Source organism: Carcharodon carcharias, chromosome 10 (genome assembly GCF_017639515.1).
Source record: "Carcharodon carcharias isolate sCarCar2 chromosome 10, sCarCar2.pri, whole genome shotgun sequence".
Lineage (NCBI taxonomy): Eukaryota > Metazoa > Chordata > Chondrichthyes > Lamniformes > Lamnidae > Carcharodon > Carcharodon carcharias.
In genome coordinates, this window is record NC_054476.1 from 60,801,476 (window position 1) to 60,907,914 (window position 106,439).

General features: G+C 44.1%; 1 protein-coding gene across 1 annotated transcript; it reads right to left on the reverse strand.

The window, feature by feature from the left end:
- Positions 1-641: 641 nt before the first annotated feature.
- fads2 (fatty acid desaturase 2) lies at positions 642-72,451 on the reverse strand. The gene is made up of 12 exons (XM_041197789.1): positions 72,142-72,451; positions 50,123-50,233; positions 34,331-34,528; positions 28,468-28,569; positions 26,112-26,237; positions 24,762-24,822; positions 24,595-24,671; positions 23,741-23,838; positions 20,435-20,531; positions 10,501-10,580; positions 7,681-7,806; positions 642-923 (listed from the first exon to the last, which is right to left on the reverse strand). Exons 1-12 carry the CDS (start codon positions 72,346-72,348, stop codon positions 872-874), a joined length of 1,335 nt encoding a protein of 444 aa, XP_041053723.1. The 5' UTR covers positions 72,349-72,451; the 3' UTR covers positions 642-871.
- Between the last annotated feature and the right edge of the window lie 33,988 nt (positions 72,452-106,439).

A 106,439-nucleotide genomic window follows, 5' to 3' on the forward strand; every position in this document is an offset into this window, starting at 1 on the left:
AGAATGGGCATATGAACCTAGGATCTGCCTCGTCTGTAAGGCTCTGCATCACACTCGGTGGTGCTATCAGGGTAGCTTGACGTTGGGAGTGGCCGTGTCCTATCTGCCCAACCCCATCCATAGGGCCATTTTTTAAATGGTACCGCCGCTGCTACCTGCTGCCATTTGGAATGTTTAAGAAAGCGAAGGAATGTAGGTTCCAGACTCGCCTGTGACCAGGGTGTCCGCATTATTTCAACAGCATCTTAAAAAGATGAATTTAAGTAAATTATCCCTGCCAGGGTTAGAAGGTGGTGAGCTGGTTGCTTTAAAAACTGGCATTGTCCATTGCACGTTCACCTTGGCACCTCCCCTACTAAATGGTAGTGGCTACAGTGAAGCAGGTCATATGTGTATTTAACTGAAGGTTAAATATTCACAAACCTGGTGCAGTAATTCCCTCTTGCACTACTCTACAAAATTCACTATACGTGTCACAGCACAAAGGACTTGCTGTTTAGTGTCAGCAAACACACTAAATTAAAATAAAATCAAGCCCATTGTCCTACATTTGTCTCATCTAATTAAAATTAAGTCTGCTCCATTGGCAGTGGATCCTTGCCAAGGCTTGAATGGGGTTGGGGGGGTGGGGGGGGGTGGGGCGGGGGGGGAGCTAAGTCAGAGAACAATTCAATTCAAGGTGTTCTTCACCAGCCATCAGCTGAGGATCAGATCATTCGTCAGGTCATGCGGAAAGCCAGCGGCAGCTTCCTGTTAATACTGTGGAAATCACTTGAGATGCACACAGACTCCGAGAGAAACAGGAACTCCAATGCAGTACTGGAATTCAGACAGGGACAGGAAGAAAGAAGTGAGGATTGACGGAGTAGCCTCATTTGTGGAGGTACGCATCTAACCACAGATCACCAGACTTCTTCAAGGACCTAGGAGAAGAAAAGTATTACATCAGACAAATCAGTGGCAGGTTTAAATAGGCTCAAATTACAAAATATTAGCATATTAGAGAAATGAAAAGGGATAATGAGAAAAGACTGGCAGCCAACATAAAGGGGAATTCCAAAGTCTTCTATGAACGTATAAATAGTAATACGGTGGTAAAAGGAGGAGTAGGACTGATTAGGGACCTAAAAGGGAATTTACACACGGACAAAAGGGCCATGGCTGAGGTATTAAATGAATACTTTGCATCTGTCTTTAGCAATGAGGTACTTGTTACCCAGGTCATGGTGACAGACGAGGAAACTCTGTCACTAGAAAGGTTCAAAATTGATAAGGAGGAATTGATGAATAGACTCTCAGGGCTTAAAGTTGACAAGGGACTGGAACCAGATGAGATCCATCCAGGGATATTGAAGGAAGTGAGAGTAGAAATTGCAGGAGCACTGGCCATAACCTTTCAGTCTTCCCTACACTCAGGGGAGGTGGCGGAGGACTGGAGAATTGCAAACATTGCGCCATTGTTCAAAAAATGTTGTAAGGATAAGCCTAGCAATTACAGACCAATCAATTTAACTTCAGTGGTGGGCAAGATTCTACAAACAATTATTTGAGATAGAATTAGCAGTCACATGGGAAAATATGGGTTGATAAGGAAGAGCCAGCATGGATTTCTAAAGGGGAAATCATGTTTAACTAACTTGCTGGGGTTTTTTGAAGTGGTAACAGAGAAGGTTGATGCGGGTAATGCTGTTGATGTGGTGTACATGGGCTTTCAAAAGGCATTTGATACACTGTCACACAAAAATCTTGTGAGAAAAGTTATAGCTCATGGAATAAAAGGGACAGTAGCAATGTGGATACAAAACTGGAAGCAGAGGGTAATGGTTAATGGATATTTTTTGGGCTAGAGGAAGGTTTGTAGTGGAGCTCCCAGGGGTTGGTTCCTTTTCCTGATATATATTAATGATCTAGATCATGGTGTGCAGGGAAAAGTTTCAAAATTTGTGGATGATACGAAGCTTGGGAGTGTTGTGAACTGTGAGGAGGACAGTGTGGAACTTCAAGAGGACACAGACAAGTTGGTGGAGTGGGCAGATAGGTGGCAGATGAAGTTCAATGTGGAGAGGTGTGAAGTGATACATTTTGGTAGGAAGAACATAATAAGGGGTGAAATTTTGAAGTGGGTGCAGGAGCAGAAAGACTTGGGTGTGTATGTGTATAGATCATTAAAGATGACAAGACAGGTGGAGGGAGCAGTTAATAAAGCATTTGGTATCCTGGGCTTTATTCATAGGGGCATAGTGTACAACAGTAGGGAGGTTAGCTGAATTTATATAAGACACTCGTTAGACTTTAGCTGGGGTATTGTGTACATTTCTGGGCGCCACATTACAGGAAGGATGTGAACAGATTGGAGAGAGAGTGCAGAAGAGGTTTACAAGAATGGTTCCAGGGATGAGAAACTTCAGCTATGAGGATAGATTGGAAAGGTTGTGACTGTTCTCCTTGGAGAGAAGAAGGCTAAGAGGAGATTTGATAGAGATGTTAAAAATCATGGGAAGGCTGGACAGAGTACATAGGGAGAAGCTCATAAAAGGATCAAGAGCCAGAGGGCACAGATTTGAAGTGATTTGCAAAAAAAAAAACGTGACGTGAGAAAAAACTTTTTCACACAATGAGTGGCTCGGGTCTGGAATGCACTGTCTGGAAGTGTGGTTGAGGCAGGTTCAATTGAGGCATTCAAGAGGGCATTGGAAGATTATTTGAATAGAAACAATGTGCAAGGGTAGAGGGAAAAGGCAAGGCAATGGCACTAGGTCATAACGCTCATTTGGAGAGCCGGGGTGCAGAAACGATGGGCTGAATGGCTTCCTTCTATGCCATTAAAATTCTGTGATTCTGATTCTGTGACGTAAATGTGACCATTTACGTTTGACTGTCTTATGAATGGTTAGCCTCTATGAATCAATGTCCAATTTATTTTGACTTGTTTCCCTCATTTAACATTAAATGCACAATAGAAGTCATATAAATTGGATACGTGCTTGCTGAAAATATTAGTTATAAAGTTGACTAGATTTAGGGATAGTATCAAGAGGATTGTGCAACATTTGAAACATTGCAAAAGTTAAAGAAACCAGGTAACTAATGATCAGTAGTCACTAGTGGAAAAATTAAGAATACATCATCTGGAACAGAATAAAGGGCCATTTAGAAAAATATACAAGTTAATTAGAGGGACTCAGAATATTTTTATTAAAAAAAGAGTAGGCCATATAAAACATGGATTTTCAGAAGGTTCCACACAAGAGATTGCTAGATAAAATTGAGATTTGTGGAGTTGGAAATAGCCTTATATCATGGATATAAAGCAGGCAGGGAGACAAGAGGCAGAGAGTTGGGATAAAAAGCATTCCTGGATTGATTGTAGTGATAAACGGTAGCTTTTTACTGTATTGCGTATGCATAATGTAGGGATCTTAGACAAGGTGGCATAATCTTTAGTCTAGATTTTAACTGGGAGCGGAATCAGACGGGCGGGAGCAAAGTGAGTTACAAACACTGATGCTAGGAACTGTGCATAAAAAGCACAGTTGGCATATGTGTATGACTCCTTCCAGTCAGCACTTTCTGTTATCAACAACACCTCATTATAATCATCTAGTTTCATGGTTAATATTGGTATTTTGGATATAACTTTTAGGTTGCAGACTAAATGTAAGATAGATTGAAAAGCCTGGTTAAAAAAAACTGTTTAAAAAAACCCTTAAAGTAAAGACAAATCAAACAAGCCTGGTTAAAAGGTAACCTATGTTTATCTTACAAGATCAGAGGTGGAGGTGTGAAAGCAATAAACAATAGGGGGTCTCCTCTTAGCTTAATAAAGCCAGGAGGTCTACCCTTACTTCAATATAAAAAAGTAAGTTAAAAGCAAAAAACTGCGGATGCTGGAAATCCAAAACAAAAATAAAAATACCCGGAAAAACTCAGCAGGTCTGGCAGCATCTGTGGAGAGAAACAGTTAACTTTTCGAGTCCGTATGCTCTTCAACAGAACTAAGTAAAAATAGAAAAGAGGTGAAATATAAGCTGGTTTAAGGGGGGGGGGGGGGCAGTGGGACAGGTAGAGCTGGATAGAGGGCCAGTGATAGGTGGAGATAGCCAAAAGATGTCACAGACAAAAGGACAAAGAGATGTTGAAGGTGGTGATATTATCTAAGGAATGTGCTAATTAAGGGTAGAAAGCAGGCCAAGCAAGGTACAGATAGCCCTAGTGGGGGTGGGCTGAAGGGAAGGGATCGAAATAGGCTAAAAGATAGAGATAAAACAATGGATGGAAATATATTTAAAAATAATGGAAATAGATGGGGAAAAAAAACCTCTTCTATTTTTACTCAGTTCTGTTGAAGAGTCATATGGACTCAAAATGTTAACTGTGTTCCTCTCCGCAGATGCTGCCAGACCTGCTGAGTTTTTCCAGGTATTTTTATTTTTGTTTTAAAAAAGTAAGTTGTTTATGTAGTTCCCAGATGAAAAGAAGTTGAAAGCTGGTGTAACAGGAGAGTGCCTTAGCAGGACTAGCAAGGAGCAGTAAAACTCCATTAGAGATAAATTATTCATATGGGCTACAGAATCAAAGAGTTGTGTTGACAGTAAAAATAATTACTTTGCATTTCTGTTTGAATCATCCCAAAGTTTACCACATTGTCATGAAATCGGGCTATGTGAGGTACAAGGTTCTTTTGTTTAGTTTATCTGGGTTTTTCCTCACAGAAAGCAGTCGTAGTTTTGATTTGGTGTAGTTTGCAGCTCATTGAGTTGGGAGAACCAAAGATGATGAATGTTAGTCAGGTCTGCACTTAAAAGAGAAAATACTAACTTTATTGTTCACCTCACAGAATGATGATGAGGGCTTGAGCTCAGTTTGAAAGGGGTGAAAGAAGCTGGAAGATTTGCCTAGTTTGAAGCTAGAGTAAGAAACATACAGCTGTCCTCACAGAGCCTGTGGCAGAAAGCAGTCATCAAAGTTAGTTTGGAAGGCTGGGAGAAGGCAGTTGGCTATCTGCTGGCAGCCAGAACAAGGAGCTGAGGAGTCCACAGTTGTGAGTCTTTAGGGAAGCATTGAAGATCTGCTTAGCCAAAAGGATCCCCAAGAATCTTGTACCTTGGAGAAAGCTGGAATACTGAGGAGAATCAAAGTAAATTGCAGAGAGCAGTGGCATACCTTTTGGGTTGGTCCCTAAAGAAGTGAATGAAATTTCAAGATTTCATAAAATAAGGGAACACATGGGGGAAATAACAAGGAGATTCGCATAAGTCTTTATAAACTATAATGTTAAGTCAATATTGTTTACTTTTTTAAAATTCTTGTTATACAATAAAGTTTGCTTTGTTTAAAAACGAGAATCCCAGTATCTTTTACAGTGCAGAAGGAGGCCATTCAGCCCATTGAGTCTGCACTGGCTCTCTGAAAGTGCATTCCACCTAGTCCCATTCCCCTGCCTTATCCCCATAACCTTGCACATTATCTCTTTTCAGGTAGCAATCCAATTCCCTTTTGAATACCTCGATCAAACCTGCCTCCACCACCCTTTCAGAAAGTTTGTTCCAGACTCCAACCACCCTCTGGATGTAAAAATCTTTCCTCACATCACATTTACTGCTTTTGCCAATTATGTTGAATCTTGCCCTTTAGTTCTTGATGTTCTTTTGAGTGGGAACAGTTTCTCACTATTTACCCTGTCCATACCCCTTAGGATCTTGAATACCTCTATCAATACCTCTCAGCCTTCTTTTCTCCAAGGAAAACAGTCCCAACCTATCCTCATAGCTACAGTTCTTTATCCCTGGAATCATTTTTGTGAATCCTCTGTGTACTCTCTCCAATGCCTTCTCATCTTTCCTCAAGTATGGCGCCCAGAACTGGACTCAGTGCTCCAGATGAGGCCTAACTAGTGTCTTATATAAATTCAACATGATCTCCCTACTCTTGTACTCAATGCCCCTATTAACAAAGCCTAAGATACTATATGCTTTATTAACTACTCTCTCAACATGCTCTGCCATCTTCAATGACTTATGTACGTATACACAGAGGTCCCTCTGTTCCTTCACCTCCCTTTGGAGGCTCTCCCTTTATTTTATACTGTCTCACCATATCTTTCCTGCCAAAACAAATCACCTCACACTTCTCTGCACTCTGCCACTTGGCTATCGAATCCACCAACATGTCGATGTCTTTTTGAAGTTCAAGACTATCCCCACCACAGCTTTCAACATTTCCAATCTTTATATCATCTGCAAATTTTGAAATCATGCCCTGCACACCACTGTCTAAGTCATTAATATATATTAGGAAGAGCAGGGGTCCCAACACTGAATAACAACCATTTATCACTATTCTTTGTTTCCTGTCACTCAGCCAATTTCTTATCCAAATGCCTACTTTCCCTTTTATTCCATAGGCTAGAATTTTGCTCACAAGTCTGTTGTGTGGCAATGTGTCAAATGCCTTTTGAAAATCCATATACACCACATCCACAGCATTTATCAACCTTCTCTGTTACCTCCTCAAAAAAACTCCAGCAAGTTCGTTAAACATAAGTTTCCCTTGATGAATCCATGCTGGCTTTCCTTAATTATTCTGCACTTGTCTAAGTGATTATTGAAGTTATCTTATACTATAGTTTCCAGAAGTTTCTCTACCACTGAGATCAAACTGACTGGCCTGTAGTTGCCAGCTTTATCCTTGAACATCTTTTTGAACAAGGCTGTAATATTCGCAGTTCTCCAGTCCTCTAGCACCTCCACTGTGTCTAAGGAAGACTGGAAGATTATCACTAGTGCCTCTGCAATTTCCACTCACACTTCTCTCAGTACCTTTGGATTCATCTCATCTGGTCCTAGTACCTTATTTATTTTAAGTAAAGATAACCTTTCCAACACCTCCTTCCTCTCGATTGTAAGTTCTTCCAGTGTACCAGTTACCTCCTCACTCACCTCGGCCTGGGTAGCAAGTTCTTCTTTTGTAAAGACAGATGCAAAGTACTCATTCAACACCTCCCTTATGTCTCTAGCCTCCACATGCAAGTCCCCTTTTTTGTCCCTAATCAGCCCTACTCTTTTTTTTAAACTACGCTTTTATTATTTACATGCATAAAGATGGCCTTGGGATTCCCTTTTATGCTCACTGCCAGCCTCTTTTCATGCTTTCTCCTTGCTTTTCTTATTAGTTTCTTCACTTCCCCTCTGATCCTTCTATATTCAGCCTGATTCTCCATTGTATTTTCTACTTGACATCTGTCATACGTGAACTTCTTCCTTTTCATCTTTAACTCTATCTCTTTTGTCATCTGTAGTTCTGTCAGTTAATTACTGGATGCTCAGTAATTAAGTGTTAACAGTTAACAGGATCATAACAATCTGCATGAATGTCTAATCAACTCTCTTACATTGCGTCTGGCTTCAACAAATTCTCCAGATAGGTCATTAACATGAACTATTTTGATACAGTTTTTTTTAACCCTATAATACATCCAGAAAATAAAGGCCAAGCATACAGTTAAAAATTTTTCCTCATAAAAACTTTGAGGTTGTGTGTGTGTATTAAAACCACTTTAAGGAGGTTGGGCTCCATTATAAATCTCTCAAATAATTGAGGGTTAAAACAACAACCTGTGTGCACAGAATCCGGATACTTCACACCAAGCAGCAGGTGATAATAGGAACGTATATTACTCACCCTATAATATCCTTGAAGGCCTGCAACAAAGGCTTCACCTGGTAGTTCAAACCATGCTTGTCACACAGTGATTTCACTAAAGGCGCAATCTTGTAGTAATTGTGACGGGGCATTGTCGGGAAAAGACTGCAAAAACATGGGTTAGAGAAAGGAAGTTAAATGCTGTCATTTGTAAAGGAGGCTAGTGTTTGAATAATATTCCAACTGGAGCCAGTAACCTGGAACTGACCCCAGCTTTTCCTTTAACCCCACTCCTGCAGCACCAGATTGTTCCTTCCTTTGATTCTATTCAAGACTCAGCCCATCTGGCAGAATTAAAATCAACTTGATGAGCTCACTGCACTGTTTCTGTTCAGCTGCCAGATGGCCATTCAGCCCATCGAGCCTGCAATGGCTCTCTGAAAGAGCATTCTACATAGTCCCACTCCCCTGCCTTATCCCCATAACCTTGCATATTCTTTCTTTTCAGATAGCAATCCAATTCCCTTTTGAATACCTCAATCAAACCTGCCTCCATTACCCTCTAAGGAAGTTCATTCCAGACTCCACCCTCTGGATGAAAATTTTTTTCCTCATATCATTATTACTTCTTTTCCACTTATTTTGAATCTGTGCCCTTCATGCTCTGAGTTGAAACAGTTTCTCACTATTTACCCTGTTCATACCCCTCAGGATCTTGAATACGTCTATCCAGTCTCCTCTCAGGCGCCTTTTCTCCAAGGAAAACAATCCCAACCTCTCCAATCAATCTTCATAGCTATGGTTCTTTAGCCCTGGAATCATTCTTGTGAATCTTCTCTATACACTCTCCAATGCCTTCTCATCCTTCCTCAAGTATGGTGCCCAGAACTGGACTCAGTGCTCCAGATGAGGCCAAACAAGGGTCTTATACAAATTCAACATGACCTCCCTATTCTTGTACTCAATGTCCCTATTTAATAAAGCCTAAGATACTATACGCTTTATTAACTACCCTTTCAGCATGCCCTGCCATCTTCAATGACTTATGTACATATACATCGAGGTCCCTTTTTTCCTGCACCTCCTTTAGAGTCTCTCCCTTTATTTTATGCTGTCTCTCCATATTCTTCCTGCCAGAATGAATCACCTCACAACTCTTTGCATTGAACTTTATCTGCTACTTGTCTGCCCAATCCACCAACATGTCTATATCCTTCTGAAGTTCAAGACTATCCTCATCCAGGAAATATATGAAATACCTAGGAAAATCTGAGCACAGCCTTGCTGTGCACACTCCATCCAGTTATACCAAGAAATCTAAAACATCAAGTGAAAAATTACTTATGTAGATCCAGGAGGTGCAGGAGCGCTTGTTCCGGGTCCCACAGAATATGTTGGGCCTTTGCCACCCTGGACTCTACTCCCCTACCCTCCATTTCTGTTGGCCCTGAGCCAGGGAGCTGCAGCAGGATGCCTGTGTTTGGCATGCAGCTCACCAACTGCATGATAATGAAGCCTGGCCTTCGGAATGGGTCAGACCTCCCACTGGCACTGGCCAGCCGCCCGAGCGATTAAAAAAAAAATCAGCAAAGGTCTTTTCCATCCTCCAGCCAGAAGTACTAAACAGTTATCTTCAAGGTTCAGGTCTCAGAACATCCAAATCAGTCACAGTTGAAGAATTAAATACTCATATTTTAATCACAAGAAAAATATCATTACTTTGTTACAAAGAAAACAAGTAAACTAGCAAAATTGTTAAATGGATAAATCCAAAACTCTGGAAATCCAAACCAGCCTCCAACTCAAGTTTACTGCATCTCACACCATCAGTGATTAGACCCTTCCTGTCATAAAATGTTCCTCAGGCAAGAACATTGGAGCTCTGAACAACAAAGGATGTTCTTTTTTCATTCACAGAGGTGGGTGTTGCTGGCAAGACCAGCAAATGGCCATCCCTAGTTGCTTTTCAGAAGGTGGTGGTGAGTTGCCGCCTTGTTGAATTACTGTGATCCGTGTGGTAATATGGACTGTTACAAACATTGCTGTTACAAATTGAGACGCATGTTCCCTGAGATCGGGTGTACCCTTTTAACTGTCAGGTGAGCATGCAGGCACAAGAGCATAGATCCACTGCATAGATCCACATCATCAGTACTGGAAATGATGTCTGTTTATATGGCTGTTGTGCCCCTCCAACTTGAATAAACATCAGTTCCTCCATCAGCTGCACCACTTGGCACTGGCTCTATTCTTCTGGCATCCACACAGTGCATCTACACACCAGGGCCACACAATGGGGACATGACCAGGTGAAAGCAGACAGTCAGCTTTTACTCATGTGCAAGATAGTTTACATATCATTACCAGTATCAGATTAAATTCATGAATTATGGCATGTATGACTTAACAACACTGTTCAGGTGATGCTGTATTAATGGAGAATAAATGCAGTCAGTGGAATAGATAATTAAAATCAGAATTACCAATGAAATGGGAAGAGTCAGAGATCAAGCAATCTTGTCAACTTAAAATACAGCAGCAAAGCAGGTGTTAATCATCATATATTTATAAGTACCTGTATTATTTAGGTAAGTGTTTTGCCTATTAAGGTAAAGCATTTATGTCAATAGAACACTTTTGTCAATGTCACAACAAGCATACTCTGCTCAGGAGCCCATGAGAAAGCCCACTAAACCAAGTCTGGCTTCTAATCTTGGTCTCCAATAGGTGAAAGGCCAGTATCTTAATGATGTGTGTCAGCCCCACACCACCACCACCACCCCCCCCCCCCCCCCCCCCCACCCTCCCACTTCCAAAACACATGTTCCCTGTCTTACCAACTGTTTCCTGTTTACTTACTGGTGCTCGATCTGGAAGTTGAGATGGCCACTGAACCAGTCATTAAAGGAAGATTGTTCAACATTACATGTGGAGTCCAACTGGAGAATCAAAAACAGAACTATATGTCATTAGCCATCCTGAAAGACAATGATCTGAAAGCACCTGGCAATCAGGTTAACATTCAGACTTTAAACTGCTGAAGATGGCCTGTGGCTTCAACACTCCAACACTGTTGACCTCACACATCAGTTATTTTGTTGGTTCAATATCAGGCAATGGAGCTGGCTGTCAAGTTTATTATAAAGTTACAATCCCTCACAATATTTATTTTGTTGACAAGAGTTAGGCAAAACACATAACATAGGTTTGCTGAGCTGAGCTGAATCTGGTTGTGTGACTTCTCAGTGTTGCTCTGTCCAAATAGACAGGGGGACGGGGGGAGGTGATGGGGGAGTACTGTCGCTGGACTAGTAATCCAGAGGCCCAGGGTAATGCTCTGGGGACCGGGGTTCGAATCCCCCCACAGCAGTTGGTGGAATTTGAATTCAATAAAAATCTGGAATTAAAAGTCTAATGATGACAATGAAACCAATGTCCATTGTTATAAAAAAACCTCTCTGGTTCACTAATGTCCATTAGGGAAGGAAATCTGCTGCCCTTACCTGGTCTGGCCTATACGTGTCTCCACACCCACAGCAATGCGGTTGACTCTTATATGTCCTCTGAAATGGCCTAGCAAGCCACTCAGTTGTATCAAAAAAGAAATGAAACCGGTGGAAAGACCACCCGTTATCGACCTAGGCACCGGAAACGACAATGGCAATCGCAGCCCTGTCAACTCTGCAAAGTCCTTCTTACTAACACCTGGGGGCTAGTGCCAAAATTGGGAGAGCTGTCTCATAGACTAGTCTAGCAACAGCCTGACACAGTCATACTCACGGAATCATATCTTACAGATAATCTCCCAGACGCCACCTGTCCCACTATCCTGCCTCAATGGCAGGACAGACCCAGCAGAGGGGGTGGCACAGTGGTATACAGTCGGGAGGGAGTTGCCCTGGGAGTCCTCAACATCAACTCTGGCCTCACAAAGTCTCATGGCACCAGGTCAAAAATGGACAAGGAAACCTCCTGCTGATTTCCACATACTGCCCTCCCTCAGCTGATGAATTAGTGCTCCTCCATGTTGAACACCACTTGGAGGAAGCGCAGAGTGGTAAGGGCGGAGAATATACTCGGGTTGGGGGACTTCAATGTCCATTACCAAAACTGGTTCAGTAGCACCACAAGCTGACAGAATCCTAAAGGACAATAGCTGCTAGACTGGGTCTGTGGTAGATGGTGAGGGAACCAACAAGAGAGAAAAACATACTCATCCTCACCAACCTGCCTGCCACAGATACATCTGTCCATGACAGTATCAATAGGAGTGACCACCATTGTGGAGACGAAGTCCCACCTTCACACTGAGGATCCCCTCCATCGTGTTGTGTGGCACTATCGCCATGCTAAATGGGATAGATTTTGAACAGATCTAGCAACCCAAGACGGGGCAGCCATGTGCTGTGGGCCATCAGTAACGCCAGAATTGTGCTCAAACAAAATCTATAACCTCATGGCCCAGCATAGCCCCCACTCTACCATTACCATCAAGCCTGGATCAACCCTGGTTCAATGATGAGTGCAGGAGGGTATGCAAGGTGCACTCTCCGCTGGTTGGAGTCATATCTAGCACAAAGGAAGATGGTTGTGGCTGCGGAAGGTCAGTTATCTCAGCTCCAGGAAATAACCGCAAGAGTCCTTGGTCTAACCATCTTCAGCTGCTTCACAATGAACTTCCTTCCATCATAAGGTCAAAAGTGGGGATGTTCGCTGATGATTGCACAATGTTCAGCACCATTTGCGACTCCTCAGATACTGAAGCAGTCCATGTCCAAATACAGCAAGACCTGGACAATATCCATGCTTGGGCTGACAAGTGGCAAGTAACATTCGTGCCACACACATGTCAGGCAATGACCATCTGCAACAAGAGAATCCAACCATCACTCCTTGATGTTCAATGACATGACCATCACTGAATCCCCCACTATCAACATCCTGAGGGTTACCTCTGACCAGAATCTGAACTGGGCTAGCCATATAAACATTGTGGCTACAACAGCAGGTCAGAGGCTAGGAATCGTGCGACAAGTAACTCACCTCCTGACTCCCCAAAGCCTGTCCACCAACTACAAAGCACAAGTCAGGAATGTGACGGAATACTCCCCACTTGCCTGGATGAGTGCACCTCCCACTACACTCAAAAAGCTTGACACCGTCCAGGACAAAGCCGCCCATTTGATTGGCACCACATCCACAAACATTCACCCCTTCCACCACCAATGCACCGTAGCAGCAGTGTCTACCATCTACAAGATGCCCTGCAGGAATTCACCAAGGCTTCTTCAACAGCACCTTCCAAACCCACGACCACTACCACCTAGAAGGATAAGGGCAGCAGATAGATGGGAACACCACCACCTGGAAGTTCCCCTCCAAGTCACTCACCATCTTGACTTGGAAATATATCGCCGGTCCTTCACTGTCACTGGGTCAAATTCCTGGAACACCCTTTCTAACAGCACTGTGGGTGTATCTACACCACATAGACTGCAGTGGCTCAAGAAGACAGCTCATCACCACCTTCTCAAGGGCAACTAGGGATGGGCAATAAATGCTAGCCCAGCCAGCAAAGCCCACATCCCGTGAATGAATAAAAAAAGAAAGCAGCATCATGCATACCGAAAAAGGTGTCAACCTGGTGAAGCTATAACACAGGACTACTTGTGTGCCAAACAGCATTAACAGCAAATTATAGAGAGCTAAGCGATCCCACAACAAATGGATCAGATCTAAGTTCTGCAGTCCAGCCACATCCAATCGAGAATGGTGGTGGACAATTAAACAAATCACTGGAGGAGGAGGCTCTACAAATATCCCCATCCTCAATGATGGGGGAGCCCAGTACATCAGTGCAAAAGATAAGGCAGAAGCATATGCAAGAATCTTCAGCCAGAAGTGCCGAGTGGATGATCCATCTCAGCCTCCTCCGGAGGCCCCCAGCATCACAGAGGTCAATTTTCAGCCAATTTGATTCAATCCACGTGATATCAAGAAATAGCTGAAGGCACTGGATAACACAAAGGCTATGGGTCCTGACAATGTTCCAGCAACAGTACTGAAGACTTGTGCTCCAGAACTTGCCATGCCCCTAGCGAAGCTGTTCCAGTACTGCTACAACACTAGCATCTACCCGACTATGTGGAAAATTGCCCAGGTATGTCCTGTACACAAAAAGCAGGACAAATCCAACCCAGTCAATTACCACCCCATCAGTCTGCTCTCGATCATCAGTAAAGTAATGAAAGGAGTCATCAACAGTGCTATCAAGTGGCACTGGCTTAGCAATAACCTGCTCACTGATGCCCAGTTTGGGTTCCGCCAGGGCCACTCAGCTCCTGACCTCATTACAGCCTTGGTTCAAACATGGAGAAAAGAGCTGAACTCCTGAGGTGAGGTGAGAATGACTGCCTTTGACATCAGGGTGGCATTTGATCAAGTGTGGCATCAAAGGGTCCAAACAAAATAGGAGTCAATGGGAATCAGGTGGAAAACTCTCCATTGGTTGGAGTCACACCTAGCACAAAGGAAGATGGCTGTGGTTGTTGGAGATCAATCATCTCAGCTCCAAGACATCACTGAAGGAGTTCCTCAGGATAGTGTCCTCAGCCCAACCACCTTCAGCTGCTTCATCAATGACCTTCCTTCTGTCATAAGGTCAGAAGTGGGGATGTTCGCTGATGACTTGGGGATGTTCGCTGATGATTGCACAACGTTCAGCACCATTTGTGACTCCTCAGATACTGAAGCAGTCCATGTCCAAATGCAGCAAGACCTGGCCAATATCCATGCTTGGGTTGACAAGTGGCAAGTAACATTCACGCCACATTAGTGCCAGGCAATGATCATCTCCAACAAGAGAGAATCTAACCATCCCCCGTGATGTTCAATGGCATTACCATCACGGGATCCCCCACTATCAACATCCTGGGGGGGGTTACCATTGACCAGAAATTGAACTGGACTAGCCACATAAATACTGTGGCTACAACAGCAGGTCAGAGGCTGGGATTCATGTGACGAGTAACTCACCTCCTGACTCCCCAAAGCCTGTCCACCATCTACAGAGCACAAGTCAGGAGTGTGATGGAATACTCCCCACTTGCCTGGATGAGTGCAGCTCCAACGACACTCAAGAAGCTTGATACCATCCAGGACACAACAGCCCGCTTGATTGGCACCACATCCACAAACATTCACTCCTTCCACCACCGACGCACAGTAGCAGCAGTGTGTACCATCTACAAGATGCACTGCAGGAATTCATCAAGGCTCTTTAGACAGCACCTTCCAAACACATGACCACTACCATCCAGAAGGACAAGGGCAGCAGATAGATGGGAACACCATCACCTGGAAGATCCCCTCCAAGTCACTCACCATCCTGACTTCGAAATATATCGCTGTTCCTTCACTGCCGCTGGGTCCCTGGAACTCCCTCCCTAACAGCACTGTGGGAGCACCTTCACCACATGGACTGCAGCGGTTTAGGACGACAGCTCACCACCACCTTCTCAAGGGCAATTAGGGATGGGCAATAAATGCTGGCCCAGCCAGCGATGCCCACATCCTGTGAATGAACTTTAAAAAAGACCAACTTGTGTTTCAGGAGACGTTGACAATCAAACCATCAATTGTGTTTGTTTTGGAAATATATCCTACGTCATTACTGACTTCTTATACAGGTTGTTTTCTTCCAGGTGCTGACCTTGTACTTATACGGAGAGACATGCTGGTAATGCACCATTATTGTACCACCAGTTTCTAAGCCACTCTCAGCCTAAGGACAACAGCCATGCAGAACTCTCATTAGACGCCATCTGGAGTATTGCATCTACTTAAGTGTTGCACCTCAAGAAGTATATACTGGCCCAGCAGACAGTGCAACTCAGATTCACAAGAATGATACTGGGGCTAAAAGGGTAAAATTATCAGAACAGGTTGCATAAACTAAACTTATATTATCTTAAATATAGACAATAAGGTAGTGATCTAACTGAAATGTTTAAGATGATTAAAGGATTTAATAGGCTGGAGATGATGAAATTAATTCCATTGTTGGGAGAGTTCAGAACAAGGACCTTAAAATTAGAGTTAAGTTGTTCAAGAATGATGTCAGAAATACTTCACACAAAGGGTAGTGGAAATCTGGAATTCTCTCCCCTGAAAACCTGCTGAGGCTAGGCCAATCAAAAATTTCAAGATGGAGATTGATAGATTTTTGTTGGGTGAGGATATTAAGGGTTACTGAACCAAGGAGGGAGGATGGAGTCCAGTTACAACATAATCTAATTGTGTCTGTTGTGTCTAATAGTGGACCTGGTTCAAGGAACTGAATGGCCTGATCTTGTTCCTGTTACATTATTTCTTTTAAAAAAAACTTGGTTTTGTATCAGCCTGAAGTTATACCACAGAGAATGTGAAGTGGAGAGAGTGCTAAACCATCTTCCGAATCTAGTCTGACATCTATAGCCTAATCTCGGTTTGAAAAAAGAGGAATAAAGCATATGGGAAAGAAAGGATGAGGGGAGCAAAGGAGGAGAGTACTTACAATCATCCCAAAAAGGACAGGAAAAGAATATCTGGTCCAGCAAGTCTGGCCCACCCTGACCTGGTATAACCCATACGCACCATCAACTCACTCTCCCTGTCAGGCAATTTCCTGGAAGAGGCAAAAAAAGTGAAAAAAACTCTAGGCCAATTTCAGAGAGTAAACTATGGGAAATCCTCTCCAAAGACAATCAAACAAGATCCAGGAGGTCATAGTCATCACTATTGTTAGTCTCACTTAATCCATGCATGCTCTACTGTTTATGAAAGATGTCTACATTCCTATTTCTGTAGCCCCTGCTCCTGCCCTATAATCCTCTGAGATCTCTGCACTCCTCTTCTGGCCTTGTGTATATCTCTGATTTCCTTCACTACACCATTGGTGGTTTTGCTTTCAGCTGCCTGGGCTCTGAAATTCTCTCCCTAAAGCTTTCTACCTCTTTCTCCTTCTTCAAGTGGCTCCTTAGAACCTACTTCTTTGATCAAACGTTTGCTCACCTGTCCTAATAACTCTTTATGTGGCTGAGTGTCATATAAATGCAAGTTGTTCTCTTCCACTCAAAGGAACTTGCCTAGCTTCCGTCTGAAAAGTAGGGTCAGGCAAAGTGGAAAGAAAACACTAAGGCAATGGGTCAAATAACATGATTCATTGGTTCTAAGTGACTTCCCAGTCACTTCAGACATTAATTACAGAGCAGAGCCCAAACCACTTCACATCAGTACAAATTATATAGTGCAGCCAGTCTGTAAGTTGGTTATGAAAAGTCTCTTTTGGAAAGAAATAAAGGGCAACTGTAAACATGTGGTCAAGATGTTTTGTAGTGACCCAATGATTCTAGTTGCAGAATACTTCAGCTGTACTCTCAAAACGAACTGAATTAAATTCTGGCCTCAAAGTGTTTTTGTTCCCCTTCCCTCATATAATTGGCAGGTGATGCCCAAAACATCCACTTATCTTCCTTTCTGGGTGACCCCGAGAAGTGGCCAAAGGTGACAAATCATCAAGCACTGTTGGAACAATGATTGGCTTCTGTTTTGAAACCCTGAACTTTTACTGAACATAGCGAAACACTACCCAGGGAATTATAACCACAAACTCCTACCCAGCAGTTTATAGCATCATACAACTGGGACACCAGTCAACCACACCACCATGGTGGTCCCAGAACCACAGGTCTGACCAATACTGACCAGAATGGTGTACTCTTATTCCTATCTTTTTCCAGTTTTGATGAAAGGTCACAGAGCTCACAACATTAACTCTATTTCTCTCTCCAAATGCTGCCAGACCTGCTGAGTGTTTCAGGTATTTTCTGTTTTGATTTCAGATTTTCAGCATCTGTATTTGTGTTATTCCTAACGGTGACTGAGTTGAAACATTACCTTCCACCACATGACCCCTTCGTGATTGATGACGAATAGCTTGTAAGCAATATTAGTCCAGTCATAACCAAAATTGGCTAAAATAATTGCTCCAAACACTAGACCAATCAAGAATGTAAACAGCTTAGCTTGATCTGGTGGAATCTTTGGAACAACCATGTCAAATCATCATATTAAAATTGGGCCAATATCTGTAAGCTCTAATGGTCCTAAGCATTCCACTGAGATAACTAATGCTGAAATTGGTTATCTTCAGCACTGCATGGTATAAGAATCTGTTACAGATTAGCAGCAAGCGTGATCCATGATAATTTGAAATCTTTCTATCGTCAGTTACGTAATGAATCGTTCGGTTTATTTATATATCAAAGTTTCTTGTAGCTTGGCATATGACAGTATCCCTTAAATTCACTGCCCTTTAACTCTATGCCAGGGGATACCAAACTTTGGGTTGCAATTCCCAATGGGGTCACAGAGCTCACATTTGGGGTCACATGCTCGCCTTCCTCTGAGACAGCAATGATGACTGTGGAGAAGAGGCTCTGGCAGGACAACTCTAGACTCACTGAGTCTCTGCTGCCCAACAGCAAGGGGCAGAGGGTGAGCCAAATCACCCTTTAGCTGAAGGAGTGAATGCCAAGTGGGCCCCGAGTCACTTATGCGTTGACTTGGCACAGGCAGAGGCCAGCAAGATAGTCTCAGTCACCACCGGAGTGCGGGAAAAACTGGGAGGGCATGTGGCTGAGCCAGGAAGGTGAATGGTAGCTTCAAACCTGTCTGCCTGTTGTAGACGGTCCTTATCCCAGGATAGTGCATCTGTTTCACAGGCACTGGCGACTAGAGCAAAATGTGGAGGGAGTGGGGGGGGGGTGGATGGGAGCGGATAAGGAAGGGTAGAGGGGCTGCTGATTGAGAATGAGTAGGGGGATGGAGGTTGGGAAGAGTAGCTGCTGAGTGAGGGGGGCGGGGCGTGGTGGACAGGGGCTTCACTGAGTCTTCTGTCACCAAGGAATATGGAATACTTGGCTGAAACCTACATGAGTACATAAAACAATAACACTTTTACAAAGTATTTTAAAAACACAGATTTTCATATATATATGATGTATTATATTGTTTGTTGATCTATAATACACAAACTTTAATAATTATATATTGAATGTTACTGTGTTGCTTTATTGCTGATTTGTTTTTGCTGTTATCTGGGGTCACATTAGTTTTCAAGCGTTAAAATGGAGTCACATTGCAAAATAGTTTGGGAAGCACTGCTCTCTGCAACTGTTTATTTATGTGTAGTCTGCCTTCTCTTTTCTGTATCACCATGAAACTATACTATAATCATTCTAATTGGGTTACATTAGTGTTTTAATGAGCTGTCTTCTGTATTCTTAATATACTGAAGAACAAAGTCATTGAAATTTGAGGCTGAAATCGATAAGAGGAATAGGCATATATTTCAATCTGTTCCTCAGGACAAAGACTAGCTTCCATTAATAATTGAAGATCCATCTCCACAAATTAATGAGGGATCCAATACACAACATCTCAATGTGACAATGCAGCCATAGAAATGAAGCACCCTATGGAAGAGTCTTGCTGATTAATGCTCCTGATTTTCATCTCTTTTTGTTTCTTCACCTCTCCACTGAAAACGCGAACTCCTGCTGGTGTTCTCTAAGCAACTGACCATTTTTCAGGACCTCCTCAATTAGTCATTCTCCATTTGAGACTAGACAATGACTTGTGACCAGAGAAGCATCATAGCTAAGTTTGATCCCGTCCTGAACTCCTCACACCCACAGTCTCCCATATCACATACTTTAGATAACAGACAGAAGGAACAAACAATGTAAACACAGACCTTCTCATTGAATCTTCACTGATGCAGCAAGCCAGGCTTCATGAGGGCAATCAATCACGATTATAGTGTATAAAGTGGGTGGCCATTTTAATGGTGGCAGCAATTTTGGACATTTGGAGCAGCTGAGATGCAATTATCATTTTTGAAGTTACCTCATTATATGTCTTGCTACAACTTAATGGGCAGCCATTTTGATAAGAGCACAAGAGTTTCATGTGCCCGTGTCCAAAAAATTTAGGGCAGAATTTTCAGTCACCAGAGGAGATGAAACTGAAGGTGAATGGACCCGTAATTCTCCTGCCATTATCCTACCTGCGGGTAATGTTTGCTCACAGAAGGTTATGGAGGTAATGGCTACATGCCCACATATGGTGGATAGCCCATTAGGCCAATTAAAAGGGCCTTTTAAGACCAGTCTGCAGATGCTGACTGGAATTTTCCCGTTGGCATGTGGGGCTCTTTTTGAGCCTAAAACATGGCCAAGAGATGGAGCTAGTCCCCCAATTATGACCAGGGCGGGGAGCAGTCTCCATCTGGCCAGGAGATGTCCTCTGCCCCCCTGCCATAGCCACAGCTGCAGCTGCTGACCATCCAGTGGAAGGAGTTGCCCCTTCACAATGATAGCCTGGCAGTAGTGGCTTTTTTGAATTAAAAATTTTATAAATGCTCTTCATTGGGCATCTCCATCTTGAGGTGTTCTCTCCCTCTCCCATCTACATCAGGAGCACCCACCTCTGATGTTGGGGCTGCCAATCTTTTAATGCTGAAGGGCCTCCTATTGGCCCTCCAGCCTTAAGAGCCCACCTGCTATCCTTGATTGGGCAGCAAGTGCACAGCCTCACTACCAATTTGCCTACTTGCTAAAAATCATGTTGGGCATTAGGCACCGACATGACATCAGGGTCCCAAACCCAGGACAAAAATTCAGCCCTTAGTTTTTAAAATGGAAATGCCACAAAGAGCTAAAATAAACTTGCAAAGCTAACTGAAGGTTACCTGCATAGTGAGCCAGTCCTTGTGCTTTTCATCATCAATGTTCATTGGAATATGGTTCATCTGGGTCACCCATACAAACCAGTGGCTCTCTATGAATCTGCAGAGAGAACCAGGCAGTGGTCAGTTATCACCTACTATCTAAATTCTTCAAGTGCTGATTCTTCTATATTCTGTCCTGAACAGTCTGGACTGGTTAAACAGTTTCTTGGAAACCTCTTTTGGGTGCTCTTTTTCCATTAAACAATATAAATTGGCACCTGAGAACATTCTCCCTCCAATTCCTTGCCTTTCCAATTTTTTTCTCCCTCTCCTGAAAGCACCAACCCACACTCGGGTTCCACAGGGACTGACAGACTCCCAAATGGCCACCCTTCCCATGTGAACTTAGACACTACAAGTTGATAAGCTTCAAAAGGCATTGCTGCTAAGCATGAACCTGTCCTCACCCAATGTCCACGTACAAATATTTTCTAGAAGGCTTAGCAGATAGCCACCATAAGGAAGAAACCTCATTGTTTTTTATTCCTCTTCTAGTTCAAAGAAACGAAGACCAATTGTGAAGGCTCTCCTGCCATCAGTGCCAAAGGTTGTGGGTTCCAGTCCCCCTCCAGAGACTTGAGCATAAAATTTAGATTGACATTCAGTGGAGTACCGAGGGAGGGCTGCACTGTCGGAGATGTTAAATCAAGGCTTGGTGAATGTAAAAGATTACATGGCACTAGTTCAAAGAGCAGGGGTATGTTCCCAGTATCCTGGCCAATATTTATTCCTCAGCTAACATCTAAAAATCGGGATGTTATCACATTACATTTCATGAGACCTTCCTGTGCACAAAGTGGCTGCTTCATTCCAGCATTGCAACATTGACTACACTTTAAAAAATTATTTATTGACTGTCAAGTGTTTTGGGATGACCTGAAGTTATAAATACAAGTCTTTTTTTACAGCTGATATCAACTAACTCAGCAAAGAACAGGGATTAAACCTGGGGCAATATTGTTCTGAATGGCACTGTAATATATGGTTTTTACAACCTGACATCTGGAAAACTGGAAATTTCTTAATGAACTTGTTAATTGTGAACCAGGTGACAGTGGTTAATTGGTAAACTGCTAACAGCACCTCATCTTCCGACTAGGCACGCTACAGCCTTCCGGACTTAATACTGAGTTCAACAATTTCAGATCATGAACTCTCTCCTCCATCCCCACCCCCTTTCTGATCCCCTTTTTTCCAATAATTTATAATTTTTTTTTTACTTCTATATTTTTCTCTTCCCTCCTATTTTTAAATTTATTTCGATCTATTGTTTCATCTCCACCTTTTAGCCCATTTTGATCCCTTCCCCCACCCCACCCATACTAGAGCCATCTGCCACTAGCTTGCTTCCCTTAATGTCCCCATTAGCACATCCTTTAGATAATATCCGTCAACACCCCTTTATCCTTTTGTCTATGACATTTTTGGCAGTCTCTTCTTGGCCTCCACCTATCACTGGCCCCCTATTGAGCTCTCCTGTCCCACCTCCTTCTACCAGCTTATATTTCATCTCATTTCTATATGTCTTAGTTCTGATGGTCATATGGACTTGAAACGTCAACTGTATCCCTCTCCGCAGATGCTGTCAGACCTGCTGAGTTTTTCCAGGTATTTTTGTTTTATCCTTTCCACTATGTTTGCTGTAACAACTTATCCCAGCAGCAAAGGAAAAGTAAAAACCTGGAATTCAAATAGAAACTAATATACGGATACACAGATCATGAACAGGTACAGAAAATGATTAAAAAGATTAATAGAATGCTAGACTTTATATAGAGAGGGCTAAAGTACAAGAGGGTAGAAGTCAAGCTTCAGCTACACAGAGTCCTGGTTTGACCACACCATGAGTACTATGAACAGTTCTGGGCACCACATCCAAGGAAGGATCTATTGGTGTCGGAGGGAGTGCAGCACAGGGTTGCCAGGATGGTTTCCAGACTGCAAGGGTTAAATCATGAGCGAATACACAAACTAGGGTTGTATCCCCTGGCATTTAGAAGGCTAAGGGGTGACTTGATCAAAGTTTGCAAGGTATTAAGGGGAGTAGATAGGTAGATAGAGAAAATCTACTCCCTCTAGTTGAGGAGGCCACGTCCAGAGTCAAAAATTGGAGCCAGGTCTTTCAGGACTGAAATTAGGAAACAATTCTTCGTGAAAAAGGCAGATGAAGTTTAGAACACCCTTCCACAAACAGCAACTAATGTTAGATCAATTGTTAATTTAAAACTGGGATAGATTTTCATTAACAAAAAGTATTAAGGAATTTGGGGCAAAAGTGGATATATGGGGTTGAATTTTATGCCCCCCCCCCCCCCCCCCCCCCCCCCCACAGGCATATTTGAAGGTGGGAGGGGCATGTAAAATAAACCAGGTGGCCAGTCCATCCACCTTCCAGCCCATCCTGGACTTGTCCCCCATATTATGGGGTGGCATGTGGGTGGTGGTGGTGGGGGGGGGTGGTAAGGTGTCAGGCAGACAGCCTGCCCTTTGGCCTACTGAGGCCCTTAAGCGGTCAATTATTGGCCACTTAAGGACCTTATTCCACCTCTGCCTCTCTAATACATGCAGCAGGGGAAGGCAGCCAATCTGACAGATTTCACTGCAAAGGAAGAGGGGTACCTTCTTTGGGGGGGTCCCCTGTTCCCCAAGATGGTACCCTCTGTGCCTCCGCACCAGCCTCCCAGCAGTGGCCACTACTGTGCTCTGGCGCTGCTGGGACTACAGCACTGCTGGCTAATCAGACTGGCCAGCAGCTCTCGAGGGCAGGACTTCCTGTTTCAAGTCATTAAAGGGGAGATGTGTTAGGAAAGGAATACTTCTTCCCCCAGTAAAACTCACCCGTTGGAGTTAAGTAGCAGATCAATTGTGATTGCACTGAATGACAGAACAGGTTGGAGGGGTTAAATAACCTACTCCCATGTACATGATCCTGCACAGAACCACTCCAAATTGATATCAGTATGAAAGAGCCCATTTGAACCAATTACAGAACGAAGTTGGGCTAGATGGGGCAGTTAAATACGCAATTGGATTACCAAATAATTCATCACTTAAATCATGGGTACTGGCTATAGAGAAAAGGAGGGGAAACGTCTCCCTAGCGTATTTTTAGCATGAGTTACATCTCTTCCACCCTGCTCCAAAATTAGCCCTAAAGTCCTCTCCAACTATTTAAACATGGTAGCACCTTGGGTTATAATCCTAATATATTATAAGTTAGTGACTGTGACTGAAACAACAGGTGAAAGTCTCTCCAACTGTACATACCTGACAAACATGACAAAGAGTATAGAACCAAAAAATCCATAAAAAGGGATGTAGGTGTTGAAGTAGCGGATGTAGTATGTTGCTGCCCAGGCAAGATCCTGAAAAGTGAAGAAGTGGTAGACGGAACTGTGTGAAAGACGTTGAGATATTATTACTGTTTTACAATAAATGTAAAAGCTATGATACTGATCCACTGTCTGCACAACACAACAATTCTAGATAGTGCCATACTGAGGTCCTACCTTATGCTATCACTTCCATTCAAATTGTACAATTTGAAGCATTTTTGGGAGGGTGAACTTTGTGATCATTGAAGTGTGGGCTGTTACTTCTGAGGATCGGAATTGTTGGAGTCAACTGCCAATGTAACCACGTTCCACCCCAAATATCCGGCCCTCCTACTGGGCAGAAATCAAACTTTCTTTCCTCCCAGGCCTCAATGTGTCAATCTACAGTAGCTCTCCATTACATATTGCACAACACCTCTTTATCAAAAAGAAAAAGCTGACACAATCCTGATGTGCTACACTACAGTGTTTGTACATCTGTTCTGGTGCCCAAAATTTCCTGCATAACTAGGTCCTCAACTCAAGAAGTGTGAGTGCCAAGCAAGAGCTGGTGTGCCCTTTCAGGGAGGCAGGGAAGACTCACAGGTCCAGAGATCTTTGGTATTCCTCACCTGATACCTGCTGGCTCATTTGAAGAACATGGGTCACCAGTCTGCCCTTTCCATCAGGAAAGAGTAGAATGAGGTGCAGGGAAAGCACAGATGGAACATAAAATTCAAAGTGGGAGGTGGTGGGAAATGGGAGAGGAAAAACAAAACTTTGCGTTAAACCTTCTGATGTACTTACCACCCAATCTCGACGGGTAATCATGGTCATCATTATCTGAATGTAGAAATACACCGGGATTAGCAGAGGTGGACCAACTGAAAGAGAGAGCAGTAAGTGATACCACACCAGGAAACAACAGTCACAACTGACAGCATCACACTGACTGATCATGCAGCCATACTTACTGAGGAAAAAGTACTCGTGTTGATAGTTGTAAGGCAAATGCTTGATCTTCTGTTTTCCAAACTACAGTAACAAAAGAGAAATTAGGTGGAATCAGGTTAGCATCTGCACAATGCCTTCAGTGCACAGTGCTGTAAATCCTTCACAGGAACCGAGGATGTATTATTCTGTATAAAACTATCTAAGCATCTCAATTAGACTCTGGCCCGCAACACCTGCTCATGTCTTTGTTGCTCAATGGAAGTAATTTTGCAGTCCCACAGTCCCAGGAGGGAGCACAACAGAGATAGAGGCAGAAGATTTATCCCCTATTCTTCACCCCATGCTGCCTTAAGCACAACTAACTGTCAGAAGCATAAACTCACAGAATACCAAATATATATTATATACAAACACACCATCCACACCTGATTGGATTCAGCCTGTAAACTCACTCCCAGGCATCCACTATTCTACATATGATCATTCAAATCCTTTGATCAGTTCATGGGTAGTTGAAAGTAGTGGGAATGAGGAAAGTGTCCCAATATCTACTGTAGTTCCATAAGTCTGTTATACCTGCCTTCTGCTGTCACAGTAACCCCAGTGCTTTTCCTTTCATGATGGCCATTCAATTGAAGAATCAGAGGGACATTCACTGCCTACTTCCTATCATTTCCATGTGACAGGATGGACAATGAGCAGGTGATTACTGTCATCATCAAATGAAGTGGAGGCTGTCATTTGTCCAAGTAACAGTTTGGCAGAAGGCCTCCCGTTCCAGTTTCTTTCACTTTCCAATTGTTGATCACCTGGGAATTGGTGGTTTTACCAAAAACATCCAGGCAGCAAGCAGGTGGAATTCCCGGTGGAAAATGTGAATGGGAGGAAAATCCACATCTACAACTCACTTGCGGTTGTTATTCCACATATAAAGTATCTGAACCCCTTGGTTGGATTTCAAGCTGTTACTCGCTCCTGCATATTTGCTATTATTTTACAGAGGTATTTTTCTCCAATTGCTTATGTTAGTGAGAAGGTTGGTGTGACAATAAAATGTGTTTCCTGTTATATATTAATGGTGAGTTAGTCTTTGGCATTGAGGGAAAGATCCCAGCCCAAACGATTTTGCTCCTCTTCCCTGAATCCTTACTTTATTGTTCCTAATCTAACTCACTTCTTTCCCAGCATCCTAAAACTCTTTGCCTTCTCCGGGCTTCCTTCCCCATTTCAATCCATAGTCTAGCAACACAAGCTTGGAATCATGTAGTCAGTGTTCCCTGAACTTCCTCATTTTCTCTTTCTGACCTTACTCTTGCCCTGCAGCATGGGCCATGGCCATTCACATAAGTTTCTCAATAAAAAGAAATTACCTCCACGGGTTGGATATCTCCCAATACAAACACTTTCAGCATGTTCACATCAGGGTCTTTATTAAAGATGTTGGGCTTTGCATGGTGCTGGAAGTGTCGATGATTCCACCAGTTTCCAGAAGCCCCCTTTATAAGAGAGATATAGTATCAGACAATGTACTAAAAGCACGGCAATCCCTACTCACACTGCCTTTAATATTGTCATAAAACTGCTTCAAATTAAATCCAATTCCTGTATATGAATTTCAAATTCACCCTCAGTCACCCACACAAGTTTCAGAATCTCACTCAATTCTCACAAGGTTGAGTGTTTCACACTAGTTGGCAACTGCTGTCAGCATTTGATCTCTGTCAGGACCATCTCTAAACAGCTGGCAAAATTGCAGCTCATTCCTTCTCACTTTTACTACTGCTGTGCCACAAATATAAGACTGTCATGACTGCAAACAGTCTAGGCTTGGCAGACACAATTTGCCAGCTCTCAAGGCATTGTCAAGTCCAGGGGAAAAATAAAGTTCTGTGCATACTTGTTCATAAAGCTGTGCAAATCTTATCCTCAATGTTAATGTTACTGAACTGTCCTTTTGGCTTTCCTTTAACATCAGAGTCAAACCACAGTTACGAGGTTTCCAGGCAATCCAGTTATACTTTTTAACAATGGCTTTGCATATGGCCTCAGATATACTGCACTGGATGTGAAGAAGAAATGTTGAGAGCAACAAGGAAACAGTCTCGCAAGATACACAGCAGTTTACTGAAGTATGAAATCAAAACTATTTCACAATAACGTTATGAAGGAAAGAAAAACACCACAAATGCTGGAAATCTTAAAGGAAAACAGAAAACGTTGAAAACATTCACCAGGTTGGTCAGCAACTGAGGAGAGAAAGGATAAGTCAATATCAATGAACTGAATTTAAAAATAAACTGAATATGGGAAAGGGAGCAGAAAACATATACACCAACACAGGAAAAAAAAGACATCTAAATTGCTTAAATGGAGAAAAGGAAATGGTTAAATGGCAGAGCAATATTAGGAAGTGAAAATAGGCATTATGAAAGAAAACAAAGAAACAGAAGACACAGAAAGTGTGTGAATACCTTAAAGAGATGATGGACAGGCAGTTGGAAATGGAAGTATGGCCAGACGAAGTGGAACATGATCCAATGGCCCAGGAGCACGGAAGAAGTGAAAAGCAAATAAGCTTCAAATGGTGTGCAGCAGAAATATTGCAAGACTATATCCTGGAGGTTATTTTATTGCATTGTAAGCTGACAAACGATTCCCACCCTAAACACCAACCCGCTCCTTCCTGGGGCTTGACATTGGAAAACCATGGCCTGGATTTTCCACTCTCACCCGCTGCAGGTGTCATAGCTGGCAGGAGCGGAAAATATCATGAGAACAAAAAAAATCTGTTTTACGTAGGCAGGGAAACTGGTTCCTATCGTCCGCTTTGAAATTCAAAAGGCGGAGCACGTTTCCTGATGTGCAATGTCGGGAAGGCCATTTGAATACATTTAACATGATGAATCCTCGTTATAAAGCCTGCTTGCAGGTATCATCCCCCCACACTGGATCAAGATGTAACAGCGTGTTTCACAACGGAATATAAGCAACGTACACAGCACTTCACCCCTAACTTCAAGGTTTATTCATCTACCTTTCATCGCATAGCACTCGCGGCGCCTCAATTCAGCGCCAAGTTTTACAGGCAGCACCACTTAGCTCTCAGGGGGGTATCACAGGCAAGGCTCTAACTACCAGACCAGCGGTAAGGTGGGGGTGCTGTGCAGGCTTGGGGGGGGGGGGGGGGGGGGGGGGGGGGGGGGTGGGGGGGTGGTGCAAGCCTCCATGAGGGGAAGGGCGAAAGTGGACAGAGACCTCCACTGGAAGGGGGCAATAGTGGTCAGAGATTCGACTCAAAAACACAACATGGGGGGGCTGCCAATTTTCATGCTTGCCACCACACTTAGAACACGGATGGTAAAATCTCACCCCATGTCTTGACAAAGGGTTTGCACACCAAAAATGTTAAATTGTTTATTGTCTCCACCAATACCATCCCACCTGTTAAGTGTTTCCAAAGGTTGCTGGCATTATTTCACATTACCGCAAATTGGGGAACCGATCTGGCCTTATATCTGGGATCAGTAAAGCTGAAATTTCTCTAGTTAGCTTCAGAATCAGCAAGAAAGGTAACTTTAGTTCCACTATAATCATAGACCATACCAATTTGTTGTAAGGTCTGTTAGAAAAGACCAGAGCAAACCCTGCAGTTATTCCCATGTTTTTTTTAAATTAACTGCTTTGTCTTAAGAACACTGCCTCCATCAGCTCCAGCTTAATGTTTACCTTCATGTGACCTATCAGGAACTTGTGTAACAGGTGGTTCCATTTTGAACTCCGAAAGACAGACAAATGTCCAAAATCATGTTGAAGCCAGCCTGACTGAGCCTGCAATTTAAAAGAAAGAAAAAATAAGCATAGGAAAATAGATTTCATTCTCTTTACTAGTTTACAAAAATACAAACAATGGTCCTACTCAGCTACAGGTCAGTGGCTCTTGCCAGCCTCCTACCCCCACAGCTACTGATCAGTTCCTCCAACAAGAAAACAGCATTATTTCATGGAAGTCATTTTTCCAGCCCTCTGTAGAGGCACCATTTTCAACCAAGGCTTGCAATACCTGCGAACATACTGAAGATGGCCTGGGTTCAAATCTCACCACAGCAGATGGTGAAATTTGAATTCAGTAAAAATCTGGAATTAAAAATCTGATGATGACCATAAAACCACTGCTGATTGTCATAAAAACCCACCTGGTTCACTAGTGTCCTTTAGGGAAGGATATCTGCTGCCCTTACCTGGTCTGGCCTCCATGTGACTCCAGACCCACAGCAATGTGGTTGACTCTTAAATGCCCCCTGAACATGGGCAATTATGGATGGGCAATAAATGCTGGCCTAGCTAGCGATGCCCACACATCATGAACAGATTTAAAAAAGAGCCTTTTCATTTGATGTAGGATTGGTGCATTATTTTCAAAAGGCAAATTCCTTAATATTTTTAATCAGTAGATACTCAAGAGTCATAAAAGGCTCCCCTCGCTCAAAAGGTGGAAGATTATAAATCCCTGCAGCTACACAGCATCAAGAACTCCCATAATAAATTGTTCAGGGGATGTCTGAGATTTGTCAGAGTTTCATTGAGTTATTTATAGAATATTACAGCACAGAAGGCAACATGTCAACACACTGCACAAAAAGAGCCATCCACTTACTTCCATTCCCTTGCCATTTGTACAGTCTGATTTTTCTTTCTTGTATTTATCCAGTCCTTTTTCAAAAGCCATTATTGACTTTGCTTCCACCTCAGTTCGTGATACGCCATTCCATTAACAGCCTTCTGCAAAATATTTTTCTCAAAATTCCCCTAGCCTCCCTCTTTATTTTGCCAATGTCTTAAGTCTTCTAGTTACTGACTCAGTGACCAGTAGAAATAGTTATTCTCTTTGCTTTAGCAGAATCCTTCATAATTTTGAATACTTCCACTGACTTAATGGGACCCTGATTTGCTCATATTTAGAAGTGCCAATGGTTGCTTTAGGAGGTGCCTCATCCACTTGCCAAATCCTGCAGTTTTACATCAGAATATGCGTGGGAAAGTAACCAGCTCAATTTTAACTGTCCAGCTGATGAAAACAGGCCAGGTAAAAATCAGTTCCTATGTTTCCTTCATTAATACACTCCATGGGCAGATTTTTCATCTAGGTACAGAGGTGCATTTTGATATGCAAGTGGCCACACTTCGGGCTGAATCTTACGTTCCCAAATTGGGCCTGCTGTCCCTCCCGCCGCACGCACTGATGAAAAATTCAGCCTGATGAGTCGTCGTGCCAGTCTCCAATAATACGGAAGGCGCACAGGCACCAAAATCTCAGCCTGCCTACCATTTTAACATCGTTAATTAACAAGCTATTAAACGTGTTAACAACCCAATTGTCCAAATTTTTTCATTGCCTGTTACATTTTCCGTGCATCAGACATTTAAAAAAGTTTCAGAATCTTATATGTCAGCTTATGAGACAGCACAAGGCCGGTAGAAAAGGCCTGCCACTGGGACGGTGATTGAATGTACCAACAGATTCTGCTGGGGAAGGTGGCAGTGTCTGTATGATTTTTAATGACATTTTAAAACTAATGAAGACTACTCTGAGACCAGGGGCTCTTTACAATTCTAGCCGTGACTGTGGCATTGCCCCTCTGCCACATGACGTTCCTGCCTGCAGCACCGATTGGGCTCGGAGCCCCTCTTTGTACCTCAAGTTTCTCAGAACCCAGGACTTATGTATCCACACCAAGGGGTGATTTATATTCCCCTGTGAATGTAGCTGCAACCAAAATTCAACACTACATTATTTTTTATAGTAACTCAAAAGTCACAAGAGCTGACTATATTGTGGAATCTAAAACCAGGCATGAGAAAAACTGGCCCTGATAATAACCGTAAGCTTGGGAGGGAGCAAGGGGAAGGGTTTGTGGCCCTGAAGCAAGCTTCCTATGCACTCATAATTGACCTCAATCCAATCCGACAGCCACTAACTGGCTATCTAATGCTTGACTGAAGCGCAGAGATGGTGGGGAAGGGAGCGAGCAGACCCCTCAGTTTCCATTCCATCTCTCTCAACCCAAGAAACATAAATCCAGATATTAGTGTTTTTTTGGAGGAAATCCAATTTCTTCCCGCATTCCTGACCCCGCTCTATTTTCCTCTGGCCTTTCTGGGGGTTGGAAATGCCCAATGTACAAAGCACAGACCCCCACCATTTTAAATGGGGGATGAAAATTGGATTTCCTCCCACACACCACTTTGGAAGGCCATTAAAAACATGCTCGATTTGAGAGCTCGTGGAAAAATGGAAGACCTGCTGAGTAGATGTGGTGTACTTAGGAGCAGAATATTAAGCTCGGCGGGCAGGTACCCGTCCGACCCGGTGAGCATAAAATGACGTGTGATGATGTCGGGTGAGTGTCCCAACATCATTGTGCAGTCCCGTGATGTTTCATTCGGTGGGCACACGCCGGAGTCAGCAGTGCGCCTGCCAACAATTAAAAGGCCTATTAAGGCCATTAAGAAGGTAATTAAATTCAGATTTACGCTGCTCGTCCAACCTTACGGTTGGCGGGTAGGCATAAAATGTCAAGCGGCCTTTGCACTTTTTAGGAAACCTCATCCACAGGCAGGATGGTGTTTCTTAAAGCAAATAAAAATCAAATAAAAATGTTACATTTGAATTAAAAACATGTCCTGCTCATGTAACAGAGTTACATGAGAGGACATGTTTTATTACATTTTTATTTTATTTTCCTTTTTTAACAAAGCTTCATCTCCCTGAGGCAGTTCTGCACCTCAGGAAGGTTATGAAGTGCTCACTCGCGCACATGCACAAAGTTTGTGCTTGGCCGCACGCCCTCCTCTCCCTGCCCGCACAGTGCTGAGCGCTGCCGCTCGCGTGGCATGCTGGGATGGCCTTAATTGGCCCACCAGCGTGAAATCGTGGTGCAGTTCCAGTCGTGGGTGGCGGCCGGCTTCCCGACCACCCCAGCCAAGCCCACACACCAAGGGCAAAATTCTGCCCTAGATTTCCAAAGACATTTGATAAGGTGCCACATCGAAGGTTACTACACAAGATGGTTTCGGGGGTAACATATTAACATGGATAAAGGATTGGTTAGCTAACAGGAAGCAGAGAGTAGGGAAAAATGGGTCTTTTTCAAACTGGCAAGTTGTAACTAGTGGATTGCCACAAGAACCATTGCTGGGTCCTCAACTATTTACAATCAATAACAATGAAGAGACCAAATGTATGGTAGCTAAATTTGCTGATGACACCAAGATAGGTAGGAAAGTAAGTTGTCACGAGGAGGTAGAGAGTCTGCAAAGGAGTTTTAACACGTTAAATTTGGCAGTTGGAGTATAACATGGATAAATGTGAACTTGTCCACTTTGGCAAGGAGAATAGAAAAGCAGTATACTATTCAAATGGAGAGAGATTGCAGAACTCAGTGGTAGAGAAGTATCTGGGTGTCTCAGTACATGAATCAGATAAAATTAGTATGCAGGTACAGCAAGTGATTTGGAAGGCAAAATGGAATGTTGGCATTTAATGCAAGAAGAATGGAATATAAACGTTGCGAAAGGATACTGTAGCTGTACAGGGCCTTAGTGAAATCACAGTGGCGTAATGTGTCCAGTTTTTGTCTCTTTATTTGAAAAAAATATAATTGCATTAGAAGCAGTTTAGGGAAGGTTCACTGGACTCATTCCTGAAGGGCTTATCTTATGAAGAAATGTTGAAGCGCTTGGGCCTATACCCTTTGGAGTTTAGAAGAATGAGCGGTGATCTTACTGAAACATAAAAGATCTTGAGGGGACTTAATAGGGTGGATACCAGGAGGATGTTTCCTCTTGTGGGGGTACCTGGGTACATAGTTTAAGAATAAGAGGGCTCTCTTTTAAGATAGAGATTAGGAGAATTTTTTTCTCTCAGAGGATCATTAGAGTGTGGAATTCTCTTCCCCAGAAAGTAGTAGAGGCTGGGTATTTAAATTTATTCCAGGCCAAGTTAGATAGATTTTTGATAGATGAGGGCGTCAAGGGTTCTGGGGGGCAGACAGATAAGTGGAGCTGAGACCACAATCAGATCAGCCATGATATTATTGAATGGTGCAGCAGTCTCGAGGGGTTGAATAGCCTAAGTACTATGTTCCTATGAGTTGGGAACATTCAGGTAGGTAAGCGTAAAATACTTTCACACCTTCTAATGTCACTATTTGGTACTGTATTGTAGTATAGATGTGTTTTTAATGCAGTGATTCATCATTTGTCCTTTAAAGGTAAGCTGACCCTTACATTGACCAGCATTGTGTAATTGTTCACATGCACCATAATGCAGTGAAAAATATATAAATATATCCTCTGCTGTCAGGTTATTTGTGCTCTGATTTAATTGGGCTGCCAGAACAAGCTGTTCTATAAAAAAAACTGCTTCTAAAGGTTGATACAGCACTATGCACTTGCTCTCCTTCATTGATTGACAGGCTCTCTGCTTTGTAATGGAACTAGTATCTGTTCTCCCAATGGAGCTGGAAGCTTTTATTATGACAGCTGTTCCATTATAAATACTTGGCTGAGTTTCAAAAGCTTCAGCTCTGCAGATGGTCTTAGAACTACTGACACTTTTATGAGCCCAGGTGTGTCTCAATATGGATTCTTGCTTGTTTACAAACCTAATAGGCACTTAAAGAATTTCAAGTTATTTTCCCTTGCCTTTTTTTGTCCATGATGGTTTGAGGTTTAATTTTTTTTTCAATGATTTTAAAATAATTCCCATTGCTATTGCATTATCCCTGAGGAATGTACACATTACATACTGTATGAGTGGCAATGGTGTATACATGGGGCCATAGAGGGGGCATGAGTGATCTGAGATGGCATGTGGTGGCACGAGGGTGGCTGAATGAGTGCGAGGAAGATTAGGGGTGAGGTTTAGGGGGCCTTTAAACAATGCTGGGACCTTGACTGTTGTGTTAGAGAGCTGAGGCGGGCCTTCTAACCAGTCCACCTCCACATCCACACTCCAATGCAGCTTGCAAAATGCACTGCAAACTTGTCCCCTAGTGAAGAGACAAAAATGGCATGTGAAGTCACACATGGATCATGCAAATGCAGTTTGTGAGCTGCAAAAGTGTGCAGGTTGGGTTTCCTCAGTCTCAGACGAAGATTAGTTCTCCATATTACCTCAAAAACTATATCAACTTTGTTAGATACAACTTCCTTTTGGAATTCTGAACTGGCTATCCTTTAATCCATAGCTTCCTTAGACAGCATGTGTTTGATCTCGTATCACGACCACTTAGCCACTGTACATCAAGCGTAGGGTTAGGAAAGAGAGAATATGTTGGTGACTGAATGAAGCTGAACCCTTTAAGATCTTAGGATAGGATTAGTGAAACTCTGTGTCCACACTGGGATTAGCCAAACTCCTTTGCTTCAGGATTGTTAACTAAAATCTAACTGAAGAGGTCATCCTTAAATTGCACATTGGAGAAGACCACCTAACACAGTTCATCACCCTGCCCCACTTAGGTATTTCACATGTCACCTCGATTCATGTCCTTCATTGATTTATTATGTGGTCATGATTGGTTCTTACCTGTGAGGTTGCCAGGATTAAGGCAGTAAGGAGAGTTGGAATCCAACCAGTCCCAAAATATGACAGTGTCAACCAGGCCAGGAACTCTAAGACAAAGAGGTGGCCAAGGTAGAGGGAGAAAAACACCATGTCCGTTTTAAATAGTTTCATGTCCTCTGCTGTCTTCCGCAAGGCCCGAAAATCTTCAACCAACTCAGTCTGAAACCAAATGAATGAGAGTTCACTGAATCTTTAATGATCGTTCTGCAATCGCTCTTTTTTTCATAAATGAATTCTATGCTCAAGTGTTAGATGTCAATACTGGAATGAATCCCTTACTTACTCCCTATATACAGGGTAACATCCCAATTATATTAACGGTGTTCCTTAGCCCAACTTCAGAAAATTTCCTTCACCATGATCACTATAATGGCAGCTTTCCAGAGTAGAGAAGTTTGTTCCAAACTAGAGATAGTTTTGTACTATTAACCTTCAGTATATCCAGCCATTAACTTGTGACAAACCACCCACGTGGCTAGTTTTCAGCCAGGTTTTCTTAAAATGGATCAAAATGAGCTGTGGCACCCAGGAGACACTGGATAAAATGTAAAATTCAAACTCATATCATTTCAATGGTTAAAACTAGTTGACCTTTAGTGTCATTGCACAAGGGGAGTCAAAACCAAGTGCATTCCCAAATGCAGAGAGTTAGAGGGCTGAGATAATTGGACCAGTGTTTGCAGATCTAATTCAGTCCCCAATTAAAACCCACAGGCAGGATTTCCCACTCGCCGATAGGAAAATCTGTAAAATGACGCAGGATGACTTCGGGCGGAACTCCCAACGTCACCCCCCGTCATTTCAATTTTCAGGTTGGCGGGGTCTCAGCCAAATTAGCTGTGTGCCTGCCGACCTGTCAATAGCCTAGAGGCCATTGACAAACTCATTATCATTAACGGACCTGCCCGTCCAACCTTAAAGGTTGACGGGCAGGCCGGGAGCCCTGGCGGACTTCAGAGACAGCATAAAACCTTATCCACGGGCAAGATGAGGTTTCGTGTAAATTTTTAAGAATTTAATAAAAGTTTAACTAGAAGTGATGGACATGCCCCAGCTCATGTAACAGTGTCACATGAGGGGACATGTCAGGGAAATTTTATTTTTCTATTTTTAGCATTTATACATTTGGAGCATCTCCCTGAGGTAGCACTTAGCCTCAGGGAGATGAGTGCGCTCTTTCATGCACATGCGCGAAAGAGCGCATTCCCGGCTTAAGGAATCCCACCCCCTCGCCTGCACAGGGAGTACATAGCGCTTCCTTGCGGATGTCACGCTGGGTGGGCCTTAATTTGCCCGCCCACGTAAAATGGCGGTGTGCCCCCGATTGGAGGTGTGCCCGCTCCTGAACTTCCCCCCTAAGGGGGGAAAATTCTGCCCATGCATTCTGTCCTTACTTTTCTATTTCTGTTATATATTCCTGTGTTCACATTAATAATGGAAACTACTTAAGTAAGTTGGTAACTTTCCTGTCAGTAGCGGTGCCTCTTTTGGGTAGGGAAAGTTATTAATGTGACAAGTTTACATAACCAGTTCCCATTATAAATGTAGACACAGGAATTTATAATGGGAAAACGTGGCAGAAGTTACATGCTAACATAATTTTTTAAAAAACCTATTGGTAGCCTATGGTATTGCCCACAGAGAATCAATATCAAAGTGCGGTTTTTATATCAAGCCCTTGGAGGGGAGTTGTCTTCTCAGCTAACGTACTAATTTGTTGATCAAAGTCAGAGTTCAGCAATGCTTTACTAGGGTTGCCTTTGATTCAAACTATTTTGTTTCGGTTAAAATCAAATGTAGATAGGTTACTGGTATGATGCATTGGCACTCCACAGCTCAGTATCATGGAATATCAGTCACTGGTCTGTTCCTTCAATTCTATATGAAGGCTTGTGATCTTGGTCATTGTCTCAGCTGTTTCTCCCACAGGGAGGCAGAAATCAGAGCAGGATCAATATGGGCACTTTCACATCAACTGCAAAGATGGCACTGATTTAGGTTTTGGCTGCTTGCTCACAAAGATAATAGTCTGTGTAATGTGGAGGGGGTGAAAGAAAGTCAAGACATAATTGAGATAGATATAAGCAAGCATTTTTATTTAGTAGTAGGAAAAAGACATAGGGCTGAATTAGCTTGTATCTTTTGTCATTGAGTCACTCTTCCTTCTCAACATACTTAACTCTCTCTCTAGAAACACAACTCCCTTGAATTTATTAATATAGTCCACCTCAATCTCCCTCTCTTCAATGATCTTATAACCCTGAACTACACGTGGAACCTCAATGTTAGTTACAATAGTGACAAGCGGTTTGAGAACTCATGGCACCATGACATTGGTTGGAAGATCATAGGTCAAATTCCGAAGGCCACTTGTAATCAAGACTTATTCCACCCATGAATTAATCATTTCAGATCTGGGCACAAACATTTCCTTTCAGGGTTTTCCCAATTGCTGCAGGTAATTGCTTGGTGTGGAACTGACCCATACACACCAAGCAGGGTCCCAGGTTTGATCTCTGATCGGTGTTGAGTTAGCTGATTTCTGATGGTGAGGTGGTAGTAGTTCTACATTTGTCTTCAGTACTTTCCTGTTGGGAAAAAGGGTTAGAAAAGAAGGGGAAAAAAACAACTTTGAGTTCCAAGTGCTTGTCACAATCCAATGATACCTGCTGGAAAGTGCATTGGTGTGGAGGTCAGGTGAGGACATGAATGGTCATTGATAACATCATGGTTCTAGTAAATACATGATGGTACAGAGAGCTGTGAGCTCACACACGAAGAATGATGTTTTAGGTGAGATGTTAAACAGCAGGGGAACCATGCATCCTTACTATGATTGGGGGGAGTGGCAAAAAAAAAACTATTTTTAAAAACACATTTCCTTCAGTAAATTTATGTTCTGTGTTACTCAACCAAGGTTTGGATTATCCAAAGTAACAAGTCGTCACAAATATTCCTGGCTCACATACAATCATCAGCAAAGCAGAGCTTTATCCCAACATGTAAGCAGGGGTTTGGATTACAGAGACCATATGTATTGTTGAAACTGTTTGGTAACCTGTTTTCAATTATGTCAGCTGAACCTTGTAATAAATTATTTACTGATGATTTCATCCTTCTTCCTTATGTTGTGTGTTCTTTATCACTGCCACCTGCCCCGTAACTCGTGTCTTTCAGGTAGATATTCCCAAAAGTCTTCGAAGGAAGAGTTTTGTATTTTGTACTCATTAAGGTGAGGCATGTTAGTGTCAGGTAATGGGACCTTTTCTATTACAGTCACTCCTGGAGCCAGGACAGTGGAGGATCTATGCAGAATCATTAGTCTACTCCTCTTAATAATAATTCAAAGTTGTTCAAGTTGAATTATCTACTAGTCCAAATTAAAAATAAGTAATAAAAAGGCTCGTGCTTTTTTTATTAAAATTACTCAATATATGTTACTTGATCATTTTTAAAGGAAACATCTTTAAATTATTAGTAGACTGTATAAGCTTCCTGTACTCCAACCCAAAATGTTCCTCAGCCCCAACTTCAAAGCACCCCCTATCACAGTACTAATATTCTCATCCTGCAGTTTCCATAAGGGAGATGACCAATTTAGTTTTACTTGCTGCCACATTACTACTGTTGACCCAAATCCAGCTCACAGCGGGCCTTTTAGAGCGAGATAACAAAAGAACCCAGATTCTAGGCAAGTGTCTAACTCTATCCCCTAAACAAAACAACACAATTCACTGTAAAGAACTGTTACATCATAGTACACCTGTCCCTTTGTTAAACAGCAGCAAGAGAATCCAGGAATGACTTATTTATCAAGGTACTCATATTGGTTTTAATGGAAGTGTCAACACATGATGCCTGGTAAGATTGAATTTAATGATCAGAAACAGTTTAGATAGTGTACTGAGGTCTCCTTACTGGGAGATTATTTTTTTGCTTCAGTGTATCTTGGTCAGTTAGTTGCAGAATTAAATCACTCTAACCTATCGCAGTAATATGTCTCAGTCCCAATCTCAGAACAGCACCCACTACTGCACCAGGCTGGCATTTCTATTTTCTACAACAACTACCCTTAGGCCTATGCATGCTGTTTTTGTAGGCCTGTGCCCATTAGCAATTGGATTAAGACTGGCTAAACACATTTCACACAGGACCCTTACATTCACCAGGGAAGAACTTTGCCTCATCATTCTAGGTCCCAGAATTGGAAGATGAGTGTCTAACCCATCCCGCTATGCACGTCTCCCCCATACTTGCTTCCGCTAATTTTAGCATATTCTGGGGTCTGTTTAGGTAATTCTCTCTGTGCCACTTTCATTTCTGTTATACCTCAGGAAGCACATAACTCTATCACTCTCTTGATTAAGGCATGAGACTGACATTGTTGGCTCTCCTCAGATATCAACTTTGACCCATAACTAAACATATCACAGCAGCAAGATCACACTGATCAGATTCAGGATACCAGCAAGTTGGGGCCAGGGTGGGGGTAGAGAGGAAGTATAATAGAAATGGCAGCTTAACTTAAGATGGGTAATTAGTTGAAAAAAAGCTTGGATTTTAAAATCCAATACATTGAAGGATAATGGAAAGAAATTCCAGAGTTATGAGCTCCAGAAACCAAGGAATTAGTTACAGAATAATGCACTTAAAATTGAATGACTGATTTTTCTCATCCTATCGCACTCAATCTGAGTGAATCTGCATGGAATAGATTAAGAATCTCATCCTAGCTTTCAAGTTCCTCCCTGGTCTTGTTTGAGAATTCTTCAATTATTTTCTCTAACCTGCTGCCTGCGTAAACTCCCCTCTTCCTCATCAATTTAGTCTTACTCACCGAAATTCCCTCTCCAAACCCTCCCACCTCTTTCTTGACTTTTAAAACCCTTCTGTTTTACTCGAATTTGTTTTGTTTCTTCTTGCTCAATCATTACTCATTTCTTTTCATCCAGCAAAGTGCTCCAAGACCTCACTACACACAAGAAGCATTATAAATTGTTTGTTAAAGCACTTCAAATCACATACATTACAATAACTGCCTGGGCAAGTGTTGCTTTTGTTTTTTTAAAGTGAAAGAAACTGGATTAAAACTATTCATCAGGAATGGATAGCAGATCCACTTAATCAACCTGTAAATGAGTAATTTAACACAGTGTAGAGCAGTATGGAGTGAATGAGTGGATTGGCTCTGGAGGTAAAAGGGACAGAGTTCAAAACCAGGAAAAGGAACGTCTCCTCTCCGTGCTGTCTCTAAGGATCCTGTTTGAGATACAGTTGTTTGTTAAGGCATGTCTTTGGAACAATAAGAGATCTTTGCTCTCCAATGTGTACTATACTTGGCGGGAAACTATCAAGAGAATTCAATTCTGCATCTGACCAAAATAACTGATCTGGGATGAAAGGCTATAGAGGAACTTTACTTTGAATCTAATTCATATGCATGTGGTCTTCATATGCTTGGAGCCAAAAGTGGAAATATCTTCAAATTCTAGCCCTGACATTCTTGACTTCAATGTGCAGAAAACAAAACCATGTTCTGAAAATTAGTAGGACTACAATGATTGAGGTGTTGGCTCCAATCCACACAAGTACAGACTGTACACGACAGCATAAAAGGAAGATTGAATTCCTTTTAGGTCTAGTATTATACAAAACCCTTTCCAGGTGAAGTAGCAACTAGAGTGCAGAGTTACCAATATCATTCATTCAGCATTGATAAAGAGATACCAGCCCTGTACCGTGCAGTAGTGGAACCTTTAGATCACAGGTAACTGGAGACTCAATTCATGCTTGCTCCTTATTTATATTTATATGCTTTTCTATGCTACTGAGCCTCTTATGTGGTATCACTGTTCCACTTTGAACAGAGAAGAAGTAAACTTACTGCCCTCATTCCCAGAACCTAAAAGCAACTCATTATAGTGTACCAGGATTCTACAAAAAAAGTGTGGGTGTTACGAAAGTATAATAATTCTCATAATATTGCGATTTATTGTGAAAGAAGGTTAACAGTGAGGTTTGGATAGCTTGTGTGTGTGTGTGTGTGTGTGTGTGTGTGGGGTGGTGGGGGGGAGGGGGAGTTAATTGAATTGGAGACAGCTGGTCTGGAGGCTTTGACTCATCAAAAGAAGCTAGGTTTGAAATGCTAACTACCTAAACATGGCTGAAGTCTTAGAATGTAAGGTGAGGAGAATTTGCATTTTTAGATAAATCAGGGCAGTGTGAATTTCAAAGAGATGGTAGGATGTTTACACCTAGCCAGATAAGCTAGGCCAAGCAGTGTGTTTATTTTTCCCCAAAGGTTACTGACAATATTAGCACCATGAAAAGATCTATATTATGAGAAAGGTAAAATCGCAAAGACATATGGGAACAATGGAATTTACATTAAAAGGGAGAAACATGTATAAAAGGAGAATGAGGGTGTATCAGGGAAGGCATTGCAAGATCTAACAGAAGTGTGAGAAGCTTCCAGTATTTGTGCCTTAAGCCTGCTGTCTACAGAAACCAAAGCTGGGAAAAGCTACTTTAAATTCTACTGTCCAGGATATTGTGTTGACTTGCCTGGATCAGTTTAAAAGTTTTTTTTTTAAAATTGTTGCCTTAACTGGAAGCCAGATTAATCAGGGGTTTTAGGACTTGTTATAGTAGAAATTTGTAGACCTATGTATGTGCTTGAAATTGTTTCTTTTGTTAATAAACATTTAAATTTAGTTTTCTAAAAATCTCAAGCCTTGGTGGACTTATTGCTTCTGGATTCAGGGCATGCATCTCAAAATAAATACAAATTGCAAAACCATCATGATCGCATGATCAAGTTTCCCTCGTGGATTTGATCTGCCTGGCACACATCATCTGCCACATCATAACAGTCGGTGCAAAAAGCTGCATTACCAAACATTGCTCATTCAAATATAACATTTAAATATGGCTTTGTGCTCAGCATTTTCTGAGCATGTTGTCTAAAGCGGGCTGGAAAAATAGGCTAAGGGGAAGGTCAGTGGATGCGCAGTGGCAAACATTTAAGCAGATATTTTATAATGCTCAGCAAAAATTTATCCCAGTCAAAAAGGAGGAGGATTCAATGAGAAGGATAACACACCTATGGTTAACAAAGGCAATCAAGGAGAGTATCAAAAACTAAGGCATACAAAACAGCGAAAACTAGTGGTAGGCCAAAGGATTGGGATTTTTTTTTTTTTAGGAACCAGCAGCGGATGACTAAAAAGCTAATCAAGGGGGAGAAAATTGATTATGAAAGTAAATTGGCAAGAAATATAAAAACAAACAGCAAGTCCTTTTATAGGCATATAAAAAAAAAGAGTAGCTAAAGTAAGCGTGGGACCCTTGGAAGATGCGACTTGTGAATTGATAACGGGGAACTGGCAGGTAATTTAAACCAATATTTTGCATCGGTCTTCATGGTAGAGGGCGCTGTAAACATTCCAAAGGAGCTAATGGGAGGGAAGATCTTGTAACAGTCTCTATCATGAGGGACAAAGTATTTGACAAACTAATGGGACTAAAGGCAGACAAGTTGCCAGGACCTGATGGCCTGCATCCAAGGTTTTAAAGGAAGTGGCTGCAGATGTAGGTCGAAATATTCCAGAATTCACTGGATTCCGGGAGGGTTCCAGTGGATTGGAAAACCGCTAATGTGACGTCCCTGTTCAAGGAGGGAGACAAAAAGCAGGAAACTGTAGGCCAGTCAGCCTAACATCTGTTGTAGAGTCCATTTTTAAGGAAGAAATAGCAGGACATTTAGAAAAGCTTAACACAATCCAACAGAGTCAACATGGTTTTGTGAAAGGGGAATCATGTTTGACAAATTTGCTAGAGTTCTTTGAGGATACAACAAGCAGAGTTGATAAAGGGGAATTGGTAGGCGTAGTGTATTTGGATTTCCAGAAGTCATTCGATAAGGTGCCACGTAAAAAGTAATTGCACAAGATCGGAACTCATGATATTGGGGGTAATGTATTAGCATGGATTGAGGATTGGTTAACACACAGAAGACAGAGTTGGGATTAATGGGTCTTTTTCAGGTTGGAAAGACGTGACTAGTGGAGTGCCACAAGGCTCAGTCCTAGGGCTTCAATTAGTTACTATCTATATTAATGACTTGGGAGGAGGGGGCAGAGTGTAATGTATCCAAATTTGCTGATGATACAAAAATGGGTGGGGGGATCTGGGTGTTCTTGCGCATGAAACAAAAAATTAGCAGGTAGGTACAGCAAGTAATTAAGAAGGCAAATGGAATTTTGGTCTGTATTGCCAGGGGTTTGGAGTTTAAAAATAGGAATTTCTTGTTACAACTGTACAGGGTATTGGCGAGACCGCACCTGAATTTCCGTGTACAGTTTTGGTCCCCGTATTTAAAAAAGGATATAGTGGCATTGGAGGCAGTTCAAAAGAGATTCACTAGGCTGATTCCTGGGATGAAGGGGTTGACTTATCAAGAACTGTTAAACAAGTTAGGCCTTTTTTATTAGAGTTTAGGCAAATGAGGGCTGATCTTATTGAAACGTACAAGATTCTGAGGGAGCTTGACAGGGTAGGTGTTGGGATGATGTTTCCACTAGTGGGGGAATCTCAAACGAGGGGACAGAGTTATAGAATAAGGGGACACTTATTTAAAACTGAGATGTAAAGGAATTTCTTCTCTGAGGGTAGTGAATGTCTGGAATTCTCTACCCCAGGGACTTGTGGAGGTTAGATCACTGAAAGTATTTAAAGAGGAGGAAGGTAGATATTTGAAATAATCGGGGAGTTGAGGGCTATGAGGAACTAGCACGAAAGAGGGGCTGAGGCCTGGGGCAGATCAGCCATGATCTTATTGAATGGCAGGGTAGGCTTGAGGGGCCGAATGGCCTACTCCTGTTCCTATTTCTTATGTTCTTAAGTAATTTGTTTTATTTTAATGGTATTGCCGTGGTAACATGGCCTTATTGTCTGTGCTTACATGGTTTTACTTCGAGGAATTGGCAAGATTCATGGAATTCTCTATCGTGGTTCTTGGAGCTCAGTGAGAAATCTGGCAATAGGTAGGAAGAAGCAGGCTTGTTTTCTCCATGCTTTATTAAAAGTGGACCACAGGAGCTAGAAATTCAACTGTCCTGTTTTTTAGACATGGGGCTGTGACTCATGACTTGCCCCAACCAGTTCTGAATAAAGTGGGCAGCATACAAACTTGGTGCGCTGACCGCATTATCAGGATTGTAGTGTAGGGCCAAGTGGGATCCTCACTGCTGGATTCCTCTGCACTGCCTCTGTGGTCAGCAGGAGGATGAACAGCATTGTGCTGAGAGCACACAATGCAGCCAGTGCTCTATTCTTAGAGAGAATATACACTGAATAATGGTGCTGGCGTTTAACAGATGGAAAATGGGACATCCAGGTTGAGTGATGGATGTGGCACTGGAGGCCTTAGTGATGCAAGTGGGCAGGAGGAGAGATGTCAGGATCCTGCAGGGGCCAGAAAACCCTCAAAAGACCACTCTCAGACAAGATTGGGAGCAGGTGGCCATGGTCAATTCCCAAGTCTGGACCCAAGAACCTGACAGGAAATGCTATAAGGATTCATGTGGGTGGTCAAGATCAGTAACTGTGTCTTCACATGACATCGCCTATCCACTACACCACCAACCTCTCATGCTGGCTCAATGCACCACCCATCACTCACCCAGCAGCACTCCCTGATACTCAGGACTCACGCCTAATATTCAGATACTACACCTCATCTTCGCACACTTACCAATGTTATCAATCTCACACCCACCTCTTCCTGCCTCCACATAGCTCCAACTATTCAGATCTGGCAGGCACATCACCCAAACACCAACATTCTTCACTTTCTCCTTAGCTTAAGATGGCATACAATAGAAGGGAGTAGAGGAGAACCAGCAAGTGTCAAGGACCTGGAATTCCAAGCCCTCTGGGGGAAATGGCACTCAGCATCATGGGGCCCGCTGCGATAGAGCCTGTGAAATCGGCCATCGCTGAGAACATTGATGAGGGTGGCATGTTCTTACCCCTTCTCAACTCCCATTTCACCCTCAATCTGCTATGTGGGATGATATGAACATGGACCTCTTGCTTCCCACTACATCCCCCTTCCGAGTTCCTGCTTTCAGACACTCAGAACCTTCCAGCCACAGAAACTATAGGAGGAGAGAGAACGCCACATCACTGATGAAGAGACCCCTCCACCTGACCTGACACTTGTAGTCACCAGCTCAGATACTGGCACTGTACATACCTTGGAGGCTAGTATAAAGTTGGGATCAGCACATGGTGAGTCATCCAGGCACGAGTTGGCTGCCGCAAGACCAGGGCAAAAGGATGGTTTGGTTGCCAGCCCACCAAAGGACAAAGTCGAACATGAATTCTTCTGCGAGGACTCAGATGAGGACTGCATTGGGGTAACATACAGCAGAGGACTAGTGGGTATTGCAGAGATGGTGGGTGCACTGACTGGCATGCTAGATAGCCTACTATCACTGTAAAGGAGCACAGAATTTTAACGGCCCACCAATTGCACTTGTTGTTTGAAGAGTGATGTGCAGATTTATTGCCTGGACTTGCGTGGTTGGGGTGTTATCAGGATAGCGCTCCTTCAACGCCTTCCAGCACAGGGTATCCTTCTCAGGAAACACCCCAGCAAAATGGCTCTAGGCAGCTGCAGCGTTGCTGGAGTCGCTGCTACGGATATGAAGTTCTTGTCCCAAATTTCTAAAAGGTCAGTAAAATTCTGTGTAAAAATGATACAAACTGGGTGATATTTTTGGCTGTAGGGAGTGAGGGCAATGACTTCCATCAACCTCTCACTGGGCAGCTTGGATAGGGAATTCAACCTCATGTCACAATATTTCTTTGCTCAACTCCCTCATACGAGGATTAAGCAGTTAATGACAATTAAGTCCACATCACAAATTAAACTTTGCATTTGAAATCTAGGCACTGTTTATTTTTAAGCGGTTGAGCAAGTTCAACCTCTTGTTCTTTTTAGGCAAGTGTAAGTAAAAAAAATATTGGAGGTAAAAAATTTCAGCAACAGCTGTTTGGTTACCTCTCTGCAATTCAAGTACACTAAGCACCTAGATAAATGAGCACATGTTTTCGTCTCTGGTCTCAAGGTCATTTGAAGTCTCAGAGTTTCCTCATCAGTTATAGGTCAGTGTAGTACAAGAACCTGCATACAGAGGAGCTCGGGACATGTACTTCACCTCCAAATGCCCCGGTGTATTGCTGTGCACCACATTTATTCATTAACAATGTGTCATGTTAATGGCTTTGCCATAAAGGCTGCTGTGCCCATTGCAAAACTGGCTTCCCCTCCTGGTCATTCTGGTGATAGGCTGGAGTGCTCCTTCCCTAGCTGCAGTCTCTTCTTGCTGCAAATCCATCTCATACCTTGGTTCAGGACCTTGCACTAGCACAAGGACAAAGTAGATCCCTCCTTTGTGCATTTAGGAGTTCTTAGCCTTGAATAAAGCTGTTTGAACACATATTATACACAAGAAACTTAACCCATATTGATGCTTCACTGCTATTAAAAGAAAGAGCTAAATGTCTTTCTCTCCTCCTGTATCAAGGCTCACCAGAATCTTTAGGTACTGACAGATATGAAAAATTGGGAGAGATGTTCCTTGTAGTTTACAATCAGTACAGTTAAGATCCCCTCTTCGACATGCAAGGTTATAATTTCACACCTAGGAACATCACCATCGTTATCTCACTGGTCAGTTGACGATGATAAGTACAGTGACTTAGATCCATGTAACATGGTGTCATTTTACGATGCAGCTAGGAGCATGGTGCCACTGCAATCACACATTTTATGATTAATTGTACTGTTCACCTGTGCTGCTTAGGAGTTGTTTCTACTTTTTTTTAAAGACTCTAGGATGCAGGCATCAGGTTCAGAGGGGACTTGTCAGCCTTTAGGTCCATTAGTTTTCCCAGGACTTTTTCTCTATTGATAGTGATTTATACTCCTCCCTCCCTTTTGCCCCGGTGATTTCTATTATTAGGATGCCTCCCTAGAGGATCTTTCACTACGAAATTAATTAATCGTGTCTCATTACACATTACCAGCTCTCAAACAGGCTGTTCCCCAATTGGTTCCATAACATATTGTTCTAAGAAACAGCCCCGAATAAACTCTGAAATCATCCTCAAGGTTATCTTTGGCAATTTGATTTGTCCAATCTATAAGATTAAAATCACGCACAATTATAGCAGTACCTTTCTTACAAGCCCACATTATTTCTTGATTTACACTCTGTCCAACAGTGTAGCAACCTCAGCAGCAGAAGTGTGCTATGGACACTGTGGCGAAATAGATTCATTCATCAGGGCAGGAAAGGGGGTGACTGGCATCCCAGGTTCAAGTACCACACCTCATAACTTTGTAATTGCCTAAGTTTAAGACACTAGTTTGAAACCCAAGTTTTCCACCTTCATCTCACTGCCATCTCATATCCATTCTGCTCTCATCCTCCACAAATGCTGTTTCCCCCATCCCTCATACTCACAACTCTCTGCTTTCTCTCCTTGCAGAATAAAGCGTAGAACTCCAGGAAGAGGGAGAACACTTAGGCTGGCCCTCCAGTAAGAGTCATCCTGACCACTGTGGAGAAGGTGATGGAGGTCAGCAAAGTGGTGGAGTACATGGCAATGGGGATGGAGAAATGAGGTTCTCCCAGGTACTTGGAGATATAATCAGATATCATGTTGTCACACAGCATACAACACTCACTCATGTTGAACTGATGTCAGTGACTGAAATATGATCACCTGCTCAATGATAACTTTGAACCCTTTCCCCTTGTCCGTTCTAATTCATGAATTCCAACGCCCATGGTTCCTTCAAGAGTTATACAGGAGATAGTGCGAGAGAAGGCGGAGGGGTTCTCAAAGTATCTTGCAGACTGAGGAAGCATTTTAACATGACTCATGCGCACCCTCTACTAACTCAGATAAATACACCTTGCTGAAGTCTTCAAGGTATGTTGTCACTCAGTTAACAACACATCACAGATGTAGTAGAAAGGTTTGGCACATACAGGGTTCATTCAGAGTACAACACCGCCCACACAATGATGTAAGAAGACACATGACCGAGACCCAGGGGTCAGTGAGGTGTTGAGCAGAGATGGGTTAAGACCTAAGCATGGAGATAGCTCCTATTCTCTACTCTTTACTGTATATGTGAAAATAGTTCCACTTATTAATAAAGACTTACAGTTAACCTGAAGACTACAAAGACTTCTTTAAGAGAAATCGTTCTGTAACCAACATCCTCCTAACAAGTGAGCAGCAGCATGCGTTAGAGACAGGGACAGTAGTGGAGAGTCCATGGAGGGAACAAGACATTCCAAGCTGGGTGCAGATGCTAAGCCTTGGAGATCATCGATAAAGGCGAGTATTCTGGGAGCAGCAGCAGAAAATGTGTGAAGCCCTGTCAGCAGAGGCACTGTGATGACTGGAGGAGCCCACCTTTATCAGAAATATCATGTTTCGCTCATTTGTGCTGATGTCCACCTCCAGGGAAAGAGTGGCCACCTGCATGGAGAATCAGATGAGTAAGGCAACTGAGTGGATGTCAGCCCTTTAACTCAGTTTACCAGTTTAAACAGGAAGGAGGAAACTTCACTGTGGCCGTTTCAGTGCTTCAAGAAGTGCAGCAAAATGCCCTCCAGCTCTTGGTTGCCAGGGAAGTGTGGATGGACGACGAGAGAGGGAATATGGGAGGAAGGGCACATGGAAGTGAGGACTCTGCTCAAAGCACTCTCACTCCAATTGCCTCTGCCCCTCGTTCAGAGCCCCTCATGCTGACTCCTGTTCAGATGGTCAAGTCAGCCCTTGGATTAGGTGCAGGTGGGAGAGTTTTTGACCAGGTCCTCATGGGCTCCAAAATCCAGAAGACGCTGACCACAAATAACTTAGCTGACAGAACAGGGAAACGAACAGCCTGACTCAAACTCGCCTGAAGACATAGGGGTAGCACGAAGAGAAAGTAATAGGAACAGTAGAGAAATATTTTGTAGTTTAACAAGGGAAATCACTTGAGTGTTTAAAAATCCATCACGGTATCAATATTAATAAACCTTAAACTTTCACGTCTCCATTGTTCATTCATTCACAATATTACCTCACACGTGCTGAGTGACTGTGTTCTGACCAGAGTAGAAATGAGGAATTAGTATCAATGAAATGGAAGGAATATTGACAGTGAGAATGCTTTATGGGTGGAAGGGTGAGAGGTCCCAGTGGGTTGACCATTTTTGTGCCATATGGTTTCACAGATTCAGGTTACCCAAATTGTGCCTGTATGAATTTCTCACAGGGGCCCTGGCCACATCAGCCTGCTTCTCCTCCTCCTCGTCCAAAGATGCAGAATGATCAACACTTTGTTCCTCCTGCAGCACTATGTCATGCAAGGTATATCAGACCACCATCATTCCAGACACCTTTGCTGGTACATACTGAAGGCAATTGAATCATATCTTCACAATCCAATGGCTTGCTCAATAACCACTCTTGTGCTCATGTGGCTCCAGTTATATCTTTCCTGTCCAACAGTTGTAAGGCTCCTCACAGATGTCATCAGCCATACGATTGTGAAATCCTGCAGATGTCACCATCAGATCCCTGGAAGGAACCAGAGGTAAAGAAATTTGAGGCAAACTCACTCAAGACTGTGGTGACCTTATTGGCCACTGGCAATGAATGCCTACCTGGGCCACTTGGAATGAGGTCTTGTTCCTGGATACTGTAGATATCAGCAACCACCTGCTGAGAAGCTTTGAGCCGGCTGAGGCACTGTTACTCAGTCTTGTCCAGAAAGCCAATCCTCTACCTGTGTTCCAGGCACTCACCATCTTAGAGTTGGGAGTTGTTTTCATCTCCTCTGTTCCATGGAGCAGCAATTTGCTGAGACAGCTGCTGTCATTGCTGGTGTTGTTCCTGCTGCTGTTGGTGCTCTCTTCCTCATCAGAGGCTCAAGAAAGAGATACATAAGCTGCTCCGATACAGGTGAGAAGGCTGGTAGCAGGGAAGTGCAGTTAAGTGTCAAAAAAAAGCTCAAGGTGGCAGAAATTACCTGAGTGTTGGAAATCACCTCCAAAGCAATGGAAGCACACTCTCAGAATGAGTCCTGTGAGAAAAAAAGTGTTTCACTTAAACAAGAAGACAGCTGTCCTGGTTCAGTATTTAAAGGGAATCCAGCCCATCAATTTCAGAATGCAGGGTTATATCCTCACAGTCAATGGCCACTTTCCATTTGATAATCCCTAACCTGCTGTTCCCAGGCCTGGGGAGGTGGGATGGGGGTGGTTCTCATGCACCTCAAACTGCCCTAGTTAAATCTGTAAGTCCATGGGGTTGTGTTGAGTTTCCTGAAAAGCTGCTACTTTTTTTGCATCCTTAAGTCCAGCCCCCTTCATGCATTGACATCCACTCACCCTACGCCCCAGTACTGGTTAAAACTCCCCCCTCAGTGTACTAAAAATTGCAAGCAGGGGAAGTGAAACTCTTTCACGTTCATGTTTTTCTGAGTTTGCTCATGCTCTAATGTATGGAGAAAGGAGGTACAGGAAACACATTAAAAAGGGTCATTGCAAAAATGAAAGAATATCCAGGAAAGCACTACTAGTACACATAGTTAAAAATTGCTGCTACAGAGTCACAGGAAAATTGTGACAACTTTGTTCAAACTGACCAATGTCATAAAATAAAACAACATCTCACCTTTTTCTGTCGGTCTTGGCTGGGCTCCCCTGGAGCTAACTCGCCAATCAGAAGAGGCTTCAAAAATTTACGGACAAAGATAAGGTCTGGGTGGAAAGCCTGGAATGCATCCTGAAAGCAAATATATATGAGAGTTTTCAGTGCAAGGGTGGAAATCATTCAACACTGGTAACTCGTGTGCATCAAGCCAAGGCATGTTAGTGCTGAGAAATGGAACAATGTGTCAGGTTTTGCCCAGCATCAGCACCCAGGCTAAGTGCGATATAAAATTCTCTCTGCCCTGCTTCAACAACATTCATCAGCTAAACACTGCAGAGGGCCTGCCACTGTAACAAGCCTCTATGATTATCCTCTGAAAATGCCAAATCTCCATCAGCTAGTGGCAAAACAAAGGGTAGTTTTGAGCTCCGCAAACTGTAGAAAAACTGTCCACTCATTTCACACATAATCCTTATACAAATACAAAGCTATAGTCACCCAAACTGCTGCTCATTAAATTAATTTTTGACTGCCCTAGGGCAAAAAAAGGCACTCTTTCCAGAAAAACAAGATTCCATTTATAGATATTCCCAGTAGTATTTTTATTGCTTTAATGAGCTTTCAGTTATCATGTGCTTGCCTGCACTGTGGAAGTCTTTCTGTCTCACCTCCTTTCTCCCCACATTTGAAAGCCTCCTCTTTGGCTATGCCTTTGGTCATTTCCCCTTACTCTGTGGCTGACTGCTGTTCAGCACCTGTTTTTCCCCAGGCTTGACTGCAGGGAGCACCTGAGATGTTTAAGAGATTTTATATAGAAGTGCAAGTTGTTGCAATGTACATGGTCAGTCCTCAGTCTGTCATCTCATCCTTACCTGTACACTTCAAATTCTTTACCAGCCTTTTTTTTTGTAGCGATACTGTGGCTGTTGTACATGGGCAAGCAAAGTGGCCGCTACAGGTATATCTAAATCTAAGAACTGTTCTAAGTGGGTCACCAGCATTACTGGTTGACATAATCTAGCAATGGCTCGTTTTAAAGGACCTACAGCAGAGCAGTAGTTAATAGAAAGCGGCTGCATCCAGCAGTTACAGCCCCAGGAATCCTGAGGTAATGTAAAATTAAGAACCGCGCATTACTATAAAATAAATATAACCTGGTGCAGTGACTTTGCATGGCTCAGAAAAAGAGGGTGGAATTTTATGGCCCCTTTTAATGGCGGGATTTTCCAGTCCTGCCAAAATCAATGGGCATTTTGCGGCCCCACCCCTACCATGCCAGGGCGATAGAATTCCACCCGGAGAGTCAGTGTGCTGCCACAATCTTTACATATGGATAAGCAATATGTAAATGGAAAATGATTCCTGGTGGTTGCGTTGGGACTTTTAAAAAAAAAAGCCACTTAGTAGCTTGGTCAACTAACAGGTTCTATTGCGTTTTAGCTCAGCAATTACCATTGAAAGGGAAATTGATTGGTCTATTTCTGTGCTGTGAAGTTCTGCGTATATCCATTTAATAGCCTGAATTTAGTGTTGCCTGGCGAGTGCAATCGGTGGGACCAGAAGCGGATGTGAAATCTGCTCCCGCCCTTGATCAGCTCCAGACAGCACTGACTGGCCAGTTAAATGCTGGCCAGCGTGAAACGCATGCTGAGAGAGGCTCAGCACTACCAAGGGTGGCGGGGTGCGGAACGGTGGGAAGAGGGCAGGTGCTGGAATGAATGGAGCTGTGGACAGGGGGTTTAAAAGCAGCTCCCTGAGGGATGATATGTATCAAGGATCTGCTTCAGGGAGGTGCTGCAATTTTTAAAGGAGCAGCCAACTGTATTGATAAACTATGTAGGAATGTGAGGCTAAAACACTAGCAATGCCTTCTAGACCTGGAATCCATGGCAGGTGGCTGGAGCCAATCAGACTCCTGCTTTTTGGATGAGTGCCTGTGAGTGCCCGTTGGGAGATATTGCTGCCATGTGGTGGAAAGAGGAGGGCTCCACACCTAACTAAGAAGGCATGGCTGGAGGTGGCAACTCTGGTCAGTGGCCATGATGTAGTCAGAGGAACCTAGATGCAGAGCAGGAAGAGGTTCAATGACCTTCTGCGCTCTGCCAGGGTGAATATCGAGTCCCCGTGTAACCATGTGGAGATGTGTTTGTGTGTGAGACAGCATTTGTTGGGGCTCTTGGTGTGAAGCCCCGAGCTTAATTTAGCACATCTTCCTGTGCCCTTAAAGACAGCATGTGAGTAGACAAGATGGCTGGCATGTATGCAAGAGTGAAGTGCTGCAATGTGATGGGCACCTAAAGTTGCAACTATGGCCTGGGGGGCGGGGGGGGAAGGGGTGAGGAGAGAAGCAGGCGGAGGATGCAATATTCTGGCACTTGGACAGAGGGATCTAATTAAAGCACTATTGTTCTTACAGGAGAAAAAGGAATCACAATGTAGAGGAATGAGGATAGACAAGTGATGGTGTCTCAAATCTGTTGTTGCTAAGTCAGGTGGAGGAGCAGATCCTGGAGCTGGCTTGTGAACGTGGAGTCAGGTCCACTAGTTGCAGAGAGGCAGGGATGTTGGAGGAGGGCAAGAGTCCAGTGGACAAGGGAGTGATTGGGTGAGGGTATGAGAGATGTAGGACAGCGGTTGCAAGCCTGACAGGTGAAATCTACCAATCCCTGTTGCTTGTCCATTCAAAAGTCTTTGGTCAACCAGATGTGCATTCTGAGAAGCAACCAGAATGCATGCTGCTCAAGATTTCTGTATGTCCCCCCTCCCTCAGAATGATCCAGAGGACCTCCCCTTGACAGAGGATGATCTGCAGCCATATGCACCTGCATCACATCCTCCCTCTGCACCGTGCACCAGCACAAATCCAGGCATATTGGTGGGCATGAGCACTCCGGATTAGATGGTAGACCACACTGGGGAAGGCATGTCACAGTTTTTTTGAGGAACTGGCAGAGGTAGAGAGTTCCCAGGGCACCGACAGTCGAAGGATTGCTGGAGACCGGGGCAATGCCAAGCCCGAGGCAGATGAAGAGCCTCTGGAGTTGTCTATTAAATGGCAAATGTTGGATGTCCAGTGGGATGCATGTGAAGACCTGGCAAGGATCCCTGAGGGTCTGTATGCCATGCTCTCTGTATTGGAGGAGCCCATGGAGAACATGAGCACTGCGCTGAGTCAGAGCTCTGAATGCACAGCATCCTCCATAGAGAGAGAGTGGTGACTCTCGTGGAGAGGCAGCTCCAGGAACTCAATCAATTCTGGGTTGCGTTCAGCTCTGCGAGCCCACACACTGGCAGTGACATCAGCAGGTCAGAGGTAGATGAGGCATCTGGTGACTCTGCTGGCAGCCCGCCCTCACCCCCATCTCTGGTGAGCAGGGAGGTTGTCTGATGACCTGTAGCTCCATGGACCTGAGGGCTCCTCTCAGGGTGCTCTTGATGATGGCAGCAGCTCCTGCAGCCTTCTGCCAGTGACCACTGCATCTGAAGAGTCTGCGATGACTGAGGAATGCCCAGCCTTGGCACTGGACTCTCTTGCCCAGTCGGGGCCCATGCAGGCCCCAGCAACCAGAGGACGGTGGTCAAGGTCATCAAGGCCACAGGGGCAACAGAGTCAGCATCCTGACTCCAATGCAGCTGCCAGCGATGGGGAAGCACCTAAATGTAACACTCTTAAACGGAAATTTAAGTCACTATGATCACAGAAGAGGATTCAAGGGAAATTCATTTCTCATTGACACTTGTGTAATGATTAATGTATGTATATGTCACAATTCACTATTAAAATGTGAGATCAGTCAAAAGGCCATATTGTGCTTATGTAATAGTTATGGAGGAGGCCTGGAACTCTAACATATCATCTGGGTTGCAACGTGTATTTCAGAGGGAGGGACAGGAGAGGATGGTGCCAAGAGGGCCTCATCAGCACAGAGCAGTAAGGTGGTGGTAAGGTCTGTCAGTGATCATTTTGGCTCCTGGCTTTGGACCCCTAATGGAAAGTCCTCTGAATCAGAGCCTCCCTGGCTCCTATAAGCTCATCATTGCTGGATGTTGCTTATCACCCTGGAGCTGATCAGGCTCCTCCTCAGGTTCAGCGCTGGGCACATTGGGCGGAATCGTCCCAGGTTTGCACTAAGTGCAGTAGCGGGTGAGTAAAACGGCTGGCCGCAATGGCGGGTTTTCACACCGTATCTTCCCAAACCTGCCATATTACTTATGCATTCCCAGGAAAATGCTATTTCCATGGTGGGTGGACGAAGAGAGCCGCTTCATCACATTGAAGTCCAGCCGCATGCATACATCTCAGTGCTTCCAGCACACATCTACTGCAAGGAAGATGTCTGTGAAAGGCAAGAAAACTGCAGCCCCCACGCTTAAAGATGGGTCACTGGAACTCCTTTTGGATGCCCGTCGATGTCCTTTATCCCCACTCTGGCTGCAGGATGGGCAGTGGCATTACCAAGAAGGTTTGTGAGGCGGTGGTCAATGTCAATGCCCTGCAAAAGAGGACAGCCACCCAATGCCACTACAGGATGAATGGTCTCATCCGTTCCAGCAGGGTAACCTCATCGCTCTCAACTCTCAAACCCATCACACATCCACAGGGATCTCACAACGCAAGGGACAACACCACTACCTCTCACATATACCCTCACATCTCTATCAGGCACATATCCTCATTCCTGTCCATTTCTCCGCTCCCCATACAAGCATTCCATGTAGTGCCATACATCCTGCTCACAGTTTCTCCTTCTGTTTTCATGCAGGAGAAACCTGCTTGCATCAGCAGAGAGAGGTTCCAGACTGGGGTTGGAGTGGCCCACATTGGCCCCTCACTCACTTTGAGGAGTGTGCCATTGTGCTGACTGGTGAGGATGTGGACCCTGCCTGCGGTGGTGGGAGGTCGGCAGTGAACAACATCCCTTCCTCAATGCAACTGAATGCTCTCTCTCCTGCTTTTGACTCTGTTGTCATGTACTACTTATCTCTACTTTAGTTCACAGGGAGCTCTGCCAAGGGCCGACATCCACAGCCAGCCACTCCCTCAGCTCCATCCACATCCTCACATGCAGCCAAGAGGACACCTCCTCCAGTGAAGAGGTAAAATAACCAGCCTTAAAAGACCCATCGTCACAAAGGGAGCAGCTGGCCCACGAGTGATTCTGAAAGGAAAAGTGTGCATGTGGCAGGGCTTTTCAGAGCCTCATACTAGCATTCTTCTACACACACGGGCCCTTCATGTTTCACACTCATCTCAATATCCTGAGCATTTTCAATGCTGCCTGCTGGGGTTCGCTTTCAGTTGTCCATCTGAGCTGACCTGCATCTCCACCCACACACTCATCATATTCCTATGTAGTTCATTATCACGCCACTATAACTCTTTCGATTTGGACAGCATGGTGCTAATTTGGTTTTACTTTCGCTCCCTTGTCCTTTACCCTCCCCCAGGTTACCCATTTCCTTTCCCCCCCAATCACAGTTGAGCACCCCCAGCATCATATTCCATCTCACCTCCATTGACTACCAGCCCCAACCCTTTTCCTTCTGGGGTGTCCAGGTGAATGTGCACATTTCCTTCTTTCCTGAAAATCGCACCCACATCAACATTCACCTCCCCGACTTCCTCCTTCCTAGCCCCCAGGGTCCGAGTCTGCCTTCGGGTCCTCACCAACCACCTTTGCTGTTCCTTCTATCGCTACCGTCAAACCCTCACCCTCCCACCCTACAGTCTCACTCTGCCCTCTATCATTCTCACCCTTCCTCCATGCCAAGCCCACCTTCAGTTCACTCTGCAGGACTTATCTGACCCTTCCCATGCACCTGCACATCACCCACCTCTGCACACACACACAACCCCCCCGCCTTTCCCGGACACCCTCCTCTCTCCAGCTACACTCCTTCCTCCCCCTGGACACCCTCCCCTCTCCGGCCACAGCACTTTCTCCACCACCCCCCCACCCATCAACCTGACCCCATTCTGACCACTCATTCCTCCCAACCTGACCATTACCTTCCCCCCTCCTAACCTGACCCCATCATGATACCTTCATTCTCCCCAACCTGACACCAATATCACCCCCCAACCTGACCCCTTCCTTCCCCCTCCCAACCAGATCCCATTGTCAAGAAGATATGTTATTGCAAATTATTTTAAAATGAAGTTCTAATGGATGTGTGTGTGTGTGTGTGTGTGTGTGTGTGAGAGAGAGTGAGAGAGTGTGTGTGTGTCTTAATTAGATTAAAGCCAGCCAGTCTGGGTGCTTTGATGTATAATAGTTCTGAGAAGTTAATTAGGTAAACGTAAGGAGGGTAGAAGATGTTTTCAATTGTAACAAAGTAACATACACCAAGTTGGTGTGCTGGAAATTGCAGGGAAAAGCTGTTGGAATTATTGGGGTACAGAAAAGTTCTGGAGGTATAAGTACTGTGGGTTCTGACGTTCAGTCACAGGAGAAACCAATGGTTTGTGTACAAGTAAAACAGGGAGGATCAGTGATAGGTAAAGAAGTAGGAATGCGCTCACAATTTACCCAAGAGAATTCTGAGGAAAAGGTTACAGAAATTTTTACAAGATTTTGTGTGTGAAGGGAAAGTCTTTCCATGTGTACAGGGTGCAGTAGGTAAAGATGTTACAATTTTAAGAAACACAAGGGCTAGTCAAACCCTAATGTTGCAGGATAGTGATATTTGTTGTTCAGAGTGAGTATGGCAGGAACAGATGATACCAAGTGGAGTTCATGGAGATGCTAAACCTATTCCATTGTGGAAGGTAAATTTAAAAAGTAAATGGAAAACTAGCGAAGTGACTGTTGGAGTAGTGGAAAAATTGTCCAGTGCAGGGGCTCAATTTACCCTGGGTAATGATATAGCTGGATTGCAAATATGGGGGATGCCTATGGTAGTTGTGTAGCCTGTAGAAGTGTTGAAGCAAGAAAAACAAGGAGGACAGGCAGAAAGAAGGTATTCAAATCCAATTAGCGGCAATGTGTTTGATTACATTGTTCAGAAAGACACAGGACAGGACCATTCAGCTGAAGTGTTTAACTGAAGACAATTAATTGAGTTTCAGCAAAAGGATTTGCAATTAAAACAGTTATATCAGACAGCTTACTCAGAAACAGAGGCAAAACATTTTCCAGAATGTTATTACCTTAAGGTAGATATTTTAATGAGAAAATGGAGGCCAGATCATGTCTCAACAAATTAAATCTGGAAGAAGGGACATTAGGTTCTGAGGATTGCTCATGAAATTCCAAAGGGGAGGGGGTGTGCATTTAGGAGTTAGAAAAGGCACAGGCAAAAGTACAGAAACATTTTTATTGGCCAGGATTGCATAGGGATGTAGTCAAATTCTGTAGAACGTTACACTTCAGATGATAGGGAAACCACAAGCAGTGATTAAGCCGGCAATTTTAATGCCAACGCCAGCATTTGAAGAACCTTTAACTAGGGTCATGGTTGATTGTGTAGGGCCCCTCCATAAGACTAAAAGTGGAAATCAGTATTTACTGACAATAATGGATGGGTCTACCGGGTTTCCTGAAGCGATGCCTATAAGAAATATTACAACTAAGAAGATTGTGGAAGAGTTAACTACATTTTTTTTTGAAGATATGCTTATCTAAGGAAATAAAATTTGAACCCTGATCTGATTGTATGTCACAGATGTTTAAGGAGGTAATGGACAGTTTGGGGATAAAACAGTTTAAGTCAACAGCTTATCATCTGGAGTCACAAGGACTTTGGAAAAGTGACATCACATTTTAAAAATTATGATGAAAGCGTACTATCAGGATTATCTCAGGATCGGGGTAGGGGAACTCCATTCTTGTTATTTGCTATTAGAGATGCTCCTAACGTATCTGGTTTTAGTCCTTTTGAACTAGTTTATGGTCATGAGGTAAGGGGACCACTGAAAATGATTTATGAGAAATTGGTGGGTCAAAATCCAGAAACTACTCTCCTGGATTATGTATCAAACTTCAGAGAGAGATTAGACAGAGCAAGTGAGTTGGCTAGGGAACATTTAAAGATATCACAACAAGTGATGAAAGCGGAGGCAGAGAAGAAAGCTAAAGCTCAGTTTTATTGCTGGAGAGAAAGTGCTAGTTCTGTTACCAGGACTGAGTGATGCATGAAAGGCAAGGTTTAGTGGGCCTTACAGGATTAAAAAGAAATTGAGTGAAGTAAATTATTTAATAAATACTCCAGATAGAAGAAAGAAGTGGAAGATGGGTCATGTGAATATGCTTAAAAAGTACTTTGACAGGGAAGAAGAACAAAAAGGGGCTGTTAGTAGTAGTAGATGATGAAAGAGGTAGAAGTGCAAGACTCCGAAATTTTCCTCTAAACAAATTGGATAAAGAGGAGTACTCAAAAGCTTAAATGTTATATTGAGTTGCCTTCCAGACAAGTGTCAAAGTGATTTGGAAAAGCTATTGCAGTCACACAAACCCCTATTTGTGGGAATAAGTTGGGGAAGACAGATTTATCTATACATGATGCATCTGTAGAAATTTCATCTTCAATAAGGCAACATCCTTGTAGATTAAATCCAAAGTTATCACAAGTACAAAAAGATGACTGGTGTGAGAACCAATCGCCCTGATGCATTCAGGAGGCGTTCTCCATAACTTCAGGTTGAGTTCTGAAAAAGATACTACATCCAAAAATTCATCTGTTCCCCCCACTAGAGCCAACCCTAGGTTACGGTGAATCAGGGTGACCACCCCAGGCCCCGCGCTTCAGCATCACGGTGTCAAATGTATACTATTCCGAACTAGTTAACGTCTTTAAAGCGGGCGTTTGGGCATATAGAGTCCAACCTGCAGGGTAAGTCACGCACTCGCTGTGTTTATTTTCAGTCCCAGGCAACTTAAACCCACCGCTTATTTAATTTTTCTTCCAGTACGTATTTGCAACTAGCATTTGCTTAACATTGGAAGATGGACAGTCACACTTTATTGAAAAAAAGTCGAATTACTTATTGCTTTTAAAGTTGAACACAGTGAATGTCCTCATTCCAACATTTAAGCCAGAATTTTGCAGCACCCCGCCCCCCGCGGCAGATTCCATCACAGCAGGGTCACGAGGACTCGAAACGTCAACTCTTTTCTTCTCCGCCGATGCTGCCAGACCTGCTGAGTTTTTCCAGGTAATTCTGTTTTTGTTTAGGGTTAGCAAGCCATTGAAATTTCCGTTCATGCCGGAGAGACCGGAAGATCCCACTGGCGTGAGGGGCTGGAAAATTATGGCCTTAATGTTTTCTCCAGTTGGGGTGTGGGGTGTGTTAGTAAAAATGTTATTACGGAATTCCACGGAGATCATGGATTCCTCCTTAACAAAAGGACAGGCAACAATTATGTTCAGCCTTGGAAGCAAGATATAGTTTTACATGCGACACAGTTATCACAGTTGATAGTGTAATACGTGCTTGTAACCCAGAGCTCAGTAGCGGAGATGTTGCTGGTGCTCCTTTTCACACACGCGCGCACGTACACACCCTCAGGGGCCCAGCCGTCAGAGGAAACTTGTCTAAAAATGTTATGGGGGAGCCCACACTGTGATTTGCCCCGGCCCTGCATCGCACTAGGGACGGCCCTGCTCCTCACAAATGCCAACTGACCCTGGAGTGTTTTCAGCAGTTTCTGTTTGAGGGTAACTCCTTGCCTCTTCAGTCTTCCTTTTCCCTTCTGATCCAAAGACTTTTAAAATCCAAGTCTGGCATCACAACTTCATCTTCCTTGTCTACTCTCCTCTTTCTCACCTTTGTGGTGGTATCCTCTACCAAGGGCCTTTGTCCTTCAACAATTCAAGGGAAGAGAAAAGAACCGATTTAAATTTTCAGTTTCTCCTGCCTCACAAACCTGGAAGTTTCCTGGCTAGATAGTAGTCATCCCTCAGCTGATCACATGGTCTTGACATCATCCTGTACTCCCATGTCAAATACAATCAACCTCTTGTTGCTGTAACCCAGTGATCTACAGCTAGCAGCCAAGTGCCTGGAATGTGCAAGTTGTATTGTAGCACCTGAATTTTAAAATTCTCTACTTCTCTCCCTTGCTTCCACAGTGAATTAGGCAGTTCTGCTCTTTTGTGTTTAGATTGGCTCACTTTTTTCTTACTGAATAATTTTTATGGGACATTTCAAGCATGTATGCACTTGAGTTTTATGTTCTGCATTAAACAATGATGCACCAGTACAGAATCCAGGCTTGGATGCCGTCAGTATGCAGTGCCATAGCCAGACTCTTCACCTCAAGTGATCGTCGTACAGATTGATCATGGACTCAAAAGACAACCATACATGGACTTCCAGTAGAGATCTCTGGATTATGATTAAAAGCAGGGATCCTAATTGATCTTGAGGACAACTGCAGTTTCCCTTGCTACTGCCTTGACTGAGACTAGCTAACCCAGTACAGACAGACAGTGAACAAACCAGGGATCTTCCTCATCTGTACAACTTGACTGCACTCTGCCTTAAACCAGCTGATCCATGGGGAGAACCTGGATTTACTTCTGAATACTAGTTGATCTCCGGCAATATGGTAAATCAGTGGATTGACAGGGGTTATTTAAGCCACATAAATACCTACTTGGCTGCTAAGGCCACAACATCCAATTACTGCAAATAGTTTGTAATCTAGCTTGAATGCTCCTATCTTCTTTTAAGAATTCTGTGAGGTGAAGGGGGTAGTTTTTCTGTACCAATTCATAGGTAGTTGTAAATCCCTGGCTTCTCCCTCGTCCAGAGAAAAAATAAAAATCAGAAAAACTAAAATTAACTTTCTTATTTAATTAAGATTGTTTTAACTTGTGGCAAACTTAAGAAAAACTTTTACCTATGCACACTAACATGCAGATTTCCAGTGATGTTGCTCACTGGAAGTTGGAGGATGTGGTGTTTTAGAACAAAGGAGAATTACATCATGTGGTGCACAATGTATTATCCGATTGTTAATGTACAGGTGTGTTGAACTTGGTTTGTTCTTTTAAAACCACAAGGTCTCACTTTAAATAGGCACAACTAGAAACTAATTCCTTTTATATAGAGATATCTAAAAGATGAATGCTTGTCATTTGCTGTATATCTTAATAAAGATAATATATTTTTTTAAAAAATCACCAGAGAACGAAGTGTGAAGCCTTAGTGCTTCAGACACATCTGAAAACTTTTATACTGGCAGATTTCTCAAAGTCTTGCTCATGATTCTTGTTTTACAAAGGTTAAGAGCATGGTATTGCACAGAGTCCTGGGTTGGAATCACACCTAGCACAAAAGAAGATGGTTATGGTTGTTGGAGGCCAATCATCTCAGTCCCAGGATATCACTGCAGGAGTTCATGTTAGTGTTCCAGGCCAACCATCTTCAGTTGCTTCATTAATGATCTTCTCTCCATCATAAGTTCAGAAGTGGGGATGTTCAGTACAAATCCTAACTCCTCAGGTACTGAAGCAGTCGGTGTCCATATGCAGAAAGACCTGAACAACATTCAGGTTTGGGCTAATAAGTGGCAAGTGACATTTGTGCCACTCAAGTGCCGGGCGCTCTCAGCAAAAGAGAATCGAAACATCTCCCCATGACATTCAATAATATTACTAACCTGGAAGTTACCACTGACCAGAAACTGAACTGGACCAGCCATATTAAATACTGTGGCAACTAGAGCAGGGCAGAGGCTGGGAATTCTGCAGAGAGTAACTCACCTCCTGTCTATTCAAGTATGTCTACCATCTGCAAGGCACAAGTCAGGAGTATCATGGAATACTCTCCACTTGCCTAGATTAGTTCAACTCCAAACAACACTCAAGAAGATCTACACCATCCAGGACAAAGTAGCCTGGCACCCCACGACTGATACAACATGGCTACAGTGTACCATCTACAAGATGCACTGCAGCAATTTGCTAAGGTTCCTTCAACAGCACCTTCCAAACCAGCAACAACTTAGAAAGACAAGGGCAGCAGACGCATGCAAATACCGCCACCTGCAAGTTCCCTTCCAACTACATATCATCCTGACTTGGAATTACAACACCATTCCTTTACTAATCACTGGATCAAAAGCCTGGAACTCCCTTCCTAACAGCATTGAGAGTACCTACACCACACTGATTACAGCAGTTCAAGGCAGCTTACCGTCATCTTTGAGTAATTAAGATTAGAGCAAGCAACACCTAAATCCTATGAATGAATTTTTAAAAATTCTGAAGTGTAGGTGTGTGCAGTTTAATGCATTCCTTTAAAAGGTCACAAGGTTTAATTACCTTGTTTTATTTAAAGTAATTAGGAGGTCAGATCAGTTTCTACATTTATTTCTAAATTTGGCTCCTGAAATCAATTTGAAGGTATTTCATCTGCCGCTCTCTGATTCATTAAAGACCGAATGATATGATTATGGTGGTGCTTACTGTAAGTCAGAGGTTATGCTGAGCAAATAGAGGTGCTGGAGTGCAGGAGAGGTGCAGGTGGCCAACAAAAGCTTTTGGAAAGACATTTGAGAGAGTTGCTCAGAGTGAGTAGCATATTTTTGATTCAATCAACTTTCCCAGGAACATTGCAGAATTTTTTAAGGCGGTGGTGGGGGGGTGGAGACTTTGCATTTGTGGCTAACATATACCAGAAACTGTAATAGTACCAATTGTTTGCATTTCCATCCATCACCACATTTCCTTTGCCACACTTCTACATCAGATCCAATTACAGACAAATTTCTTCTAACTGACTTCCTTCTATATTAAGTTAGATGAAAATAAATTCCTAAATACAAATTGTTGCATTAATCTCAACCTGCTGCTCAATATGAGTCATGTAAATCAGTGGATCTTTTATTTAATCATGGCAACTGATTTAACAATCATTGAAACAAGTCAAATGGTGACTTTAGAAAACTAGAGTGTTAATATTTTCAGGCTCAAATTCCATTATTGTGTGCATGCTTCCACAGGAACTGTAAATTAGTGGCCATAATTACTTTTAAATATTTGTTTAATGATTTTTTTAAAAAATTTTTGAAGAGGAAGATTGTAGGGCAAAAAGTTCCAGGAAGGTATGATATAGGAACTGCCTGTGGCAATTTCTGAGCAATTCCCTGTTGGATGGTCTTCAAACCCTTTGGCCCGAGCCCAGCTGTTCCATTGCGGCTCCAACACTGGCATCTATCCAGCAATGTGGAAAATTGCCCAGGTATGTTCTGAAATCAAAAAGTAGGACAAATCCAACCCAGCCAATTACTGCCCCATTAGTCTACTCACAATCATCAGGAAGGTGATGGAAGGGGTCATCAACAGTGCTATCAACCAGCACTTCCTTAGCAATAACCCGCTCACTGACACTCAGTTTGGGTTCCACCAGTACCACTCATCTCTTGACCTCATTACAACCTTGGCTCAAACATGGACAAAAGAACTGAACTCCAGGAGGTGAGGTAAGAGTGACTGCCCTTGACATCAAAGCAGCTTTTGACCAGAATGTGGCACTAAGGAGCCCTGAAGTCAATGGGAATCGGGGGAAAACACTCCACTGGTTGGAGTCATACCTAGCAGAAAGGAAGGTGGTTGTGGTTGTTGGAGGTCAATCATCTCAGCTCCAGGACATCATTGCAAGAGTTCCTCAAGATGGGGCTGAGGACACTACCATCTTCAGCTGCTTCATCAATGACCTTTCTTCCATCATAAGGTCAGAAGTGGGGATGTTTGCTGATGATTGCACAATGTTCAGCACCATTCATGACTCTTCAGATACTGAAGCAGTCCATGTCTAAATGCAGCAAGACATAAACAACATCCAGGCTTGGGCTGACAAGTAGCAACTAACATTCACATCACACAGTGCCAGGCAATGACCATCTCCAACAAGAGGGAATCTAGCCATCAGCCCTTGACATTCAATGGCATTACCATCGCTGAATCTCCCCACTATCAACATCCTGGGGTTACCATTAACCAGAAACTGAACTGGGCTGGCCTTATAAATACTGCAGCTACTACAGTGAGCAACTCAACTGTTGACTCCCCAAAGCCTGTCCACCATCTACAAGGTGCAAGTCAGGAGTGTGATGGAACACTCTCCACTTGCCTGGATGAGTGCAGCTCCTAAAACACTCAAGATGCTTCAAACCATCCAGGACAAAGCAGCCTGCTTGATTGGCACCTCATCCACAAACATTCATTCTCTCTCATGCACCGACGCACAGTAGCAGTGTACACCATCTGCACAATGCACTGCAGCAACTCACTAAGGCTCCTTAGACAGCACCTTTCAAATCCATGACCATTACCATCTAGAAGGACAAGAACAGCAGGTGCAAGGGAACACCACCACCATGAAGTTCACCTCCAAGACACTCACCACCCTCACTTGGAAATACATCACTGTTCCTTCACTGTCACCGAGTCAAAAACCTGGATCTCCCTCCCTAACAGCACTGTGGGTGTATCTACACACATGGACTGCAGCAGTTCAAGAAGGCAGCTCACCACAAGCTTTTCAAAGGCAATTAAGGATGGGCAATAAATGCTGGCCTAGCCAGCAACGCCCACATCCCACAAATGCACAAAAAAAAACTCTGCAAAGGATAAGGACAATAGGCCACCAGACTTCATGATTCCAGAAACTGCCACGAAGAAAGAAGTCTAACAAAACTTATCGTGCAAGATGGGTGCTATGGAGTCCCTATCTGTTTTGATGGCATCTTGATAGCATTGACAATATGAGATCATAGATCTTTTGCTAATATGGGTTGCCCTCCATTGTGTGCCAATAGCACTGTCACATGATTGGAACTCCACTTGTGAAAAGCTATGATCATAAGCTTGCCTGTTTGTTACAGAAAAAGAGTCTGCAGAAAGCACTGGTAACATTTAGAAGTAGACTGCAGAATGTACCATTATCTCTCTCTCCCTGCCTTTCTCAATTTCGGAACCCTATCTCTGCTGCATTTGGAATACATCACAGAGATAAAGAATTTCAATCAAAAGGAACTTCAAGTGCCATAAGATCCACTTTGGAAAAAGATGGATTACAGTTTAAAGAAACTGTGTCTAGAAAAACAACCAGCTTACATCAGCTACAATATACATATATACCTATCTATCCATCACGGGACTTGGGATGTGTTTTAGCTTTTTAATAAGTATTATAATATTAACTGAGTGAGTTTTTAAACAATAAAACTAACTCCTTACATGTTAACTGAAGAGATCTGGCTGGCTTCATATAGCGTTACATACAGTCAAGTACATACTGAATTGAAAAATGACAATTCTTTTAAAAATTTAAACTCTGTTATAACCATTCTCAGGAGAGAGGAATTTATTCACCCCTCTGGACTTGGTTGTAACAGAGGAAAGACAGAAATTTCTAGCTAGAGAGAATTTTACCTGATGAAGGAACAACCTGGCAAATGGAGGCTCTGATAATGCATAAAAGCTGTACACGTAGCTACCAAGTGGCCAAGTTATGCCATTACAACATTACAGGTTTACATAGGACTTTTTCCCCACCATAAGTGTGAACATAAAAACTAACAATGAAAAAAAATGTCAACACAAATGTATAAAACTATAACAGTCTTAAAGGCAGGCTGATGGAGGTATATAAAATAATAAAAGAGCTGGATCATGAGCTTGCTGATAGATTATTTCACTTGTCAGATTGCATCAATCCATGGGCCATGCACTTAAACTACGCTCAGTAGAAGACAACTATAGGTTAGTTAGTTCTTCTTTTCCAAGAGTACTTTACTTTCGGAATTTGTTGCTGGCTTATGCAATGCCTGCTGGACTCTCTGCTAACAATCAAGAGGGAGCAGGACCAGTTCTTGCCTGAAGCAGAGATCACATAGAAGGCAAGTGATCCAACAGTTGATGCACATATAATTAATGTGATCTCCTGGACAGATTTTGATTTCCTGAGGGGGCCAGACAGAAATATTTTTCTCCTATTTTTGGTGCCGTGTTACTTCTTCTGTTCTATTGCCTCTCCCATGAGATTACGTAGCTGCTGGGGATGGGAGGGGACAGCAAATATCTAGTGCTTCAGGCTGGTTTTCTCCTTCCCTCATTTATGTACAGTTATAGTTTTTTTTCCCCCCCTTGAGGTTTGGTGCAGTTTCAAATAAATTCAGAAACATTTTAATTTGGACTCAATCATTATTTAGTGCTTAATTGATGCCAATAACTAAATCCTTTGACAAGAACAGCGTGAAATTGATCTCAATTACTTAATTATGAGAAAGTTCAGTTTGAACCTATGCTACAGAGTCAACAGAAAGATGATCGGGGTGGAAACTGTTACCTTAGTGAGAGCTCTCCTATAGTATAGGTTCCGTGATCCATGTATTGCTGACTACACATATTTAATGTGTGTAAGATATTCATTATTGCACCATCTTTTTTCACACTTGAAAGCATTACAATATTGATTACACAAACTATGAATGAATTTTATAATCTAATTGGATTTCCAGTTTACCAACTAATCTCTTGCTGATGCAATCTGATTTTATCATTGGATAAGCATGTGTAGTGGAACCAGGTTTTAAAACCACATTCATTAAAAACTGCATAAGTCAACATTTTAAAGTCCATGTCATAAATGGAAGCATGAAGTTTTTAAACAACCATTAGTTCCTATATCCTCTAAATTATTGATGACCCTAAATATTAATGTGTTTCAAGATGATAACTGATGAAATTCAGTTTAATGGTTGAGGAAAAGTGGGAGAAGAAAACTGAATATTTCAGAGTGCGCCTAATATATCATCTACCTCATGGCTTTCCCAAGACACGAGAGACGTCGCACTGTTACAGAAACAATACAAAAAAAAACCAGTAACTGAATAGCTTGTGCTTATGACTTGGAGCCTGAAAGTTCTTCACCAAGCCCGAGGAGCGAACGAGAGGGAGAGGCGAGGAGCGAACGAGAGGGAGAGGCGAGGAGCGAACGAGAGGGAGAGGCGAGGAGCGAACGAGAGGGAGAGGCGAGGAGCGAACGAGAGGGAGAGGCGAGGAGCGAACGAGAGGGAGAGGCGAGGAGCGAACGAGAGGGAGAGGCGAGGAGCGAACGAGAGGGAGAGGCGAGGAGCGGGAGGAGAAAGAGAGAAAGAGGAGAGGAGAGATTTACAGCATGTTCCACCATTTGTTAGATCATGTCTGATCTATACTACAACTCCATTTTCATGTCTTTGTTCCCTTACCTAACAAAAACTTATCAATTTCAATCTTGAAAATCTCAATTCGCCAGCACAGCCTTCTGGAAGAGGGAGTTCCAGCTTTCCACTACCTTGTGTGTGAAAACTGCTTCCTGATTTCACTCAAAATGACCTAACTCCAATTTTAAAGATTACATTCTCTGGATCTGGACTCCCCCACCAGATGAACATTTAACATTTTAAACACCTTGATTAGATCTCCCCAACCTTCTAAGCTGAAAGGAATACAAGCCAAGCTTATGCAACTTGTCTGTATAAATTTATCCCTTGGCGTCCTAATATAAATCTGCTGAATTTGCGTTGCAGTCCTTCCAAGGTTAATTTATCTTTCCTTAAGTTCCATGCCCAAAATTGAACTCAATATTCCAAATGGGCCCTAGCTAAGAACGTGTACAACTACTGCATCACTTTCTCACTTTTTAATTCCAATCCAGCAATCTCCTCCTATCCTGCCATGCTGCTAAGTGTGGGCATGTACACCAGTCAGGGACTGAAATGATACTTTTACATTTGAGCTGTGTGTAGTTCAAGTTTCAAGAGAGTAAGCAGAGGTCAGGGCTTGACTGCAATGCCCCCAACAGTTGATTAGCTTGTTGATACTCACTGTCTGGGCTCATCCAAGAAGACTAGCTACTTGGATGAGGAACAATACCTCAATACCTTCAAGAGAGGGTGCAGTTACTATACCAAATGTAGTGGAGTGTGGTCAGAAAGTGGAGGGAAATTGTCTTCTGTTTTTATCAGTTACTCTCCTTAAAGTGATCATCTACACATTTGGGTATAATTGCACAGGAACCAGTGAGCCCCAAAATCTTATCCAAGTGGCCATTCTACATATGCAAGTCAAGACAGTTTTATTAAGGTCATGGAGTGTATCACAGCCAAAAACAATTCTGCCATCCACATGAGTGCACTTTGCAGGAGATGTCACTGATGGGATAAAGATCTTTGTCTTGATCTTTATCTCCTTCCCTAACCCAGAAAACAGAGACTAGTGTGGAACTGGAAGCTTTGACAACAACCTGACACTCCTTGGATATGGGAGTAATGCCAGTGCAGTGGGGGATCACAAATGTTACAGACCTGCCCGAAAAAAGGTGAAAGGAATAAATCTGCTAGCTATAGACTAATCAGTCTAACAACGGTGGTGGGAAAACTATGGGAAACCATTGTCAAGGATAAAATTAGTTTCACTTGGAGAAACACGATATTGTACGGGACAGCCAGCACAGATCTATTAAAAGCAAACTGTGACTAATTAACCTGATTTAGTTCTATAAAAAAGACAAAGAAAGTAGTATAGTATATGTTGCACATACAGATTTCCAAAAGGCATTTGGTAAAGTTATGCATAATAAATAGGCTTATTCAGAAAATAGTAGCTCGTGGTATTAAAGGGACAGTGGTAACTTTGGTATGAAATTGGCTAAAGAATAGGAGATGAACTGATGTTTTCTGACTGGAGAGCAGTATGCAGTGAGATCTCCAAGAGTCAGTGCTTTTCTTGATACAAATTACATGGAATTGGGCAGATAGAGTAAAATCAAAAGTTTGCAGATGATACAAAAATTGGCAACTTAATAATAATGAGCTGGACAATGGCAGACTTCAGGACAACATAGACTGGTGAAATGGGCAGATGACAGATCGCACTTAATGCAGTTAGGTGTGAAGAGATGGACTTTGGAAGAAAAAAAATGTGGACAGTATAATCTAAATGGTAATATTGAAAGGAGCACAAGAGCAGAGGGAGCTGGGGGTGCTTTTAACAAATCCTTGAAGGTGCAGGACCAGTTGATAACATAGTTAAAGGATACTTAACTTTGTACACAGGGGCATTGAATATAAAAACAAGGAAACCATGACAAACCTTCACAAATCACTGCTTAGGCCTCAGCTGGCGTATTGTGTACAATTCTGGGTATCATACTTTAAGAAGGATATCAAGTCCCTGGAGAAGGTGCCGAGGGATAAGTGAGTTCAGTTATGTGGAGAGATTGGAGAAACTGGGCCTGTTCTTCTTAGAACAGGGGAGGTTAAGGGGAAAACTTAGAGATATTCAAAATTGAGGGATTTTGATACATCAAGTAGGGAAAAACTGTTTCCTCTGTCTAGTGGACCAGTAACCAGAGATTATAGATTGAAAATAATTGGTCAAAAAAACTAGGAGGAGAAATGAGGGGAAATTTCTGAAGAGAAGTTTGCTAAGATCTTAAACACATTACCTTAAAATATAGTAGAATCAGACTCCATAGTAACTTGGCAAAAATGATTTTGGCATGTATTTGTCATGGACTAGTTTGCAGCATTATGGATTAAAAGGTTGGTCTGTGAGACTAAACTGAACTGATCTTTGAGTCAGCACAGGCAAGGCATGACAGGCCAAATAGCCTCCTGCTGTAAGATTGTATAATTCTATGAATTGCAGCATCCCTATTGTTGCTTCAGATGCAACAAATTAACTCAACACAGAACAGAAACTTTCCTAGTACCCATGCTGCATTTACCCAGGAGTCTATTGAGAATAACTTGAAAAAGGTTTACTGTTTGCTAAGGCAGTTACAATATCATTCAGACAAATTAATTCCACTACGAAGTTCACAGTCAGGGATCCTGTCATCATTCCATTTGTGGGGCATCACGAAATGGCAAATGGGTTTCACTCAACCACCAGACAGTCAACGTCGTGTATGTACACTTTACCTCTTGACTGTATTACACCGCATCCTCCTGCAAATGGGTTGTCTCAGGGTGTGGTACACACTTCCACAGACAAGCCCCACAGAAACTCAGCCAAGTCTCTATGTTTCCTGGGCAATCCTTTACTGACAATGTTGTCAGGCAATTCAACCGTGGGGGAGTATTACAAGCAAACCCGATCCTGTTCTCACCCTCCATTCACATTATATGCTCACAAAGTTTCCAACAATGTCTCTGAAGGATGATCAGGAGTATTGGGAATCCCTGCTCATTTTGCCCCAATCTTCAGTCTAGGATGCTGAGATCAACTGTGGAGATGAATTAATTCAACACAGAATTAGGCTTGGATGGGATCACCCAGCTCTTTGTAAATTTGTGTCATAATAAGCCATTGTGGCAGTTTGTAATTGCTATTTCAAATCGCTCACCCTTTTGTGCATTGCATCATGGGATTATTCAACCAAACATCACTGGTCACTAGGTGTAATACTACACCAAAGATTCAATTGAATTCAAACCAGACAACAAAGGGTTCTAGATTAATGTCCAGCACCACATGCTAGAGAATCCATTATTTTATTCACTTACAGGATGTGAGCATTGCTAGCAATGAAACACTTTGCAGACACAGTGCACCAGTAGTGCAGCAAGTGAATATTTGTGGCAGGCTGAGGTGTCTACTAAGCAAGCTTCTGGATGGTGTCAAGCTTCTTGAGTGTTGTTGGAGCTGCAATCATCCAGGCAAGTGAAGAGAATTCCATCACACTCCTGACTTTTGCCTTGTAGATGGGTGGGCAGGCTTTGGGGAGTCACCACACAATTCTCAGCTTCTGATTTGCTCTTGTAGCCACAGTATTTGTATGGCTGGTCCAGTTAAATTTTTGGTCAGTGGTAACCTCCAGGATATTGATGATGGGGGAACTAGCAATGGTAATACCACTGAATGTCAAGGGGAAGCGGTTGGACTTTCTCTTGTTGGAGATGCTCATTGCCTAGCACTTGGCCCAAAAATGAGTGTTATCCAGACCTTTCTTCATGCAGGCACAGGCTGCTTCAGTTTTACATTGCACTCAATGTATTGTCCCCCACAAATGAACAGCTCTGTAAAACTCATAGGTCTAAGTCTAGGTTCATGTAAATAATGGCGACTTGACAAGCATCATTGGAATTGTGACCCATAAAAGGTCAGCACTTTCAGGAGAGGAACAAGAATTGGAGAAAATGGGAAAAAGTCCTGGTTATTTGCAATTGATTCTGAATGAATATTGATTATTAGCAGTACCACATCCCTGGAAAGCTATAATTATGTTAATGTATTGTAGCACTAAAACAAATTTGAATTGCAGACCAGTTAAGTAGTACTTCTCAGAATTAATATATTATAGTGACCAAAAGAATTAAGTTTTGTTATTGTTAACTGGGATTCCAAGCAGCAACATTTTGGAGACAGCAGCATTCATTGATAATGCTGCCAATTTATGGTGATTGAATGAATTATTTATTAATTTGCATTACTGGATTTGCTATGATTAGTATAAGTATTTTGGAAATTGTAATTCACCAATTCATCCACTTTTTTGTGAAAACCACGACCAATGACCTATGTAATTATGCTTAATCCTTATTTAAAATAAACTGGTCTCCCTAGGACCGACTCGGAAAAATTATACTTCACTAATTTTCTCCAGCACCACTAGCAATTTAGTAATTCAGACGTAGACCTCGCCCAGAACTGCCCATGTGGTGTTTCCTTCAGGAGCGATGTATCTGACCGATAGTAACTCCGGATCCCTGAACTCGAGTAACCTTGGTTTTCTGCCACGAAACTCTGCTTTCTTCCGTACCTTAATTAAAGATTTTTAAGAACAGCAAGACAATCTGCGCCGGAAAAAAAAATGTTCCGTGAAAATGTTCTGTGTCAATTCTGAAAAGGAATATCGATGAATATTCTCAGACTCAAATGTCACAACGATGAATTAGCGACTCACGAACGAACAGTAACAGAGTACAAAAAATGCACCCCTCGATCACTGGAATGCATTCTGACTTTATATGCATGCAGCATCTCGGAGCTAATGCAAGCGATCTGCTTGATTTACTTTTGTTTAAAGGTGATCTCCTTACCGTGGCATCCTCTCCGGCAAAGTGACTGATAACCCGTATCCCTCCGGGGTGCTTTAGGGCCCAGTTAGTCACGTTATACACTTTCCTATCAATCACAAGCCACTTGTCCGTTTTGCTATTGTGCTTCTGAATCTCTTCCCAAGTGTAAAGAGCTAATATTTTCTCACACCCCCCGTCTTCTTCTCCCTTCTCTCCTCCTTTCCCCATTCTGTCCTTTCTCTATCTCTCCTTTCCTTCTCAGTTCTTCTCTCCCCTCTACCTGCCCTCTTTGCTTTAGCTGTTCATCTTATACCTCCAGCCCGCCCAGGAACATCCTACAAAAATTAACCATTAATACGATGCTGTAACCTAGGAGATCAGCAGAGTTTTTGCACCAATCAAGTGGCTGTACCACAGCCCTCGTCTGCAGGCATTGGTTCAACCTGATCTTTCGAACCGTTTAGGGGGCTGATCCTTCCATCAAAGCTTTCATCTGAAGCTCACTCCATTGAGGTTGCGGCCAAATTGCCTCGGTAGTGTTTGTTTGGTGAGTTAGACCCATAAGCAAATCTTTTGGAGCCACTCGCAGGATTTTCCGGCTCCCTTGGCGGCGGAAGGTTCGGCGGCCCATTGACTTTCGACGGGACCGGACGACCTCGGCGGTGGGCGGGGCCGGAAAACCCTTGACTCGCAGCGCTGAATCCAGACGCTCACGAATACGACTCCAGTTCCCTGGCACCACCATCAAAATCGATTATCACTCCCCAGCCGGCACCATGTGTCCCAAACATTTATGCCAATCCATCTCCATTACATTGGAGCTTCCTCTCTTGCACTATTCGATGTGACTCCAGCTCCCCCTTGGTTTCAGAATCATCCCAGGGTCAGCCTGCTTCAAGACCAGAGTGCTGAAAAATCAACAGAAGAATGTTGATTAAATTCCTTTTGAACTTGTTGATATTTTAATGAGACAGTCCGCTTTTAAAGAAATTGGGGTTCATTTAGTGTTTGTTTTTTCCCCACAGATATACTTCATTCGTAAAATTTGTAAAAGTACATTAGAAAACATTTCAACTTGAAAACTACAGGAAGTGCCATAATACTCGACTTGTCTCCATGCAGCGTGTTCCACTCTTAGGTGCCCCTGTACAATTGTAATTCTTTTGGTATTTTCAATACATATTTCATGTCAGGAATGCAGCTTGGGAGCAAGACATTTCAAGTTGAAAAATTACAAAAAGTGCAATAGAATTCAACTTTCTTTCACACAGCATGTTCCTCTCTCAGGTGCCTCCGTACAATTTCAATGCTTGTATTCGTATTCAACTAAGGCATACAACCCGAGGGGTCCTACAAATTTTCCAGCCTCTCGGTGTACTATGGCCGAAAGGCCCTAACAGCGACCTTTCCCCATTGTGTCCCTGCTTGGCTGCCCCAAGCTTTAATGTGCCCCTCAGCACATAGTCCTGGACCTTGGTACATGCCAGTCTGCAACACTTGGTCGAGGACATCTGTTTGCACTGGAAGACCAGCAAGTTTCGGGCACAGCAAAGAGTGTCTTTTATTGAGTTTAATGATCCTCCAGCAACAGTTGACTTTTATCTCAGCGTGTCCCCCTGGGAGCAGCCCATGGAGCACAGAGTCCTGTGTCACAGAGCTACTCAGGATGAAGCTCGACATAAACCGCTGCACCTTTCCAGACCTGCTTTGAAAAGGCACATTCCAGAAGGAGGTGAGCAAAAATAGATTACCATATTGGCAGTATGAAACAGAATATGCTTAATGAGAAACAATGGCTTGCTTTTATATATCTCTCTACATTCCGTATGCAGTTCATTACTTTGAAGTACAATAATTGCTTTCATGTAGTTTTGCAAGCAACATTCCATTAAAGAAAAAGATCAGTCTGTTTTAGATGCTGGGGGCAAAATGTTGGCACCTGTTTCCTGATCTGCTTTCAAGTGTACCATTGGTACATTAATTTAATGTCTCATCCACATGACATTACCTTAGAAGATGCAGCAGCTTTTTTAAAATTCTTTCACAGGATGTGGACCTTGCTGGCTAGGCCAGTGTTTTTTTTTATTGCCAATCCCTAATTGCCCTTGAGAAAGTGGTGGTGAGAAGCATTCTTGAACAGCTGTGGCACATGTGATGTAGGTACACCCTCAGTGCTGTTAAGGAAGGAGTTCCAGGATTTTGGCTCAGCCACAGTGGAGGAACGGTGATATAGTTTCTAGTCAGGATGGTGTGTGACTTGGAGGGAAACTTGCAGCCGGTGATGTTACTATGCATCTTTTACCCTTGACCTTCTAGGTGTTAGATGTTGCGGGTTTGGAAAGTTCTATTGAAGGAGCCTTGGTGAGTTGCTGCAGCGCTTCATGTAGATGGTACATACTGCTGCCACTATGCATTGGTGGTGGAGAGAGTGGATGTTTAAGTTGGTGGATGGGGTGCCAATCAAGTGGGCTGCTTTGTCCTGCATGGTGTCAAGCTTCTTGAGTGTTGTTGGAACTGCAGTTATCCAGGCAAGTGGAAAGCATTCCATCACACTCCTGACTTGTGCCTTGTGGATGGTGGACAGGCTTTGGGGAGTCAGGAGGTGAGTTACTCACTGCAGGACTCCTAGCCTCTGACTTGCTCTTGTAGCCACAATATTTATATGGCTGGCCCAGTTCAGTTTCTAGTCAATGGTAACCCCCAGGATGTTGATAATGGGGCTTTCAGCAATGGTAATGCCATTGAGTGTCAAGGGGCGATGGTTAGATTCTCTCTTGTTGGAGATGGTCATTGCCTGGAACTTGTGTGACATGAATGTTACTTGCCAGTTATCAGCCCAAGCCTGAACGTTGTCCAGGTCTTGCAGTGTATGGGCACAGACTGCTTCAGTATCTGAAGAGTCGCGAATGGTGCTAAACATTGTGCAATCATCAGTGAGCATCTCCACTTCTGACCTTACAATGGAAGGAAGATCATTGATGAAACAGCTGAAGATGATTGGAACTAGGAAACTACTCTGTGGAACTCCTTCAGTAATGTCCTGGGACTGAGGTGATTCACCTCGAACAACCACAACTATCGTCCTTTATACTAGGTATGCCTCCAACCAGTGGAGAATTTTTCTCCTGATTCCCATTGACTCCAGTTTTGATAGGACTCCTTGATGCCATAATCAGTCAAATGCCGTTTGATGTTAAGGGCAGTCACTGTCACCTCACCTCTGGAGTTCAGTTCTTTTGTCCATGTTTGGACTAAGGCTGTAATGAAGTCAAGAGCTGAGTGGCCCTGACAGAAACCAAACTGAGTATCAGTGAGCAGGTTATTCCTGAGTAAGTGCTGTTTGATAGCACAACACCTTCTATTACTTTGCTGGTGTTCGAGAGTAGCTGATGGGGCGGTAATTGGCCAGGTTGGATTTGTCCTGCGTTTTGTGTACAGGACATACCTTGGCAATTTTCCACATTCCTGGGTAGATCCCAGATTTGTGGCTGTACTGAAACAGTTTGGCTAGGGGCGTGGCAAGTTCTGGAGCACAAGTCTTCACTACTATTGCTAAAATGTTATCAGGGCCCATAGACTTTGCAGTATCCAATGCCTTCAGTTGTTTCTTGATGTCACGTGGAGTGAATCAAATTGGCTGAAGACTGGCATCTGTGATTCTGGGGCCCTCCAGAGGTGGCCAAGATGGATTATCCACTCGGCACTTCTGGCTTTCTCCTGGCTGGCTTTCAGTCCAGCGCTGGGGCAAGGGCCCCCAGTGTGGGTCAGGCCGGGGGTGGGGTGGGTGTAAGGGCAAGGCAGCACAGACTGAAGGAAGTACAGAAGCACATTCCGAGTGGGTGTGGGGACGGGGGAGGTAGGGTGAGGGAAACAGCAATGCACTTGTAAAAACTTGTCAGAAGTGAGCATTCTTCCACAGCTGAGACGGTTCAGCAGCAGCTCTATTGACATGCTTGGAGTTGGGCCTCTGAAGCTTTTCTGCCCACTCAAGCAATGCAAAAGCATGAAGGTGCCACCAAATGCTCCAGAACTTTTCACCCCTCAGGTGCAGAGAGCAAATTAAATTAATAGGGGGGCAACAGAACAATTGGATGACTGGAGAAGTTGGACAATCCCCTTGTGAAAAGTGGCCATAGAGCAGCCACTGGTGGGGGCGCTCACAGCCCTTGGACCAGTATCCATTATAGTTCAAGCTAAATGCGCAGTCTTGCAGTGTGGGTTAGGAGAATACCTGCACCTGAGCTGAGATCACAGCATGCAGTCCAATGGGCAAAGCTGCCACCAAACAGTCAGGTGGAGTGGGACGGAGGTGAGTGGGGTTTCGGGCAGCCATGAAGCACATTACATACTGGCCATCCAAATGGTGGCCAGTACTCTCCTGCATGTGTGAAGGGGCCTTCACACTTAACCAACAGCAGTTCTTATGACACGTATGCTAACCCACGTATCTCTTTCCTTAATCCTGCAGGAGGAGAACATCAGGATCATGGAGCCTGGTGATTGAACAGTATGCCTCATGGCTTACAGGGAGTAGAAAAGAAGAAGAGTGTGATGGAGGTGCCTGGCTTGGGAAAGGGAGGAGCACCTCCCTCAAGATGAAGGGGCTGCAGGGTCTGCTGCACACGTAGCTGAAGATCCACAGCGAGCCTTTGCTTGTAGATGCCTTGCTGCACCCAGTATCTATAGATGGCTCTTGTCATTTCTACAGCTGACTGGCAACAAGCAGTCAACTACGTCAACCACAAGGGCTTCCGTTCACTGAATGTTCAGCTGCTGTGTGACCACCACAAACACATCCTACAGGTCTGCACATGATTCCCAGGGAACATCCATGAATCCTACATCCTGAGCAGGTCTCAGGTCCCTGACATCTTCTAGGGTCCAGAGAGGCTGCAGGATTTGCTCCTTTGGGACAAGGGGTACCCACAAAGTGTAGGTGGCTGATGACGCCCATGCGGCAGCCTCTGGCTACAACAGAGAGTGACAGTATAATGAGGCTCATGATGCGACCCAGACTTTGGTGGAGCAAACGATAGCCATTTTGAAAATGAGGCTCTGGTTCCTCGACAGGTCTGGTGGAGCACTGCAATACAGTACCCAGAGGGAATTGTGCATCATCATCGCTTCCTGTGTGCCACACAACCTGGTGCTGCAACGGGAGAGGACCTGGCTGAGGAGGAGATGGAAGAGCTGCACATCTCCGACGGGCAGGACTTCGAAGGTGATGCCAGCGTTGAGGCCATTGCACTGGAGATGAGGCAGGTGAGCTCAGGAGTCCCTCATTGCTGCACGATTTGTGGAGGATGATGACGAGTTGAAGTGAGAATAGTCCTGACATCCTCACATTGCACTTCTAAATATTTGACTCCTGTGCTGATGGCCTCAGTGCTCAGGCTCATGTCATGGAGACACAGTGAAGACCCTAATAGTTGCTAGATTTCAGGAAGGTGATGACGACATGCAGTGAGGAGACTCCATAGATCTTCACGTAGCATCTGTGAATGTCTGACTCCTATCTGCCCGAGGGCAGTTCGCTTGCACTCTGTGATCAGGGTCATATCATGGGGACACAGCCGTGAAACTTTAAGTGCACCTGATCCTTTGTCAGCCTTCAGCACCAGTCCCATCATCAGTGGTCACAGATGCTGAAGAGATGGGGACTCAGCCCCACCTCAGAGGTGCTGAGAGAACACAAAGGGAATGATGGAACTCTGTGACAACTGCTCACGACATTCTGGCAGCAATGACAAGCACCATTGAGGTGCAGGCACAGTTATGTATCCAGTGAGTGTGAAGCTGGACCATCACTTTGGTCTGAAGGCTGCACAAAGCACAGGGAAGAGGCCCTTAACTGAGACGTCTGCCTTTATCTTGTGCAAGAACCAAGGTTTCACATCTGAATGACACAAACACTGCTCATCAAAACAAGGAGCCATAGGCAAGGAGACATTCTTGGGAGTTTATTTACAATAGTGAACATTATATACATGTGATTAACACCCAGGCTGTTCAACAACATCTTCTTCATCTTCCTAACCCTGCTGCTATACCATGGTACTCCCCCGACATCCATAGTGGAGGTGGATGCAGCCTGCACTCTGTGATGACTTTGGTGGGCATCCTCTGGAGGGTGGAAACCTGGAGGATCCAGGGCTGCTCAGGTATGTAGACAACAAGCAGGACAAATCAAACCTGGCCAATTATCGCCCCGTCAGCCTACTCTCGATTATCAATAAAGTAATGGAAGGAGTCATCAACAGTGCTATCAAGCAGCACTTGCTTAACAAATACCTGCTCACTGACGCCCAGTTTGGTTTCCGCCAGGGCCACTCAGCTCCTATGACCTCACTACAGCCTTGGTTCAAACTTGGACAAAAGAGCTGGATTCCCAAGGTGGGTTGAGAGTGACTGCCCTTGACGTCAAGGCCACGTTTGACTGAGTGTGGCATCAAGGAGCCCTAGCAAAACTAGAGTCAATGGGAATCGGGGAAATCTCTCCAACGGAGTCATACCTAGCGTAGAGGAAGATGGTTGTGGTTGTTGGAGGTCAGTCACCTCAGCTCCAGGACATCACTACAAGAGTTCCTCAGGGTAGTATTCTTGGCCCAACCATCTTCAGCTGCTTCATCAATGACATTCCTTCCATTATAAGGCCAGAAGTGGGGATGTCTGCTGATGATTGCACAATGTTCAGCAATATTTGTGACTCCTCAAATATTGAAGCAGTCCATGTCCAAATGCAGCAAGTCCTGGACAATATCTAGGCTTGGGCTGACAAGTGGGAAGTAATATTTGCACCACACAAGTGCCAGGCAATGACCATCTCCAATAAGAGAGAATCTAACCATCGCACATTGACGTTCAATGACATTACCATCGCTGAATCCTCCACAATCAACATCATTGATCAGAAACTGAACTGGACTAGCTGTATAAATACTATGGCTACAAGATCATATAAGAGGCTAGGAATCCTGCGACGAGTAACTCACCACCTGACTCCCCAAAGCCTGTCCACCATCCACAAGGCACAAGTCAAGAGTGTGATGGAATACTCCCCACTTGCATGGATGAGTGCACCTCCCACCACATTCAAGAAATTTGACACTGTCCTGGACAAAGCAGCCTGCTTGATTGGCACCACATCCACAAACCTTCAGTCCCTCCACCACCGACGGACAGCAGCAGTAATGTCTACCATCTACAAGAAATACTATAGGAACTCACCAAGGCTCCTTAGATAGCACCTTCCAAACCCACAATCACTACCATCTAGAAGGACAAGGGCAGCAGATAGATGGGAACACCACCATCTGGAAGTTCCCCTCCAAGCCACTTACCATCTTGATTTGGAAATGTATCCCTGTTCCTTGACTGTCACTGGGCCAAAATCCTGGAACTCCCTCCCTAACAGCACTGTGGGTGTACCCATACCACATGGACAGCAACGATTCAAGAAGGCAGCTCACCACCACCTTCTCAAGGGCAACCTGGGATGGGCAATAAATGCTGGCCCACATCTCCTGAATTAATATATAAAAAAACTAAATCAGGGCTTGTAATCTTCCTGGCTTTAGGGGCCTTGTTTTCAGTGGAACAGTCCTGAACTGCAAGCATTGAGAAGTGTGCACGTGGCTGCATTTTAAATATGGTGCCCGGTGTGAGGAGGCAGCGAGGTACCAGCGTGGAGGGCCAATCAGAATCCTACCACCAGCAATCCAGCATGTTTCCCATGATTGCATAATTTATGATATAAAGGAAATATCATTTGTTACCCTATTATTGCTGTGGGATACTTTAAAGCAGGCTTGTTGGGGCTGTGTTGTGTGTGTATGTCTAGTTTAATTAAACTGGAGACAGTCAGACTGCAAGGTTTTAATCATCAAAGGGATTAAGTGTTAAAAAAACATGCATTTTGAAATGGAAATGAACGACTTAAGTAAGATGCAGTGTGAATAGAATTTGCATTTGAAGATAAGTTGAGGGGTTATTTGATTTTCAAAGGGACATGACAAGATGTTTACAATTTGCAGGATAAATAAGGCAAAGCTATTAACTTTATTTTTCCCAAGAGTGCTGGCCATAATGACAACATGAAAGATTTTTGTATTCTGGGAAAAGAAACTATCAAAAAAAGGTTAAAACAATAGCATTTACAGATCAAAAAAGAGAAAATGTATTTAAAGAAAGATGGAAAGTGGTATGGGGGTGGCTGTGTGAGATCTTGGAAGGTGCACTGTGTGAAAAAGACCTCTAGCCACCCTGGAAAAATTTGCTATTCCAGTAACCAAGGTTTTGTTAAAAGTTTTTCGAGTTCCATTGTCAAGTGAGAGGGAGAAAGAAGCTGTGAAATACCTCCCATATAGCAACAGTGGGTGCTTGTGGTTAAATGATGTTTTATAGATTCAATAATTCTAGAATCTATTTGGACTGATGCCTGAAAGGGGTGTGTATTTGGGAGTCTAGTTAAGTAGAAATCTTGTGGGAACTGTTTTAAGATTAAATGTAACAGTGTAACTGTAATCTTGTGTGTTTAAGTTTTCTTTTCTTAATAAATGGTTTAATTTAATCTTTAAAATCTCTAAAGGTTGTAGTGGACTCTTCTGACTTCAGTTCAGAAATCTTTGTATAATGAATACAAATTGCAAAATTGTGTGCTAGCTTGGCCAAGTTCCTCTGGGATTTAGTCAGCCTGGCAAATACCACCTGCTATATCATAACAAAAATTGGGGAGTCTTTGCAGCATTTTTAAACTTTCTTGATTGGCTTGGAGTTGGTGAATCTTAAGGCTATGAGTACAAGAAGAACATTGAACTCAGGAGTTGGTGCTGAGGAATTTTAAAGTGGTTAGACTGCAAATATGGCTTTAACAATTGCTAAGACTTTTCTGGGAGTAGAAGATCTAACCCTGATTGGTTTACAAAAAATAACTAAGGCTCAGTTAACAGAATTGGCAGACAAGTTGCAGTTATGATTAACCACAGGGCGAAGAAAATAGACATAATTGAACTAATAACACAGCATTTGAAATTGGAAGGGATACCTGAAATTAGTGAGTCATAGCTGGAGGTAATGAGACTTTAGTTACAAATGAAGAAGCTTAAAAATGAATAAGCAATGGAACTGAAAAGAATTGAATTGGAGGCAAAGGAAAAGGAGAGAGCGTTTCAAAGGGAGCTTGCAGAAAGGCAGGAGAGAGAAAGAAGAAAGGGAAGGGAATTAGAAATGGAGAAGTTAGCAATGGAGGAAAGAGAAAAGGAAAGAAAAAGAGAATCCCAGCTTAAAAAAGAAACCTCAGATGCTGAGGAAGTTTCTGATGGTGAAATGACCACTTTTAAACTAAAACCTAGTGGGGAGATGTTTAAATTTGTGTAGGCTCTTCCGTTGTTTGTGGAAAGGGATGTAGAGTTATTCTTTATTTTGTTTGAGAAGACAGCTAAGTAAGTGAAGTGGTCACAAGAATTCTGGACATTTCTTTTAAAGTCTAGGTTAGTAGGTAGAGCTCATGTTGTATATGCATCGTTGTCAGAAGTATCTGTGGATTATGATGCAGTAAAAAAAGGCTATTTTGAGTGCACATGAGTTGGTTCCTGAGGCATACAGGCAAAAATTTTGGAATGTAAGGAAACAGCCTGGACAGACCTAAATTGGGTTTGGGAGAGTAAAACAAAGTAATTTTGACCGGTGAATACATGCATTAAAGGCAAAGACAACATATGCAGCTATTCAAGAAGTAATTCCTTTGGAAGAATTTAAAGATTCACTTCCATGGGTAGCTAGAATTCACGTGGAAGAACAGAGGATTAAAGTGGCTAGGCAGGCAGCAGAGATAGCTAATAATTATGAGCCAGTCCATAAACGAAAACTTTTTTTCTGTCATCCTTTTAAATCTGAGAAGGATAGAAAGTGGAAGGGTGAAAGAAAGGCAGGTAGTCAGGGTAGAGAAGGGACAGTTGGAAATTCTCAGGAAATTTCTCCTAAGGCCAGAAGGCAAGGTGCTGAGGGTAGAAGTGACACTCGAAGACTTAAATGTTTCCATTGTAATAAAGTTGGGCACACTAAGTCAATGGGTTGGATGTTACAAGGAAAACCTATTGCAGTAGTTGGAACACAGAAAAGTTCTGGAAATAAGAGTATTGTGGGTTCTGAGATCCAGGGGCGAGGAAAACCAGTGGTTTGTGTACAGGTGGAGCAGGAAGAATCAGTGGTAGGTAAAGAAATGAGAATGTGTTCATAATTTACCCAAAGAAGTTCTGAAGGGCAGGTTACAGAAATGCTTGAAGACTACCCGCAGAATTGGGATCGAGGGATTCCATTCTTGTTATTTGCTGTTAGGGATGTCCCTAACGAGTCGACAGGGTTTAGTCCTTTTGAATTAGTCTATGGTCATGAAGTAAGAGGACCACTTAAGTTGATTCAGGAGAAACTAGTGGGTAAAAGTTCAGAAATACTCTTCTGGATTATGTGTCAAAATTCAGAAAAAGATTGAGCAGAGCATGTGAGTTAGCTAAGGAACAGTCCTTAAATATCACAGCAGGTGATGAAGAGAAACACAGATAAGAGGGCAAAAGCTCAAGTTTTGTTGCTAGAGAAAAGGTGTTAGTCCTGTTGCCAGTGTCAGGTGAACCATTAAAGGTGAAGGAAAAGTCTGTGTGTACAGGGTGGAGCAGACAAAGGTACTAAAATTTAAAGGGACACAAGGGTTAGTCAGTCCTTAATGTTATGGGATAGTGCTATTTATTATCCAGAGGCTGCATTGCAGGAAAGAGTGGTAATAATTGAAATTCATGGAGATGCTAAACCTGTTCCATTGTGCAGGGTAAATTTAAAGAGTAGGCCGAAAATAGGCAAAGTGTTTGTTGGGGTAGTTGAAAAATTGTCCATTGCAAGGGTTCAGTTATGCTAGGTAATGATATAGCTGGGTCACATATGTTGGTGATGCCTACTGTAGTCGAGCAGCCTGTGGAGATGCATTCAACAGAGATGTTGCAGAAAAAGCATCCTGGATTGTTTCCAGATGGTATACTAACAAGATCACAAACTCACAGGTTGAAACAGGAAGAGGAGGAATCTAAAAATCAGGGGATAGATGCTAATATCCAGTTAGCTGGATCTATCTTTGAAAAGATTGTTTAGGAAGAGAAGGTTGAAGGGAGTGAGGTTGAAGTGTTTAGCTCAGTGAAATTGGTAGAGTTACAGCAGAAGGATTCATGAATAAAGCAGTTATATCAGACATCTTATTTGGAAACAAAGACAGAATGTATTCCAGAGTGTAACACATCAAGTAATTATACCAGCTGGATACAGAAATGAAATATTAAGGTTAGCTCATGAAATTCCAATGGCTGGACATTTAGGAAATATGAAAACTCAGGCAAAAATACAAAAACATTTTTATCGGACTGGACTGCATAAAGATGTAGTCAGCTTCTGTAGAACATGTCACAGTGGCAGGAAAACCTCAAGTATTGACTAAGCATGCACCTTTAATTCTGATTCCAGCATTTGAGGAACCTTGTACCGTGGTCCTGATTGATTGATTGTGTAGGGCCCCTGCTAAGACCAAAAGTGGATAGTAGTAATTGCTGACAATCATGGATGTGTCTACAAGATTTTCAGAAGTGATACCTTTATGAAATATTACAGCAAAGGGGATTGTAGAGGAGTTGACCAAATTCTTTTCAAGATATGGGTTACCAAAAGAAATACAGTCGGATCAAGATTTGAATTTCGTGCCACAGCTGTTTAAAGAAGTAATGAGCAGCCTGGGGATAAAGCAGTTTAATTCATCATCTTACCATCCTGAATCACAAGGTGCTTTAGAGAGATGGCATCAAACTTTAAAAAACATGATGAGAGCTTAAAGTCAAGACTACCCGCAGAATTGGGATCGAGGGATTCCATTCTTGTTATTTGCTGTTAGGGATGTCCCTAATGAGTCGACAGGGTTTAGTCCTTTTGAATTAGTCTATGGTCATGAAGTAAGAGGACCACTTAAGTTGATTCAGGAGAAGCTAGTGGGTAAAAGTTCAGAAATACTCTTCTGGATTATGTGTCAAAATTCAGAAAAAGATTGAGCAGAGCATGTGAGTTAGCTAAGGAACAGTCCTTAAATATCACAGCAGGTGATGAAGAGAAACAGATAAGAGGGCAAAAGCTCAAGTTTTGTTGCTAGAGAAAAGGTGTTAGTCCTGTTGCCAGTGTCAGGTGAACCATTAAAGGCAAGGGTTAGTGGGGCTTACAGGATTGAAAAGAGACTGAATGAAGTAAATTATTTAATAAATACTCCAGATAGGAGAAAGAAGCAGAGGGTGTGTCATGTAAATATGCCTAAAAAGTGTTTGACAGAGAAGAGAACCAAAAGGAGGTATCAGTGGTGGTAGATAAGGAGAGAGATAGAAATGAATGATTCTTAAATTGATTTTCCTCTAATTAAACTGGACAATGAGGAGGTACTTAAAAATTTAAATGTAATATTGAGTTACCTTCCAGACAAGTGTCAAAGTAGTTTGGAAAAGCTATTGTGGTCAGACAAAGCTATTTGTGGGAATAAGCTGGAGAAAACAAATTTAGCTGTGCATGATGCAGATATGGGAGATTGAGTTTAAATAAGGTAATATCCTTATAGATTAAATCCAGTAAAATAGCTCAAGTGCAAAAAGGAATTGAATTAATGCTTCAGAATTACATCATAGACTCTAGTTGCAGTTAACTGGAGTTCACTCATTGTGATGGTGCCGAAACTAGATGGAACACAAAGACTGTCTGTGGATTATTGAAAAGTAAATGCAGTGAGAAAAGCAGATTCATATCATATTCCACAGCTGGAAGTTTGTATTGAGAAAGTGGGACAATCAGAGTTTATCACAAAGATTGGCTTACAGCAAGGATATTGGCAAGTACCGTTATTGGAAAGAGCAAAAGAGATATCAGCTTTTGTAATGCCAGGTGGACTATATCAGTTTGAAGTTATGCCATTTGGTATGAAGTATGCACCAGCAACACTTCAAAGACTGACAAAGTAATTGCAGGACTGAGCAATTGTGCTGTTTATATTGAAGACTTGGTAGTTTTCAGTCAAACATCGGAGGAGCATTTGCAACATCTGAAAGAACTATTTGATTGACTGCAAGAAGCCAATTTGGTGGTGAACTCGCCAAGAGTGAATTTGCAAAAGCGCAAGTCACATAACTAGCCCATACCATTGGAAATGGTTAGGCGGCCCCACGAGATGTGAAAGTAAAAGCCATCTTGTGTGTTTAAGTTTTTTTTTAATAAATGTTTTAATTTAGTCTTTAAAATATCTGAAGGTGGTAGTGGACTCTTTACTTCTGACTTCAGTGCACAAACCTTCTTGTAATAAATACAAATTGCAAATTCGTTGTGATAACTTGGTCAAGTTTCCCTCTGGAATTTGATCAGCTTGGCAAATACCACCTGCCATATCATAACAATGAGGCGGGAAGGGGGCGATACGGTGTGAAAACCCGCCATTGCGGCCAGCAGGTAAAATTACTACTTTCACCTCTGCTACCTCACTTAGTACAAATCTGGAATGGTTCTGCCCCAAAACATTACAGATGCTGGAAATATGCAGCAAAACGAAATACTCAGTGGGCAGAATTTTATGGGCCCCGCACCAGCATATTTGCAGGCAGTCAGTAAAATTACATACATACATACGAACATCCGAATTATGAGCAGGAGTAGGCCATTTGGCCCCTCGAGCCTGCTCCACCATTCAATAAAATATTGGCTGACCCAAATGTAACCTCAACCCCACATTTCTGCCTACCCCTGATGTTAATCAAGAATCTATCTAGCTCTGCCTTAAAAATATTCAAACACTCAAATTCTTCTGATGGCTTTCACACCACCTCCTTCCTGCCCCTGATCTGCCCATAATTTTATGGTGTGCTGAGTTGGGTGAGGCCTAGGTCAGCCTACCTGCTCTCACCCCAATTAATGGTCACTTCCTGCTCTGGGCTCATATTTGAGGCCAGCAGGAGGGGTTCAGTAACAGCGAGGAAGCCCAGAAGGTTACCTTGCTGGATTCTTGGGTAGGGGAGGGGCACTTCCATTACTGGACCCCTTTTGAGAGTGAGCATTTCCACCCCCCTCCCATCCCACCAAAGCCTGGGCTCCATGGGTGTTGCCTCCCTGTCTGCCCTTCAAATCACCACCCCCTCCCACCAGGCCTTCCCTCCCCCCTTTGCCAGGAGACCCTGGGCTTCCCTGTGTCCTGGGATTCTGGCACTTAGACTCTGAGGAGTGCTTGTAGTCCTAGCAGTGGCCACTGCTCCCAGTGGACGCCTCTGGGATTACAGGCCTGCTGGCAAATTAGATTGGCCTGAAGATCTCTGCCCATATGAGAGATGGAAGGCCTGACTCCATTCAATGTTAAATGGCTGCAGGGCAATCCTGCTTGGCAGGGGTGTGTTCCCCACCAGCTTCTCCGGTGGCAGGGTAAGAAATCCTGCCATTGGAAAAATTCTGTCCAGCACGTCAGGCAGCATCCATGGAGAGAGAAACAAAGTTAACGTTTCAGGTCGATTACCAGCTCTGATAATAGTAAACCGCGACTTCACTCCATAAACTCACCTTTCCCCCTAACCCTTAAAACCTTTAGTTAACATAAATGTATCAGTCTAAAATTTAAAATGAATAATTGATCTAGCAATATTTGCCATTTGCTGAAGAGAGTTCCAAACTTTCACCACCATTTGTGTGTAAAAGGATTTCCTAATTTCACTCCTGAAAGCTCTGCCTCTAATTTTTAGACTATGTTCCTTTGTCCTAGTCCCTCCAACCAGAAGAAATAATTTTCCTATGTCTAACCTTAATATTTTGAAAATACTGATCACCCCTTAATAGTCTTAATTCAGGGAATACAACCCTAGTTTGTGTAACCACTCCTTGCAATTTAACTCTTGGAGTCCAGGCATCATTCTGGTAAATCTATGCTACATTCCCTGCGAGGCAAATGCATCCTTCCAACAGTGTGGTCCCCAGACCTGCTCATAGTACTGTAGATGTGGTCTAACCAGGGTTTTGAATAGCTGAAGCATGACCTCCACCCCTTTGAATTATATTTCTCTAGATGGAAGGGCTGACATTTCATTAGACTTTTTGATTATCTTCTGTACCTGTTTATGACATTCTAATGATCTATGTATCTGGGCCCTGAAATCATTTTTTTGGACCTTCACTGTTTCTAATTTTACACTATTTAGAAAGAATCTTGTTCTATCCTTTATGGGTCTAAAGTGGATGAACTGACATTTGCCTCCATTGAAATCCTTTTGCTACAGTTTTGTCCATTTGGTTAAGCCATCAATATCTTTCTAATGTTACGCTTCTGTAAGAACATAAAAGATCTCCTCTGTCCAGAATCCTCATGATTTTGAACACTTCTATCAAATGTCCTCTCCATTCTATCTTTGCCAAGGAGAACAACCCCAACTTCTCCAATCTTTCCATGTAACTGAAGTTCCTCATCCCTGAAACCATTCTTGTAAATCTTTTCTGTACCCTCTCTAATGTCTTTGCATTCTTCCTAAAGTGCAGTGCCCAGAACACAATTGGAGTATTGGACACCATATTGCAGTTGAGACCTAACCAGTGTTTTATAAAGGTTCATCATAACTTCCTTGTTTTTGTACCCTGTACCTTAATTTATAAAGCTCAGGATCCCTTATAGCTCTTTAACCACTTTCTCAACCTGCCCTGCCACGTCCATTGATTTGTGCATGCATATTCCCATGTCTCTCTACTCCTGCACACCGTTTAGAATTGTACCCTTCATTTCATATTGCCTCTCCTTGTTCTTCACACTTTTCCGTATTAAATTTCATCTGCCAAATGTCTTCCCAATCCACCAGCTTGTCCTCTTGACATATATCATCACCCTCCTCATTGTTCACAATACTTACAAGTTTTGTGTCATGTGCAACTTTTGAAATCATGCAATCTACACTCTATCTAGGTTACTAATATTTATCAAGCAAAGCAATGGTCCTAGTACTGACTCCTGATTAACCCCACTCCAGTTGCCTTCCACTTGTTCGAAAAGCAAACATTCACTGCTACTCTGTTTCCTATCACTCAGCCAACTGCATTTCCATGCTGCCACTGTCCTTTTTATTCCATGGACTTCGAATTTGCTGACAAGCCTGTTATGTGGTGCTCTATCAAACACCTTTTGGAATTCCATGTACACCACATCAACCACATTACCCTCATCAACCTCTCTGTTATCTCATCAAAAACACTCAATCAGGTTAGTTAAATATGTGAGAGAATTTTCCGTTTGGTGAGCATGGGGGTGGCGGGCCGCACATGTCCGCACATAAAATAATGCGCGGTGACGTCCGGCGAGCGTCCCGACATCACCGCGCACCATCGTGATATTTCGCTGGGCGGGCGCGTGATGAAGTCCAACGCGTGCCCGCCATTAATTAATGGGCCACTTAAGGCCTTTTACTGTTCAATCGATGCTGATTTTGCAGCGTCTGTGCAATCTTGGGGTCGGCACACGAGCGCAACAGGCAGGTGGGTAGGAGACATTTGTATTAATCTCATCCACAGGCAGGATAAGAGGGCTCAGTGGGGTTGTGAAGTATTTATTACTGAAAGTTTTTCAAACTTGTCTGTGTGATCTGCACCCAGCTGCTTTTTCTGGACTCTTAACCTTCAAGTCAGCACTCTGCAGTGAGGAATCTTTTCTGGGCCTGCAGGTTTCAGAGAGCCTTCCCTTAGCCTGGGAATGGGAGCTGATCTATCCACTGAAGGCAGCTCCTCTGAGGAGGAAGAGAGGGCTAGAAAGGGGAGGAGGCCAGGAGTGCACATTTAGCCTCCAGGGGAGCCAGCTTTGGGAGGACAGGTGCAGGCACAAGGCGCGCAGGGCCAAGAGATAGTCCAAGATGGAAGGGGCTGCAGAAGATGCCACTGTCCTGCTGCCAGGGTATACAAGCGGCGAAGCAGTTACCTCAATATGTCTGAGTTGTAGTGCCGAAGGAGGCTCCAACTCTCAAGGGAGACAGTCAACTATATCTGTCAGATGATTGGGCCTGAGATATCCCCGAAATGTATGTGTGGACACCCCATGCTCTGTGGCTCTGAAGGTCACAATTGCCCTCCACTTGCAAGCCTCTGGCTCCTTCCAGGGCTCAGTGGGTGATCTTTGTGGTGTCTCCCAATCAGCTGTCCACACTTGTGTCAAGCAGGTTACAGACGCTCTGTTCAGACGTGCAATGACCTTCGTCCACTACCGTTAGGACCAGACCAGTCAGACTGAGCGAGCCAGAGGCTTCACAGTGATTGCTGGGTTCCCCCAGGTCCAGGTACAATAGACTGCACACATGTGGCCATCAAGGCGCCAACAGGTGAACCCGGTGCCTTCGTCAGCAGGAAGGGCTTCCACTCCATGAACGTGCAGATAGTGTGTGATCACAGGATGCTGATTCTGCAAGTCTGTGCAAGGTACTCAGGCAGCTCCCACGATGCCTACACCCTCAGACACTCCCAGGTGTGGGGTTCCCCAGTGCTCCGGCCCAGCTGGATGGATGGCTGCTGGGTGACAAGAATTATCCCCTCAGAAGGTGGCTCATAACGCCCCTCCGCCATCCAAGAACAGAGGCTGAGCAGCGTTACAATAGGGGCCACACCTTCACAAGAGTTGTGGTGGAGAGAACCATCAGTCTTCTCAAGATGCGCTTCCAGTGCCTGGACCGCTCAGGGGGAGCACTCCAGTACACCCCAGATCGTGTCTCGGTGATAGTGGTTGCATGCTGCGCTCTCCACAGTCTTGCGCTGGAAAGTGGGGGGACGCAGTGGACGATGAAGATATCGACACAGTGGCTACGGCTGCACACTATGAGTCCAGCAGTGAGTCCGAGGCTGAGCACACATAGGGAAATGCTGAGGGGCTGACCCAGGCATCCTCCAGGAAGCAGGGATGCCCGGGATGCTTTAATCCAACAAACCTTCAGCCAGCGCCCCACAGATGGATCACCAGAACAAGCCTGGGCTGCCACCTCAATACTCGACACCTAAGGGCAAAATCTGCCAGGTCAGCAGCACTAATTAAGGAACAGAAATACCTGGAAAAACTCAGCAGGTCCAGCAGCATCGGCGGACGAGAGCACAGTTGACGTTTCGAGTCCTCATGACTCTTCAAAAGAACTAAGTAAAAATAGGAAAGGGGTGAGATATAAGCTGGTTTAAGTTGGGGGGTGGGGGGGATTGTTGTTGGGACAAGCAGCCAGTAAGCAGCCGGTGAAGATAACCAAAAGCTGACACAGACAAAAGAACAAAGAGGTGTTGAAGGTGGTGATATTATCTAAAGGAATGTGCTAATTAAGAGTAGAAGACAGGACAGATAAGGTACAGATAGCTCTAGTGAGGGTGGGGGAATACTAAAAAGTAGAAATAAACAATGCGTGGAAATACATTTCAAATAATGGAAATAGGTGGGAAAAGAAAAATCTATATAAATTATTGGAAAAAAACAAAAAGGAGGGGGAAGAAACGTGAGGGGGGTGGGGATGGAGGAGAGAGTTCAAGATCTAAAATTGTTGAACTCAATATTCGGTCTGGAAGGCTGTAAAGTGCCTAGTCGGAAGATGAGGTGCTGTTCCTCCAGTTTGCATTGAGCTTCACTGGAACAATGCAGCAAGCCAAGGACAGACATGTGGGCAAGAGAACAGGGTGGAGTGTTGAAATGGCAAGCGACAGGGAGGTCTGGGTAATGCTTGTGGACAGACCGAAGGTGTTCTGCAAAGCGGTCACGCAATCTGCGTTTGGTCTCTGCAATATAGAGTGAACCGCATTGGGAGCAACGAATGCAGTAGATTAAGTTGAGGGAAGTGCAAATGAAAAGCTGCTTCACTTGAAAGGAGTGTTTGGGCCCTTTGACAGTGAGGACAGAGGAAGTAAAGAGGCAGGTGTTGCATCTTCTGCGGTCGCATGGGTAGGTGCCGTGGGAGGGGGCTGAGGAGTAGAGGGTGATGGAGGAATGGACCAGGGTGTCACGGAGGGAACGATCCCTATGGAATTCTGCCAGGGGGGGTAAAGGGAAGATGTGTTTGGTGGTGGCATCATGCTGGAGTTGGCTGAAATGGCAGAGAATGATCCTTTGAATGCGGAGGCTGGTGGGGTGATAGGTGAGGACAAGGGGGACCCTATCATGTTTCTGGGAGGGAGGAGAAGGCGTGAGGGCAGATGCGCGGGAGATGGGCCAGACACGGTTGAGGGCCCTGTCAACCACCATGGGTGTAAAACCTTGGTTAAGGAAGAAGGAGGACATGTCAGAGGAACTGTTTTTGAAAGTGGCATCATCAGAGCAGATGCGACAGAGGCAAAGGAACTGAGAGAATGGGATGGAGTCCTTACAGGAAGCGGGCTGTGAGGAGCTGTAGTCGAGGTAGCTGTGGGAGTCGGTAGGCTTGTAATGGATATTGGTGGACAGTCTATCACCAGAAATTGAGACAGAGAGGTCAAGGAAGGGAAGGGAAGTGTCAGAGATGGACCATGTGAAATGATGGAGGGGTGGAGATTGGAAGCAAAGTTAATAAATTTTTCCAGGTCCCGACGAGAGCATGAAGCAGTGCCGAAGTAATCATCGATGTACCGGAGAAAGAGTTGTGGGAAGGGAGTAGGACTGGAACAAGGAATGTTCCATATACCCCATAAAGAGACAGGCATGTGGGTACCCATAACCACACCTTTTATTTGGAGGAAGTGAGAGGTGCTAAAGGAGAAATTGTTCAATGTGAGAACAAGTTCAGCCAGATGGAGGAGAGTAGTGGTGGATGGGGATTGTTCGGGCCTCTGTTCGAGGAAGAAGCGGAGAGCCACCTGACCATCCTGGTGGGGGATAGAGATGTAGAGGGATTGGACGTCCATGGTGAAGAGGAGGTGGTTGGGGCCAGGGAACTGGAAATTGTTGATTTGACGTAAGGTGTCAGAGGTATCACGGATGTAGGAGGGAAGGGACTGGACAAGGAGAGAGAGAAGGGAGTCAAGACAGTTAGAAATGAGTTCTGTGGGGCAGGAACAGGCTGACACGATCAAACAGAGGCCCAAACAATCCCCATCCACCACTACTCTCTTCCGTCTGGCTGAACTTGTTCTCCCACTGAACAATTTCTCCTTTAACTTCTCTCACTTCCTCCGAATAAAAGGTGTGGCTATGGGTACCCGCATGGGCCCTAGCTATGCCTGTCTCTTTATGGGGTATGTGGAACATTCCTTGTTCCAGTCCTACTCCGGCCCCCTTCCACAACTCTTTCTCCGGTACTTCGGTGCTGCTTCATGCTCTCCTCGGGACCTGGAAAAATTTATTAACTTTGCTTCCAATCTCCACCCCTCCATCATTTTCACATGGTCCATCTCTGACACTTCCCTTCCCTTCCTTGACCTCTTTGTCTCAATTTCTGGTGATAGACTGTCCACCAATATCCATTACAAGCCTACCGACTCCCACAGCTACCTCGACTACAGCTCCTCACAGCCCGCTTCCTGTAAGGACTCCATCCCATTCTCTCAGTTCCTTCGCCTCCGTCGCATCTGTTCCGATGATGCCATTTTCAAAAACTGTTCCTCTGACATGTCTTCCTTCTTCCTTAACCAAGGTTTTCCATCCACAGTGGTTGACAGGGCCCTCAACCGTGTCTGGCCCATCTCCCGCGCATCCGCCCTCACGCCTTCTCCTCCCTCCCAGAAACATGATAGGGTCCCCCTTGTCCTCACTTATCACCCCACCAGCCTCCGCATTCAAAGGATCATTCTCTGCCATTTCCGCCAACTCCAGCATGATGCCACCACCAAACACATCTTCCCTTTACCCCCCGGCGGCATTCCGTAGGGATCGTTCCCTCCGTGACACCCTGGTCCACTCCTCCATCACGCCCTACTCCTCAACCCACTCCCACAGCACCTACCCATTCGACCACAGAAGATGCAACACCTGCCCCTTCACTTCCTCTCTCCTCACCGTCAAAGGGCCCAAACACTCCTTTCAAGTGAAGCAGCTTTTCATTTGCACTTCCCTCAACTTAATCTACTACATTTGTTGCTCCCAATGTGGTTTCCTCTATGTTGGAGAGACCAAACGCAGATTGCGTGACCGCTTTGCAGAACACCTTTGGTCTGTCCACAAGCATAACCCAGACCTCCCTGTCGCTTGCCATTTCAACACTCCACCCTGTTCTGTTGCCCACATGTCTGTCCTTGGTTTGCTGCATTGTTCCAGTGAAGCTCAACGCAAACTAGAGGAACAGCACCTCATCTTCCGATTAGGCACTTTACAGCCTTCCAGACCGAATATTGAGTTCAACAATTTTAGATCTTGAACTCTCTCCTCCATCCCCACCCCCTCGCGTTTCTTCCCCCTCCTTTTTGATTTTTCCAATAATTTATATAGATTTTTCTTTTCCCACCTATTTCCATTATTTGTAAATGTATTTCCACCCATTATTTATCTTTACCTTTTAGTATTCCCCCACCCCCACTAGAGCTATCTGTACCTTATCTGTCCTGTCTTCTACTCTTAATTAGAACATTCCTTTAGATAATATCACCACCTTCAACAGCTCTTTGTTCTTTTGTCTGTGGCCGATTTTGGTTATCTTCACCGGCTGCTTACTGGCTGCTTGTCCCAACAACAATCCGCCCCCCCCCCCGCCCCACTTAAACCAGCTTATATTTCACCCCTTTCCTATTTTTACTTAGTTCTTTTGAAGGGTCATGAGGACTCGAAACGTCAACTGTGCTCTCCTCCGCCGATGCTGCTGGACCTGCTGAGTTTTTCCAGGTATTTCTGTTTCTGTTTTTGTTTTGGATTTCCAGCATCCGCAGTTTTTTGCTTTTAGCACTAATTAAGGGCCTTGTAAATAAAGCTGAATGTCCAACAAATCACTCATTACACTTTTGTCAACCATACACATGCAGAGGAAACAAGGCACCCTCAGCCATGATCACACATCTGCATTTAATGTGTGAAGCAAAAGAACTTATCACAAAGAGAAAATAATAGTGTTATCAAAAAGACATCATAAGAACCTCATGTCGAGCCAACACAAAAGCACTAGTGAAAAACCTGTGGTGTGCCTAAGGTGTCTTAGGCTTTCGTTTCCAGGTGCTACGTCTTGGTGCTGCCCCATCGCTTGGAGCGACAGCTGAGACAGCCTGCTGCCTCTGCTGTCCTGTTGGCCTTGATGACCTTGGTGATTGTTGTCTGGCCCTTGGAGCCTGTGCTGGCCTCACCTGGGAGGGAGCTGCCTGTTCTGCAGCTGGTATTTCCCTAGTTGTGGCAGCCTCACCGGATGATACAGTCACTGGGAGAGGGGCAGAGGAGCTGCTGCCCTCACCCGGAGCGCCCTGAGAGGAGCCCACAGAGATGACAGGCAGCAGCTGCATCGACATGAGGTCGCTTCAAACCTCCCTATTCACCTTGGATGGATGGGCACCTAGCTGGGAAGCTTGATGCCCAGACCATCTCCCACACTGGTAGTGACCAGCTGTGGTAATTTCCGATATGAGGGCTTGCAGGTCAGAGCGCATCCCCAGGAAACCCTGGTGGGTCTCCTGGAGTAGACTCTCCATGAGAGTTGCTACTCTCTCCATGGAGGATGCTTGACACTCGGACATGTGGCTCGTTGCATCAGTGAGCATCCGCGTAGACTCCTCCACCATGGACACCAAGCCAAGCATAGCCACGTGTATCTCCCCCAGATGCTCCCGCACACCCTGCCGCATTTCCTGCCCCTGCTGCATCGCCGACGACTCGAGATACATCATCAGGCACCGACTGAGCATGTGCCTGGTCTCCTGCAGTCCCCTGACTGCTGGCGCCATGGGCACTCTCTGTCTCTGCCAGCTCCTCCAGCGAGTGTTAAGTGCCCTCACTGCTGTGCCCTGAGACACTAGCTGTTGTTCTAAATCCCATTGAGGTGCTAGTATCTGTGCTGGTGCCTGCCTCGCAGAAATGGTGTGACAATGGTGAGACTTCAAGCCTCTCAGATGTGAAAGGGGGCCTCTGCTGCTCCTCCTCCTGGCTGTGCTCTGATGATGCTGAAAGGAAGAATAAGGACAGTGGTTCAGTTAGCGCGCAGACAATGACAAACTTCATCCCTGTCCCCCCGGCTTATTATGTGCTCAACCTTCCATAACCAATGGCCCAGCAAAGTTGCAACAATAACTAATTTAACAATCATCAGTGCTTTGGCTGTTGGGAGGACAATGCTGATCTCACTGTTGGGCATAAATACCAGGCCGTGGCACCCCAGCCGCACCGACACCAGTAGACCTGGGTGCATGGCGCCTCTCCAGTTCAAGAGCCTCCTGCTTGAAGTGGCTTAGTATGGAGAGCTGTGCCTGTCCACCTCCAGTCCTCACACGCTCTGCCGCATTCTGCGCATTCTTCTCCTGAAAAAGAGAGAAGAGCATCGATTAGGGCGAATTGCACATGGACTCTGTTCACGCACGGCACATCCCAACCAGAGTGGGACATATCAGGTCTCCAGTGCCTCCTCACCCCACTGCTGCCGATCACTCAGACAAAGATGCTAGGCCTGCTCCCCAACACCCCCCAACACCCCCTTGGACACATGCTGCCTTCATCACATTAGGAACCACACGGTATTTCTTTCCATAGCAAGGAGGCACAAGCATGTGCAGCATAGAGGGCAACAGATGGTTCGTTGCCATGCCACCTTGAAGCTCCCCTTCCACCATCTCATCACCCTGACTAGGACATGTACTGGAGTTCTGAGTCTGTGCCTAGGTGCAGCTCCTCCAGGTTGTCCCCAGCCAGTCATGTGGGACTCAGATCAACACATGCTCCGGGGAAAAACCCATCTCCTCATGACCCGCTCAGGCTGACCTCAGCATGGGTATGATCTGCTTGCCCACCCAGCAAAGGAAAAATGTCAATGATTCAATGCAGTCACGACACTGAGGCTTGCAGGGAGTGGGGGGGGTGCACAGAGGGTAAGGCTACCTGCTGGGTTAAATGCCCAATACCCCCAACATGGTACTCATCCTGCCAGAGTGCAATGGACTGTTCAAGCGCTTGCGGCACTGGATCCAGGTGCGCCACACCATGTTGCGGGAGCTCACCACCTCTGCCACCTCCTCCCAGGCATGTTTCATCATGTGGGGGGGACTCCTCCTCCCACCCTGGGGGACCAACACCTCCCACGGTGCCGCCACTTCCTCGAGGAGGGCAGCAAGGCAGCCATCAGAAAAACAAGAGGTGCACTGGCCCCCCCGCTAGCCTGCCCACCCGAACTGCTCTGCTGCGGCCTGGCACTGGCCATTGTGAGCAGCCTACAGGAGGCTGCCAGGCCTTCTTTTAAGCAGACTGCTGGGTCGCCATTGGACCTAGCAGTCTGTGCACACCGGCCGCCATCCACACACTCCCACTATCCTCAGGAGTCAGGAAATACGCTGTGCGGGCCTTAATTGGCCCACCCACATAAAATAGTGTTGCGGACCCAATCGCGGGCAGCAATCGGGGCTGTGCCCGCCTGCGCCCGCTCCCACTCCGCATCCCCTGCCGGACGCAAAATTCTGCCATGATTTTCTTTTACCACATCCATTTAGGGGGAAGTGGTGGCATTGTGGTATTATCACTGAACTAGTGTTCCAGATACGCAGGGTAATACTCTGGAGACCTAAGTTCCAATCCCACCACAGCAGATGGTGAAAATTGCATCCAATAACGATCTGGAATTAAAAGTCTGATGATGACCACAAAATCATTCCTGATTGTCATAAAAACCCATCTGGTTCACTAATGTTCTTTAGGGAAGGAAGTCTCCTGGCCTATACGTGACTCCGGACCCATCAGTAATCTGGTTGAGTCTTAAATGCTCTCTGAACAAGGGCAATTAGGGGTGGGCAATAAATGCTGGCCTAGCCAGAGACACCCACATCCCATGAACAAATTAAAAAAAACTTCCCTTGATTAATAAACACTTGTCCAAGTGACTGTTTCTTTTGTCCCCGATTATCATTTCTAAAAGTTTTCCCACCACAGAGGTTAAACTAACTGGCCTGTAGTTGCAGGGCTTATCCTTACCCCCTTTTTTGAATAAGGGTTATCATTTACAATTTTCAAATCTCTAGCACCAGCTAAGGGTTCACCCTAATTCACCCCATCTAAGGTTAAGTTGGAGGATTATGGCCCAAGCCTCTGCAGTTTCCACCCTTACTTCCCTCTGCATCCTTGGATGCATACTATCCAGTCCTAGTGAATTATCAACTTTATGTATACTTAATCTTTCTAATACCCCATCTTTGTCAATTATTTGCCTATCCAGTATCTCAACTGCCTCCTCTTCCACTATGACCTCTGCAGACTCTTCTTCCTTAATAAAGAGAAATACACTCATTGAGTACCTCAGCCTTGCTCTCTATCTCTTCAGTCTTGATTAGGCTGCACCACTTCTCTTACCGCCTTTTAACTATTCGTATACCTATGGAAGACGTTTGGATTTCCTTTTATGTTAGTTGCCAGTCTCTTCTCATACTTTCTCTTGGCCCCCCTTATTTCCTTTTTCACTCCCGCTCTTTCTCTATTCAGCCTGGTTCTCATTGTATTATCAATTTGGGCCTACAATTATTTCAATTTGTTTCATATACTCTGTGCGTTAGCAATAAAGAAAGCTTATTTGGGCCACCCACCCTAATCTGTCCTTCTGCTTTAATGTTTTACTCACATGTTTCTTATTCCTCTTTCCTGATTTAATCCCTTTATATTGTTTAGATTTCCCTTTACCTATAGTGTTTAAAACACAATACTCTCTTCCTCTTCATTTGTTTTCAAACTATTATCTATACTATCTATTCTACCTAAGCTTTCCCCCATTTACTAAGTTAAAGTCTTTGTGACTGTTCTATTTATCCTTTCCATTCATCCCTTGGTCCCAGCCTGGTTTGGGTGGATCCCATCCCAATGGTACAGCTCCTATCTGTCCGGTGCCAGGAACCCTTCTTTCCCACACCACTCCTTCAGCCACCTCCTTAACCTGCTTATCCCAATGCCAATTTGTATGTGGCCTGTGTAATAATCCAGATATTATATCCCTTAAGATCCTATTCTTCAGTTTAGAGCCTATCCTGGCACTTGTCAAACTGGATCTCTTGCCTACCCTTCCCATTTGTTGTTGGCCCTAACATGAACCACAACTACTGGATTCAACCTCCCCCTCTCCAATATCCTTTAAATCCGCTTCAAGATGTCATTCACCCAGGCACCAAGTAGGATGTAGGACTCTACATCCTACTTACAAAGCAGGCTATCTGTTCCCCTAATTATTGGATCTCCTATGACTACCACATTACACTTTCCATACTTCTTCCCCCTTCAAACAGCCTCCTGCTCCATGGTGCCAAGGTCTGCATTCTGGCTGTCCTTCTGACAGTCATTATCCTTATCCTCCTATTTGTATAAAACCTGTTACATCTCCAGCCTTCTCCAGTTATGATGAAAGGTCATCAATCTGAAACATTAACATTATTTCTTTCTCTGGTCGAGATGGTGCCAGACCTGCCGAGTATTTACAGCATTTTCTGTTCTCCAGCATGTGTAGTGTTTTGCTCTTGTTATAGTGGAAGAGCAATTGCAGCATAGACTGACCATGATGTTAGACAGGTACAGAGGACAGGAGGGGAGATCAAGGGTGATGGCAGAGAAGAGAGAGCGTGCAAGGAAGACGTGTGAGGGAGTGCATTTGAGTGGAGGGAGTGAAGGAGGAACTGGTGAGGAGGAACTGCATGCAAAGGGATGATAAGGCAACAACGGGGATTTCTGCAACTCAGATGAAGTGATTTAATGAAGTTTATCAGAGAGATACTGCTAATGATTTGTTACATTGTGCAGTGTCCATTCTCAGCTTTCGGATGTTAGGCACAGTAATAAAATATTTCAGCCACAGTATCTTCAGAAAACTAACCAAAGTTGAGATTTTGTGTTTGAACAGATGGTTTGTTCTCTCATTCAATCAAAGAGATAAGGATAGTCAGTGATTTAAGAAAGTTTATTTGTTCTACTTGACACAGCAGGGGCACGTGGTGTTAGCTAATCAAGGTGAAGCCTGCTCGGGAACGTGGAAAAGCCGCTAGGGACAAGACAAGTTGGTGCCAAGAACAGTCCTGAGGGTTCTACAGATGATCAGAGATGGAAGCACATGTTGGGTAATAGGGTAGTTGATGCTTATACCAATGCAAGAGTATCAGAGCATTAATTTAATAAGAGGTGTTATCTCCTCAGTCAAGTGTAATAAGGTTAATGGAAGTCTGTAAACGAAGGGGAATTGCAGCTAGATCAGTCACATAGTAGCGATAAGAAAGTTTATATTGGGGGAGATTCGGCACCTAAACAGCTACAGTGTTTCTATCCTCTACGGAAGAAGGAATCCTTGGTTGGCATGGTTCCCATAGCCAGGGTAATCGGATTGCTAAAATTGTCCAATAGTAGAATCTTCCTATGCTGCTTATAGTCCACGTTGCTGCTTTGCTGGCATACTTGGAAGTCAGTCAGAAATAAAAGCTGAAATATATACATAGAGGGGTCTGAATCCAAATTTAGAGACAAGGCAGATCATTGTCTTACAAAGGGCAGGGAGGAAGAGGGAAGGAGAGTGAGTGATAGGAGGCAGTGAGGCTAAAGAGGAGAGAAAAGGGAGGATGGAGATTGGAGAAGAGCAGAGGAGGAGGTGAGGGAGAGAGCAGAGGAAAAGGGACAGAGAGGATGCAAAGAGGAAAAAGTGAGAAGAGACCCAAGAAATGCTTGGGAGTGGCTTGTAAGGCCTAAATGCTGCAAGGGACCAGGGGCTTGGTAAAGAAACTGATATTAAGCAACCAACGGGTAATGGCACACTGTGCTGTTGGGTGCCATTGCTGCATAGAGATTAATTGCAGGATGTGCCTTAAGATTATGCATTTATTGTGGATGGACTGTCATTGTTAGTGTAGTGAAGCTGTATCATATACATAGGCTGGCTTTAGTGTAGTGGAATTTGATGAGAATAACTTAGTTCATCATGTTATGAAGGTCTTTCAAAGGAGAAACTGGCTGAACTCTGGAAATGGGCGTGGGGACCAAAGTGCCTGATTAACTCATGCTTGTTCCCTTGCTTGCAATCAGCATGTAAATTCGTGCTGCCTATTGCTTCACATGATTGTTGCTTGCAGCCAGGACCTAACAGCTGTTCATTGGTTCCGTGAATCAGGAGAGGGCCCAATATCACAAATGGCCAGCACTACTTAAAGGCAGCCTGTTAAAGGGCATTGTAGCTGCAAGAAGTGATGGAAGTCATTCGGAAACTGAAATTGTGTTGTGATACTTTGCGGAATATGTGGGACAGTGTACACTGCATTGGTGATCTTGATGGAAGAAATGGAAAGCAGGAGAGATGTCTTGTATCTACAGGAGATAGGAGGCACTCCAGAATAGATGCTCAGGAAGCGTTGGGGACAACAAACTGCAGAGACCAATGCCACAAGTGTTGCTTCAAGGATATGGCTGCAGTGCAGGAATAAGTTTTAAGATCTGACACAAATTGTCAAGGTAAGTGAATTCATCTTCACGTGGTATATCCTATTAGCAGCACCATTAGCCTCATTCCCACTACTCAGGTGACTACACACTCACCACCGACTTATGAATGATATGTCAGTCTGGACTCAACACTTTAATTCTTATGCTTTACTTGACCCTCACACATTGGGTGCTTTCGTAAGCCCCATACCTAGAACTCTCAGTCATGCCCTCTGCCTCCATGCATGGGTCTCCCTTTTGCTCCCTGTTCAGTCCCAACCTCTTTCACTTCCCATCTGAACTTCCTATATCCAGCTTGGTTCTCACTTGTTTTATCTACCGGACATCTGTCCCATGCCCCAGATTACAACTTCATCTTACTTGCTATCTCTTTCATCATCCAGAAAGCTCTGGTTTTGTTTGCTTTCTCCTTGTGGGAATATACCTAAACTATATGCAAACTATCTCCTTTTTAAGGGCTGGCCATTGTTTGATTGCATTTTACCTTGGACAGATGCATTCTGAACCCACTAAAATTAGCCCTCGTTAACTGTTTACAATCTAAATTGCTCCACTTGACTCACTTCATTCCCAGAACCAGATCCAACAGTGCCTTCTTCCTTGTTGGATCAGAAACTGGTCAAGAAAGTTCTCCTAACATACTTCTGAAATTCTTCTCCCTCTCTGCCCATTATACTACTGTTATCTTAGTCTATGTTAGGATAAATAAAGACCCCCCCCCTTCGTTATCAATACTCTATAGTTCTTGCACCTCTCTGTAATTTCCATTTAAATTTGCTCCTCTATATCCTTCCCACAAGTTGGTGGCCTAGGAAATACATCCAATTGTGTAATGGTTCCTTACATCTAACCAAACAGATTCTGTCCTTCATTCCCCTAGGAATCCTCTCTCTCCACCACTGCATTGTTCTCCTAATCAATACTGCTACCCTTCCTCCTTTCTTTCTTTCGCTATCTTTCCTGAACACCTTGTATCCAAACGTATTTAGTAGCCAGTCCTGCACTTTTTGGAGCCGGGTCTCCATTATTGCCAGAACATTATATTCCCATGTGGCTATTTGCACTTGCATCTCACTAATCTTATTTATTACACTGTAAACACATTGAGAGCAAACCTGTCTTCGATTTGCATTCGCTCTTGTTCTGACCGCACCTCAATTGTACAATTTCTTACTCTAATGCTATCTGTTTCTCCCAATCCTTTGTCCACCTATTTTCTCCTTTCTAATCCCGGTGCCTATACCCATGCCAAATTAGTTCAAACCTTCCCCCAGAACACAAAGAGCCTCTGTTGTAGGACACTGGTCCCAGCTCTGTTGAGGTGCAACTCATTCAGCCTGTACAGGTTTCCCCCTGCACCTCCCCCAGAAACAGTCCCAATTCCCCAGGAATCTAAAGCCCTCCCTCTTAGATCATTTCTCCATCTGTGTATTCATCTGCTTTAGCCTCCTATTTCTGTACCCAATGGCACATGGCACCGGGAATAATCCAGAGATTACCACCTTTGAAGTCCTGTTTATTAATCTCTTTCCTATCTCCCTAAATTCTGCCTGCAGGGCCTCATCCACCTCTCTAACAATATCATTTATCGTTGGTACGGCATCCAATATTGACCACAACCTCTGGCTGTTCACCATCCCCTCTCAGAGTGCTTGAGAGCCGCTCAGTGACATCTTGGACCCTGGCACCAGGGAGGCAACATTCCATCCTGGAATCTTGCCTCTGGTTGCACAAGCGCTTGCCTGTACACCTAAGTATTGAATCCCCTATCACCGATGCATTCCTGATCTTTCTTCTCCCTGCCCCTGTACAGCTGAGTCACCTGTAATGTCATGGACTTGGCTCTGGCTACCTTCCCCAGAGGAACCATTGCCCTCACCAGTATTCAGGATGGAATACTGATTGGAGGGGACTCCTGCACTACCTGCCTGGTCTCCTTGTCTGTCTGTTGGTCACTCATTCCCTCTCTGCCTGCATGCTCTTAACTTTTAGGTGACCACCTACAGAAACTTGTTATCCATGTAGCTTTCAATGTCACAGATGCTCCACAGTTATACCAGCTGCTGCTCAAGCTCCAAAACACAGAGCTCAAACTCCTCCAATTAGCAACACGATCTGCACCTGATGTCGTCTGCGGGAAGTGTCCTGGAGTTCCCACATGGAACAGGAAGTGCATCCAACAGGACTGAGGTGCCCTGTCATGCCTTTACTGATTAGACTCCTAAATAAACCTAACAGAACTAAACTAAAGGCAGAAAACACTTAGCAGCTATTCACTAATCAGCATCTTCCCTTGTGCTGACATCACTTTAGACTTCTTTACATCACTGTAAAGGGGGGATGCAGTGGACTATGAAGGCATTGCCATAGTGGCTGCGGCTGCACACGACGAGTCCAACAGTGATTCCAAGGATGAGCATGCACAGGGAAATGCTGAGGGGATAAATGCTGACCCAGGACTACTCCAGGGAGGCAGGGACACCTGGGATGCTTTAATCTTCAGCTAGCACAACACAGATAGATCACCAGGACAAGCCTGGACTGGCACCTCAATCCTCGACACCTAAGTGCAAAATCTGCCAGGTCAGCAGCACTAACTAAGGGTCTTGTAAATAAAGCTGAATGTCCAACAAATCACTCATTACACTTTTGTCATCCATACACAATCAGAAGAAAGGAGGCACCCTCAGCCATAGTGACACATCTACATTTAATGTGTGAAACGAAAGAACTTATCACAAAGAGAAAACAATAGTGTTAACAATCAAAAAGAAATCATAAGAACTTCATGTCGAGCCAACAGAAAAGAACCAGTGAAAAACCTGTGGTGTGCATTTGTTTCCGGGTGCTACGTCTTGGTGCTGCCCCATCACTTGGACAGCCTGCTAACTATACTGTCCTGTTGGCCTTGCTCACCTTGGCGGTTGTCCTCTGGCCCATGGAGCCTGTGCTGGCCCCGCCTGGGAGGGAGCTGCCTGTTACGCAGCTGGTATCTCCCCAGTCGTCGCAGCCTCACTGGATGATACGGCCATTGGGAGAGGGGCAGAGGAGCTGCCGCCCTCACCAGGCAGCAACTGCACCGAGGTAAGGCCGCTTTGGACCACCCTGCTAACCGTGGATGGATGGGCAATGAGCTGGGAAGCATGATGCCCACACCATCTCCCACAGTGGCACTGACCATCTGAGGTCATTGCCAATATGAAGGCTTGCTGGTCAGAGTGCATCCCCAGGAAACCCTGACGGGTCACCTGGAGTAGACACTCCATGAGAGTCATCACTCTCTCCATGGAGGATACTTGACACTCAGACATGTGGCTCATTGCTTCGGCGAGCATCCGCGTAGACTCCTCCACCACGGAGACCAAGCCAAGCATAGCCTCATGTATCTCCCCCAGATGCTCCCGCACACCCGGCCACATTTCCTGCAACTGCTGTGTCGCAGACGACTCCAGAGACACATCCTCAGGCACCGACTGAGCATGTGCCTGGTCGCCTGCAGTCCTCCAACTACTGGCACCATGGGCACTCTCTGTCTCTGCCAGCTCCTCCAGCGAGTGTAAAGTATCGTCACCACTGGGCAACACTGGGACACTAGCCGTTGTTCTAATTCCCACCGACAGGCGCTGGTGCCTGTCTCACAGAAATGGTATGACACTGGTGAGACTTCAGGCCCCTCAGGTGTGAGAGGGGGCACTTGCTGCTCCCCCTCCTGGCTCTGATGATGCTGAAAGGAAGTTAAGGACAGTGGATCAATTAGCGCGCAGACAATGACAAACTTCATCCCTGTCCCCCCGGCTCATTATGCACTCAACCTTCCATAACCAATGGCCCAGCAATGTTGCAACAATAACTAATTTAACATTATGCTATGGCTGTTGGGAGGACAATGCTGACCTCATTGTTGGACATAAATACCTGGCCGTGGCACCCCAGCCTTACCGACACCATTAGACCTGGGTGCATGGCGCCTCTCCAGTTCAAGAGCCTCCTGCTTGAAGCAGCTTAGAATGGAGAGCTGTGCCTGGCTGCTTCCAGTCCTCACACTCTTGGCTGCATTCTGCGCATTCTTCTCCTGAAAAAGAGAGAAAAGCATTGATTAGGGCAAATTGCACATGGACTCTGTTCACTCATGGTCCACCCCAACCAGAGTGGGACATATCAGGTCTCCAGTGCCTCCTCAACCCGCTGCTGCCAATCACTCAGACAAAGATGCTAAGCCTGCTCCCCACCACCCCCTTGGACACATGCTGCCTTCATCATATTAGGAACCACACGGTATTTCTTCCCATAGCAAGGAGGCTCAAGCATGTGCAGCATAGAGGGCAACAGATGGTTCGTTGCCATGCCACCTTGAAGCTCCCCTTCCACCATCTCATCACCCTGACTAGGACATGTACTGGAGTTCTGAGTCTGCGCCTAGGTGCAGCTCCTCCAGGTTGTGCCCAGCTAGACATGTGGGACTCAAATCAACACATGCTGCGAGGGAAAACCCATTTCCTCATGACCCGCTCAGGCTGACCTCAGCATGGGTACAATCTGCTTGCCCACCTAACAAAGGAAAAATGCCGACAATGATTCAATGCAGTCACAACACTGAGACTTGGAGGCGGGGGGGGCAAAGAGGGTAGGGCTACCTGCTGGGTTAAATGCCCAATGCCAACATGGTACTCACCCTGCCAGTGTGCAACAAACAGTTCAAGCTGTTGCGGCACTGGATCCAGTTGCACCGCACCACATCGCGGGACCTCACCACCTCCGCCACTTCCTCCCAGGCACATTTCATCATGTGGGGGGGACTCCTCCTCCCACCCTGGGGGCCAACACCTCCCGCGGTGCTGCCACCTCCTTGAGGAGGGCAGCAAGGCAGTCATCAGAAATACGAGGGGCACACTGCCCCCCCCACCCCCCCTCCCCCTGCTAGCCTGCCCTCCAGCCTGGCCTGCTCACCAAACTCCTCTGCTGCAGCTTAGCACTAGCCTTTGTGAACAGCTTACAAAAGACTGCCATGTTGCCATTGGGCATGGCAGTGTGAGCACATCGGCCACTGCCCGCACACTCCTGCTATCCTTGGGAGTCAGGAAATACACTGGGCAGGCCTTAATTGACCCACCCATGTAAAATGGTGGCACGGACCCGATCGCGGGTGGCGATTAGGTCCGCACCTGCTCCCGCTCTGCCCCCCCCCCCCCCGCCAGATGGAAAATTCTGCCCCTGGAAGCTGAAATTTGTGTCCAAATAACTTTATCTTTTACTAGATTAATCTCAGGAACCTCATCCCGCCCTTGGATGAAGTTTCCTGAAAAAGGCAACAGCCATCTGGCCGACTCGCCCTCCCACCAGCCGTAATGTTGGACGGGCAGTGAAAAATCCCAGTCAATTGTGCTGTTAATGGGCTTAGTAGCCCTCTTAATTGTTGGTGGGCGCGCTGCCAACTCTCACATGCGCCCGAAATATCGTGTGAGTTTGCGATGACGTCGGGACGCTCAACCGACATCATCGTGCACTATTTTACGTTCAAGCGTGTCAGGCCCATGTCCGCATGCCGAGTGAAAAATTATGGCCTGTGTGTCAGTGGTGGAGGGAGTATGTGAAAGGAAAACACATAGAAACAAAGAAACTAGGAGCAGGAGTAGGCCATTCGGCCCTTCGAGCCTGCTTCGCCATTGAATATGATCACAGCTGGTCCTCTATCTCAACGCTATATTCCTGCTTTCTCTCCTGACCCCTTGATGCCCCTAATATTCAAAAATGT

Coding starts and splice junctions, on each gene's coding strand:
- fads2 (XM_041197789.1), bottom strand. CDS start 72,348: ATGGGGAAAGGAGGAGAGAAGGGAGAAGAAGACGGGGGGTGTGAGAAA. Junction 34,529..50,122: donor GCCAAGACCGACAGAAAAAG/GTGAGATGTTGT, acceptor ATTTGGTTTCAG/ACTGAGTTGGTTGAAGATTT. Junction 20,532..23,740: donor CTCTTTGTCATGTTTGTCAG/GTATGTACAGTT, acceptor TTCTCTCTGCAG/ATTCATAGAGAGCCACTGGT.